Raw genomic sequence first — 144,179 nt, 5'->3', positions numbered from 1 at the left:
TGGTATCAATTCCAGCATGGAAAGAGCTGAGGTCCTGGAATCCTCTGGGACTAGGGCATTTGCAAGGCCAGCCCTTACAATTGGGGCCATCCTACGTCTGAGTAATTTCCTAGAGACTGAACGTCCCAGGTCTCAGCTGCCCTCCTTTTCCTACTGGCCCACCACTCCCTCAAAACTGAGGCCAAATGGTTAGAGCTCAAAATCATGCCAGCCAGCTGGTGGGAGCATAAAACCTGAACACTCCTGGCGGTTGTGGGGTGGTGTCAGATGTTTTGGTGGCTGAGAAATCTGTGGGAAGATGCTTGAAGATCAGTGAACTCATCACTGGGAGTCACCACAAAGGCTTCTGAAGGAAAGAAAAGGATGGGGGTAATGAGAGGCGAGTTATGAAGGTAACAGAACTGGAAAGGAGAGGGGTGCTCTGCTCAGAGAATTGTCTAAAGCAAACGTAGGGCAAGCAAGGTGCCCACATCCACAGCAGACGTGGCTCACTGATTGCAAGATTCTTCCCTGCGGCTCCCGGACTTGGACTTGAAATCTGCCTCGACACAGCATTGCAGGTATTCACCACAGATCAATCAGAGCTCTCATGCAGGCTGAAAACTATGAGCCACACTGGATCTGAGGGAAGAAGCACCTTTCTTCTTCCTAAGCCACCGACACAATCTAGGCACACGCGGGGGAGGGGTGGTCCGAACAGGAAACCAGAGAGAAAGGCTATGCCATGAAGCAAGCTCATTTTTTCAAGGTCCTGTAGTATTTAACACTTTCCATTTAATTACGGCCAATCCACACAATTCCTTCTTTCTTCTAATTCTCTTTTTATACGCAGTGCCACTTCCTCTCAGCACAGTCTCTCCCGTAATCCCCTCCCCCTCTTGTTCTTTTTCTCCTCCAAACTGACTGCTGTGCTGTGGAGCTGAGAAAGGAACAGGCTTCCTGGAAGTCCCTCCTGACCCACAGGCACCCCGCCAGGTCGAGGCTGTGGACAGAAAAGGTGGCTGGGGAGCCGTCACGGGATTCAGGAACACCTCCCAATGTTCAGTGACCACTCGTGCCTCTTAGAATCTGAGTTGTGATCCTGCCAACCCCTGCAAACGCTTTAGGTTCTGCGGGCACCAAATATTCCCTGAGCGTGTCCTTTTTCTCAAAGTCAAACACAAACAGAAAAAAAATACCCAGGAGATTGTTCGTTTCACCCAGCCCCACGGAAGAGAAAGGACATCCAAGTAGATACATTTTGCCACCATTTGGAGATGTGGGACCAGCCTCAATCAGGAATAACCGCCAGGCTGTACTAGGTAATTTCTCAAGGGATGGTCAGAGCGTTTAATTTAATCAAACCCCCCTATCCCGACCCTCAACTGCCCTGAAACCTATCTTTCAGCTTCTAGTGTTTTCTTTTCTTTCTCTTCCATGGGGTTGAGCCCCCGTTTTCTTCCCAATGTAATATATGTATTAGTTTTGAATAGCAGGCATTCTAGTATCTCGTGAATTGAATTATGTGCTTTAATTGTTTGGGTCCTACACTCCAACCCTGGAGAACTTTCTGCCACCATTCTCCCAGTCGTCAAAAACTGAACCCTCAGAGTCATCACTGATGCTCCTTTCTTCTGAATCTCTGGCATTTAACTGCCTCAGTGTCCAATAGATTCTCCTCTCGAAATGTCTCTGGATCCACTCATTTCTCTTTCTATCCATGACCGTTCCCTTGTCCTTATCTTCACCGCCTCATCCTTGGATTACTGCAGCCACTGATCTCACTCACCCTCCAGCTTCAACCCCGCCACTCCCAGACCAATATTCCTAACCTCAAAATTTATCCTTTCACTACCATATTCAGTAACCTCTAATGGAATCCCATGCTGACATTCAAAGCCTAAAACTCTCTGGGCTGCTACGCAAACCCTCAATAATCAGTCACACATTGCCTATGGACGTGATTTCTAACTATTTCTCAATGGTGCGCATGTGCTCCAAAAATCATGTTCACACACACACACACACACACACACACACACACACACACACACACACCCAGAGTAAGCCTTTGCTTGACGTACAAGTGGCTTTCTACTTGCATTTTAGCATCAAGCAGGGGTTAAAGTGAGAGCCTGGAAACGCTGCATGCGCCAGTAAGACTTCCCCACCCTCACCTCACCACTACCATCATGGCGATTTCCATTCTACTTTTGAATTGATGTTTTCTTTTTTTTTTTTTATTGGAGTATAGTTGCTTTACAATATTGTGCTAGTTTCTACTGTACGGCAAAGTGAATCAGCTGTACATATACATATATCCCCTCTTTTCTGGATTTCCTTCCCATTTAGGTCACCACAGAGCACTGAGTAGAGTTCCCTGAGCTATACAGTAGGTTCTCATTAGTTATCTATTTTATACATAGTATCATGAATTGATGTTTTCAGTGAATACATTGAAAACAGTGCATTGTTTCCTTTTAGCATCGTTTGTGTTTATACCCTCAGAATATGTATAAGGTACCAAAAGAAAAAAGCTGTCAGTGTAGAATTATACACTAGGATAAGGAAACATTAGGAAGAGCGGAGGGGGTGACAGAAGCATCATACCAGCATACCAGACATCCAGCATACCAGACCTCCCTCATTTTCATGCCACCCCTCGACAAAAAAAAAATTTAGTATCCATCACAGACAAAAGTGTCTTTGAGAGAGCTGAGAGATCCAGCACCACAAGTCAATGGGCCTGGGAGGAGTCCCAGCCTCCAATGGGCTGACAGACCTTGGTTCTAGCTGTGGACCCTGTGGTGGCCCATGAATTGGCTTCTCTTGGTCATGATCTGGGAGGCCCTGGTGAACATGCTTAAGACAATCACTCGTTCATGAGACAGCTTATGTGGAAGTTCAGGTTTCCAGAGGAGAAATTCCAGCACTCCACTGGAGCGGGGTGGGGTGGGGGAAGGGTTTGGATGCACTGGAAAGGGTAGGAAGAATAGATTGACCTTACCTACATCACTCCAAGGTGGCACAGTTTAGGGCCTAGGAAGATCTTCCTTGGGCCTTGATTTAATCCCACAGGTGAAAGGGAGAGTATGTGAATGACACCGTGCTTCCCCAGCTGTGCAGGACACCTGCAAAGGGCTCATGTATCTCTCGCCCCATCTGGAGTACTCAGTTAAGAGCTCTATGATTTGGAGGCTGAGAAGTGGTGGGGGGGCACAGCAGATAGAACTCTGAGAGGACATGAAAGTGACACAGATCCTAATTGCCTTGTGGATTCCATCAAGAAGACAGCCCACAGCTGCTGGGAGCCCCTCACCCACAGATCCACTCCAACTGGCCCTTGGGCACCCACAGCGCTCCACATGCCTGACCCCCACCCATACACCCACCCTGTGGCCAGCTCCTTGTGTGTGCTCCTGACAATGGCCTGAGTGGGCTTTGGCGGATTGCCAGTGAGCACACACAGAATGCTGGCTCATCTGTAGGCCAGGGAGAGAGCACAAACTTGAGCTTTAGGGTCACGTGTGAGAAAACAAAAGAGACGCCATGAGCCCAGGGCCTGGTGTGTTGCAGGATCCGGAGAAGGCCTACAACCTTAAGAATTCTGCCACAAGAGGGAGCAAGAAGCACGGAGCGGGTATACCCACAGAAGGTCTGAGACAGCCTCCACATACGTATATGCATAGCTGATTCACTTTGTTATAAAGCAGAAACTAACACACCATTGTAAAGCAGTTATACTCCAATAGAGATGTTAAAAAAAAAAAAGAGGGAAGAGATATGGGGATATATGTATAACTGATTCACTTTGTTATAAAGCAGAAACTAACACACCATTGTAAAGCATTTACACTCCAATAAAGATGTTAAAAAAAAAAAAATCCCTAGCAGGATTGATAAAAGGTCTCTCTCCCCCAAATGCACTTAGTAAAGACTGCAGGGGTTGACTGACTGCTACTTAAAATGCAATGCAAAACTTCAGGAAACATGAAAAATCAAGGTGACTTGACACCACCAAAGAATCACAACAACCTTTTAAACGGAATCCAAAGGCATGGAGATCTATGATTTGCTTGACAAAGAGTTCAAAATGGCTGTTTAAAAGAAACTCAGTGAGGTACAAGAAAATACAGAAAGACAATTCCCAAACCCGAAACAGAAAATACAAACAGACCAATTACCAGTAATGAAACTGAATCAGTAATTTAAAAACTCCCAACCAAAAAATGTCCAGGACCAGATGGCTTTACAGGTGAACTCTACTGAAAATTCAGATAAGAGTTAACACCTATCCTTTCAAACTATTAAAAAAAAAAATTAGAGGAAGGAATGCTTCTGAACTCATTATATAAGGCCAGCATCATCCTGATACCAAAAGCAAAGATATCACACAAAAATATAAAATTACAAGCGAATAGTGCCGATGAACATAGGTGCAAAAATCCTCAACAACAACAAAAAATCCTCAACAAAATACTAGCAAACCAAATTCACCAATACATCAAAAGGATCATACACCATGATCAAGTAGGACTTATCCCAGGGATGCAAGGATGTTACAATATCCACAAATCAATCAACACGATACACCACATTAACAAACTGAAGAAGAAAAATCATATGATCATCTTGACAGATGCCAAAAAAGCTTTCAATAAAATTCAACATCCAGTTACGATAAAAATTCTCCAAAAAGTGGCCGTAGAGGGAACATACCTCAACATAGGAAAGGCCATATATGGCAAATTCACAGCTAACATCATACTTACAGGTGAAAAGCTGAAAGCATTCCCTCTAAGATCAAGAAAAAAGACAAGGACGTCCACTCTCGCCACCTTTATTCAACATAGTTTTGGAAGTCCTAGCCACAGCAATCAGGAGAAGAAAAAAAAATAAAAGGAGTCCAAATTGGAAGGGAAGAAGTAAAACTGTCACTGTTTGCAGATGACATGATACTATACATAGAGAATCCTAAAGACGCTACCAGAAAACTGCTAGAGCTCATCAATGAATTCAGTAAAGTTGCAGGATACATGATTAATATACAGAAGTCTGTTCCATTTCCATACACTAACAATGAAATATTAGAGAAAGAAACTGGGGAAACAATCCCATTTACCTTCACATCAAAAAGAGTAAAATACCTAGGAATAAACTTACCCAAGGAGGCAAAAGACCTGTACTCTGAAAACTGTAAGATGCTGATAAAAGAAACTGAAGACGACACAAACAGATGGAAAGATAAACCATGTTCTTGGATTGGAAGAATCAATATTGTAAAAATGACCATACTAGCCAAAACAATCTACAGATTCAATGCAATCCCTGTCAAAGTACCAACGGCATTTTTCACAGAACTGGAACAAAAAATTTTTTAATTTGTATGGAAACACAAAAGACCCCAAATAGCCAAAACAATCTTGAGGGAGATTTTCTCTAATACTATTATAGTGCTTTCATTTCTAGTATCTCTATACACTCCTGGCTGGTTTGCCATTCACTCTACCCAGTGGAGCACACCTTAGCCTAGCAGAGCTGTGGATTTTTTCCTGTTTGTTTCCTACCAAGTTTGCTACTTATACTGACAAGGACTCTGGGCATGGATTTTTGCTCTTTGCTCCCAATCAAGTCAGTCCCCTCTGGCTGTGAAGCTGCTGCTTTTCTTAGCCAGTTCTACTCCAGAAAAGCTACTGGTACATTGCTCACCAACTGAGCTGGAGGGGATGGGAGCAGCCCCAGGCAAGAAGGCTGCAAACTCCCACTGTTCTTACTCAAAGTGCTAGCAGTTTTTCATGAATACATGCTTCTCAATTTGTTGTTTGCCGTTGGTTAACTTCCAGAGCCCTTAAGTGACCATTTTTTTTTCCAGTTTTATACTTTTTTGGGGGGAAAGAATTTTCTAATCTGTTCACCATAGTTGGAAGTCCTGTCTCCAAGTGTATTTTTACCATAATTTTTGCTTAAATCAATAGTCAGAATAATTTTTCTTTTTTGCGGTACGCGGGCCTCTCACTGTCGTGGCCTCTCCCGTTGCGGAGCACAGGCTCCGGACGCGCAGGCTCAGCGGCCATGGCTCACGGGCCCAGCCGCTCCGCGGCATGTGTGATCTTCCCAGACCGCGGCACGAACCCGCGTCCCCTGCATTGGCAGGCGGACTCTCAATCACTGCGCCACCAGGGAAGAATATACTGTAAATATGTAAATGATTTAATATCTGAAGTAGATAGTAAACTGTAATTATCTTTCTCTTCATTTTAGTTTTTCTTGGAGTTAAGAAATACCTCATATTTTCACTTGCATAGATTAAATCACCCCAGGCCATCACCTCAATAAAGTTTTACTATGAACAAACATGTCAGATAAACTACCACTTTTTTTCCCCCTCTGGAGTTATTCCTCTTAGACTCCTTCATTCTTCCATTCCAATCTTCACTATTTTTTCTTTAGGTCTGCTGTACAGCTATTATTCTAATAATTTCTTTCATCTCTTTTGTGTTGGGTACATTGTTTTCTGGGTTAAGTGTCTTTGTCTTGAAGGTCATGTAAAATAGTGACCTAAAACATGGCCTCTGGCATTAAACTGCCCAAGTTCAGATTCCAGCTCTATATTATTATTTGTGCCACCTTGGAGACATTGCCTATCTATGCCTCAATTTTCTCATCTGTAAAATCATTGTGAAAAGAACAGTACTTACCTCACTCAGCTGTTCTCAAGATCAAATGAGCAAATATATAAATACTAGCTACTATCATTGGGGTGGAGTAGCTTTTGGTGGCACATGTGGCGTTTTCTAAGAAATGTGTAAAAGTATATTTTTTTAGACACTGCGTGGACAATAATTCTACTAACACTTGGTTATCTGATTGGGTATAGGATTTTAGGTTAAAAATTATTTGTCCTCAGAATTTTAAGGGCATGGTGCTATTGTTTTTCGTTTCCTATTGCTGTTGATAAGTCTCAATATTCTGATTGCCATCCTTTGTGCGTGTGAGTGTGTGCGTTTTCTTTTAAAAAGTTCTTTTAAATTGAAGTACAGTTTATTTACAATATTGTGGCACTCTCTGCTGTGCAGCAAAGTGAATTAGTTTTACACACATATACATTCTTTTTAAAATATTCTTTTCCATTATGGTTTATCCCAGGAGGTTGGATACAGTTCCCTGTGCTATACAGTAGGACCTTGCTGTTTATCCTACTTTTTGAAAGTTTAGAATGTTTTATTCTTGGTGTTGTGAAATTTCATTCTGATGTGCCTTGGAGTATTTCTTTTATTCATTGTGCTGCCTACTTCACCAACCCATTACTCTAAGAATTTTTCTTGTGTTATTTCTTTGATAATTTCCTCCCCTTTTCTCTCTTTCTGTTCAGGCTTCCTGAAACACATATTAATTAAAGACTGGATCTCAGGGACTGACCTTTTTACTCCTATGGTCTCTAAATTTTCTCCTTCATTGGGGAGAGTTCTCTTCTAATCCTTCTATCGAATTTTTTTTTTTTAATTCTGCTATCACGTCTTTAACTTATAAGTGTTCCTTTAAATTTTCTTATTTTTTATATAACTTTGTTTTGTTTCATGGATGCAATCTTTCTTATATTTCTGAAGATATAAATGATATATGTATATAGTTTTTCTCCTGCTCCATGATTTATCTGAGTTTTTTCCTGAGTTTTTTTTCCTGTTGGCTTTGTATGTACAAAGCCTCTCAAATTGAAGGCATTCTCAACTGTTTGGTGATCTTTGGCTCTCCTTTGTCATATAACAGTGAGGCACAAAAATTTCAGAGAGGGCAAGACTTGCTGATTGCAGAGCCAAAAAAAGTTTTCTATTTTGTGATTCCAAAATATAAGAGATCTTTTCTTTGAGTCTGATCACTGTCACAATAGTTGGCTAGGATAGGATAGGCTAGGTTAGCTGCAGTAATAAGTAACAACTTAAAAGACTAAAACTCAATGGCTTAACAAATATTTATCATTCCCACGGCATGTCCAATGGTGACTGGTAGTGAGCTTGGGTCCAGGTACAGAGTAACCCCAAATCATCTAAGGATACCACTGTTTCATCATGAAATTTCAAGTGTTTGTCATGCAAGGGAAAAGAAGGCATGGAAAAGGAAGCATTGTCTCTCGAATGACTCCACCCAGAAGTAACACACGTGACTTTTTCTCACGTGTCATTCACTAAAGCAAATCATATGTTCACGAAGGTCAAAGAGCAGGAAAGTGCAGTCCTTCCAAGTGCCCAGAAGGAGACGAGAACCAGCAATACTGGAGAGCAGCACTAATGTTTACCACACCCACTGGGTCCCTCCCTTAAAAAATCGTATTCGTGGTTTCCCCATTCCTCCTTAGCAGATTATTCAGACACTAAACCGCCACTTGCCCAAGTCTTGGGAAGTTGCTTCCTTTTTTTCCCCTTGATGAATACAGTGTGTTGACTAAATTAAATAGAACTCAAGAAAAGCTAGATGTAAACCAAAGAAAGATTCCTCTGCTTACTAAACTTCCTGTGGAAGCGAGAGAGCCACAAAAATCCTTCAATTTTTTTTTTTTTTTCCATCATCCTGTGTCTTCCTAAAGTCACTCTTGATCTCATCACAGGACCAGTTAAGGGAGGAAACCAGGTGGAAATGAAGGTAGCAGCAAACAGAGTTGTAGTTTGAAGATGGCTGTGGCTGGCTTCCAAGGGACTAGTTTTGCAATTTATTATTAACATCATGCAGCTGCGCACGAAAGGGATCAAAGCTGGCCAAAGAGGCTCTCCTAATAGAAAGACCCAGAGCCGTGAACAACAACACACTACATCTGCAGGTTCCCAGGCAGTGATGGTAGAATTCCAGTTTCCTGAGCAGAAGCAATTTAGATTCTGCACCGATAGAGAAGAGTTCAAATTTGAAGGCAACTCCGGCTCAAAGCCTGCGTCACCCTGGACAGTGAACAGGTCCCAAGCATCACAGCTTTGAAATACTAGACCTAAAAGTGATTGCAAACCAGATAAAAATTGTCTCCAAAAATTCATGAGGAGCCTGTAAAACCTGTCTGTTTCTCCGCCTCTCGTTCCAAGCAACTAACTGCTGAGGATGCACATAAATGGCGTCTGACTCATTGTTTCCTTCCTTAATTCTACTGGTTGCTGAACTGACAAACAACCACAGATACTCAAGCTAAAATTAGCACCCTTGTCATACAACACTGACTTGTTCCAAGGTTCGGAGCGACACTGGCCAGCAAGCAAATGACTCCCCTTTGTCACCCTAAGTCTGCCCTCTGAACCCTCTGAGCACAGGGCACCCCAGACTCATTCCCCATTATGAGTGGAGAGTCACTGAGAAAGCTCCTTGGCCACTGCTGGGCCTCCAGATGTGGCCTTCTGGCACACAGCCTCCTCCTTAGCTCCAAGCAAACCAGACCCACTGCTCTATGAATCTGCCACTGTGCAGAAGTCTTTAACCACCTCTGGACCGCAGTGTAAAAGGTGCCATTTATATCTTTAAGGTTTCACGTGGTATGGCAGCTGATTTGCTAACCGAGATCCCCACACTGATCAGTCATTGGATGCGGGCCACCTTGGGGAGGGGCATAACCTTGGAGGCGGCAGCTCCTTACAGATGGGACAATCCCTCAAGAAGCTGACGACTGAGGGCTGCTGGCCCACAGCACTCCCAGGGGCTGGGCCAATGAGTCTTCACTGAAGGGGGATCTGGGTCACATATCCCAGTGCCTAACACAGCTATGCCAAGTCCTTTCTCCCTGCAGCCTCTCCAATTAGACTTCAAATCTCTGCCCCAGATTCACTTGGTCCACAGTATTCAGACCAATGTCCTTTGTCCCCAAACTCTCCATCCTTTCCAATGACCTACCTTTATCTCTGATTTGTCACACTGGCTCATGTCTATCTGCCCCAATGAGCAAGTTTAATTCTACATTTACGTTGATGTTTGCTTAGTAACTTTCCTCCAAGGTTTTAGCCAGCTCTTGTCTATGAAAACAAAGAATCAGACTCCAGATCATGAAATATTTGCTGAACACGTCCCACTTTTCAGCTTTTGGACATGCTTTCATTGTGTAACCAGGGGGCAGAGGGTTAAAGTGAACTGACTTTCAACTCTAGGTTGCAAACTACTGTGTGTTCCCATACAGTTAGCTTCTTTGGTGTTTTTCACGAACCAAACGCAATCGAATTTACTGCAAAATGTGTATTCCTGTAGGTTCCTTCCAGTCACATGAGAAATCTACTGGTTTTCCTAAGGGAGAAGAGGACTCATTTCCCCCCAAAATGACAGGAGAAAACTAGGTCACCTAGAGTTAGAAAGCTCCTTTAAACCTTCTCCTCTGGCCACTAAGCTGAGAAGATGAGTTGATAAACTCTCTCCCACCACCTACAGAGTAGCTTCAGCAATATTAAGCTTCTGAGTCTGTTTTCACCTAATGGCACCTAAGCACATTCTTAAAGTTCAATGATTAATCATTTCAGTACTCTCTGGCTTTATCCCTTGGTGCTCCATGTACAATAGGACAAATCAGGTTATACGTTTTCTGGCATTGATTCCATTCGATTGAATTCCTCCCCATATTTAGGTATAATCTCTAAGTATTGTCCAGTATAAGTGGTCTGTGGGAGGATTGTGCATTTTTTCCCAGCATGGTCTCTTTTCTAAGCGTAATTACATGCTAGGCTTAAAAGCTCACCCACCTCATAACAGGGGACTAGATGAGACCCCAGCCTTGATTTTCTCAGATTTGGACACACTCTTTTTTTCTTTTTTTGGACACACTCTTTTATCACCTCCAATTCCTGGTTAAATCTTCCTGCTACTTCTAAACAAGGCTTCCAACAGAACAGAAGATGCACGGAGAAACTCCAGAACAAAGTGAGATCCAAAGTGACTCTCAAGCAATACCCGGGGGCGGGAGCAGTGTGGGCAGAGGGGAGAAGCAGAGAGATCAAGTGAAAAGTCAAGTGAAAAAGATGATGTATGTAGGTTACCCAAATGATGTGTTTCCGTGTGCCCTATAAGGAGAGAAAATCGGATTGACACTTTGAACTCTCCATCCTTAAGAAGACAGTCCCACAGACCCATCATTAAAGAGGCATCCTTGTGAAATTCCCTTCTGGTTGTAGGGATTGGTTGACATAAGGACACTTCCTCTCCTGTCTCTGGCAATCAAAAGCACGCTTGATCGGCATGGCTAGCTAAGGCGAAAGGTGCCTTGCTGAATGAGAAAACAGTCTCTCTCTCGGATGCTGCTTCACACATGGAACCCAAGACTGAGCATGGTCACTTTGCTACCACCTTTGGCTTAGGAGAAGCTAATGGTGAAAAGAGAGAATTTTTTGTAGTTGTTTGTTTATTCAGTCACTATAAGCTATATATTATTATGTAAGGCCTTTAAAATGTATTGAGAATTTATGGATATTGGAAAAGACTGAAAATGTAAACTGGTTAAGACATGTTTCCTGTCCTTGGGAAAGACAGCATCTATTTGAAGAAACGGGAGGTTGAAAGATGATTTAATTCCTCTTTGGGGTTGGAAAAGACTTGGAGATCTCCTGGTTCAAGTCCCTCATCTCGGAAAAGAATGCAGCACCGAGAGCTATAGTGATTTGTGGTTTACTTAGAATCACTCAGCTAATTAGTGGCAAACCTGGACCAGAGCTTGGGTCTTCATATTCATAGTTGAATGACCTTTTCATTACCCAAATTGCTCTCAGGGTCTGCAATAACTCACGATCAATCTATGAGTCAGTTCATCCTAAAACAATATTTTCATCTAGTTTTAAGAAAAATATTTCAGATATATAAAAAAGTACCAAGAACAATATATTCAGTCTCATGTACCCACTACTCAGCTTACTAAATTATAATCACAATAGACTCTCTCTGCATCCCTTTTCTATCCCTTTCCTATATATTCCTCCCAACAAGTAACCAGTACCTTGAATATGCACTTTATCATTTCCACGAATATTTTAAACTTCACTACATATGTATACATCCATAAATAATACATAGTATTATTTTTACATTTTTTAAGCTTTATAAATGGTGTAATACCGTATATACTATTTGGCATCCTGTTTTTCACTTAACATACTTTTGAGATTTATGGACATTAATATATATAATTCTAGTTCATTTTTGCTGCTAAATAGACTACCACTTGTTTGCCATTCACATTTTTCTTGTTCACAGAGAAGTAGAATGGTCCCAATTTTTTTTTTTTTTTTTTTTTTTTTGTCATTTCATGCACATTTGCCTACTGTTACCTTGGGCAGATTGAGGCTGTGCACACTAGGAGTCACACTGCTACGTCACATACTATGTAAGTCGTTAAACTCACTGCATTCTCACTTCAGCTCTAGAATGCTCGTCTTCACTGGCTTTGGTTTCATAAATCTACCTGCTTACTTCCACACTGCTGACATTGCAGGTTAGGGCAAGTTTGAGAGTTTAATGAGGGATGAGCTTAACAAACTTCCTACTGAAGACTGCAGACGCAGGGTTAGTTGATGTCCGGGTGACACTCTTTGGAAATGCAAGTAGAAGTCTCTGAATTGAGCTGCTTAATTTACTGGGGCTTCTAGTGAGCTCCAGAGCGAGAATCACCACATGCGCTTTCAAACAGATTGCTCCTTTGTGTCATCCTGGGGACACAGTAGAGAAGTACACTCCTGGCCATACAAGCAGAGCCAGCCTTCCTGGAAGGGTAGTAAAGAGTGATGGTAAGATACAAGTGGCTGATGCTACAAGGCCTTTCTCCCAAAGCACTTTTCCTGTGGTTGTTCCTGAAATTCAACCATTTGTTCTTCTAATACAGTCCTCCATTAAAATGCAAAGAACAAGATAGGAAGGTTCAAGTAAATTACTAAGATGTACTATTTATTCAAATCTTAGTATGAAGGACATTTTGGTCAAGGTAAGAGGGCTGTGGTATAAAATCTGAGAAAAATAAATGCCTAGGAGTTCATAGTGATGAGAGGACATTTGGGCTGAGTCTTTTAAGCCCTTTTTTTTTTCTTTTAACATCTCTATGGGAGTATAATTGCTTTACCATGGTGTGTTAGTTTCAGCTGTATAACAAAATGAATCAGCTATATGTATACATATATCCCCATAACCCCTCCTTGTCGCATCTGCCTCCCACCCTCCCTATCCCACCCCTCTAGGTGGTCACAAAGCACCGAGCTGATCTCCCTGTGCTATGCGGCTGCTTCCCACTAGCTATCTATTTTGCATTTGGTAGTGTATATATGTCCATGCCACTCTCTCACTTCATCCCAGCTTACCCTTCCCCCTCCCCGTGTCCTCTATGTCTGCGTTTAAGCCCTTTTTTTAAAAAAAAAACAAAAAACCATCTCCTCCATGAAGCAATCCCCAGTATCTCTGGCTACAAATAATCACTCTACTCTCATCTCCTACAGTACCTTGTACCTCTTTTATAACAATTATCACATACTTGATTTTAATATAAATGTGCAAGATCAGGGGTCTATGCACAGTGGATCGGATATCTTGTTGCAGAAGAAACTACTCCCAAGCTTAGTGGCTGAAAGCAATTATTTATTTGCTCACAGTTCTGCAATTTGGTCAGGGCTCAGCTGGGTCAGTTCATCTCAGCTCCGTGTGGTATTAGCCAGGGTCCCTTGTGCGGCTGCACTCAGAAGACCACTCAGCTAGTGCTGGAATGTCCAGGGTGTCCTGTCATTTTCCTGGATTTCTCTGCATGTGGACAGCAGGACAGTTGAGACCTCCTTTTACACGGTGGCTGGCTTCCGAGAGAGCAAAAGCAGAAGTTGGAAGGCCTGACAGGGTTAGGCTTTGAAGTGTCACTTCTGCCTCAAAGTACTGGTTAAAGTAAACCACAAAACTAGCCCAACTTTAAAGAGAGGAGAAATGGACTCCATGTCTTGAAAGGAAGAACAGCATAAATATACAGACATGGGAGGACTTGCTGAAGGACATCTTTCATGACACTACACTGGACTTAGACTCTTAGATAGAATATTTGATAGATAAGTGAACACAAGTGCTTCTTCCAGAGCACTGGTCAAAGGGGTGCTGAGGAAAAACATCCCTTTGAGGTGACCAGTGAATGAGAAAGTCAGTCTATACCATCTCAGGTAGCATGCAACCCAGAGATGGAGCCATCAGTGGACTTTCCCACAAAGTACTGCTTCCCCAGTTGGCTTGGCTGGGGCACAGTGGTCACCCTAGCATAGTGTGGTCATCATTAACCATTCACAAAAATCCCCATTCTCTTCCTTGAACAACTGCAATTCCCTACTCACTGTGAAATTAGATGGGGCCGTGTGATTTGCTCTGGCTGGTAAATGTGACCAGACATGACATCTGTCACGTGTAGATGGAAACTTCGGCACCACTGTGAAACTTGCCCCCCTTTCCCTGTTTTCTGCCCTGGTGAGGTGGAACATCTATTAGTCTGGATCCCTGAGTAACTTCAGTGAGAAGAGCTCCTGTGGGTATGACCCACAGAATCTCCCCAAGGACTGGAGAATCAAGATCAGGCCCAGGCAGTCGGGACCAAAGCCAGTGCCTCATGGAGCATGAGTGAAAAATAAACTTATGCTTTGTTAAGTCACTACAATTTATAGGATGTCTGTTACTGTAACCTAATTGTACTATTTTCTACTGCTGCATAGCAGGTTACTACAGATCTAGCATCTAAAGCAATGCGCATGTATCATCTCAGTTTCCATGGACTGGGATTGGCCCTGACTGAGCTGGGTCCTCTGCTCAGGGTCTCACAAGGTAGACATCACAGTGTCAGCTGGCTGCATCCTCATTTGGAGACTTGACTGGAGACAGAGCCACTGCCAAGCTCCCTCAGGGTGGTGGTGGAATGTAGCTTCTTGCAGTTGTAGGTCCCTGTGTTCTTGCTGGTGGTCATCTGGGGGCTGCTCTCAACTCTTTGAGGCTGCCCACATGCCTGACCATGTGGCCTCCCTCTCTAAAGACAGCCGTGGAGAAAGTCCCTCATGCCAAACCCATCTTGCACTTCATATGTCGCTGACTTGTCCAGACTTGGCCTTTAGACTCAGATTTAAAGGGTTTATATGACTCAGGTCAAGAACCCCCAGGATAATTGCCCTTTTCCAAGGTAGCTCTTCCACTTAAATCCAATATATTTATAGTCCTGGAGTTTATACAGAGAGTGTACACTAGGATGTGGGGATCATAGGGGACATCTTTGAACTCTGCCTAAGGCACTAACCTAGTCAATCCTGATTGACACACATGGTTCAGATGCACAGAGGAGATCCGAAAAGGCAGCAGAATGAATCCTGTTCTCTGTTTTACCCGAGTCCGGTTCCTTTTCCAGTTCACAACATTTCCCCAGAATGTGTATCTTGGGACTTTTCCACCAGAAAGGGCAATAGCTCATGAAATCCATGTGGTTTGGAGGACCCATGAGAGTCAACCTAATGTATCCCAGGACTGCACTGTTCCCTTTAAGCTCTAAGGTCTAACTACCTCTGCCCCATAAAGGCCCTCACATTCTTTGTAACCACATTTATAAATCACATGTTAATTACTATAGTCCCTTTTGAAAATGACTTGGGAATCTGTATCAGTAAGGCTTTAATTGTTCATTATCCTAAAATAAGAAACACAATTCCTGAAATCATCAAAATAAATGCTCAGACTTATGGGCCAAAGGAAGGACCGCAGGTTACTATCATCAAAGGAAAATACGCTCAATATTAAAAATTAGAGGACTAGATAAAGAAATTAAACCAGATCTGTATTATGGGTTATTGTGTAGCCATTAAAAACCTATCTGTAGGGCAGGAATAGAGACGTAGACATAGAGAATGGACATGTCGATACAGGGTGGGGAAGGGGAGGGTGGGACAAACTGGGAGATTAGGTTTGCCATAAATGCACTATCACGTGTAAAATAGATAGCTAGTGGGAACCTGCTGTAGAGCACAGGGAGCTCAGCTCGGTGTTCGGTGATGACCTAGATGAGGTGGGGGGGAAGGGGGGAGGGAGGTCCAAGAGGGAGGGGATATATGTATACATATAGCTGACTCATTTCATTGTACAGCAGAAACTAGCACAACACTGTAAAGCAATTTTACTTCAATAAAAATAAAACTAACTTTGAAAAATATTTAGAGATAGGATATTATGATCATGAACTTCATTAACTTATTAATAGGATATAGACCGTATATAAAAATTATTTCATTTTAAAGTAAATATAAACATGGAAGTACCTCAAGAATAAAATGCCAAAATATTTCAAAGTAATAGAGTTATTCTTTTCTTTCTGCTAAGTTTCTTATTTTCCAAATTCCAGCAATGAAATTATATTGCTTACAAGACGAGAAAAACAAATAATAAATGTTATTAGCTTAGAGCTTAGGATAAATTGCTTTCAGGCACTTCTAGCACTTTCAAGGCAGCCATTTATAAATTATTAATTGTACACAATAAAAGTGTTCCCATTTATTTGTGAAACAAGGCAATAATTTGTTGACTTGGTTTGCATGTTTACAAGTGCCTGAAAAGTTGCAGAATTTATAAGTGATTTCATTATCCAGACTTTGGGCCATTTTAGACTAAATTCGAAATTAGTCTGCATTTTCTTTTTCATTGAGGTATAACTGACATACAGTATTATATTAGTCTCAGGTGTATGACATAGTGGTTTAACATTTTTATGCCGTGCAAAATGGTCACCACAATAAATTTAGTTACCATCTGTCATCTTACAGTTAATACATCATTGCTGACTATATTTCCCATGCTGTACATTACATCCTCATGACATATTTATGACTATAAGTTTATATTTCTTAATCCCCTTCACCCACTTTGCCCCCTTAATCCCCCCTCCTCTCCCCTTCCCCTGAAACAACTACCAGTCTTTGTATCTGTTAAGTCTGGGTTTTGTTTTGTTTGTATTGTTTTTTTAGATTCTGCATATAACTAAAATCATATGGTATTTCTCTTTTTCTGACTTACTTCACTTAGTATAATACCCTCAAAGTCCATTCATGTTGTCACAAATGGCAAAACTTTATTCATTTTTTATGGCTGAGTAGTATTCTATTTTGTATCTACCTACCTATCTATCTATTGCTTTTTAGCTTGATAAAGTGCTCATGGATTGGAAGAATTAATATTGTTAAAATGTTCATTCTACCCACAGCAACCTATAATTAATGTACGACAAAAGAGGCAATAACACACGATGGGGAAAGGACAGTGTCTTAAATGGTGTTGTTAAAACTGGATGGTCACATGCAAAAGAATGAAACTAGACTACTATCTAACAGCACATACAAAAATTAACTCAATGGATTAAAAACTTGAATGTAAGACCTGAAACCATATAATTCCTAGAAGAAAAGATAGGCTAAAAGGTCCTTAATAAAAACTTTTAAAAGATTACTAAACTTTACCAGGAAGAAATCTAAAAACAGGGCTTCACTGGGTCTGGATTTCAAATAATCTGGTGCATTGAAGGTGGGCAAAAAGAGAAGGGCCTGTATAGAGGGAGGAAGAGGAAAGGCGAATGGGGAAACCAGTGAGAACACAGTGCCCATTTGTCCAAGATACAGCCTCTCAACCCCAGGCCGATTTCTCCTAGAGCCCATAAGAACTTTACTGTTAAGAATCCCCAAAGAGGGTCTTCCCTGGTGGCGCAGCGGTTGGGAGTCCGCCTGCCGATGCAGGGGACACGGGTTCGTGCCCCAGTCCGGGAGGATCCCACATGCCGCGGAGCGGCTGGGCCCGTGAGCCATGGCCGCTGAGCCTGCGCGTCCGGAGCCTGTGCTCCGCAACGGGAGAGGCCACAACAGTGAGAAGCCCGCGTACCGCAAAAAAAAAAAAAAAAAAAAAAAAGAATCCCTAAAGAACTGCCTCAAATTTGGGGTTAGGAGGGACGACGTTGCTCCATTAGTGTAGAAAGCAGAATTTCTATTCTTGGCGTGTGGCTTTTTCCTCCATCATCAAAAGCACCCCTGGCTAAGCCCGTGGTCCCTGGAGTTGCTGCCTTATTGCCCTGTGAAGCAAGGAGATGAACAACTAAAGACTAATTAAACCTATCACCATTGAGAAGTCAGTAAAATGTGGAGGAGGCTTGAAAAATGGAACAGTCTATGGTTCAGCTACATGGACCTGTAGGCTTTTTTTTTTTTTTTTTTTTTTTTTTGTGATACGCGGGCCTTTCACTGTTGTGGCCTCTCCCATTGCGGAGCACAGGCTCCGGATGCGCAGGCTCAGCCGCCATGGCTCACGGGCCCAGCTGCTCCGCGTCACGTGGGATCCTCCCAGACCGGGGCAGGAACCCGTGTCCGCTGCATCGGCAGGCAGACTCTCAACCACTGCGCCACCAGGGAAACCCGATCTGCAGGCTTTTGAAGTCCAAGATATAGATGGAGAAAATCATAAAGGCTGAGCTTCGGGGGAAAACGAGTGATTTGTCTAATAGATGTAGTCCTCTTTCCCGTTACAATTAAGGGTACACTCTACAATTGCTGATTTGCAGGTGTTTGTTTCTTTGTTTTGAAAATGACTGACTTGAGAAATTAAGTTAAAATATCGAAAGAGGTAGAATTACTTTTTAAAAAGCCTGTTCCTTGTAAAAATCAACAAAATAGGCAGACTATTAGCTATACAAAAGAAATAAAAAGCACAATTATGCAAAATAAGGAATGATAAAAGGAAAAATATTATTGAAAGAAAGGAAATATTAAAAGCCATAAAAGGTTATTTAGAACAATTCTACAGAAATAACTCGAAAAACCTAGATGAAATGGATAATTTTCTAGGAAAACAGAGTTTATCAAAACTGAGTGCAGTAAAGGCTAAAAAGAAAAAATTCTAGAGAAGAAATAGTGAAAGTTATCAAGGTGCTACAAACCCTCAGAAACCATCAGGCCCATATGTATGTTCACAAAGATTCTACCAAACCTCCAGAGAATAGACACACCCAATGCTATCTGAACTCTTCCAGAGCAGATGCAAAGAAAGAAAACCTCCAACACATTTAATCAAATGAGTATAACACTGATAGATACATTTGATAAACACTGCATTAAAAGTACATGTAGAAATTTATTTGATAAAGGTGATATATCAAATCATTTGAGAAAATAGACATTTTCATAATAAGTACTGGAACAATTAACCATTCGGAAAAAGTTAAGATTGAATTCATACTTTACACCATATACCAGGATAAACTCCAAATGGAGTTTATGCAGAGATCTAACTGCCAAAATATGAAACCGTGCAAGTACTTGTAGAAAACATAGGTAAATTCATTTATTACCTGGGAGTGGGGAAGATCCAGAAACAATAAAGGAAACAATTTTAACTCAAATATATTAAAATTAAAATTATTTTGTATAGCAAAGAGCATCATAATCAAATTTAAAGAAAATGTCCAACTGGGAGTAAATACTTGCTACTTACATTACAAAAAAGGACCAATCTTCCAATATATGAAGAGCTCTTAAAAATCTAGAAGAAAAAGGCAAGAAATCTATGAAAATGTTAAGCAAAAGACCGTAACAAACGTTTCAGAGAAAATAAATCTAAATATGAATTAAATGCACGAAAAGACCCATGAATCCCATTCAGATGAGAAATAGCAATAAAACTTCACTGATATAACATGTCTTATACTGACAGAAACTCCAAAAGTTTGAAAATATACTGTCAGTGAGGGAATAGGGAGGCATAAATTACTGTTGGGAAGTGCAAAGTAGCATAACTTCACATGAACAGGGATTTGGCAATACCTAACAAAATTTTACATGAATTTACATTTTGACTCAGCAATCCCACTTTTAGTCTCTTTCAGGAAGATATACCCCCCCAAAAAACAAAACAACGTAGGTATAATTTTATTTATTATGGAAGTATTTGTAATATCAAAAGACTGTAAATATCTCAAACATCTATTAAAATAAAGGACTGGTTAAATAAACTATGGTTACTTCCATACATGTAGCTGTAAATATATATATATATATATATATATATATATATGACAAAGACCTCTATGTAGTAATATGAAGTGTTCTTGCTAAAAGCAGCAAGATGCAGAACAATGTATATAGTATGCTTATTTTGTGTGAGAACGGAAGGGAAAAGATAGATGATAGATAGATAGATAGATGATACATAGTAGAAAGAGAAATTTGCTTATGTGCTTATTATTTTCAAAATGAAACACTAGAAAAACAAATCAAAAACAAAGAAAATAGGCCATCTACGTGGAAAATAGAGTGGAAGGGGTAAGAATGGAAACAATACTTTTCTGAAGTTTCCATCTTTAGTTTTGACTTTTGAGCCACATAAATGTTGTACTGTTGTCTAAGACCTAAATTAAGGCTTCACATGATGTGCTGCCTTGACATCTGGCAAAAGCAGGAGGGCCTTGAACTCGAGTCCCCCTTCCTCCCAGACTCTGCTCCTGGGGATAAGGTCCTTCAGCTGAACAAGTCTCCACAGCAAAGAGACCAGGCACAGTTCCTGATTATCCGGGTAGAGGGTTCCAGCTCTCTGCCAGCTTACAGAATTATTCAAACAAGTCAATTATATCCTCCCACAGGAACCAGGGGCACCTCACCCTCTTGATACTACAAAGCTTGCCTCCCCCAGCTACTGGTTGTTCAGTCTGTTCCTGAGTGCAACCCCTATGTAGCCCTGAAGGACATGCAGTGTCCTCCCCTGGGCTGTGAATGTATGTGGCTGCTATCTTATCTGTCTGGTGTCAGGTACCGTGTGTCTGGCTATTCCCCTAATCCTACGTGACAATCTCTCCCTCATCAGTGGAATGCATAGGAGGCAATGGAAACATCTGCATATTCAAAAACAAAATAAAACTTAAAAACAATTAAACTATAAAACTGAAAACAAACTGAAACCAAATGAACCTAAGAATATATCAAATTTGTAATGTATTCATCCATTGAAAGGAATCATTTCAATTGACTTTTGACTGTTCACTTTTAGTGGAATATATTCCAAGATTTAATGGTAACAGTACTATAATTTTGAAATTACTTTATACATTTGTAGGACAGAAAAATTAGGAAGTATATTGCTAGCAACCAAGATTTTCCAGTGGGAACAAAAGGAGATACAAATATAACATATATATGTTAATACACACACACACATAGCAGACGCTCGAACAACATGGGTTAGAATTTGTAGGATCCACTTATATGTGGATTTTTTCACTAAATACGTACTACAGTACTAAACAATCCACGGTTGGTTGAATCTGTGGATGTGGAACCATGGATATGGAAGGCCAACTATAAAGTAATACCGCATGGATGGTTGGTACCCAAAGCCCTGCATTGTTCAAGGGTCAACCATACAATGTATCTCTGTCTATGGAAAGGGCCTTGATGCAATGTCATCCTTATAGTAATGAGCATTACTAGTCTGATTACCTTGGTTTCCCTAATCATACTATTCCCCAGTTAAAGGAGCCGAGACTTCTTGAAGAAATAACTTCAGTGTTGAAAGGTGAGAATAGAACATCTTCCTGTGCTAGAAAGCACAGAAGTACTCAAATATGACACACAAGCCAGGTGAGAGGAACTACCACGGGTAATATTTGGCATAATTTAAACATCAAGAAGAACAATGACTGTAATTCTTGAACATATCGAACAAATAAAGGTCCGCAAGTCCATGCTTATACTCAAAAAAGAAATAAACTTATTTATCAGCATTAAGGGTGACATATCATCTCCTTATTCAGAAAAATACTAGAATTTATCCTCCATAAGTGGAAGGAACTATAATTTATCCTCAATTGATGAGGGGAAGTTTATAAAACAAGTATGAAAGAGAAACGAATGCCAGGTAATGAATGAAGGGTGAAGGACAGAATTAAAAAATTTCCCATGGTGCAATCTTCAATAAAGTAATTTACTCAGGCAACAATCATCAATAAATATTAAATCCAGTAAGTGAAAGATTGGTGGGGAACAGGACACTTGCACAGTGCTGGATGACTTGGCAGTGACAAAAGGCAAATAGTTCTACAGTGGAAAGATCTGACTGTCACCACCTTAACCTAGTGATGAAATTAGCATCACTAACAGTGAAGCAATGGACAACACGTGTCTGCTGAGATGATGCAGGATGCCTACGCAGATCATCTATGCATTGTCCTTACCAAAAGCATTTAATCTGAATCTATTGCTCTGCCATCTTCACACTGTTAATGTCATGAAAAAAAGAGTCTAGATTAAAAGAAACATTATAGCTAATGCATAATTTTATCTAAGCTGGAAGAAACGGCTATAGATGGTATTTTGAGGACAACGGAAAATGTGACTATGGACTAGTTAGGAGATGATATTAGGAAATCATTGTTAATTTTTAAGGTATAATATGGTACCATGGTATAAGGAAATATTATTTTTAGAAGATATATACTGAATTATTTGTGATGGAAGTGCCATAAGATTGCAAACTGCTTTAAAATGGTTCAGCAGAAATCAGATGATAGAGCAAATATAGCGAAGTGGTAATAATTTTTTAATGTGTGCGACGCGTGTAATGATATTGATTCTCTCAACTTTTCTGAAAACTGAAATGTTTATAAGAAAAGATTGCCAGTTTACATCACCTGCTTTATTTTCTCAGGAAGACATGGCTAAGCTTGTGGCTGACCAAGGCTCCCACTGAGAAAAACTCAACTGGGTAAAAATTTTAAATCCTCTAATATTTAAAGGTATCAGAAAGGTGCTGATGCAACAGGGGCTGGAGGGCACAGGATTCTAGAGCAAGGAGAACTGTGGAGAGACGTGATTTCTGCAGCCTCTCTTGTTTTGGGGGTGTCTGCCAAATCGGGGCTCAAGGTAAGAGGCTGGGAACCTGGACTTTGCCCAAACACCAGGTCACTGCTGGGGAACAGAGAAACCAGAGACCTTTGGTGGTCTCATGAAGCCAGAAGGACAAAGTGAAAGACTTGCAGGGTTGATGTCCAGGTGGTAAGAGAGGTTCAGAGAACTGAGCCTACTGCACAGGCTAGTTTCTCCCCAAGACTTTTGTCAAATTCTGGAGCTGTATAGGGTATTAGGCGAAACAGCTAAGAAGAAAACGGGTGCAAAACTGAGTGGGGTTTCCTGTGGTCTCACTGTGATGTGGATAAGGCTTCAAGTTCAAGGCTACCAGGTGAAGGTGCCCCAGTGAACATACTAGGCTCTCGGTCAAAAGATTTTGAAAGCTATCCTTTAGGAAGAGAAGAGAATCAGATGTAGACAGAAACTTTCAAAAACTGCAACCAGCCTCAACTCTGCCTAGTCTCTGCTTGGTTTAGAGGAGTCAGCTATCACTCTATCTGCTCTCTGGAGGAAAGGATAAAGCCTCTGCTTGTCATTTGACAACGCTGATGCAATGACCATGACCGGCTTAAACTTTTAAGGCTCACCATCTCCCTTACTCCCAATGGGCCCAGAGAGGCACCCAGCCTCTCTAGAAAGACATGACCTCTTAGAATAGGATGAGCCCAATCATGGCTCAGTCAGCAAAGAAAGAGGGAGTGGCAACTGAGCAGATAATCAACAGTCTTGCCAAGTCATCTACCAGCTACGACCACAGGACCTTAGGCAAGCTATTCAATCTCTCTGAGCCATAATTTTCCCACCTGTAAAATTTAGACGATAACTATACCTCAAAAGGCTGCTGTGTGTACTGAATAAAATGATATATATTGAAAAAAAATCACTTACCAAATGTCTAGCTTATTTTTTCGTGCTCTAATATTGTTTGCTATCATTGTTCTGTCATGGTTTCAAGTTCCTTCTTTTAGACATGCTCTGATTGTAAGTGGTCCTAATCAGCATGACGACTTCACCCCAAGCCACATGTCAGGTGTGTGCTCAACAGCCCAGACAGAAGGCTCTTGCTTCTCGACGTATGACTCTGACACCCGGAAAGGCATCTCCAGGAAATGGGTCAGCAGTGTGAATTGCCCACAGGGAAGACATCCTTCTCCTCCATCATTCACTCCCCCTCTGGTGCCCAAATTCTGCCTTTAACAATTTATTAACTTATTACTTTTCAGTTAATAAGACTGCAGGATTCAGATGTGAGCCAGTGGATATAAGAACCACATAATAGATATGACACATGTTTTAAGAGCTCCATTTTGACTAAGTTGGGGTGGGTGGGGGTGGAGAGTTAAATAATTTAGTAAGAGTTCTACTTCAACCAATTCTGATGAAAGTAATTGTTATTTTAATACCAACATAAAAACATTATGGAGAACACAGAATTTTCATGGATTTTACAAATAATCTGCAAGACTTAAAGAAAACTTCCATTTGGAGTGGCTGACGGATCATCTTCGTCTGCCTTTCAGATCACTGCTGTAGGAAAGGTTTAGAAGGATCAGCCTTCAGATTAATATTCTGGACTATTTTTTAAAAAAATGCAGGGCTTCTCTGGTGGCGCAGTGGTTGAGAGTCCGCCTGCAGATGCAGGGGACACGGGTTCGTGCCCCGGTCCGGGAGGATCCCACATGCCGCGGAGCGGCTGGGCCCGTGAGCCATGGCCGCTGCGACTGCGCATCCGGCGCCTGTGCTCCGCGACGGGAGAGGCCACAACAGTGAGAGGCCCGCGTACCGCAAAAAAAAAATAATAACAATTAAAAAAAATTTTTAAATGTAAAAAAATTTAAAAAAATAAAAAATGCAAATACTAGGAATCCCTACTTTAGCAGAGAATGTTTTTTCTTTAATAACAGGCATGATGGGGGAGCATGCTGGGAATGGATACCTGCGGGAGTGGTAGCACTTCCCAAAGAGCTAGGACAAATGTCTCAAGTGATGGAGAGAAGGGAGCAGTAGACACTAATTTGCCCAGGGCCACTCTTGTAGGCTGAGTGAGACTGCACATTGATGAAGCAACAGAGGTAGAGGCTAAGAGTGTGGACAAACGCTCTTGGTTGTGTCTTCTGCTATATATACATTTTTTTAATCACCCTGGTCCGTGTAATCAAAGCCTTAGTTCTTTCTATTATTGTCCTATGGGCACAATGGCACCGTCTGTGTTGTGTTCATGGTGAGAATCAAATCAAGGAAGCTCATGTAGGTAAATTAGTACAGTTAATGACACAAAGTTAAGTGCTTAATACATGTGATATAACCTATAAGTCTACTTTGCCAACTCGAGAGCCCCCAAAGCCTCTTTTGGTAATTACTGAAACTAATATCTATGAGCAGGGATTCTGTGATCACCAGAATGCTATTCCTCCCTTATCAGAGGGACACGTCCAGCTGTGATAATTCTAACCCCAGGGGCATATTTTGTGCAAGGAATGATCCCAAGAACTGGACAGTTCAGTCTTATCCTTGGTCATGTAACTACTCTTGGTAACTTGCTTCAAACAGGAGAGAAGATGATCCCTTTGCTAGTTGGTTGGTATAACAAAGTGAGCTGGATATAAACAGGCTGTGAGGCAAGAAAGATAAACCAGGCATTCTAGGAGGGGAGATAAGACATCCCAATAACCACCAGCGCAGTATGGAAAGTGCTAAGTGCGTCAAGGATACAAATACAATACCATACCTTGGAGTTATAAAGAAATCCACTTCAAAGCCAGATTAGTTACAATTGAAGGGGATCAAGGAATATTTCAGCCAAACTATTATAGTTGCGAGGAACAGAGACTCACTTGGTTAACTAAAAGTAGGGCTGCTGTCTTGAAATTCTTAAACATTTTTGAACAAGGAACGTAGCATTTTCATTTTTCACTGCGCCCTGTAAATTATGAAGCTGGTCCTCAGTGGGACCTATGGGGTCAGGAAAGTAGGCTGGAAACAGGTTGGGGTTATGGATCTACCAGAGCACAGGTCTGTGTGGTAATTGTTCTTAGGGTCCTGGGTTCCTGAATGTCTCCCTATGATTCCTGCTACCATCAACTAATTTCCTCATGCCTTACTGCACTTATCTTTTGGATTTTGCTTAATTATGGCTTTTGTTGGCTGGCAGTATCTCCAGGACCTACTGCCTCAAGGTCTCTTGGCCTGCCTTCTACCACTGTGCATCTGTTTCTCTAGTTTACATTAAAATTGCCTAAGAAAGAATATGATTGGCCCAGTGTACTCAGATCCCTGTTGGGCAAAGCTCTCATCTGTTCATCTAGTTACCTGCTGGCCAGGGCTCCCTGCCACCTCACCAGTCAGCAGTGGCAGAGGGAGAAGGGTCACAAGTTACACAACCAGGAAGTTATGATTAAGGGACCACTTGGGCTACTTCCCTCCAAAGTAGTTATCAGTGGGAATCCCTGTAGAAGGGACTGTGGACGTGCTGGGCATCCTAAGACTGGCCCACCTGGTAAAGGGAATTCACATTTTCGATGACCTTGGAAGATCAGGAAGATATAGACACATGCAGATACGGGAAGGGATTTCAGGGGTGGGCTGTGATGTGGAGACAGGAAGGCACAGGCCTGGAGGACAGGGTGGCTGGAGCCAAAGGTATATTAATGAAGGAGGGCCTTGAATATACAGCTAAGGAACCTTCATTCTATATGGTATTTGAATGGTGGAACGAATAGGGACCTACAGTGAGAAGGTTATCTTGATTCATCTTTCACTGCCCCTGGGGAAAGTCTCTACAAAGCAGCCTGACAAATCCCCATAGTGGAAGCTCACCAGGCTGAGGGTTCATCTAGCCCTGCTTTTCCGACTACCCCATCAGCGCAAAGAATACAAGTTGTCCAACAGCTAGGGGCACAGAGACTCAGTGTGGCTACTTCCTCTTTCCAAACAATGAAGTAGGACGCGCCCATGACAGTGGGAGACTTCCAAGCACAGGCACTGACGGATTCCAGGGCTCTTCACTGATGTCCTGTCTGGCAGCAGACTACAAAGGTCCGAGCTAGCAGGTGAGGGTGTTATAGCATCCAGGGCTTTCTCCAAATCTCTTAGCTTTACTCCCACCCAAATATCTGTCAAAATGCTTTGCTCTAGCAGGAAAAAAAGTCTCCTGAATTTCAACCTGTTTCTGTTCCCTCCAACTTCTCTGTGCATGAGGTGGCATAGTGAGGGCACTAAATAATTCAGTTCAATTCCATACGCAGTTGCTGGGCTGGGTACTGGGCGTACATGGGTGAATAAGACCTGCCCCTATTCTCAGGGCTCTCACAGTCTGAGTGAGGACGACCACGATGCTAACAGCAATTACCAACATGCGCTATAACAACTATGGACTGGTCACTGCTCTTACAACTTTACGTATATCAACTGATTTAATGCTTACAACAGCCCTAGGAGATAAATACTATGATTATCTCCATCTTACAGACAAAAACCACTGAAAGATAAGTCAATGATGAGAAAAGCTACACCAGAGATATGGACAAAATGCTCTGAGAGCAAAGATAAGCACTTGACTAATTATAAATTGGGGGGGCCAAGTTTATGATTTCAAGGAGGAAGTAACAACCGAACTGAGGCTTGACAGACCAGAAGGGTCGTACAAGGTAAAAAGGACGAGGGACTATTCCAGACAGAGGGAGTAGCATGAGGCACAGAGGAACGGAGCATGTTCCTCCTGGACCAGGCACATCTATTCGGGCTGAACCTAGAGGACACACAGGAAGGGCTGGTGCAGGTGAAGAGACTGGGAATACAACCCGAGGTCCCACATAGGAGTTTGGGTTCTGCTGCAGAGTCCCAGAAAGTATGAGACAGTGGGGGATGAGTGGCCTGAGCAGTGGATTTTAAGAGAAAACTTCGGCCTAAGAATGGAGAATAGTGGGCAAGTGGGCTGGAGGCAAGGAAACAAAGGATAAAGGGAGAGGCAGTAACGGTTTCAATGGTTTGAACTGGCACAGGGAGGAAACAGACACAACGGAACCCCAAGGTAATGCCGACGGCAGTTACTGAGGCCTTGTGGAGCTGGGGGGTAAGGCCTAAGGACGACCACTGGAAAGAGAGGAATTGAAATTTGTGTCTTTCTGTGTTGAAGACCACAAAAGAATCCTAATCGAAAGGTCCTGCTTTGGCTGCTGGGACAGATGAGACCAAGGCAATGAGGAAATGAGAGAGTTGGGTGATGAAAGGGCGAGGGTGGAACGTCTGCTCGGAACAGGATACATGCAAGCGGCTGTGAGATGCTGACAGAGGCCTTGAAGGATACCCCCAGCAGCCCCTTCGACGGCCAGCTGCCACCAGGACCACGGTTGTGTCCTCAAGGGCAGCGGGAATAAGAAAGGAAAAGGAATGGGTGGATAAAATCTTACGCGTTTGATGCTTTGGGACGCAGAACGGTGGGTAAGTTCTCTCCACTCAGCAGAAAGAGTCAGATAGTGTCCCATTTCATTTCACCTCTCCAACCATAACCTACTGCTTGCTTCAGTATCATAAAACGAGTAGCAGGAGAAGAGAACACAAGGAAGAGAGCTTCATTTTTACTGTTATTCCAAGTGGCTGATGTGGCTCTCTTTTAAGTGGAAAAGTAAAAAAGAAAAAAACCCATTTTGAATGGAAATCATTTAAAAACATTACACGGTTGCTTGCCTTCTTAAACAGGACATATACACATTAACTGAAAAAAAAAATATATGTATGTATGTGTGTGGGTATACAGATTTATATATATATACACAGTTGACTTTTGCACAACACAGGTTTGAACTGCGTGGGTCTACTGATACATGCATTTTGTTTTCATTAGTAAATACTTCAGTACCACGTGATCTGAGGCTGGTTGAATCCACTGATACGGAGGGAAGACTGTTAATTATAAGTGGATTTTCAACTGGGCAGGGGGTTGGTGCCCCTAACACCTGTGTTGTTTAAGGGTCAACTATGTATGTATACATACATACACACACACACACATATAATTACACATATTATATACATACTACATGTATTATAAAGCCCTGATAATCATCCTGATGATGGAAGGTTTTCAATAAATCGGCTAATATTATTACCAACATTTTAACTTTTCTTGATCACTCAGCTTATGACTATGAAGACAAATGCTTCTATCCCACAGTGATGCCGCGGAGAATCCTGGCACACGCAGGTGCTCAGCAGCAGTGGTCAGGATAAGTGGCCTCAGGCTGCTGTGCTAACGAGAGGGCTTGGGTCTTTTTTAAAAAATACAGCTGCCTTCTCCTACTGTTAGCTCTCTCACTGTTGATGGTACTTAGCACAGCATGACAGGGAAGAAGTACAGCAGAGCTAGAAATAGATGCTACCAGACAATTCTCAGCTCCAGACAGTGCGAGAGCTAGAGAAAATGCCGAGAACTTGTCCACAACCAAACTAGTCCCTTGCTGGTTCTGCCTCTTCCCTAGCGCCAACAGAACTAGGGGTATTAAATTCCTTTTCAGCTTCGAGTTTCCTCATGTCCACAGCAGATTGCAGTGTGCAAAGCACAAAGTCGGCAGGTCTGAGTTAGGAGAGGCTGGGACACCCTGTTCTATAAACATCTCTCATGAGACCAAAATAACCCATGTATTTGGTGGCCAAATTTAACAGTTATAAACTGTTTCCTGCTTTTAGTATAAAAGCACTGGAACAAAATGTTTATTTTTCAGGTTCTACTGTTTAAGAACATTTTAAAAATACAAATATAAATGTATTATAGAAAATACAAATATGCATAAAGAAGAAATTAAGTCACCTGTCATCTCATCACCCCATGAAAACCACTAATAACATGTTAGGACCATCCTTCTATAGAAATATATTCTTCCTTCTATTTTGCAGTTGTACACTCTCTATACTCTTTTGCAACTTTTTTTCTTATCAATACTTTGTGTCTGCATTAACAAGACAATGAACATGATTTCACATTATTCTTATTAATCATGTAATATCCTCCCATATGGATGTTACAAGTGATTGTCTTAACCTGATTGCATTTGTTTACGCTTTTTCCACCTTACATTTGAGTTTCTGTATTCTCATCCTCTTATATCCTTCATGTCAATCTTGCGCTTTTATTTGCCAGGTCAATAGGACATGTATGTTTCATACATGGAGCAGTGTTTCTCCTTATTAGAAAAGTCGAGTCTCATGTTCACCTACCCTGTAGTGTTTAGACCTCCCACCACCTGGCCCACTTCCCTAGACCCTCCCAGCTTCTACCCACAGAATAGGTTTAAGTGCAGTCACCGAGCTCTTTAAGAAGGGTTGCTTGATAAGGGAAATCACCATGTCCTATCCACCCAAGACCTGACAAAGAGAAAAACACTTCTTTCCCAGGCCATACGTCCAAGTCTAATCTTTCCCAGCCATCTGACAGATACAGTTTCTGGGGAAAGAGAGCAAAGGAAAGGGACAAGGGAGACAGAAAGAATGGCTGGCTCCTTCACTCCAAGTCTATTGCCACTGTGAGACAGGACATAAAGACCATGGCCTACTGGTGTTCCAGCTGTAATACTGGCCTTATTTTATCAGCTCTATTTTATCAGCTCTATTTATCATTATTTTCAAGTCTTTAATTTTGGGGAAATGGAGAGCATAAAAGTAAGCACTGTGGTGTTAGGTATTGCTGACTAATTGGCAATTTACTGATATCTCAGGATTGACCCCAGTGGGTAAGGAGAGGCACTAAAGAGAAGGCAGCTGACATCATCAAGTGGTGGAAGAGACAGGTAAGGAAAGGCACGTAATCTTGGGTGAGTTATTGGTACCCAACTCTTCTACACATAAATTGCTGGATCTGTACAAGTGAGTGGTACACATTAAGTGCTCAATAAATGGTAGCATTTTTTCCAGCACCTCATGTAGTGTTGGGCTCATAACACTCACTTGATAAACTGTGTAGCATGGGTACTGAATGAATATAATCATTGCTGCTATAGCAGAGGTATGTATTGCAGGTGATACCGTAGTCCGAGGAAATAAACAACAACAAAAAAAGCAGACACAGTCACTGTTCTGATTCCACATTCTCAAAGCAACCTTCTGATAAATTTGGGGTGTCTCAGGGCAAGCATGCCCAAGCATTACGATTATTAGAAAAGACTGTCCCTCTTTAAACATAAAGGAGTATTCTCTTGCTTGGGTTGGTTTAAGTCACTTCTACAGAACCTGTCAAGTCTTGGCAGATCACAGCGTGCACTCAACTAATATTTGCTGAATAGATGGATGAATGAATAAATAAATAAATAAATAAATTTGAGTCTCAATATCTTGGAAGGTAAAATCATGATCTACTGTCGATCCCATATTATTGTGGTTTTCTCTATTTAAATCATAGATAAAGAGTGGTTGCTCCACTAACCAACTCTTTTGGATACAAGAAGCAGCATAAACGAATCAATTATCAACATCATCCAGTTACAGAGTTGAAAGGAATATTAGAGTAATTCAGCAGAATAAATTATCCCTCATGAAATTTAAAATCTAAAGACACTTTCCAGGTGTTTTTCAACATCATTCTTCTCCCCACACTCTACTTCCAAGCTCTTAAACCGCCTTCTACCCTACCCTTAGCAAAGAGCTCCCATAATAGAGACTTATGTATTTTGGAATAACTTTGGAGACAGTTACAACCTTCATGAGATTCAGAATCCATAGGAATAGTGAGTCACCTAAATTTTAAGACAACTGATCCCAGAAAAACGCTGCTGCCTTTAATCACTTTACCTTACCTGAAACAGTTTTATAATACAGAACCCCACATCCAGGTGAACCAACACTCTTACTACTGTTATTCCCCAAAAGATCAATGACTGGACTAACATTTCTAAATCCAGACAGCTATTGGCTTGATGGGAATGGCAGGGAGAGAATTACTGGCTGTTCAGGAAACTTTAAAACTGTGTGTAGGATAAATCATGATGTCACGATGAAATGATGCTGGTTGGAGTATTAAAATAATAAATCCTGGGCTTCCCTGGTGGCGCAGTGGTTGAGAGTCCGCCTGCCGATGCAGGGGACACAGGTTTGTGCCCCGGTCCGGGAAGATCCCACATGCCGCGGAGCGGCTGGGCCCGTGAGCCATGGCCGCTGAGCCTGCGCGTCCGGAGCCTATGCTCCGCAACGGGAGAGGCCACAACAGTGAGAGGCCCGCGTACCGCAAAAAATAAAAAAAATAAAAAAATAAATCCTCATCCACACCCCTCAACTCACACTCTCCCCCAAAAATGATTGGATGACATGACTTCCAGGCAACTCTAGGTGCTAAAATTTGCTGATCCTGTATTTACATTTTTACCTAAGGTGGCTTTGGGTAATACAATAGAATTCTATGTTTATATAATTATATATTTCTATACACGGAGTGTGGGAGAAGGGGGCAGTGAGGAGAGACTCATTGACAGGAGCCATTTTCAGGTATGGGTAGAATAAGCAGGTAAAAGAGGTAAGAGAAGAGTAAAATGCGTTTAACAAGTCTGGAAACTATGTATACCCTTAGTTACATTAAAAAACTAAGAACAAGAAAGAAGACTAAAAAAAATTCTTTAATTACTTTGGTTGGGGAGGCTATGTACTTTTACCTAATTCAGCTCCGATACCGAAAAATACGGCTGAAGGCTTTACAAGCATCACATCTGTAGAAGCGTTTGGAAGAAACCTGACAATAAGATATGCAGTTTGGTGGAAAGTCCTAGACTCCAGAGGACTGAGATATAAAAATAATGATAATAATAATCATAGCTACTGTTTACTCAGTATTTACTATGCTAAGACACATATGATCTCATTTAATCTTTACAACTATCCTACATTACCCCCTTTTACAGATGAGGGGATAGAGGCTCAGATTTAGTAGACTGCCCCAAATCTCATAGCTGGTAAGTGCTGATACAAGAATCACAACATAAATTCATCTACTTCAAAAAACCCAAGAATTTCTCTATCATAGATGCCTGTGTGTGAGTCTTTGCTGGGCTACTTCCTGGCTTTTACCTGAAACGAGTAACAGACTCTTCTGACCTGTACAGTGATCAAGACTTTCCTACTTCATAAGACTGTTGGGAGGATTAAGTTAGCTAACGTATTTCAAGTTTTTAAAATATGACTCTGCTGTAACGAGTGATAGCTGTTGCCCATGTGAATGCCACCAGCTTCTTGTGTGGGCAGGGATAACCATTCAAACTTCACGAGCATCATTTTTTTTTTTTTTCTCGTGGGTAAAATGAAGTTGGGCTATCAGATCTTACAAGTCCTTTCAGTTCCAACCTTCTTTGATCATTTTTCTCTGATAAAGCAACTGTATTGTAGGTAGCCAAGAATAACCCTACCAGCAGCTGGAATGAGGGATGAAGAGCTAGGAAAAGCATGCCTCCCGATGACACCTCAGTCTGGAGAGTGGGTCAGAAAGGAGACCTTTATTGTCATTTCTATTTAATTTCATCTTCACACTGGTTTGGGAGCTGTTCTTATTTCCTTTATAGAATTATAAACCACAAAGGCCTTCTTGCTTAACTCTTTATCTCCTTGATCTCGATCTTACAGAAAAAAAAAACCAGACTCATAGTTTTACATTCATTGTAGCCAACTCTACAAAAATACATATCCTTCAAGTTGACTGATTCATTTTATCTGAATGACAGCTCTGGGTGGGTGGAGTTAAATGGTTTCCATGGTTTGTTTTATAGCATTTGGTTTATTTTTTTTTCAGCCATGAAGAATACATTTGGCAATGCTGGTGCTCTATCACCATGAAAATTTAATGCCAAAGAAAACCCATGGGAAGAAAAAAGATCTATTAATGTGGCGAGAGTTGACCCACCAGCTTTACAGTTCAAAACATATTATTATAGCAGCTTGTGCTGACATATTTTGACAGTTCAGAACTACTATTTACTCCACAGCCTTCACACTTTTATCAACAAGGCTTTTGTAAAACTACTTTTAATCAGCAACATCACGATTTCTAAATTCCCATAGAGTCCTAGAACAGTTTGTGGAGAAGCCGCAGAGAAAAGCTGAAAGATACAGTTAGCTGAAGGTCACAGGTAGAAGTATGCATTTTGATTCCTTGTTTCTTCATTTAAAAAAAGAGGGAAAAAAAGTCCAAAGTAAATATCAGTGTTAATAAATTTGGTTTTGTTTACTAAGAATGTTGATTCTCTTGCCAGAATGTGTGTTCTGCTGTCCCTGGGTGACTGGCAGTTCACCTAAAGTTCCCTGCACCCTGTCCTTCGATGTTGATTTGCTTTAGAGATAAAGGTGTGTTTTCCTGATATTCATAAAGTAATTATGCTACCAAGAGCTCGGAGTGATTCAAGATAAAAATAGAAGCTGACAGCTTGGCTGGAAGCACTGCCCTCATTCTCATGCCTCATACCCGCCCACCCACCATGTCATCCCAGCCCACGCCCCATGTCCCCACTCTGACCTGTCCCCCATCTGGATCCCAAACCATCCATGCTCACTGAAACATGACTGATTTCCCAAAAGATGGAGAATTGTACGGAATCATAGACTCTTGGTTATACTCTCCAGCTCCATTAATTTATTCATCTAGTCAACAGATACATTTGAAGGCTTATTTTATCAGGCATCCTCCATATGCTTCATTACCCTCTACGACTCACTGGTCATTTATCTACAACTTATTCATCACTTACCAAGTGTGTGCTTGGCCATGTTGACCACCTGCAAGGCTGAGGAGGCCACTGCTCCTTAAGGCAGCCTGTTACAATTTTCCAAGGCTTTGTGAGAAATTACTTGCTTATAGTGAGGCAAAGTGTATCTTCCTGAAGTTTCTGCCCATTAGTGTTCCTTTTCTTCCTTTTTCATAGGGTTAACTCTTTAAATATTTGAAGATGGATATCGTGCTCCCTTCAAATCATCTCTGTACCAAGTGAATCATCCTTGGCTCCCCCCGACCATTTTTTGTATGACAACACTGTGAATCCCTTTACCTTCATCTGAACTCTAAGCCCCTCTGAAAGTACAGTGCCAGAGAAGCCAAAAGCAATCACTCCGACATGGCCAAGCTGCCCATCAAGAAGAGCAGAAACATCTTATCTGACTACTGAGTCCTTAGAACTATGTCCTCTTCTCAGTTGTGAGGTTACAGTCATAAATGTTATAATAGCTACTATTATTGAAGGATAGACATTGTGCCAGAAGAGAAAAATACTTTTGCGACATGTTATCATGTGGGATTTTTCCCCCTGTCATCCCACAGCTGGGGCTAAGACCTCAAAGCTGAGTCATACTATGTCAAGTAACCCACCCTGCTGTCTGTGTGCAAGAAGTAGTTTGGTGCAACTATACACAGAGGACTAAGTATGATGAGAGGTGATCAGCCTCTCAAGGAGGTGTGAATATTTCCATCCCTGCCCTCAACAACCTTATGGGGGGGCTCTAAGAGAATCACTAGTAAAGGCTGGGGACGTCTGCAGGAAGAGGGACTGGTAACCCATTCTTCAACTGGACATTTGCTTCCATCCTCCCGTTCATTTCACCGCAATGTGCTTCAGCTCTTGTTAGAAAAAGCCCTTGCTTTTTCTGTACCTTCCACCACTCTGAAATCCCTTGATTCTACTCACCAAACTCATACTCATTTAGTTATAAAGACTGAAGATGCCTGACTTTATACTCCAGCTTCATCACTATTTATCCAGATGACCTTGGGCAATTCACTCAACCTCTCCCTGCCCCAATTCCTTGAAATCTAGAAAATGAGGGTAATGATAACTAATTCCTAGGGCTGTGGTAGGGATGTATGAGTTATCATATTTAAAGTGATTTACTAGGTGCCTTGCACATAAGAGGAGTGTCCTAAGGGTTCTCTCCTATATTGCTCTATTATTATTAGAGACGTACCTTTGTGAACCCCTTTCAATCTTAGTCTTTTTCATATAACTCTTGTTCTCTTATGGAAATTTTTTAGACAGTTTTTCCAGCTTTTTTTTTCCTTTAATTATTCTTTTTGAAAGTTAATACACAAGGTTAAAGGTGGCTGATAATAGTAGAAGCACTGAGACATCAAAGGAAAGAGAAGCAACACAATTTAAAGAGAAATTAAACAAATAAAGAAAAAGGTGCTATGAACTTTAGGGACCCTAGAAATCGCCTATGGAACTACTGTATTCTCATCTTCACTCACTTCTCAAGACACTCTAACCTAACTTCAAGTCCCATCAGTGTCACCAAAACAGCTCCTGCAAGGTTCACCAACGACATCCACTTGCATTCATAAGTCACAGGACATTATATGTATATATCCATTTTTATTTATAAAAAGGTAGTAACTTTTCTACAAAGTATGTTTTTGAAAATAATTGACTATATACTATTAACATTGCTTTTTAAAACTAACTGGATTATTAAAACAAAATTGTAACAAATTATAAATGGATTATTCAAAATGTTAATTTTGGGGCAATTATCTATTGCTTATGTTGGAATATCACCTCTTGTTAAAATTTTTTTATTGACGTAGAGTTGATATAAGTATGTTATTTAGGTGTACTACATAGTGATCTGACAATCATACACAGTACAAAATAATTACCACAGTAAGTCAAGTAACCACGTTTCATACAAAATTATTAGTGTTATTAACTACACTCCTTATGCTATATATCACTTCCCATGACTTTTTAACTGTAGGTTTGTACCTCTTGATCCCCTTCACCTAATTCACCCAACCCCTCCCCTAAGGCAACCAAATGTTTGATCTTTGTATCTATAAACCTGTTTCTGTTTTGCACTGTTTGTTCCTTGGTTTGTTTTTGAGATTCCCATGTGAGACTATACAGTATCTGTCTTTCTATGACTTATTTCACTTAGGATAATACTCACTAGGTCCATTCTTGTTGTTGCCCAGCAAGATTTAATTATTTTTTATGGTTGAATTATGTGCCATTTTATATTAGGCATACCTCATCTTACTGTACACTTCACTTTACCGCACTTCGTAGATTTTTTTTTTTTATATACAAACTGAAGGTTTGTGGCAACTCTGTGTCAAGCACGTCTACTGCACCATCTTTCCAACAGCGTTGGCTTACTTGGTGTCCCTGTCAATTTTGGTAATCCGTGCAATATTTCAAGCTATTATTATTACATTTGTTATGGTGATCTATGATCAGTGATCTTTGATGTTATTGGTGCAAAAAGATCACAACTCTCTGAAGATTCAGGTGACGGTTAGCCTTTTTTTGGGGAAGCAATAATGCTCTTGCCCACTTAATAGACCACAGTATAGTGTAACTTATATATATAATGGGAAACCAAAAAATTCATGTGACTTCGTTTATTGCATATTCACTTTATTGTGGTGGTCTGCAACTGAACCCGCAGTATCTCTGAGGCCTGCCTGTATATAGCACATCTTCTTTATCCATCCACCTATCGAAGGACACTTAGATACTCCCACATCTTGACTACTGGAAATAATGCTGCAACGAACATAGGGGTGAATATATCTTTTTGAATCAGTGCTTTTATTTTCGTTGGGTACATACCCAGAACTGAAATTGTTGGATCGTATGGTAGCTCTATTTTTAATTTTGGGAGAAACCTCCATACTGTTCTCCACAGTGGCTGCACCAATGTACATTCTTACCCACAGTGCATGAGGGTTCCCTTCTCTCTACACCCTCGCCAACGCTCATTTTTTATCTTTTTGATGATGGCCATTCTGACAGGTGTCAGGTGATATTGCATTGTAGCTTTGATTTGCACTTCCCTGATAATTAGTGTTGTTGAGCATCTTATCATGTGCCTGTTGGGGTCACGGGTGGTAAGATTTAGGCTTTTGAGAAGGGAGAGACCCCCACCTACCTTCAATCTAAGCCTCATAATCCAGCCCAGTTTACCAGAAAGCTCTTCATTAGAAGACTGATCATGAGCAGTGATAACAGACACTTTGTGACACTTTTGTTTGTGACACTTTCCACTTGTTCTTTGAGATTCTTGCTTCTTCAGGAACTTCAAAGTAAAAATGAGTGGCAGGGCTAATCCAGGAGTTTAGCGTTCCTGGGTCCCATGGTTGTCATCTCAGTTACTATTGGAAAACCTCTCTGACATTGTTTTATTTATCTCATGTTACATGTGGACACCTTCCCACAGTAATGCATAGAGACCTACCCCAGCTAGGAAACTATGACTGCAGGGGACACTGTGAGGCACCCTCCAGATCCGCCCCCAGGAAAGGCTTTATTGCCCAGCCCTGGGAGAGATGTCTGCAGACAGCGTCCAGCTGTCAGTCACTTCAGGGCATGTTGAAGTTGCAGAGCACTGCCTCGCCCAAGGGCACATGCTTCCTAGGGTAGCCCGCACACAATGACTGCTCAAGTGCAGGTATAAAGATCAGGTCATTTTGGCCCTGTGCAGGATAATTCTGACAGGGCTCCCCTTGGAGTCAATCAAAGCCCTCACTGAAGAGTGTTTTGAGCAATAAAACATTGGCACAAGTCCCACAGCATTTTCTGGGAACTCTCCATTTTCTTGATAGAAACATTACCCTATTCAAGTTGGTTTCTATGGTAAGCAAAATAATCCTCCCCCCGCCCCAACCCAACCCGCATACACACTCAAAAATATCCATATCTTAATCCCTGGAATCCCTGAGTATGTGACGTGACATGGCAAAAGGGACACTACAGATGCGATTAAGTTACGGTTCTTGAGATGCAGAGATTACCCTGGATTATATAGGAAAGTCCAACACAATCACAAGGGTCCTTATAAGAGACAGACAGGAGGGTCAGAATCAGGGAAGATGTGATGACTGAAGCAAGGGTTGCAGTCAGAGAAAGAGATCTGAAGATGCAATGCTGCTCACTTGAAGATGTTGGAAGGGGCGATCAGCTAAGGCATGTGGACAGCCCCTAGTAACTGGAAAAGGCAAGGAATGGATTCTCCTGAGAGCCTCCGGAAGGAACACAGCCAGGCAAACATCTTGCTTTTAGCACAGTGAAACTGATTTCAGACTTCTAGAACTGTAAGATTATAAATTTGTGTTGTTTTAAGCCTCTAAGTTTGTGGTAATCCATTACAGCAGTCATAGGAAACTAACAAAGTTCCCTTTCCCCTTTCTCCAATCTGGACTGTGGATAAAATGGAGGGAGCTGCAGCAGCTACTCTGAGACTAGGAGGAAAAAGGCCAAGAGATCCAGAGAACTTGCCTTGACATCTTTGTGCTACCTGCCACTGAACTAATGCCACCAACTGCTTACCTCCAGATTTCCTGTTTCATCAGGAAACAAAACAAAAATAAAAGACCAAAAAACACTGCTTACCTCCTGAAGTCACTTTAATTACATGTGCTTTACCTTACGGTTGAATGCAATTCCTATCTGATGCAGCAGTCAGTAAAATGATGTGGTTGAAATCTGTTTATTGTTATGGAATGATAGCCATGACAAGCATTAAGTGAAAAAAGACATGCTATAGAGTCTGAAGTATGATCCCATGACAAATGCATATATACATATGTGTACACATACATATACATGTATGTGTACACATATTTAAAAAAACTATTTCTAAGGTAATATTCTGAAATGTTAATTGTTTTCGTCATTTCTGTGTGCTTTTTAGCTTCCCTGCTATATTTAGTTTGTGCAGTAAAATTAAAGTAGGGTTTTTAAGACTTTTTTTAAGGGAAGGAGGTAAGGGCAGAAAAGAGTCATCAAAAGCAGTTCCATGATGAGTAAGAAGTTGGCAAGCATCGATGTTTATCTGTAGGTAAATGAAAAAAATTGAAAACGGCTGATAGAGGTTTTGTAATAAGAAGAGGGTGTTGCACAGGCCAGTCTAGAGGGGTGACTGTGCACTCATAAATTTATTTTAGTGGAATCTCAGAAATAAAAAAGTGGAAAAGCAACCAGAGACTCCAAAAACAAACTGCTTATGTTGTATCCACAGATAATATAAAACATTTAGTCACAGCTACAGACGGCAACGTTTTCTAAATACTAGCCATGCTTTTTAGAAATTATCTCATTTCAGCCTTCCCTGTTCCCCAACTGTACTTTACTTCTCATCTGACAAGCTATATTTTTTACCTTTATAATCTATCTCCCTCTACTAGAATTTAAGCACATGAAAGAAGGAAGTTTTGCCTTTCTTGTTCACTGCTTTATTCTCACCTAGAACAATGGCTGGTACACAATACTTCTCAGTAAATACTCATCCAGTGAATGAATGAACTACAGCAAGGGTTGCTAAACACTTTCTGTAAAGAGTCAGATAAATCGTTCAGGCTCTGCAGGCCAAGAGGCAAAATCGAGGATGTTTTCTAACACCTATTAAAAATGTAAAAACAATTCTCAGCTCACAGTTGTATACAACCAGGCAGCGGGTCAGACTCGGCCTTCAGACCATGGTTTGTCAGCTCCTGAACTGGAGGATTAACAACTCAACAAAAATGAAAACTATCCTTCAACTATCCTTAATCTCACACATCATTTCTGGTTAACTTTCAGGGACTCAGCCAATCACACAAATGTGGAAGCAACACCATAGTTCCCAATGCTGTGTCTTTGCAGAACCATGGACATCACTTATGCAGGTCTAAATGTTATGAGATAATTTAAGGGGGGGGACATTAAGTCAAAGTCGTGTTTAACTATTGGGTTGGCCAAAAAGTTCTTTCGGGTTTTTGACCAACCTAATATTACTAACGGCCTGCCCCGTTCTGTGCATCGGGCCAAGAGCTAGTGGCACACAAAGTTTAAAATCCAGCAATAAAATATATTCTTAATCCTTTGAGAAAAGCAGGCGATCAGAGACCATTCAAATCCTGCACTTAAAACTTTTCCACACGGGGTGCATGTTAAAAAAATGTGTCAGCCCGATTCTAGAATGGTGTAGTGCTAAAATCTTATTCTGTTTCTCATCTTTTCCACTTACTCGGATGTTTTTTAAGTGTTACTCATGTTCCTGAATATACATTTATCTCATTGCTTTTACCTACAGCTTAATACCCCACAGGACACCTAGCACAGTTTATTTATTCTCTAGTTTGATGGTGGGCCCTTCGGTTGCTTCTCATCCCCAGAAAACACACACACTGTAACAAACAGTCTCACACAGTCTACTTTTGGACCTGGAAGCATCAGAATGTTTCCCCCAACTGGGTGCCTCACTGGTAGCCGAGCAGGACCCTATGGGGCCTTCCCAGGACCGACCCCTCCCCCATATCCTCTGGGGTAGCTCCTCTCTGAAGCACCCAGATAATAGTATCTCACGCGTACTTCCTGAGCTTTTCAGATGCTAAAACCACCACCAAATGGAAGAAATTAACCACCTGATGATCACGAGCACGTAGTCCTCAGACCTTCTGCCGCCTAGGGAGTGCTCATCAACCAACCAGAATTGTGCAGGATCTGACCACATACCCTGGGACACCCTTCCCTCACCTTGCCTTTAAAAATTCTTTGCAGAAACCTTTCCGGGGGTACAGAGTTTTTTGGAGCACAAGCCACCCAGTCTCGTTGCTCAGCCCTGCAATAAACCTTTCTCTGCTCCAAACTCCGATGTTTCGGTTTGTTTGGCCTCACTGTGCGTATGGCACACGAACTTGCATTCAGTAACACCAGAAGCGCATAAGGGTTCCCATCCCCCCACCCCCCGCCACAAACTCAGTGATGCGTGGCTGTACGTTTCTAGTATCTGCCCTTCTCATGAGGGCAAAGTCATGACTCCCTGCTCTAATTTGCTTTTCTCTGATGGCTGATGGAAATTGAGCAATTTTCTGTATTCTTGGCCATTTGGGTTTCCCCTTCTGAGACTGGCTTATTTATAACCTTTGCCCAATTTTCTGATGCTTTTCTTGCCTTGCTGTGGTTTTGTTCTGTGTTGTTTGGTTTTTTTTTTTTTGCTCTTTTAGGCATTCCGTGGCTGATAATCCTTTAGCAGTTTGGGATATTGACACGTAAAACACATTTCCCAGCTTGTCACTTGTCACTTTCCTGCTACCTCTGTCTGTGATGACCTTCAAACTTAACTCTTGAATTTTGATGTAGTAAAATTTTGTGTTTTTTTTTAAAAGAAAACCTTCCTTATTCAAAGCTCATAAAAATTCTCCTACCATCCCACCCCACCTCCCCTGCTTTATCATTTTACTTTGTCATATTTAGGTCTTTAATCCACTGAAGATTGCTTCTATATGTGATATGAGACCCCACCCTGTCCCCACTACTTTGGAAAGCTTCCATTATCCTACGCCAAGTTTATAGAGAGAGAGTGTTTTCGGAGGGAATGGAGGAGAAGGCAGGGAACCTGATAAACTGTCTAAAATATGTAAGAAAGCACAGAGGCCCACAATTGGCAAACGCAATGCTTCAAAGAAAAGCTTAAGAAGGAGAGTTCGTGCTAACACATTTTAAAACGTTTTACAAAGTCATAGTAAAAAAGAAAAAAGTGGTACCTGCAAGTAGACTAAAGTAACAAAATAGAGCTGAGAAACAGATATCTGTATATATATATATATATATAGAGAGAGAGAGAGAGAGAGAGCGCAGATATATATACACACACATATATGTATACATACATATAAGTATATACATATATATATATATATATGCTCTATTTTGTTACCAAAGAACACCCCAAAATGAAAACCAAACCCCTACTGGAATCTTGATTGGAATTTCAACGAAACTGTAGACTAATTAGGGAGGCAACTGATATCTTTAAAATATTCAGTGGTTTCTTCCATGAAAAATGGAGAACCTCTCCACTAACTCAGATCTCCCTTTATCCTCTCAGGCACATTTCCAGGACCAAACAGTCCATGGATCAGGGTTCAGTTAAGAAAACAGAAACCACTAGAGACATTTCAGGTAGGAAGGGATTTAATCTGGGCTATTAGAAGCCTACACGATATTTGGAAGGGTAGGAAGATTGCAGATCTTCAGCTGGCTTTCAGGAAATCCAGGAGGGCAGGGACGTTAGGATTTGCAAGAATCTCAGGAAGAGCAGGGAAGCCACCTGAAGCACCCCGAGCTGCCACCACCTCATGCCTGCCAACTGCCTCCACTTCTGTCTACAGCCATCACCAATGCACTATGGCTTCTCCTACTATTTCACCTTCCAAATGCCATAGAAATTCTTCTCCTTGGCAGCATCTAACCCAGTCCATCTCAGCACCACCACCCCCAACCAAACGTCCTGCCAAGAAATAGAAGTGATATCAAGCTGACCAACAAAAATCCAGCACAAAAGAAAAACAGCAAGTGTCTAATACATGTTAAGCGATTTGTGATAAGTTAAAGTTTAAAACGCACAATACTGGGCTTCCCTGGTGGCGCCGTGGTTGAGAGTCCGCCTGCCGATGCAGGGGACACGGGTTCGTGCCCCGGTCCGCAAGGATCCCACATGCCGCGGAGCAGCTAGGCCCGTGAGTCATGGCCGCTGAGCCTGCGCGTCTGGAGCCTGTGCTCCGCAACGGGAGAGGCCACAACAGTGAGAGGCCCGCGTACCACAAAACAAAACAAAAAAACACACAATACCAAAATTATTCTAGGTATGATTCAAAGGAAGTCCGTTTTAGTTGATTCCATAATATGGCATATCATTTCGCTTGGAATCATTAGAAAGATTTTAACATCTGCAGAAGCTCAGTTTTCTAAAAGGGTAATTTTTTCATAAGGAATGTATCTCTGGAAAGAGCACCTCGGCAATGTGATAGAGTAATCCCTCAGGCCTGGCTATACCTTTACTGAGCTGTGTCTAGTTAGAATTTCACAATTTGAGAGGCATGAAGGATGCAATGACTGCTCAGGCAGCAGCAATAAAAGTGATTCAATTGGGGGGGAAGAGTGAATGGGATTTATTTTACATAACACACGTGTGTGTGTGTGTGTGTGTGTGTGTGTGTGTATGACAGTCATTAATAGTCCTAAAGTACAAGTAGGATTGTTATCTAGAGTCGTGATCTCCAAACTGTTCTGTTCACACATCCTTGTCAATAAAGAAACTTGGATCATGCACAAATATAGAAATTAAAACAATGAAACAGAATTTTTAAGAGGTTCTTTCCCAGCATCCCAGTGGATCATCTGCCGTAGCCCCTTGGAGAGAGCATTGACTTGTTTGCTCTCCCAAGTTTCTTCCGTACTCTTCATCAAGCTGCCCAAAGCCAGAAACTGCATAAATGTTGCCCATTACATGCAGCACGATGCCTTCACGAAGACCTAGAGTCAACATGTAAATCAACGGTAGAACTGATCAAGACCTACAGCCAAGTCTGCTCAAATGACAACACAGCTGCCAGCAGAGGGCAGAAGTGAGCAGGGTATAAGGAAATCCCTACCCAGAGATCCCTAAAGTAGAAGGAGAAGGCGGCTGGAGCAAAGTGGGGGTGCACGTTCTAGAAGGAACGCTCTAGCCAACTGGAGATTAGCTGTAAGTAGAATGAGAAACAAAGCCCAAGAAACATCAAGCTAAAACCAGACACCAAAAGCAGCTGCCAAAGGCACACAAAAATTTGCTGGACTTGGGGTGTAGGGGTGGGTCCACAATAGGGATGAAATAAGAAAGAGAGCAAGCGAAGTGCTCTAACCCAGAAGCCCAACAGCCCAAAGCTAGAATTTGGGAGCGCTTCAGACAGTGTCAGATCAAATTTTAGGAGCCAGGCAGGGAGAGTCAGAGCTTTCAGGGCTCTGAAGTTTATAAAGCAATTATAATGAAAATATGCCTGGAAATAAGACTCTTAAGACAGACATTTATTCTCAATCTTATGATTTCTGATCTTGAAGATTTCTCATCCTTTCCAACCCAGGGAGGCATGAAGGCTCTGACAGACTTTTTGAAATGTCAGAGCTCAAAATACACGTCAAATGTATTGCCTGGCAGAGAACACAGAGTCATTAAAGGTGTATTTAATGCTGATTTATCCTAGATGAATGGCGCTCCACAGAGGGACACCATCCACGGAGACTACTTCAGGAATGGGATCCCCTGGAGTTGTACAACGTGGAGGCATGGTGCCGTCCAGGGACCAAGTCCTGCTCTGGGCCCCCTGGGGAACAACCACTGAACCAGGCGGAAAAAGGTCCTGCCCTCACAAGACTTATACTCTAGTGGGACTACACACAGATACGGTAGGGATCCCCAGAGAGAGAGAACCAGGCATGGCTTTCTTGATATAAGAGAAGCCATTTTTGGCCTAAGCCATTTTGTGATCTAAGCCTGGCCACAATACTTGTTCTTGAACAGGTCTCAGTAATTAACGATCTTAAGGGAACAAAAGAAGGCAGAAACAGATAACTGTTATCAGGCAGGAGAAGTAACAACAGCAAAAATAACTTATCAGGGCTTCCCTGGTGGCACAGCGGTTGAGAGTCTGCCTGCCGATGCAGGGGACACGGGTTCGTGCCCCGGTCCGGGAAGATCCCACATGCCGTGGAGCGGCTGGGCCCGTGAGCCATGGCCGCTGAGCCTGCGTGTCCAGAGCCTGTGCTCCTCAACGGGAGAGGCCACAACAGTGAGAGGCCCGCATACCGCAAAAAAAAAAAAAAGGTTCAGCAACAGAATAGATGGAGCAAATGAAAATATCAGTGAACTGGAAGATAGGGCAGTGGACTTTAAGCAGAGGAGTATGAATGTTTTAAAAATTGAAAAAGACTGAAGAAAGCTTCAAAGACTCATCCTAAGGCAGATCAATATTCACATCATAGGACACTCAGAAGGAGAAGAGAGAGAACGGGGAAGAAAGCTTGTTTAAAGAAGTAACAGCTGAAAGCTTCTCTAACCTGAGGGAAGGAACAGAAATCCAGATCCAGGAAGCCCAGGAGAGGCTGAGACACAATCTCCTCATAAACTCAACCCCCAGAACAGTGACATACAATATAGGAAGGAAACTCACAACTCCCAGTTTCAAATACGATGAACCCAAAGAGACCCACACCAAGATACATTATAATTAAAATGTGAAAAGTTAAAGACAAGGAGAGAATCTTAAAAGCATCAAGAGAAAAACAATTTTTTATATACAAGGGAACCCCCATAAGACTCTCAGCAGATTTTTCAGCAGAAACTTTGCAGACAATAAAGGAGTGGCATGATATACTCAAAGTGCTGAAAATAAAAACCTACCAACCAAGAATACTCTACCCAGAAAAGTTGTTCTTAAGAAATAAAGGAGAAATAAAGAGTTTCCAGACAAGGAAAAGCTGAAGAAGTTCATTACCACAAGACTGACCTTACAAGAAATGTTAAAGGGAATTCCTCAAGCTGAGACAGAAGGGTGACAAGCAGTAACAGGAAAACATATGAAAGCATAAATCTCACCAATAAAGGTAAATACATAATTCAGAATACTCTAATGCTGTAATGGTGGTGCATAAATCACTTATAAAGCTATTGTGAAGGTTAAAAGAAAAAAGTATTAGTTACTGTAACTACATAATTTGCTAAGAATACACAAGATAAAAATATGTGAATTGTGACATCAAAAAGACAAAACATAGGGAAGGGAGTAAAAATGTACAGCTTTTGTATGCATTTGAACTTACATTGTCATCAGCTTAAAAAAGACTCATAAGGGCTTCCCTGGTGGCGCAGTGGTTGAGAGTCCACCTGCCAATGCAGGGGACATGGGTTCGTGCCCTGGTCTGGGAAGATCCCACATGCCACAGAGCAGCTGGGCCCGTGAGCCATGGCCGCTGAGCCTGCGCATCTGGAGTCTGTGCTCCACAACGGGAGAGGCCACAACAGTGAGAGGCCCGCGTACCGCAAAAAAACAAACAAAAAAATGACTCATAAATATGTTTCATATAAGTCTCATGGTAACCACAAAGCAAAAAAACAAACAAAAAAACAAAACTGTAATAGACACAAAAAGAGAAAGAGAAAGGAATCTAAGCATACCACCACAGAAAGTCATCAAATCACAAGGGAAGAGAGCAAGAGAAGAACAAAGGAATTACAGAACAGAAAACATTTTTAAAAACGGCAGCAGTAAATCCATACCTATCAGTAATTACTCTAAATGTAAATGGAATATATACCCTGAGAAAACCATAATTCAAAAAGAGTCAGTACCACAATGTTCATTGCAGCTCTATCTACAATAGCCAGGACATGGAAGCAACCTAAGTGTCCATCGACAGATGAATGGATAAAGAAGGTGTGGTATTTATATACAATGGAATATTACTCAGCCATAAAAAGAAACGAAATTGAGTTATTTGTAGTGAGGTGGATGGACCTAGAGTCTGTCATACAGAGTGAAGTAAGTCAGAAGGAGAAAAACAAATACCATATGCTAACACATATATATGGAATCTAAAAAAAAAAAAGGTTCTGAAGAACCCATGGGCAGGACAGGAATAAATATGCAGACGTAGAGAATGGACTTGAGGACACGGGGAGGGGAAAGGGTAAGCTGGGACGAACTGAGAGAGTGGCATGGACATATGTACACTACCAGATGTAAAATAGATAGCTAGTGAGAAGCAGCAGCAGAGCACAGGAAGATCAGCTCAGTGCTTTGTGACCACCTAGAGGGGTGGGGTAGGGAGGGTGGGAGGGAGACGCAAGAGGGAGGAGATATGGGGATATATGTGTATGTATAGCTGATCCACTTTGTTATAAAGCAGAAACTAACACATCACTGTACTCCAATAAAGATGTTAAAAAAAATGTAAATGGAATAAATGCTCTAACTAAAAAACATCAAGTGGCTGAATGGAAAAAAGAACCCCCAAACCCAACTATATGCTGGCAACAAGAGAACTCACTTCAGCTTTAAGGATACACATAGGCTGAAAGTGAAGAGATGGAAAACATATTGCATGCAAATAGAAACCAAAAGAGAGCAGAGGGAGCTATTCTTATATTAGGCAAAATAGATTTTAAGACTGCATTAAGAGATAAGAAAGGTAATGACATAATGATAAAGGGATCAATCCAACAGAAAGATATAACATTTGTAAATATTTATGCTCCCAACATAAGAGCACCTAAATCTATAAAGCAAATATTAACAGACCTAAAGGGAGAAACAGAGAGCAAACAATAATAGTAATAGCAAGGGACTACAATACCCCATTTTCAACAACGGATAGATCATTCAGACAGCAAACCAATAAGGAAACACTGGATTTAAACAAGTTAGACCAGATAGACTTGAGACATTTATAGAACATTCCATCCAAAGGCATTTAGAATACTTATTCTTCTCAAACATACATGGAACATTCTCCAGGATAGATCATATGTTAGGACACAAAACAAGTCTCAATAAATTTAAGGTGACTGAAATTATATCAAGCATCTCTTCTGACCACAATGCTATGAAACTAGAAATAAATTACAAGAAAACTGGAAATTTCACAAATATGTGGTGATTAAACAACATGCTCCTGAACAACCAATGGGCGAAAGAAAAAAAATCAAAGAGAAATAAAAAAACATTAAGAAACAAATGAGAATGGAAATACAACATACAAAAGCATTTGGAATGCAGCAAAAGCAGTTCTAGAAGCATCTGGAATGCAATGAAAGCAGTATCTTTCCAAGAAAGATACCAGATAAACAACCAAGGAACCAGGGGGAAAAAGGAACAAATTAAACCCAAAGTTAGTGGTAACCAAAATGGCTAAAATTAAAAACACTAACACCACCAAATGTTGGCAAGGATTTAGAGCAACTATAACCCATATATAGTTGATGGGAGTGTAAAATAATACAATCATTTCTTTTAAGTTCTAGAAGTTTCTCCTACATCTAAACACACACTTACCCAATGGCTCATTAGTTCTACTTCTGGGTGTTTGCCCAAGAGAATAAACATGTACCCACAAAAAGAATTTTGTAAGAATTAATAGATTTAATTTTAAGAGCCAAGAACTGAAATCTCGTGTTCATCAACTGGGCAATAGTGATAGTCAGTAAAATGGAATATCCACAATAAAAGGTAATTAACTACTAATACTAAAAACAGTCAAAAACAAAACAAAATCTGAAAGAAACCTTATATAAAAAAGTACATGGTGAGTAATTCCATTTATATGAAGATTTAAAACAGGTAAAACTAATCTATGGTACAAAAAAAATGTTTGGGAAAGGGCATGATAGGTGATGTTAATATTCCATTTCTTTTTTTTCATAAGGTTTATAAAATTTTTTTTATTGAAGTATAGTTGATTTACTATGTTCTATTAGTTTCAGGTGTTCAAAGTGATTCAGCTATACATATATATTCTTTTTCATATTCTTTTCCATCATAGTTTATTACAAGATACTGAATATAGTTCCCTGTGCTATAGAGTAGGACCTTGCTGTTTATCTATTTTATATGTAGTAGTTTGTATCTGGTAATCCCAAACTCCTAATTTATCCCTCCCCTCCTTTGGAAATCATAAGTTTGCTTTTATGTCTGTGAGTCTGTTTCTGTTTTGTAAGTAAGTTCATTTGTATCACTTTTTTAAATTCCACATGTAAGTGGATATCAAATGATACTTGTCTTTCTCTGACTTTCTTCACTCAGTATGCTAATCTCTAGGTCCATCCATGTTGCTGCAAATGGTATTATTCTTTTTTATGGCTGACTAGTATTCCACTATATCTATCTATCTATCTATAGATAGATATATATTTTATACACACACACACATCTTCTTTATCCATTCATCTGTTGCTGGACATTTAGGTTGTTTCCATGTCTTTGCTATTGTAAATAGTGCTGCTATGAACATAGATGCAAAAATTCAACAAAATATTAGCAAACCAAATCCAACAACACATAAAAAAGATCATACACCATGATCAAGCTGGATCCATCCCAGGGTCACAAGGATGGTTCAACATATGCAAATATTCTATTTCTTGATAGGCTTTTGTGTTATACAGCTGTATGCATTTGTTAAAATTCAGCAAATGTACATTTTAAATTTGTGCATTTTCTTGTATGTATATTTTACCCCCCAAATTTTAAAAACACCATCAACCAACATTAAACTCCACTTTATGACGTTTATGCTGAAATATTTAGGGCATAGTGTACAAATGTCTGCAATTTACTTTGAAGTGCAACAAAAAATAAGATGGATTGATGGACAGATAGTGTTGTATAGAGAAGTAGGTATTTGGTTGAGAAAGTATAATGAGTATTGAAGAGGGCAAAATAATGGTCTACCAGATATATGCACATCCTAATTCCCAGACCTGTGAATATCAAGGTTGCAGATGGCACTAAGTTGGCTAATCATCTGATCTTGAGATGGAGAGATTATCCTAGAATCCAGGTGAGCCCACTGTAATCACGAGAGTCATTAAAAGTGGCAAGAGGGAAGCAGAAGGGGAGAGTCAGAGGCAGATGTAACTATGGAAGAAGGGTCAGAGAGATGCCAGTTCCTGTCTTTGAAGCTGGAGGAAGGAGGGCATAAGCCAAGGAATGCAGGCAGTCTTTAAACTTCTGAATATAAAATATATGACTAACAATTAAGGAGAAACTGACAAACCAGAAAAACAATTTGTAATTTTTTACAAAAATCTAATATTCTTTTTGTTGAACTAAAGTATAGCCGATGTACAATATTATATGTTACAGGTGTAAAATATAGTGATTCACAATTTGAAAGGCTGTACTCCAGTTAGAGTTATTATAAAATATTGGCTGTATTCCCTGTGTTGTACAATATATCCTTGTAGCTTATTTTATACATAATAGTTCGTACCTCTTAATTCCCTGTCCCTATATTTCCCCTCCCCTCTCCCCTCTTCCCATTGGTAATCACTAGTATTGTTCTCTGTATCTGTGAGTCTGATTTTTTGTGTGTTATATTCACTAAATTATTTTTTCTAGATTTCACATATGTGACACCATACACTATGTTTTTCTCTGTGTGATTTATTTCACTGAGCATAATACCCTCCAGGTTCACCTATGTTGTTGCAAATAGCAAAATTTCATTTTTTTTATGGCTGAGTTGTATTCCACTGTATGTATGTACCACATCTTCTTTATCCATTCATCTGTTGATGGACACTTAGGTTGCTTCTGCTAGAACTCAATGAATTCAGTAAAGTTGCAGGTTACAAAATTAATATGCAGAAATCTGTTCCGTTTCTATATACTTGCAACAAACTATCAGATAGAGAAATTAAGGAAACGATCCCATTTACCATCACAACAAAAAGAATAAAATACCTAGGAATAAACCCACCTAAGGACAAAAGACCTATACTTTGAAAACTATAAGACAATGACAAAAGAAATTGAAGATGACACAAACAGATGGAAAGATATACCGTGTTCTTGGATTGGAAGAATTAATATTGTTAAAATGACCATACTACCCAAGGCAATCTACAGATTCAATGCAATACTTATCAAAATACCAACGGCATTCACAGACCTAAAACAAATCATTTAAAAATTTGTATGGAAACACAAAAGGCCCTGAATAGGAAAACAATCTTAAGAAGAACAGAGCTAGAGGAATCACATTCCCTGGCTTCATACTACTACAAAGCTACAGTAATCAAAACAGTATGGTACTGGCACCAAAAGAGACACACAGATCAATGGAACAGGACAGAGCACACAGAAATAAACCCACACACTTACGGTCAATTCACCTACGACAAAGGAGGCAAGAATATACAATGGAGAAAAGACAGTCTCTTCAATAAGTGGTGCTGGGAAAATTGGACAACTACATGTAAAAGAATGAGATTAGAACATCTGTAGTACCATATACAAAAATAAGCTCAAAACGGACTAAAGACCTAAAAGTAAGACTGGAAACCATAAAACTCTTAAAGGAAAACATAGGCAGAACACTCTGACGTAAATCACAGCAATAAATCCAAAACAGAGGGGATATATGTATATGTATGGCTGATTCACTTTGCTGTAAAAACTAACACAACATTGTAAAGAAACTATACTCCAACAAAAATGAAAAAAATATACTGTACTGTATACTTGACAGTTGCTAAAAAGTAGATCTTAAATGTTCTCGCCACAAGAAAAAAAATTGTGTACCTATGTGTGGTGATGGATGTTAACTAAACTTATTGTGGTGATTGTTTTGCAATATATCAAATATTGAATCATTATGTTGTACACCTGACACTAACATATTATTATATGCCAATTATATATTTTTAAAAACTAGGGATATCTGAATAAACTATATGGATTTTAGTTAATAATAATAAAAAATTAAATCAAAGCAATATTTTTGGGGGTCTGTCTCCTAAAGCAAAGGAAACAAAGGCAAAAATAAACAAACGGGACCTAGTTAAACTTGAAAGCTTTTACACAGCAAAGGGAACCAGAGACAAAATGTAAAGACAACCTACTAAATGCAAGAAAATATTTGCAAGTGACATGAACGATAAGAGGTTAATATCCAAAATATATAAACAGCTCATACAACTCAACATCAGAAAACAAACAACCCAATTAAAAACTGGGCAGAAGGCCTTGAATAGACATTATTCCAAAGAGGAAATGCAGATGGCCAGCAGGCGCATGAAAAGATGCTCAACATTGCTAATCATCAGGGAAATAGAAACCAAAACCACAATGAGGTATCATCTCACACCTGTCAGAATGGCTACCATCACAAAGAACACAAACAACAAATGTTGGTGAGGATGTAGAGAAAAGGCAACCTTCATATGCTGTTGGTGGGAATGTAAATTGGTGCACACTGTGGAAAACAGCATGGAGTTTTCTCAAAAGTCTAATATTTTTAATACATTTTTTAAAATTTCCAATCAGTTTGAGATAAAAACCCTAATAGTAAAAGAGACTGAAAAAACAGAAACAAAATCAAAATCATTTACTAATAGGCAATCATCTTGTAAATAAAATATCTGCCCCTTACCAGCACTTGAGTCTATGCAAATTGAAACGGGAATTAAACAAGGTCTTGGCAAAGACTGACTTTTATCATAATACGCTGTGTTGGTAAAAACACAGTGAGGTATAGCCTCATGTACTCCTGGTGGGAGTGAAAAAATATTCAGCCTTCCTGAAGTATAACTTTAATAAAGGGTCTTAAATGTGTTCATTCTCTATGAACTGAATATTCAGCTCTCAGAGATTATTTTATAAGGTATGTGGGGAAAAAAGGTTTTGAGTATATTCATTAAAACATTGTAACTTAAAACACCAGAAACAATCTAAACAGTTAACAATAGAAAGATTAAATTATACTTTATACATAAAATCGAAAACTATGCCACCATTGACAGTAAAAGTTTTGACAAACATTTAAGGACAGAAAATGATATTGCTGGGTGAAAAGCAGAAAACAGGGCCATACATAAGGTATTCCCATTTTTGTTTAAAACTATCAATATTTGTATACATAATATATATTTGAAAGGTCAGACACCTAATTTTAAGTTGTGGTTATCTCTGGGTGGTAGGACTAAGAATTTCTTTTTACTTTCTTTTTAACAGTTTATGCGACATTACTACTGCACCAGAGTGTAAGCCCCTGGAGTGTAGCAGCTATGTCTTGTTCACTATTGAGTATCTTCAGCTTCTAACAGTGTCTGTCATAGGAAGGGAGCCCAACAAACCTTAATGGACTTAAAGATTTAATAGTTTTCTCTGTATTGCCAAATTTTCTGTCATCAAAGCTATTTAATTATAAAAATTCTATTTCAATACAAGTATCTTCCTTTTTTAAGAAAAAAAGAACAGTAAGACAAAACACAGCTAGATTTATCAGTAAAAATTTAGCACAATTCAAATGCCCAGTATTATGTCTTCTAACTTATGTTTTTAGGAAGTGTTTGGTGACCACTGGAAAATGCTTACTATGTCATGTTAAGGAAAATTAGGAAATGAAATTGTACATGTAATGTGATCTTTATGTGAAAAAAATCTGAGAGACGAGACTTAAAATGTAGAATATTAACAGTACTTGTTTCTGGGTGCTGGAATTATTGAAATGATTTTTTCCCCTTCTTTATCCTTTACCTCCTTTCCAAATTTCCTAGTGTAAGAATGTATTGTTCACATAATCATAAAATGTTTAGGTTAAACTCTTTTCCCTTTCAGGGAGGACATGTGTGTAGGGAAGAGAGGGCAACAAATTATCTAAGTTGAAAAAGTAAGACAGCATCAAACACAGAACTTAATGATCAGATTGAAATCAGAAATCCATGCCAGTGTTTCTGTGCATGGTTATATGAAGGATTTGGGGGGAGGGACGGAAGGGGATGAGCTAGAAGGTCAGAAGCTCAAGGCTTCACACCTCAACTGCATCCCGCTTCCAGGGTCATCACACGTCCATGGCCTGGGTCACTCCAACTGAAGGTATGAAGGAGCTTGTGAGGAAAGGAAACCTGCCTACTTTCTCTACCAGGAAGTTCCTCAACCAAGAGCAGGTAGTGTGCATGCTGGGGAGACGCTAACTAGTCCCTTCAGCCTACTGGGTTCTACCCTATTTGCCAAGTATCTTGAGACGGTTCTCCACCCTACTACAGCTTCCCAGGTCATACCTGGTCTAAGTCAGTGCAGAGAACCCGAGTGTGGCTCCCCATCGGAGCAGCAGCTCCATTATTTTCCCTCTAGGATGGGGCCAGCATTTGGGGGAAAAGAAAAGGAAAACATATGTCTTATGTTGGTTCTGCTTCATTTTTACAATGAATTTCATTTTTCTGCAATTAAGCGTAAGCCAGCTTTATTCCCTATAGTCGTACTTGCTGTGTCTATTTTAAACATTCTCTTTTATTTTATTTATTTATTTTTTTGCGGTACGCAGGCCTCTCACTGTCGTGGCCTCTCCCGTTGCGGAGCACAGGCTCTGGACGCGCAGGCTCAGCGGCCATGGCTCACGGGCCCAGCCGCTCCGCGGCACGTGGGATCCTCCCGGACCGGGGCACGAACCCATGTCCCCTGCGTCGGCAGGCGGACTCTCAACCACTGCGCCACCAGGGAAGCCCTAAACATTCTCTTTTAAAGCGTTAACCATAAGTTGATTGAATTAATGGGAAAAAAAGATGTGAGGTCAGCAATCATACAACTTCTCTAGACAGATCTCAGAAAGCTGGGAATAAGCAATCCAACTTGAAAATCAATTACATGAGAAGCATTAAGGCACTTTCTCTTTAATCTTTTCACAGTATATCAAAACCCTGGCTTCAGACCAGAACTGGAGAGTGCTTGTACGCTAGTGAGCAGGAAACCTATTCCAAGTAAATTACATCACTCTCTCTTAAATGTCAGAACAGTAAGTGCAGCATCTCCTGAGACCCACAAACACTCAGCCTATGGAGACATCCCCAATCCATCCAAAGGCTTTCCAGACGCTGCGTCCCACTAGTCCCCTCTTTTCACTGTTTATTAAGATTATAGGTTGGATCTAATCTGAATACTTGCCAGACCATTTTCACCAGAGCTCTTATACCCACCTTCCTCCAAGTCCTTTGAGGACTTTGGGGCTCATAATGGGATTCACCATATTTGGACCCAAAGAGTGGTAGTTATTGCCCTGCAATCCCTAAGGAGAAGCAGGACACCCATCTGAGATAAGTGAGCAGAGAGCCAACAGAAAGTACCCAGCTTTCTTCAGGCTCAGAGAAATTTCTAAGAAGAGGACAGTCTAGCTCAGTGACATACCCAATGCAGTTCCCAAAAGCAAGGCTCTGGGATAAAAAGGAGAAAGCTGTTATTGAAAGAGCAGGACCTCCCACTGAGTTGGCATAACCATAACTCAGAGTGGACTGGGGAGGCCCAGGCACACAGGGCCAGTGTCAGTGATGCCCGAGAGCAGGTGGACTTTGGTTGTTGAATGGCATTAAAAGCTCTGGGACTGAGAGGTGTTACATGTGTGTGCCAAGCATGTCACAACCAGCAAGGCATGTAGTAAGTGATCACTGCTTTGGGTACATGCATGAACCAATTAAGCTTAATTAACTAAACCTAATTAAGCTGTAATCCAGGCTTTTGATTTTCCAGCAGTGGGTATGGCTCAGGAGATTTGGGTTTTACCTATTGAGGGGAACTCTTATAAACCAATGTATAAATCTGATTCTTAGCCAGTAGGGAGGGTGTTGGTCTGGAGAAAAGATACATTTTATTTTGTTGACCTTCTTGACCCATCCCATTTTAGCTAAAGCCAATAATTAAATGAAGAGTTTTGTTTGGTGACCCACATCATGGTTTTGCATTGTCTACGTACTCAACAATTTTAGATCAAAAGTTGTAGTTGTCACTTGCTGTGTCACTATGTTTGTGTGAAAGCAATACTGAGATTGACAGCCAGAACTCAGGGAGAATTTTGGCCGTCCCCCCCAATATTCTTTCCACAGTTAGTTAACCCATCGTCAGAGCATGTGACCCTAAACATACACATACCCCACACACACACCACCACCACCTCCTCCTCCATATCAAGATAACCCTATACAGTTAACCTAGTCTTCCTGCTGGTACTTACAGCCCTAATCCCTCATCTGCTGGGTGACAGATTAAACGAGGGTGCACTAGAGCTATTATCTAGGGAAAAGAGCTGGCCAGAAACTCTACATTGCTGTTTTACCTACATATGAGTGGACTGAATCACCCAAGACTGACATCAAGTGAAATGTCACTTATTCCTATTCAGAAAAAATACAAGTGCCCAGTGGGCAGGATCCTTATGAGAGCTCAGAGTATTCTCTCTACAAAGAAATCTATTTGCAGAGAAGATTTATAATCAGAATATTGTTGGATGAGCAACCAGTCTAAGAAAGAGGGGTACCTTTATGGTATTACTGATGGGTGCCCTCAAGTTTTGTCAGATTGCCGTCTCCCTTTCCACTGTGGGCACATTCCAACAATCTCATGGGTGGCCTGGAAAGTCAGGGCTTCCCCCACCCCACCCCACCCCCCGCTCAGTGTTGAAGGTACACCAACACATTCTACTCTGTGACCCTCTTCTCCATAGCCTATGGACACCAACCTTCTACTGAGATGTTCTGGCTCATGTAATCTGGCCTCAGCTCCCTTAATTCCTACATCCTTTTAGTCACCAATTTCTTTAGAGAGCTTACTTCTACTGATCATTGATTTCACCTCATATATAGGTTCTTCCTAATTTCAGTCTAAAGAATACGTTTAAGTTCTTATTTAATGCTTTGCTCTTTTAATTATCTTTGCATCAAAAACAGATCAAAATTTGCTATTACATGATGTGGATGCTTCTCTCAGCTGTCAATGGTAGGGCTGTACTGGTTAATTGAAGACAAGAGGGACTCAATCCTTGACTGTACAACACCTTAACTCAAAGTTCACCAACCAACAATTTTTCCTTTGGCCACCATGAACTTACTATCATTCTTTCCTTAAGTTTGGTTATGATAAGCAGACATCCATTCAAGTGAGCTTAAGTGAAAAGGGGGGTTTCTCAGAAGGACACCTCTCATAGAAACTAGTATGACCAGGCCAAAACTGGAGGGGAACTAGGACTTGGAAGTGAGTTCTGAGATTGCTCTGAGTGGTTTGATAGTCTTTCATCTCTCTCTGATGATCAAGGGCTATGTGACAACCTCATCCTGCATCAGCATCTTCTCTCACCTTGGTCAGTTTCCTTTATGTTGTATGGCCCAACTAGGCTATCAGACCCAAGTCAACAGGATCTAGATAACCCAACAGCCCCATATTCCAAAAATGATTGAAGATGGATGTCAAGATGCTTGTATGCATGAGGGTCAAAATCGGATTCAAGTAAATATGATAAAGCTACTAAATGGGACTAAGGTATAAATATGGCTCTGAACTTATAGGAATTTTTCTTAGATGAGGATTTTTTAAATCTATTTGATTTTTTATACATGTACACATTGTATTCATTTCCTATGGCTGCCATAACAAAGTGCCACAAACTGGGTGGATTAAAATAACAAGTTGTTTTTTGTCTCACTGTTCTGGAGGCTAGAAGTCTGAAATCAAGGTGTCTACAGGGCCTTGCCCACTCTGAAACCCCTCCTTGCCTATTCCTACCTTTTGGTGGTTTGTCAGCAGTCTTCGGCATTCTTTGGTTTGTAAATGCATCACTCCAATCCTCTGTCTTTACATGGTGTTCTCCCTGTGTGTCTTCATAGCATCTTCCCTCTTTGTCTGAGTGTATTCAAACATCCCCTTTCTATAAGGACACTAGTCATATTGGATTAAGGCCCATCCTAATGACCTCACTTTGATTTGATTATCTCTGTTAAGACCAGATTTCCAAGTAAGGTTACATTCTGGGGTATTGGGGGTTAGAACTTCAACATATCTTCTTTGGGGGGAAATAATTCAATCCATAAAACATATATAATTGTATGACAATGAAAGATCAGATAGAAAAATTAAAGAAACTCCCATTTACCATCACATTAAAAAGAATAAAATACCTAGGAATAAACCCACCTAAGGAGACAAAAGTCCTGTACTCTGAAAACTTCAAGATGCTGATAAAAGCAACTGAAGACAAACAGGTATGTTCTTGGATTGGAAGAATCAATGCTGTAAAAATGACCATACTAGCCAAGGCAATCTACAGATGCAATGCAATCCCTGTCAAATTACCAATGGCATTTTTCACACAACTGGAACAAAAACTTTTAAGCTTTATATAGAAACACAAAAGACCCCAAATAGCTAAAGCAATCTTGAGAAAGAAAAATGGAGCTAGAGGAATCAGGCTCCCTGACTTCAGACTATACTACAAAGTTACAGCAATCAAAATAGTATGGTACTGGTGAAAAACAAATAGTTCAATGGAATAGAATATAAAGTCCAGAGATAAACCCACACACCTATGGTCAATTAATCTACAACAAAGGGGCAAGAATATACAATGCAGAAAAGACAGCCTCTTCAATAAATGGTGCTGGGAAAACTGGACAGCTACATGTGAGAGAATGAAATTAGAACATTCCCTAACACCATACATTTAGGTCTTTAATCCATTTGGAGTTTATTTTTATGTAAGACTGGACACTATAAAACTTTTAGAAGAAAACATAGGCAGAACACTCTGACATAAATTGTGGCAATATCTTTTTGGATCCACTTCAAGAGTAATAAGAATAAACAAATGGGACCTATTTAAACCTAAAAGCTTCTGCACAGCAAAGGAAACCATTAACAAAACAAAAAGACAACCCACAGAATGGGAGAAAATACTTGCAAACAAAGGGACTGACAAGGGATTAATCTCCAAGATATACAAACAGCTCATGTAGCTCTACATCAAAACAAACAAACAAACAAACAACAACAAGCACCCAATCAAAAAATGGGCAGTAGATCTAAAGAGACATTTCTCCAAAGAAGACATACAGATCACCAAAAAGCACATGAAAAGATGCTCAACATCACTAATTATCAGAGAAATGCAAATCAAAGCTACAATGAGGTATCGTCTCACACTGGTCAGAATGCCATCATCAAAAAGTCTACAAACAATAAATGCTGGAGAGAGTGTGGAGAAAACAACTACACTGCTGGGTGGGAATGTGAATTGGTACAATCACTATGGAGAAAAGTAGGGAGATTCCTTAAAAAACTAAAAGTATAACTACCATATGATCCAGCAATCCCACTCCTGGGCATATATCTGGAGAAAACTATAATTTGAAAAGATACATGCACCCCGGCATTCATGGCAGCACTATTTACAATAGCCAAGACATGGAAGCAAGCTAAATATGCGTGGGCAGAGAAATAGATAAAGAAGATGTGGTACATATATAAAAGGGAATATTACTCAGCCATTAAAAAAGAACAAAATAATGTCACTGGCAGTAACATGGATGGATCTAGAGATTACTCTCCTAAGTGAGGTCAGTCAGAGAAAGACAAATATCATATGGTCTCATATGTGGAATCTAATTTTTAAAAATGGTACAAATGAGCTTACTTACAAAACAACCAGACTTACAGATATTGAAAACAAACTTATGGTTACCAAAGGGGAAACATGAGGGGGAGGGATAAATCAGGAGCTTGTGATTAACATACACACATTACTGTATAGAAGATAGATAACCAGCAAGGACCTACTGTATAGCACAGAGAACTCTACTCAGTATGCTGTGATAAGCTAGATGAGAAAAGAATCTGAAAAAGAATGAATACAAGTATAACTGAATCACTTTGTTGTACACCTGAAACTAACACAACATTGTAAGACAACTATATTCCAATAAAATTAAAAAATAATGAAATCAACCCCCCCAAACATATATAATTGTATGTAAAGGCATACATATGATCATATGCATAGACTTTTATTTCTAGTGAAGTTTTTTTTGTTGTTGTTAACTTGGCTTTGTCTCTCCTTCTCCTCCCTCAACCCAGGTAACCAATTTTTGCAACCTAATACACATCCTTCCATACTGTTCTCTGTACTTACATAAACCCCCTCACACCCACACACATTTTTATTTTCCCCTCAAAAAATAGGATCATGTTATATGCACTTTTTCCATCTTTTCCTACTCAAAAGTACCTTTGGGAATTCTCTCCAAATAATCTGGTTTAACTGTAACTCATTTTTTTATTGAAGGAAAAAAAATATTCCTTTGTGTGAGATATATCGTAATTTATTAAGCTACTCCTCTGGTGATGGGCATTCTCTTTTTTCTTGTTTCTTCCCTCTGAATGATGCTGCAGTAAGCCTCCTTGGACACATATCCTCAAAGCTACTGCTTTTATTTCTAGGGGCTACCTTTGCGGGTGTGCGATTGCTGGGTAAAGGGGTACATGTACTTTTAATTTTAATAGATGCTGTCAACTTTCTTTCTCCAAAGATTTCAGCACATCACATTTCATCAGCAAAGTATCAAGAGTACGTCCTCCTCACCCCCGCCAGGCATATGGTATTATGGCTCTTTCTGCCAGTTTAAGCATAAAATGGCTTTATTATTAACTTTACTTTGCCTTTCTATGACAACTAGTGATTTTGAGCAACTTCTCATGTTTGTTGGCTTGTTGGCCATTTGAATTTATTCAGTAAACTGTTCATCTGTATCCTCTGGGCATCTTTCTCCCATCTTGTCTTTTTCTCAAATTTAAAAGTTTAAATTTTTATATTTAAGTTTTGTCACTTGCATTACAAATGTACTGTCACTTACCTATTGACGTAGATAAATCACATATATTTTCCTTTATAGCTTCTGGTTCTCGTTTTAAAAAGGTCTTTTCCACCCCTAGAATATATATGTAGCCTACCAGATTTTTAAACAATCCCTTCATTCTTTTTATTACATTTAAATATTTAAGCTATTTGAGATGGATTTTTCCATATAGCATAAGGGAGGAGTCTGTTTATTTTCTTCCAAATGAAGAGCCAGCATTATCTATTATATATTACATCTTTTCTTCTTTGTTATATGTTAAATTCTCATTCAAATTGAGATTTGTATCTGGATCTTTCTAGCAGCCAATTCGAACAGGAAACACAAAAGACTGGGAAGGTAGCCAACATTGTAGCTATGGTAGTTTTGGGGTGGTGGGAATTTAGATAACTTATTATTCTTCATTTGGCTTAGCTGTATATTCCAATTTTTCCTATAATGAGCATGCAATACTGGTTTAACAAAAGTAAGTAAAGGAAAAGAATACAGTAAACAGAACTGGTTTCATCATCCGTAGTGTCCTAGGACAGAAACTAACTAGGGAGCCGCACGACTATTCCTGGAACGGACGCCTGAGAAGGGTTTCTGCCTGGGGGGAGGGGAGAAGAGACACGTAATAGGGGTGTTCCTAGGAGACCCTGGAAAATCTCTTTAAAGGCCAGTTGGCCCCGGAGGTGAGGGGTGATTAAGTTTTGGGAAGTCATTTCCTTCAGCCAATGAGCTCATTTTGAAATAGGTTGTCAGGTGGGGATTTAAAGTGCGATTAGAATCAGGCACCAAATGTTCAAGCGCGATGAGTTTAATTGATTGGAAGAGCAGATTGCTCTGAGCTGATGCAATAACTAATGGGGCTGAGTGTTCTGTTTCACACTGGGGCTGAAAGTGTGAAATGATGCAATTATTGCCTGTGTTAAACGGCAGTTCAAGTACTGGCAGGAATTTACATGCTTCCAACAGTACCTTGAATTGGAGATTAAAGGGCACATATCAAATTATGTGAAAGTGACCAGATTCTCCTAACCCCAGGGTGCAGCCTCTCTCCCTAAGTGATAAGGTCAAAGCCCTCAAGTCTCCAAAGAACTCCTATGGCACAAGTGAAAGCCCTGCAGACACCCGCAGCGTCAGGGTTGTCGGTTCCCAGGGCAAAATGACCACCAGCAGCACAGCCCAAGGTAACCCAGACAGACTCCCCCGGCTTCTCCGCTTGGCGGTCGTCCCAGGGAAGGTCAAAGCACGAGGGCTGGCCCCAAACCTTCTACACCTCCCTGCAAGGCCTGAGACTGGGGGTGGAGGTGGGAGTGTCTGCAAATCAAAGTGCATACTGGACTTCCAGTTCCTGCAGGAGGAACCCTAGAAGAGTCAGGAATCGCTTCTCCGAAACCACTTATAACAAGCGCAGCATCACGTTTCTCGGCACTGCTTGCGGCGATGCCCCTCAGAGAAGCACATGGCAGAATGCCAAGGCTGGGCTCAGTAAAACCGGGTAGGAAGTTAGAACTTAGTGGTCCGGGGAGGCTACTCTCCAAAGGTCTACTAGGCCAAGGATAAAGCTTAGTGCTGGGAGGACACTGCCGTTAGGTAATCCTCATAATAGGAGTTCTACTCCTGGGACTTCCCTGGTGGTCCAGTGGTTAGGGCTCCACGCTTCCACTGCAAGGGGCTCAGGTTTAATCCCTGGTTGGGGAACTAAGATCCCGCAAGCTGCCCGGCAAGGCAAAAAAAAAATCACCTTCCTGGAACAGTATTCCTCACCACTGAGTCCTTGGTAATTATTGATCCAACTGATGATTCTTTGGAATAGAGCTACACTATGATGGTGAAATATAAAACTATACGCATTGGCAGTCAGCCAAGCTGGGGGTTGGGATGACACCCTCTTAATGGCAGCTGAAGGGCCTCATGAGACCTGAATGAAGGCTTCCCAACTTCCTGTGGGAAAGGGGCTTGGTGACAGAGCGACTTTGGTCTTCTCCATTACCCAACAGATCCTGAGGCCCTAGTGTTTTCTGTTTCGTCCTCATAATCATTTCTTGAATATTTTAAAGCAGGTGTTCTCACGTAGCCACCTTGGGCATTAAACGATAAAAGTCGCAATAAAGCTCCCATCTCTCTTTTAACTTAGAGAAATAAAATAGACTTTCCTGGTGTGCCTTCCAAGACACATTGGCCAGGAGATAAGTGCCTCATTAAATATTGGGAGGTATCTTCCAACAATTTTAACTTTGCTCTTGGAATCCTTTGTATTGAATCCACTATTTATCTCAGCAATGGATAAGACAAAAAGGGCTTCAGTTTCTCTTCTAGGTGGTTCCTATCATTTTTACTTCCCATCACTTACGGAGGCTGACCAGGTTTTTTCACTTGTTTATTGGTTTTTGCCCTTTTACTATTTTTTCCCTCTATCAGGGGTGTTTGTTACTCGTCTTTATCAGATGTGGCACTTAAAGCTTGAGTCCCAGATGTGCGAGACCATAATTCAGATGCAACTAGCTTTGAATTCTCAGCAGCACCCTTAATGATAGCAGGTGAGAAATTTCCTCAAGACACACGAAGTGGACTATATGAAGTCCTGTAACACGAGTGTTTCTACAGACTAAATTAAGCTGCGCTAAGCCTAGCGTTCTAACATCCAGGGGATGTAGAGGCCTATCCGTCTGCACAGAAAGACTTGGCCCAATATTAGATCTATCTGGGTGTTTGTTACAAGCTGTATGAAAGAAAATCTGGGCACAGTGTTCTTTTAGTGACCGGAACTTATATCCAACGTGTGACGCATGTAGTGAATTGTTTAACAGACCCAGATGTACCAGACCATAATTCATCATAAAAAAATTTAGCTTTAAATCATTAACACACCCTTGGTAGCAGGTGAGAAGAGAAACTGCCTCTTTGAGACACAAAGTAGACTTGTCTAAAGTTCAAATGTGGTCGCAGGGCACCGAGGGTGTTTATAAATCTCCAAGTCCTTCCTTCCTAAGATCACGGCCTAGCCTCCAGGGGTGGGAGCTCAGTGTCTTGCAAGGTCGACCTTCCCACTTGGGAAAACTTGGGTTTTCCTGACATGACGGGACAGAGTAATGCAGTGGCCCGTGTTCTCTGTTCCCCTACCCCTACCCCACCCAGACTCGCCCTGTCTCCTCCACAGCTCCACCCATCAGACCAGTTCTCCAGCTTTGTGTAAGAGTATCCGCTGGAGGGGCTGAGAAGGAGGGGGAGGAGCCTTGAAGCTGGGCAGTCTGGTGCTGAATGCAGCTGGGTGGAACCAGACAGGACAGTAGGGCATCTTAAGAAGTGCTGCTCTACGGCCCTCGTGTGGATCAAGAGAAACAAGCGAAGGGCTTCATTTATTCTGACCCGTCTTGGAGACAGACGGCACCTCCTCTTACCACCTGTGTATCCCCCATTTCCCCTTTGTCAGGCAGTTAAGCAGCCTGCTTTTCTTGGGGGTGAGGGGTCACCTCAACCTCAATTTTGAGGTTTCAGTGGGGAACTCCTACCCCCTCCTTCCTCACTCCTCTGTGAGGCTCAGTGGTCAGCACCACTGTCCAGGTCAGAGTTTGGTTCTGGGAAAGCCGATCCCTGGAGTGTGCTGGGGCCACTATGAGGGAGGCTGCTGTCAGCCAAGCCAGCAGCTAAGCTGCGCAGTGTGACCTGGGATGCGAACCATGTGGCCCTCAGGGGCTGCCCGGTGAGGCCGGGAACAAAGGCAGATTTCTAACCATGTGATGGGAATCCAGGGGTGACTGGTTTCAGTCATTATTAAGTTCCTTAGTATCTCTGACTAGCTCATTTGTGCTAGGGTTTTGCCCCTTGCCACCAAGAGTTTCCTAATTCAGTGCTATTTCAACCACGTCGCTTTGGGGACTGAATCATGTGACTGAAATATACCTCTCGCAGCTTCCTCTCATTGATGCTATGGTCTTGGAACCAACAGAAAAAATCTCTCCCCTCACACCCATGACTCCTGTCAGTTTCTCTCTCTCCCTCTTCTCCAGGCAACCCCCGCCAGTTCCTTTAGGCTCTTCTGGTGTCTACTCAAAGAACACACAAAGTCAAAGATCAGGTGTCAATTTATGTCCTCAGAAGTGTGTGGGGTTCCTTTCTTGAGTTGATTTCTTCCCTTTGGGAAGATAAAGACTAGTTGAAGCTCCTCAGTATTAACTTAAATTAAAAAAGGCCCCTGAACAAGCAGGGCCACATGAACCACTCAAATGGCTGTTCCTACCTGCAAGTCATAGCAGCGCGACCCAAGTCATTTACTATCCACTTACACGTAAGTTTGCAGATAACGTACTTTAATCTTTTCTTAAGTTACAGGAAACTGCTTTTCAAGTGTTCTCTTGAATAAGATTGCTCTTGTCCACTTCTCACTGGCCTTCTGTTCTGCTTTTAAGAGGGGAAGGAAGGCGAGGGTGTGCCAGGGCGCTGACAACGCATCATCAGTGCCATGGCAGAACAAACGTAGGGACGACTGGACAAGAAGCCCCTTGAGGACAGGATTGGGTCTTATACGCCCTCGTGTTTGAAGAGCCTGGTTCAGAGCCTGGCAAGGTAGGTGCTCAATATATGAGTCATGAATGAATGATGAACAAACGGATGAATGACGAGTGTACATTCTTGGGGCAACAAGGAGGGTAACCTGACAAGGGTATGGGCACCTTGGGTCATGTGAGAAGGTGGCAGTAGACGATACTGTGGAGTCACAGAATGAAGAGCCCTGTGTGTCAGGCAAGAGCATTGGTCAGGATGAGCCTGTACGGGGGCAGGAGAACGGAGCCACGGCATTAAAATCCCAGAACCCTAACCCCAGTTCTACCACTTACTCAGTCTGTCACTTCCCCCCTCAAAGGCTTCAGTTCCCTCTCGGATAAGATGAGTCAATCAGAACGTGTGTTTCTCTCCCATCTAGAATTGATATCTAACACTTCCAAGCATCTAGTAGGACACAGAGCACCATTGGCGGGATCTCATCAGCCTGTGTGCCAGGGTTCCCTGTACACTATCTGGAACGTGATGCCCTATTGCTTTGTGTGTTCATCTTCATCCTCCAGCCTGACCATTCTCCAAGTGAAAGACTATCATATTGTTTATGTGCCTCTATGACAGCTTAGTTGATCAATAAATTGAGGATTATAAACTGGCAGCCCATGGACTCCATCCAGCCTGTAGAAGTATTTAGTTTGGCTGTTTTCATAAAGGATGTTGCAGGCAGCATAATGACATCCCAAAGACGTTCACATCCTAATGCCTAGAATCTGTAATCTAACACCTTACATGGCAAAGGGGATTTTGCAGATGTGATCAATTTTTTTAAATAGCAAGATTATCCTGGATTATTTGGGTGGTCCCAATGTAATCACAAGGCATAGAAAATGGAAGGGGAAGACAGAGTCGGAACCAGAGAGATGGCCTCATGAGAGACTCGATCATCCATCACTGGCTTTGAAGATGGAGGAAGGGGCCATGGGCCAAGGAATACAGGTGGCCCCTAGAAACTGAAAACAAATTCTCTCCTAGAGCCTCCACAAGGGACACAGCCCTGCTAACACGCCGATTTTAGCTCAGCGAGACCCGTTTCAGACTTCTGACCTTTAGATAATAAATCTATATTGTTTTAAGCCACTAAGTCTGTAGCAATTTGTTACAGAAAACCAACACAGGAGAAAAATCTGAAAGCCTTAGGCAAGGCAGACACCCCCCTCCCCAGTCAGGCCTATTACTTCTGATTGTTAACCACTAGGCTTAATTTGCTTGTTTCTGCTACATGTGTGACCCCTGCTTGAGCCACTCTCATCATTCAAGTTACTAACTGAAGAGTAAGAACACATGTCTGGATATCAGACGATTGCGGGTCCTCAATTCTTCTAATAACCAGCGAAAGGACTGTGGACTTGTTGGTTGACCTCATTTGGTCCCCCTTTCCTTGTCAACAGAATCAAGGGGTGATACTAGACCACCTCCAAGGACTCGTACTCTAGTGGATCATGGTTCCATCACTGATTAGTGATGGTTCGCTACCCTATCACCAGCATGTCATTTGGGTTTCGATGCTGCAGTGACTACTGCTGTCCTGGTGACGGGGATACGAGTGGTTCCCAGCATCTTCTCTGGCCACTCTGGGTGGTGACAGTCACAGACATTCACTGAGTGTCTGCCCCAGCAGCACCTGCACAGCCTGGGAAAAACAAGGACTCAGACCCCGGTCCCTGAACTTGTTGTATGGATGTAGTGACCGAAGAGGCCAATGACCAGATCTAAATTCTCTGTAGCACCAGAGGCATTACATTGGTTAAAGGCAATTAAATAATTGAGCAATCTACCATTAACAAATTCCGTCTGTTGTTCTATACACAGCCAAGGAATGGAAGCCCCTTGGCTTTCCTATCTCCCCTATTCCCTGATATCCCAAGGTATGGATATTGATCCTATACCTTGGTCTTCACTGCTGTTTGATCCTATACTTATCATTATTGCTTCTCTTCCTTCCTAGTAGAAATAGCAGTATGTATTAAAGATGAGCAATGGGTTTTTTTCTCCACTGGACTTAGACCAGGGAAGGAAGGTTGAGAGAGAGACGCAGAACACAGAATACTCTAGGTGGTGGGAAATGTGGGTAAGAAAGTCCCCAACCCCAGTTCAAAGCACCGAGTTGACATTTTCCCACTTGGAGGGAATTTCTACCTTAGGCGGCTTGATCAGCTGTGCTGGGGGTGGGGCTTGATTGTCTTGCTAAGTAAGAGTCTTTCCCAGTAAAGGTTTTTTATTTTTTAACGGCCTTGTTTTTTTGATAGGTAATATCCTATCTTATAAAAAGGGAAAATGTCCCTTACTGTCATTTACAGGCAGTAAAATGAGTGAGATTCTAGTTCAGTGGCCATCACCCCTTCAGGATGCAGCTCCCCAGCCCATTCTGAAGGGCTACCAGATTTCCTGCCAAGAGTAGATTGTGAATAGGAAATTCCAGGTTTCTAGAGGTATAACTCACAGCATCCATGGAAAAGACAATCTCATCTTCTTACCCTGTGACCCTACATGCTTATATGCTGAGAAGGGACTCTACAGAGAGAAAATCTGCAAGAGAGAAAGGAGTTCATAGCCCCAAACTTTTTTCATCACCGCTGCAGTAGGGGGTGACTCTCCTGTCTGTGAACGGATTGTAAATTAGACATCACTGGCTTTACGGTTTCTGATTTGAATTCATTTCTGACTGAAGCCCACACTCCACTATACCAGGAGGAAATGTAACCTCAGGGCTCCTTCTCTAACCTGTGATGTGCCTTCATTCTGGATTCCAGCAAAATCTAGAGTGGGAGTGAGACACCTACTGTCCAGGTCCACCTGGGGCCACGGTCTGATGATCTCTGCTGCTTGTGTCCCGCGCTTGCGGCACAGAATTTTTTGACAAGGGTGCCCGTGGCCCTTTTGCCTAAATACACCCCTCTGGAGTCCTGCTGCCCCCAAGGTATTTCCCAGGGCTTTGTTCCTGCAGTGCCTGGACCCACCGTCCTCTCTCCTCTCCCTCCTACTCCGAGAGAGTACTGCCTTTCTCCAAGTGTGACAGTGAAACTCTAAGCTAGCCGACTCCAAGATATCCTCTTCGTATCAGCAAATCCTCTTCTCCCTCTTAACTCTTCTCAGACCCCCCCGGAATCAGACTTTTGGCAAACTAAAGCTAGAAAGACTTCTAAGTCACCTTCACTTTCCAGCCTGCCTTATACCTCCTGAGATAAGGACCATGGAATACACTCTCAGTTTGTGTGAAGGAGAAAAAGACATGGAGGAAAAAAAAAGCCAAATACCATAAAACAGTAACTAGCCACAGTAGGCACTCTTCACAACGGGTAACCCCAGAAAAGGTTGCCAACTCTCACCTCTTGAAAGGCGAGTGTGCTGTGAACACACCTTCCCAGAGCCTCATTCCTTTCCCAGCACCAAGAACACAAAAGAGGGACTCAGTATGTGTTTGTTCTTTCTTCTCTCCTACTGGCATTATAACTCAAAAGATTGAATTTAAAAGTTTTCTGTTCAAAGAACTAAATTTCTCCTCTCCTGTTTCTTATTGTTTTACTGTGTAACAAAACACCCCTCACCTTTGTCAAGTTTCATAATTCTATACACTACATCAAGAATTCATCTCCTTTGCTTTGAGCTAAAAATATCTGTTCATCATGTTCCATTTTTTTCCATTTTAATAATGCTCTTATTTAACCCAGTATATTAAAAGTTATCATTTCAACATGTAATCAATATAAAATTATTAAAGAGATTTTACCTTTTTCTTGGTATTATGTCTTTGTAATCCGGTGTGCATTCTAACTTATGACACATCTCCACCTGGACTAGCTACTTGTAGTTAGTGGCTATTTCAAATGTCAAAAAGACAAAAACAAAACCACTGACAGCCCGAGAAATTGACCTGGGTTATCTTGCTTAACCTAATGTACTAAGTACAGTGCTCAGAATGGAAGCACAATGGCTCAGAAATAGAATTAATAAGCTACTGGGCACGGACACATCAGTGAGATACCTGTTACAGAAACAGTAAGATGGAGGAGGGATACAGTAAGTAAAAAGGATTTCTAACTGAAAGACCTCCATTTGTGATTTACATAGAGATTTCAGAGTATCATGTAGAAGGTGTCAGGGAATTCAGAGTTCAGTCAGAGAGAAGGTTCAAACTCTGAAGTGCTTTGCACAGAAAGACAAATGGATTGTTTCAACACTACAGTCAGTCAGTTGTTTGGAATTTGAAATGGATTTTCGTAAAAACTTTATCAACTACAGTTTGCTTCCCAGGCGAGCCGAGAGATAATACGATTTTAATAGAGAAGAAAACCTAAGCAAGTGGTTAGCTTCATTCCTGTTTGTTTAGCTTTGAGATCTGAAAAAATATTGGACTTTCAGAGGCTTGAGACATTCAGGGAATTGGCTTTTTACTACGTCCATTTTTACTTCCTTCTTTGTTCTTAATGCTGTAGCATTATTGCCAATAATCTGAGGGGTTATCAGTTAGGGCTCAAAACAGAAGAAAAAGGACAATTTTTAAAGAAACTGAGGTAATCTGACAGGCAATCAAAGAGAAATGGGAAAGAACAAAGGAATAAAAGAGAGAGACTTGTTTGTGCTAAAGAGGTTACCCAAGGTATCGCTAATAGAGCTGAGAAATGAGGAGAATGCGCAGAATTACCCCCAAAAGGAGGCAGGACAGACGTACGCAGAAATCAAAATCAAAATGTCTCCCGGGACCAGGCAGGTGAGTCAAAGAAGCAGGCTGGGTACAAAAGAATAGGAAATACTAGAGGCTGAGGCAAACTACAGAGTTCAGGAAATGCTAATTTAATTTTTTTCGAAGTATCAGTGAGAGTCAAAGCAAAACCAAATGTAAGCTGAGTTTTGTCTGCTGGCCACCTTTCGGGATCTTTGGCACAGATAATAAACGCAGGACATCTGGAGTCAAGCTATATGGTTTCACCTCCCTGCTTCATCACTCAGTGGTTCTGTGACCTGTTTTCCTTGTCTATATAAGACTGTTCCTACTTCACGGGATTGTTGTGAAAATTATGTAAGCTACCATAGGTAAGGGGCTCTGTACAGGGCCCAGCAGGCCTCTCTGATAAGTGCTCAGTAAGCATCCTCTAGAATGTAATCCCCTTGTCAATCAGTCTGCTGCTGTATCCCCAGTGCCTACCGTAGTGTCTGGCACACAGCAGGGACTCAATACTTATGAGATGACTGAATAGTTAGATGACTGAATAGATGAAGGGAAGAGAAGTGATGATAGGGAAGGGATGCAGGGTTATAAAGTTCTCCCCACTGACGATGAGGCAATTCAGGTTAGAGTGATTCCTAGGCTCTAACCTGACTATACAGTGTAATGACTTCATGAATCCCAAAACATTTAGAACTAGAATGCAGTGCCTCTTACTTCTGGTCTGTGATGGTTAGTTTTAGGTGTCAACTTGACCAAGTCGTGAGATGACTAGACATGTGATTAAACATTATTTCTTAGTGCATCTGCAGAGGGTGTTTCTGGAGAGATTAGCGTTGGACTGAGTCAGCTGGGCCGAGTAATGTAAATTGCCCTCCCCAACGCTGGAGGTGGGAGGGGCCATCATCCAATCTGTCAAGGGTCTGAATAGAACAAAAAGGCTGAGGAAGGTTGAACTTGTTCTCTGCCTGGCTGCATGAGCCGGGACATCAGTCTTCTCCTGCCCTCAGCACTCCCGGTTCGCAGGCCTTTAGACTCAGACTGGAATCTACACCATTGGCTCTCTGGCTCTCAAGCCTCTGAACTACACCACCAGCTCTCCTCAGTCTCCAACTTGCACATGGCAGATCACGGGACCTCTCAGCATCCTTAATCACATGAACCAATATGTTATAATACATAACTTCCTGAATTTTTACAGATCGATAATCTACTGGTTGTTTCTCTGGAGAACCCTGACTAATACATAGTCCGACACTTTCATTTTAGAAATAAGGAAACCAAGACCCAAAGAGACTAAACCAGGTGTGCAAACCAGGTAGCCATGATGAGGAAGTAACTTTTTGTATTTCTGTGTGCTTCAAAATGCTCTTTGGCATCAGGGAGATGCAAATTAAAACCACAATGAGCAATCGTCTCACACCTGTCTGAATGGCTATCAACAAAGACAAGTGTTGGCAAGAATGCGGGAAAAAAGGGTACGCTTGTGCACTGTTGGTGGGAATGTAAATTGGTGCAGCCACTATGGAAAACAGCATGGAGGTTCCTCAAAAAATAAACAGAACTACCATATGATCCAGCAGTCCACATCTGGGCATTTATCCCAAGCAAGGGAAAACTCCAACTCAACAAGATATGCAGCCCCACATTCACTGAAACATTATTTACGATAGCCAAGGTATGAAAACCACCGACATGTTCATCAGTGGGTGAATAAAGAAATCTGGCAGCTATATATATATATATATATACACACATATACATACACACACACACAATGGAATATTATTCAGCCATAAAGAGAAGGAAATTGTAGCATTTGCAACAACATGGATGGATTTTGAGGGCATTACGCTAAGTGAAGTCAGACGAGACAAATACCCTATGATCTCTCTTATGTGCGATCTAAAAAAAACCCCCACAAAACAGAAACCCAACCTCAAGCTCATAGATATGGAGAAGACACTGGTGGTTGCCAGAGGTTGGGGGGAGGCGGTAATGCATGAAGGGAGTCAAAAGGTAAAAATAAAGAAAAAAACTTGGAGTATGATTAATCCAGAGACTATCAGGTCCTGGAAAATTTGATTTATGGAGATAAGACTCATGGTAGGTTGGGGTCTACTAGAAGTTAATAGTAAGTACTAGTACCGTGTAATAACCATTTTTTTCAGAGCCACTGACATACATTCTGTGATCTGATATGATCCTTCCATCAAAAAATACATATAGCATATTTTTATCTGGCCTAACAAATGTTATCAACAAATTTGTGTATTCTTTGAGCATTTCCCCCAAAATCACAGTTGCCAGGGCTTTTTTTTTTTTGCATGATTAGTGATTTCACTTGGCAATTGTTTTCCATTATATTGCACTGTGTTGTCAGTTACTTGGGGGAAAAAATGCTCTTACAGGAACTTGGCCTCTGAACAACATAAGCAACACGGACCAGATTTACCCTCCCACCTGATAAAACTAAAAAAGTAAAGTATGTGTCACAGTGGTTTCCAAGACTTGGACATCAGGCAAGTAAGCACAGTGACCTAAAGAGGTTGGGGAGGAGGGGTATGAGGGGAGCCCTACAACTGTCCGGGTTTACTGCCGTGAGTTTAAGGCCACGGCACTGGGAGAGGGAACCCAGACAGAGCCCAGTAGACTCCCTGGGTGGAGAAAACAGAGCGGAGTCTGGGGAGACCAAGGCAGTTCAACTTTGCTGGATAGAGTGCTGGAGAGGAGAATGTTCCAAGATAGAGGGCTGATGAGGGTCCTTCTCGCATATTCAGCTCACTACTCACATGCATGTGACGAAATTGTTGGAGGCTGAGAAAAGAACCACCTGAAAGAATTAGAGTAATATTCCTACAAGCCAGACTGGAAAAAAATCTCAAAATTCATGGGGCACTGAGTAGAGTACTGAAAAAGTCTGCCTCAATAATAATAAATAATTGACTCTAGACAAAACACTGCTTTGGTCTTGCCTAAAAAAGCTTAAGAGCCATGGATGGACCTTGAGGGCATGATGATAAATGAAATAAGACAGAGAAAGACAAATAACACATGATATCAGTTTAAAAATATATTCCACATATAAGTCAAACATATAAGAAACAGTAGACAAGTGGCTGGCAGGGAGTGGGGTGGGACAGAGGTAAAGGAAATAGAGGTTGGTAAAAGGATACAAATTTTCAGCTGTAAGCGGAATCAGTTTTACAGATCTAAAGTAAAGCATGGTGACTATTTGGCTGATTATGTGAGGTAATAAATGTGTTAACTAGATGGTAGGAATTCTTTCACAACGTATATGTTTATCAAATCTTTAAATATATTACAATTTCATTTGTCAATTATATCTCAAAGCTGAAAAGAACGAAGGAGAAAAAAAGAAAGAAGGACAAAGAAAGGAAAGAAAAGCTTAAAAGTAAAATGTGAAAGGCTAAAATTGTCTCCCAATAACTTTGATCCCAGCACAAAACATCAAGAATATTTATAGAGGGACTTCCCTGGTGGTCCAGTGGTAAAGAATCCACCTTCCAGGGATTCATCTGGTGGTGTAGTGGTTAAGAATCCGCCTGCCAATGCAGGGGACACGGGTTCGAGCCCTGGTCCAGGAAGATCCCACATGCTGTGGAGCAACGAAGCATGTGCGCCACAACTACTGAGCCTGCGCTCTAGAGCCACGAGCCACAACTACTGAGCCTGCGTGCCACAACTACTGAAGCTTGCGCACCTAGAGCCCGTGCTCTCCAAGAGAGGCGACCGCAATGAGAAGCCCACTCACCACAACGAAGAGTAGCCCCCGCTCGCCACAACTAGAGAAAGCCCACGCACAACAATGAAGACCCAACGCAGCCAAAAATAAATAAATTAAATTAAAAAAAAAAAAAAGAATCCACCTTCCAGTGCAGGGGGCGCGGGTTAGATCCCTGGTCAAGGAACTAAGATCCCGCATGACACACGAGAAGCCAAAACAAACAAAAACAACTGAAAAATGGATCACAGACCTAAACGTAAAATGCCAAACTGTAAAACTCCTAGAATATAGAATAAAACCTAGATGATCTTGGGTATGGCAATGAATTTTTAGATACAACACCAAAGACACAATCCATGAAAAACAGGTAATGAGATGTACACAAAGGATATAAAGAACACCAAAAATGGGTTGAATTCCTTCTCTGTAACTTGGGTTTAGCATTTGTGGATTTGAAGTTTTGTCATTCCTTATCTCCAGAATATGTATGTTTGTATAGGCTGTACATTACGCATTTATATGATTCCAGACTTCAAAGACTCTTATGGGGGTAATCCCAAGGAAAGTCCCTGGGAAGTGTGCACAGTGTAGAAGGCGGTCTTCTTTGATTTGTTGTTCTAGTAGGAGTAGTGTATTGACTGAACAAACATATAAACTTAGGTATCTAGACAGAGATAGGCTTGATTAGGTTTGGGAGGGTTTATTTCACCCAAAAAAATATAAGCCTGACCAGCCATTGGATCAAGTCAACATATTTAAGTGTTTGTTACATTCAGGGCACCATGCCCAGTATTTTAAGTGCTGTCATTCTTTATTCACTAAAACGTAGCATATGGGCAACCAAAAACCCCTGCACTTCAGTTTCTTCATCTCTCAAATACAGATAATGTTGCCTATTTTACAGGGTTGTAACCAGAGTAAGATAGTACACAGAAAACCCTGGGCACATTTCCTGACACAGTAGGTATCTCACAAGAAAGTGCTCTAATACCAACCCACTGGGCTACCATTCAGACTCTTCTCCAGGGAAATGGTGGTAGAAGGGGAGACAGATGAGTCTAGAATGTTGCTATCAAAGTGTGGTACCAAGACCCCCAGCATTACCACCTGGAAGCTTTATGGAAATGCAGAATTTCAAAACTCAACCCAGATCTATTGAATCAGATTATTTGTATACACACTCATGTTTGACTTCTGTTCTAGAAAATTGCCCTATGCAGCACCTACCTTTCCAGCCCAGCATCTCTAGAGCTCCAAAGTTAACTCTACCCAGATAATTTGCCATCCCCCTTTCACCCTACCTTCTCAGATCTTCATGTTCCTTCCCAGTCATTTTCTCCAGAAGATAAGAGTAGCAAACATGTGCTCAGACAAGCCTCAGCACTGATGTCTAACTCCGTATCTTTAAAACCTGTTGGGAAAGGATCAAGTGTGATGTACCTCATTTTCATGTGCTTGAGGGCTTCCTTGCTTATTTTTCAGTAAGTCACCAGGCCCAGTTCTCTGTATTTATGTAACAAAAGAAGCTACAATGATGGTTCCTTATCAAGGAAACAGTGTGGGGTGGGAAACTGTGGACCACATGATAAATGCTTCCAACCTATCAAGAAAAGTATCTAATTAACAAAAGCTTTGTACATAAGACTGCATTACTAGTTCTTAGAATCTCCACGATACTGGATTTAACCTCCATCTATAGAATCAGAGGACACCAGCTCCAAGCAGATCCTACTATGAACAGAAAGTATTCACCTGTGGCTATTTATTAGAAGGGGGAGAGCTTCTGGTTCAAACAGAGAGCCTGCATTTAAAAATTGCAATTACAGGGCTTCCCTGGTGGCGCAGCGGTTGAGAGTCCACCTGCCGATGCAGGGGACGTGGGTTCGTGCCCCGGTCCAGGAGGATCCCACATGCCGCGGAGCGGCTGGGCCCGTGAGCCATGGCCGCTGAACCTGCGTGACCATAGCCTGTGCTCCGCAACGGGAGAGGCCACAACGGTGAGAGGCCCGCGTACCACAAAAAAAAAAAAAAAAAAAAAAAAAAAAGAAATTGCAATTACATCAACAACTAGAAATCTAACTACACAGTAAGTGTGATGAGTGCCCCAAGGGGCGACCTATCCAGGAGCTATGGCCCGGTCATATTGTTACAATAGCACAAGAGTCTGAGGGCTCCCTGGAAGAGAGGAAGTTCAAGAATTTGGGAGAGGACTCTTGGGCCAATAAGGACTCTTGAAAATCAGAGTGACAAAGGACACTCCAGCCATGGAGAGATCTCAGCGTGAGGCTGATGTTTGTCTTCATCCTGCGTCACCAAATGCTTGTTAAGAAGAGTTACTTTGGGGAGTGGCATTGTTAAGACTCTCTCAAATGTCCTCCCATCTTCAGAGAAGCTTCCCCTAATCCTCCGCCCCACCCCCACCCCCACATCTGAGAGAGAAAGGGAGTATCAAAGTACTGATGGATTTAAAGACTGGAAACATCAGGGCTGCTGAAAAACACTTCCAAGACAAGCCTATCCTGGATTGGAACCTTGTAACTCTGATCAGAGTGGATCTTCCATCAGCCGAGGGTGAACAGCCACAGGACCTCCGAGAGCGGCCTAGACAGAGGTGCCTGATGGTTTGGTCTCAACTGCAATTCGGGGACAGAATGTGGTCTAGACTGAGAAAATTACCGGGGGCCACGAGGACTGTCAGGAAAGCAAGCATATGTGTAGGAGCACTGAGAATGTTTTCCCTTATCTGCTTCCAGGGAGAAACGTCCCGTGTCATTTTTGTTTCTAGACACAATTATTCTAGGTTGTTTCCATGTTTCTCTGACTAGACTATGGCTCCATCAGTGGTTGGACTGAGTCTGAATCTTACTCATTTTGCATCCCTACCCGCTAGCCAAGAACCTAGAACTTTATAAAGTTTAGTTAAATGAATAGTGTGGTTCAGGGGCAAAGGCTACTTTGATTACTATTTCCACTGGTACACAGATCCCCTGACTATCATCACCTGGCTGGTGTGGTCTAAAGTAAGAGATTAGAAACCGTTACTAAATGATTACAGTGCTTTTGTTGAAAGCCTGAGAACTAAAGCTATAATCCCCTGATTCTCAACTAAGAAATTCCAACTACCCTACTGACATGGTCTAAATGCTTACATTCCTCCCAAATTCATATGTTGAGATCTAACCCCCAAGGTGATGGTATTAGGAGGCGGGGCTTTTAGAAGTTAATTAGGATTAGGAGGGCTCTGCCTTCATGACGGAGGTTAGTGTCCTTACAAAAGACTCCAGAGAGCCCCCTTGCCCTCTTCCAGCAAGTGAGGTCACAGTGAAAAGTCTCATCTGTGAACCAGGAAGTGGACTCTCACCAGACACTGAATCTGCTGGTGCATTGATCTTCTAGTCTCCAGAACTGCGATCAATTTGTTTACTAGCCATCCAGTCTATGGTATTCTGTTACAGCAGCCCAAATTGACTAAGACAATCCATGAGGAAAGTGATCTGCCTTCTTGGGAGTGCCCTGTTTAGCTGTGCTAATCAAAGAGCCAAAAAAAAAAAACCCCAAAAAACTCAGAGTGTCTTAGATTGATTACAAAACCAGCTACAATTCTTAACCCCGCCCCGTAACTGTAACTGTGGCAATGTGACTCTGTGGCCCCTCCCATCAAGAAGTGGAGTCTATTTCCCCCCACCCCTTGACTCTGGACTGGCCCTGGCACTTAATTTGGCACAGAATGCAGTGGAAGCAATGGTGTGCTGGTTCTGAGCTCAGACCTCTAGAGACTCTGCACATTTCCACACTCTTTCAGAATCCTGCCACCACTATGTAAACAAACCCAGGCTAGCCTGTTAAATAATGAAAGACACGTGGCCTGGTCACACATTGACTCAGCTGACAGCCAGCCAACTGCCAGATGTGTGAGGCCATCCTAGACCAGCAGCTCCAGAAATAGCTAACTGATGCATGTAGAATGTTTTAAAACAGTTTCACTGTCACTAACGCTGCTAGTCACAATCTATCTTCAATCAGACCAGAATCTCGATTGTTTTAGAAGCGTCAAAGGGGAAAATAATCAAGTCCTCATCCTCAGGGATGAGTTCAAAAGTATCAATCCACTTGAAAATTTGATTTTTTTTCCAGGTTTACTGGCAATTGGAAGCAATTGATAATAGTTGCATGCTCAGAGACCTTACTAACCTGAGCTGCTTTATACGGAACAGAGTACGCATGCTTGCAAGGCTCATTTACAAAAGCAACTTAATCCAGGTGCCGGCTGATCACCAAAATGGCAGAGACAAGAGTGCCACTATTAAGAGTTACGCTAGGGAATTCCTTGGCGGTCCAGTGGTTAGGACTCTGCACTTCCACTTCAGGGGCCACAGGTTCGATCTCTGGTCAGGGAAGTAAGATCCTGCATGCGGCACAGCCAAAAATAAATAAATAATTTTGTTTACAAAAAGTTATGATAAATGTTTGTCAGAATTAGGTTCAGCTCTGAGCAACAGAAATCCCCAAATGATAATAGCTTAAACTGGATTGCAGTTTCCCTTACACAAACATCTAGGAAAGAAAATCAGGATTTCATAGGGCCGGGGGTCCAGGCTTCTATCTGGTTGCACGGCCATGGATGGCCTTGACTCCAAGATGGCAGCCTGTGCATTCCAAGCAAAACGATAAAGGGAGGGGAAAAAAAGGCAAAGGGAGAGCAGGAGGATGCAGAACCTGCCTACCCCCATGAACACATCAAAAATACATCTACGTGTGGAACAATCCTGAAAACTCACTAGAGACTGGCAGAAAGACTCCTGTACAACCAAGGCTGCAAGAAAGAACCACATGGAACCAGGTAAGAGGGAAGAGAAGAGAAGCCATCATGTTGGGACCTGTGTCCCTGGGAGGGGACTCAGAGGGAAAAGATCCTCCCCGGCGAGGGAACAGTTTGAGCCACACATTGGGTGGTCCAGCCGTGGGGGGTGACACAGGGAAGATGAGCCCCTTGGCTAGTTGGAGGGTCAGTGGAAGGAACAGGGGGGCTGTGGGAAGCCTGGACCCCACTCATGAGGGGCATGCAGATGCTTACTTGCTCCCAAAGAAGGGTGGACTGAAAACTGCACAGCCACCCTGGCACGTGCTCAGCCTGAGCAGAGCAAACACGCCAGCCTGGCTTGCTTCAGGACACAGCACACACTGGAGCATGAGTTGCCACGGCTGACGAGAAAGCTCAGCTGGGAGACACAGGGGCGGCTCAAACCAGAAGCAGCTTCTGAGTCAGGCAGAGGCATCTATTCCTGGCACTTACAAAGGCAACATACGGCAGGCCCCAACCTTGGTCTGAGGCCGGACCACCAGAGCCCACAGCCCTACCCATGCCGAGATCCCACACAGGCCCCACCTGCCCTGCAGCACAGCTCCACACCAGGGTGAGGGCAGCAGAGGCCGAGGGGAGCGCTCAGCTGTGAGGGACAAAGGGGGCTCAGACCTGAGGCAGTGTCTAAACAGGGTGGGAGCAGCCATTATGGGTGCCAATATGGGCAGCCCATCAGAAGTGGGCTAGGGCTCTGACCCCAGCTGGACCGCTACAGACCATACCCCAACCAGCCCCTCTTGCTGCAGCACTGACCCCTTCGGGGATGAGGGTGCCAGTGCTGGGAGAGGAGAGTGCATACACTTAAAGGGAACGGAGCCAGCTCAAACCCAACCCTTGGATCTCTGCTCCAGCAACTTGGGACCCAACGCTGCCCCCAGGAGTGTGGTAAAGGCCACTGAGCACAGTGGAGGCCCTGGCTCACACCTGGCTCCAGCCCTAGGCCCTCCAACCCCAACTCTGACCAAGGTGATAGCTGCCAGCAAATCCCGTGTAAAGACGTGACCTGTGCTCATGTGAAATCCAGCTCTCCTACCAAAGGAGATGGCGCATGCAGTCTGCATGGCGATGTTCCCACATAAGGGCACCCCTTCAAGGCCACAAGAGCTAACTCTTACATTCATCTCTGAGACAGAAAGTTAAGCAAAATAAGAGGATTTTGTTTCAAATGAAAGAACAGCAACAACAACAACAAAAAAACCTGAGAAAAACAATTAATGAAACAATTTACCAAAGAATTCAAAGCATTAGTAGTAAGAATGCTAACTGAGTTAAGGAATAGAATAGATTAACACGGTGAGAAAATTAACAAGGAACTAGAATATATAAAAAAGAACCAGTTAGAATGGAATCATATTGATACAATAACTGAAATGAAAAACACACTAGAAGGAATAGACTAGGTGATACAGAAGAAAGCATTAAGTGATCTGCAAGATAGAACAATGGGAATCACCCAATCAGGACAGTAAAAACAAAAAAATTGAGAACAGTTTAAAGGATCTCTGGGACATCAAGTGTACCAACATTTGCATTATAGGGGTCCCAGAAGGACAAGAGGGAAGGAGGTCAAAAATGTAATAGATGAAATTATGGCTGAAAACTTCCCAAACCTGAAGAAGAAAACAGATACACAGGTACAGAAAGCACAGAGGGTCCCAAACAAGATGAACCCAAAGAGACCCACACCAAGACATATCATAATTAAAACGGCAAACATTAAACAGAATTCAAAAGGCAGCAAGAGGAAAAGAGTCACACACAAGGGAATCCCCATAAGGCTATGAGCAGCTTCCTCTGCAGAAACTTTGCAAGATGGAAGGGACTGGCATAATAGCCTCAAAGTGCTTAGAAGGAAAAACCTGCACCTAGGATACTCTACCCGGCAAGGTTATCATTTAGAATTGATGGAGAGAGAAAAAACTTCAGACAAGCCAAAAAAACAAACAAACAAAAAGTCATCAGTAGTAAACCTACCCTAAAAAAAAAAAGGTTAAAGGGTTTTCTCTAAGTGGAAAAGAAAGGCTGTAAAAGAAGTAAGAATCTACAGGAAAGGAAAAAAAGTCCCACTAGTAAAGACAAATACATAGTAAATGCTGAGGATCAAACACTTATATACACTAGTACGAAATTAAAAAAACAAAAAAAAATGTACAATCAACTACAATAATCAGTAAATGGATCAACATGAAAATATAAGATACGACATCAAAAACAAAACATGGGGGAGGGCAGTAAAAAAGATGTAGATCTTTTAGAGTGTTTAAACTTAAAGGACTCCCTGTTGAAAACAAATACATCTAGTTATGGGTCAATATATATGAAACTCATGGTAACCACAAATCAAAAACCTAAATAAAAATGAGAGAAAGGAACACAAGCATACCACTAAAGAAAATAAAACCCACAAGGGAAAAACCACAAGAAGAACACAGGAGAACTGTTAAACTAGAAAACAAGTAATAAAATGGCAATATGTACATACCTACCAATAATTATTTTAAATGTCAATGGATTAAATGTTCCACTCAGAAGGACATAGGGTGGCTAACTGGATAAAAAGAAGACCCACCTATCCATGCTGCTTACAACAGGCACACCTCAGAGCTCAAGACACACAGACTGAAAGTGACGGGACAGAAAAAGGTGTTTCATGAAAATGGAAACAAGAAAGCCGGAGTAGCAATACTCATGTCAGAAAATCTGAACTTCAAAACAAAGTCTGTAACAATAGACAAAGAAGGGCATTATATAATGATAAAGGGATCCATACAAGAAGAAGACATTATACTCATTAACATATATGTACCCAATACAGCAGCACCAAATATATAAAGCAAATATTAACAAAGAAATTAACAGTAATACAGTAATAGCAGGGGACTTTCACACCCCACTTACATCAAAGCAGTAATCATCCAGACAGAAAATCAGTAAGGCAACCAGTGGTCTTAAGTGACAGAGCAGGTGGACTTAGATATCTACAGGACATTCCATTAAAAACAAACAAACAAACAAAACCAAGCAGAATACAGTCTTTTCAAGAGCACATGGAGTGTTCTCCACAAGAGATCACATGCTATGCCACAAAACAAGTCTCAACAAATTTAAGAGGATACAAGTATTATGCATTTTATTCTGACTATGATGGTATGAAACTAGAAATTGTAGACAGAAAAATGGGAAAAACACACATGGAGACTAAGCAATATACTACTAAAAAACCAATAGGTTAATGAGGAAATCAAAGAGGAAATCAGAAATATCTCAAGACAAATGAAAGTGGAAACAACTTACCAAAAAACTATGGGATGCAGCAAAAGAAGTTCTAAGAGGGTAGCTTATAGCAATACAAGCCTACCTCAAGAAACCAAAAAAATCTCAAACAACCTAACTTACCATCTAAAAGGAATTAGAAAAAGAACAAAGAAAGCCCAAAGTCAGCAGAAGGAAATGAAGATCAGAGAGGAAATAAAACAGACCACGCCCCCCAAAAAGTTAATGATCCATGAAACCAAGAGCTGTTTTTTTTTAGTATTAAAAACATAGACAAAACTTTAGCCAGTTTTGTCAAGAAGAGAGAGGACCTGGATAAAACAAAGAAATGGAGGAGAACAACTAATACTACAGAGACACAAAAAATCATATTACTATGGCCTAATAGTTATACACCAACAAAGTGGACAACCTAGAAGATATGGCCAAGTTTCTAGGAATTTACAACTTGCCAAGACTGAATCAGGAAGAAATAAACAGTCTGAACATACCAATAACTAGTAGTGAAATTGAATTTGTAATAACAAACCTGCAAAGAGAAGTCCAGGACCAGACAGCTTCACAGGAGAATTCTACCTAACATATAAAGAGTTAATACCTATCCTTCTCAAACTAGTCCAAAAAATTGAGGAGGGAACACTCCCAAATTCATTCCACAAGGCCACCATTACACTGACACCAAAACCAGACAAAGACACTACAAAAAGAAAGTTACAGGCCAGTACCTTTGATGAATATAGATGCAAAACTTCTCAACAAAATATTAGCAAATCAAATTCAATAATATATAAAAAGATCATAGATTACGAGCAAGTGGAATTTACTCTGTGGATGTAAGGAAGGTTCAATATTCACAAATCCATCTATTTGACATACCACATTAACAAAGCCAAGAATAAAAATCACACGCACATCTCAATAGACACAAAAAACATTTTACAAAATTCAACAACCGTTTGTGACAAAAACTCAAAGTTGGTATAAAGGGAACACGTCTCAATGTATAAATGACCATTTACAACAAATCCACAGCTAACAACACACTCAATGGTGAAAAGCTGAAATGCTTTTGTCTAAATTCAGGAATAAGACAAGGATGCCCACTCTCACCACTTCTATTTAACACAATATTGAAAGTCCTAGCCACAACAATCAAACAAGAAAAATAAAAGGCATCTAAATTGGAAAAAATGCAGTAAAGCTGTCACTATTTGCAGCTGACATGATACTATATAGAAACCCCTGAAGTCTCCACCACACCCCAAAATATTAGAATAAATGAATTCAGTAATGTTTTAGGGTACAAGACTTACATAAAAATCTATTGCTTTTCTATACACTAATAATGATCAAAAAGAAAACAAGGGGCTTCCCTGGTAGCGCAGTGGTTGAGAGTCCGCCTGCCAATGCAGGGGACACAGGCCCATGCCCCGGTCTGGGAAGATCCCACATGCCGCGGAGCGGCTGGGCCCGTGAGCCATGGCCGCTGAGCCTGTGTGTCCGGAGCCTGTGCTCCGCAACGGGAGAGGCCGCGACAGTGAGAGGCCCGAGTACCGCAAAAAAAAAAAATAAAGTAAAAAAAAAGAAAGAAAGAAAACAATCCCATTTAAAATTGCATCAAAAAAGAATAAACTACCTAGGCGTAAACTTAACCAACCAAGGAGATGAAAGATCTATACTCTCAAAACCATAAATCACTTATGAAGAAATGTGAAAATGTGACAAATTTGAAGATACCCTGTGTTCTTGGATTGCAAAAATAAGATGGTCATACTACCGAAAGTAATCTACAGATTTAATGCAACCCCTATCAAAATACCAATGATATTTTTCACAGAACTAAAACAATCCTAAAATTCATATGGAACCACAAAAACTGCCAAACTGCCAAAGCAAACTTGAGAAAAAAGAACAAAGCTGGTGGTAACATGCTCCCTGACCTCAGATTATACAAAGCTACAGTAATCAAAACAGCATAGTACTGGCACAAAAGCAGACCCATAGATTGGTGGAATAGAATTGCGAGCTCAGAAATAAATCCATGCACTTATGGTCAATCAATCTACAACAAAGGAGGCAAGAATATACACTGGAGTAAAGACAGTCTCTTCAACAAGTGGTACTGGGAAAACTGGACAGCTACATATCAAAGAATGAGATTACTACATTTCCTCACACTATAAGCAAAAATAAACTCAAAGGATTAAAAGACCTAAAACACCTGAAGCCATAAAACTCCTAGAACATAGGCAGAACACTGACATAAATCATAGCAATATTTCTTTGGATTTGTCTCCTCAAACAAAAGCAGAAATAAATAAATGGGACTTAAGTAAACTAAAAGCTTCTGCACAGCAAAGGAAAATATTGACAAAAGACAACTTATTGAATGGGAGAAAATATTTGCAATCTTGTATGACTAAGGGGTTAATATCCAAAATATAAAAACAGCTCTTACAACTTAATATCAAAAATCCCAATTTTAAAAACGAGAAGATCTGAATAGACATTTTTTCAAAGATGACATATAGATGGCCAACAAGTACATGAAGAGTTGCTCAACATTGCTAACCGGAGAAATGCAAATCAAAACCACAATGAGATTATCACCTCACACTAGTCAGAATGGCCAACATCAAAAAGAACACAAATAACAAATGTTGGAGAGGATTGGAGAAAAGGGCATCCTCCTACACTGTTAGTGGGAATGTAAACTGGTACAGCCACTATGGGAAAAAAAATGGAGGTTTCTCAATAAACTAAAAATAGAACTACCATATGATACATCACTTCTACTCTGGGTATATATCCAAAGAAAAAAGATACTTATTGGAAAAGATACAGGCACCCCAATGTTCACAGAAGCATTATTCACAATAGCCAAGATATGGAACCAACCTCAGTGTCTATCAACAGATGAATGGATAAAGAAGATGTGCTATATGTAAACCCACACACAAGGGAGTATTATTCATCCATAAAAAATAAAATTCTACCATTTACAACAATGTGGATGGACCTATAGAGTATTATGACTAGCAAAGTAAGTCAGACAGAAAAAGACAAATATTCTATGTTATCACTTACAGGTGGAATCTAAAAAATAAAACAAATGAATGAATAAAACAGAAAAGAAACAGACTCACAGATACAGAGAACCAACTAGTGGTTACCACTGGGGAGAGGGAAGATTGGAGGGGCAATATAAGGGTATGGAATTAAGTGACACAAACTAGTACATATAAAATTGACAAGCAACAAGGATATATTGTACAGTACAGAGAAATATAGCCATTATTTTGTAGTAACTTTAAATGGAGTATCATCTACAAAATTATCCAATCACTAGGTTGCATACCTGAAACTATATAACGCCATCATCTTATTACCCTCTTGCCAGCCACACCTAGCTGCAAGGAAGACTCAGAAAGGGAATCTTTACTTTGACAGGCCTAGTACTTAGCTACAAATTGGATTACTACTGAATTTGGAAGACAGACACAAAGAATGTTTAACACCTTGTTACATATTTCTACTCAGTGTCAGTAAGGGCATCCTTTAACTTTCAAATGAGTTGTGCTCTCAATTTTATTTACATGCTCAATTGTTTGTAACCTGGAAAGCAGTTCCTCACAGAAACAATATTGTTTCTGAGGATTATGTTCCCAGACCAATAAACAAAATCTGTTTTAGCCTACAGTGTCTTTGAAATATGGTTTTTCATCTATACTCCATAACCCCTTATTCCATCATTTCAAGGGATAAAGTATACACCAAAAGACTGCAGACTGTATCTTAGGAACAGAAAGGGACCTCCTGAAACAGCAAATATTGAAGGGAAAGGGGGCCCCTCTTGAGCCATGTGGGTGCCCTACATTTGCATCAGAAAAAAAGTCTTCCTGTCTAAGGTATTAGTCATACTACAAGGCTGTGACTTGGAGAACACGGCGCCCCAGAGGGGGACGACCCCATTCCATCCCATTTTAGCCTTTTCATCTTTTATTTGTTGCAGGAACTGTGCTCCTGGAGACTATGTGGTCCCGGTTATGTTCACAAGATACATGAAGATGGATGCAGTGCTATCCTGAGCTTGAGGCAGTCTGTTGCCTTCACTCTGCCACAGTTTCAGGCCTCACCAAGGGCAACTGCAGGTATAATCAGGCTCCCTTGATGGCTAGTCTTTGACCAAGTGCACTATTGGCTTCATCAGAGGAGACACTCACTGTGTGTATGTGTGGTAAACATATCCACGGCGACAGAAACACAGGCACCAAGCAATAGAGAACAGGGTAAAAGAAAGAGTAAAACGTGAGAATTCATGCCAGTTGATCCGTCATTTTCTAGACATGTAAATTGTGGGGGACATGGAACATGAGGCATTTCCAATGCACAGATGTCTGGAATGACTGAGTTTGGCAGTTTGTCATTTTCTGCTCCCATCAAGCAGTTCACCATGGCTGATAGACATCTTTCCTGATTATCCCTGGCAGCCTTGCTACTCTGAAACCTATTGATTAGTGCCTCCATCTTCCCAGCCTTGGGAACCTTTCCACGAGGCTGCTCAGGAGAGTTGATTAAGAAGTCTTCATATTTTCAAGCCCTCTGAAAATTCTTATGGACCACATGGGGAAGAGAAATCAAGGTTTCCAAGGACGAGTTTCAAATGGGCTTAACTTCTTTTGTGGGCTACTCTTCAGAAATTTGCTTTGCTAACTTGTCAAAGGGCTTGCCTAATGATAACATAGCCTCCTCTTAACTTACTTTCCAGCAGAGAGAGGCTGAGTGGCTTTTTCTTTTTTCCTTAAGTGGACTGAGTTTCTTTCAAGAGGTTGAGTTTTAACTCGACTTCAATCACAGTGAAGGTCCCATAACTCTCCTTTGAGTACATGCAAGATTACTTTTTCTATTGAGTTACACTAAATTGGTGGTCAGTGGGAGAATTAAAGCCCTTCTGCCACTTCCTGTGAGGAAGCCAGAACACTGCAGACACTACCACAAGGTTCCAAGAATAGGAACGATATGTAGATTAATGACTAACCCACACAGAGGGCTCGGAGCAACTGAGATTCACAGTGAGATCCATGCTGCTTGCAGCAGAGCTAGACCTCCCTTCTCTTCCAGTAACCAAATAAGCCCTATGACCCTACACAAGATACCTCTGCACTTTTTTTCCTGGGCATTTAATACCATCCAGCAAGCCCTGTCCTTAGATTCTAGTGCCTAACCTTCCTTTCCTCCCAAGGATTTAGGGATATTCGAAAAGATATTTTCCAATGAGTAACTAACGATTCAGGATGTAGCACACCAATAGAGTAGGTTGGCTGGTTTACCCACTCAGTGAAAAAGCAGGGGTGATGATCAGAGTATCTGACAACACAAACACGGCAGTCAGCAATCCAAATGAATGTTGGCCATTGTGTCAGCTAAGTACCTACTGCAGAACATCGGCCCCAACAGGAGTGGGGAGACGTCCCCTGGTGACCAGTGTCCAGATTGGAAGATTCCTCCCATGTTACCGTCCTTCTTGAAGACAGGGCATTGCTCTTTGTGGCGGGGTTCTTTTAGAGGATTCACCTTTCCCTCTTCTGCAAGTTTGTGTGAGACAGTCTCTTTAGACTCGGTGAAGGCTGAGAATCTATTTGTAGATTCCAAACACGATTATCATTTGTAGAATGCCCCTTGCTCCCAAATCCGTCACCATGGTCTGTCAATTCTATTTCCTAAGCAGTCCCAAATCATTCCTGCCTCTGTCCCCTCTGAGACATAGGTCAGGCACACATTATGTCCCATCTGGATTCCATGTACCTAGTCCCCCAGGCATGTCCTTGTAATCCAGCCTGCAAACACGTACAGGGCGGATGTTCTAAGCACAGACCTGATTGGGTCACTTCAGTGCTTAAAATAATTAAACACTGCTCTGTAGAAGTGTAAACCTCGGTAATATTTCCAGGCACTTTGTGAGGTACCCCTACAATATTCCCCCATTCCCCAGTCAAAGGCTGATGTTCTAACCAAACGCAACTATTTCAAGTTCCTGATGGCACGATTCTTCATGCCTGAGACAGCAGGAGCTGCTCCCTGCATCTGGAACGTGGGCTGCAAGCCGGCCCTGCCCTCTCTAGGACTTTGTTCTCTGTGATCTCAGAGCCTCAGCTAAAGACTTCTACTGACAGACTCTTACAAACCCTGTATCTTAGTCGTGACACCTGGGCCCACAAAGTGGGCCGACCTCAAAGGCTGACAACCTGCAGTCATTTGGAAGTAAACTAGTTAGTTACTCCCAGATTGAGTGCAGTAGTAGAAAGAATGTGGGTTTAGGGTCTTAGGAGGACACATTTCCTGGCTAATTCACTTAGTCTCTTTCAGGTTGCAGGATATGGCACTGTCTTTTTTTAAGTTAAAAATGAAAAATTCGGCAATTTCATACAGTTTAACCTCCTTTAAAGTCTCCTGCTCTGTGAAATGCAGCTACTACTCTCCACCTGCCAGGTCTGCTGTGAGGAAGTTTAGCATCACGGTTTAAAGCTTGCGGGGGTTATAACTGGGTTAGAGTTCCAGCTCTGACTACCAGCTGTGTGGACCTTGTACAAGTTACTTAACCTTAGCGGGCCTCAGTTTCCTCACCTATAAAGTTGGGGATAATTGCAAGGCATTCTTTGTAAAGAAGCTGTGAAAATTGAATGAGAATTTGCACTGAAGGCTGAGTTCACAGTCAACATTCTCTAAAGGGCAGTTATCTTGAGCAAATGGTAAGTGGAGCCCACTTTGTAAAATGCTCTAATTTTAATCGCTCTGCGAATAGCTTAACAGTATAACTAATTTGCAACCTGACTGCTTGGTGGATGAACACTATCTTTAGATCCAGAGTACCTTCCTCACCATTTAAAAGCCTCCATTCTCCCTCAGTATTAATCAGGATCCTGAGTGGATGTGCCTACATCCACTTTCTTCTCTTTCCTTCCCTCCTACGTGGTCCATGTGTCACCATTATGAGTTTAAAAGGTTGAAAGGGAATTACTGGGGACCCCAGCACCTGCCCCATCCCCTTTCTGAGACTCCCATTAACTCCTGAAAAAGTCAAAGTAGTGGTCTAGAAACGATGCTTGCTTCCCTGGTGGCGCAGTGGTTGAGAGTCCGCCTGCCGATGTAGGGGACGCGGGTTCGTGCCCCGGTCCGGGAAGATCCCACATGCCGCGAGGCGGCTGGGCCCGTGAACCATGGCCGCTGAGCCTGCGCGTCCGGAGCCTGTGCTCCGCAACGGGAGAGGCCACGGCAGTGACAGGCCCGTGAACCGCAAAAAAAAAAAAAAGAAACGATGCTTGTGCAGGTGTGTTATGAGGCTATTTAATACCAAGATTGCAATGAAACCATCCCTGTTTGCAAGAGTAACTCAAAAGATGATGATGCTTCTCTGTGGGGTGACTCCTGGCTTGGCCTTGTGTTCACAGGGAGCCCCAAGCCTGAGTTCATTACCTACCTCACCCACTGGCCCTGCTCAGTACTCCAGAGAAAGGTGCCCGCGCGACAACCTGGGCATCTCCACCGGGCCAGCACCCCAAGGCACTCACCTCACCCCCTTGTACTATTCCCTCTTTGCTGGCCCTTTGGCAAATGCCCACACGGCTCACCTCTTTTCTTCTTCAGAAATGGCCTGGTGAGATCAGGTCTTTGACTTTGGGGAGAAGCTGTTATCTTTCTGAAAGGCTTTATGTTGAAGTTCTTTGGAAAGAAAGACACACATTCCCCGAGGTGATCCAAAGCCCAAGTGAAGGGAACCACTGTGGCAGCCAAGCTGAGCTTCCCCACGCCCACCCCTTCTGGCCTTCCTCCGACTCTGCTTTAGAGGAGCTGCTTAAGAGGAGGAACAAGGCCTCTGCTCCTTGCTTAACCAAGGCCCCAGCCAGAGGCCCTTGGGAGTGGCCTCCCGGCCCCAGTTCTGCATCCCCCCTCCTGGTCATCACTGCTGTCCGCTAGGGGCCAGTCCTATACCTGGGCAAGGAAACCAAAGCAGCCTGTGCCCCAGCTGGAGTGACCAGTTCCTTGTTCTTACTCCTCTGACCTTGTTTCCTCATTCTGATAACTGACCTCCTCAGGGTTACAAGGCCCACCTGTTCCCACATCCACCGGCATGCCCTTTTGATCATTTTTCTGATACCTCGTGCCCCCAGCCCTACCCGGGACCACAGCCTCCATCTTAAAACCCAGCCAGAACCTGATGTATGATGTGTTGCGAGGTGAGAAGAGGCTGGGGTTCCCTGCTGGAGACCGGGGTGGTGGTGAGGGGAACGGTCAGCAGAGAAGGGACAAGAAAAGAAAGAGCAGCAAAGGACAGAGTGGCAAAGGCATCCATGGGGGAAAAAGAGAGCTGGAGAGACGCCAAATAGCACAGCTGTTGGGAATCCAGTCCTTAGCTCTTCTGCCTCAAGTAGTTTTGAGGGACTGAATACAACTTGATTTTACCCACCTGATTTATCAGGGGAATCCCAGAGCTTTGAGAGCCAGCAAGGTCAGGAGGAAACACACAGAAAGCTACCCCTTAGCAGCTATTAATTTAACACAGGTGTGTACCTGTGAGGCAGCAAGAACACTCCTAATTACCGCCTTAAAAAATGCCTAGCTTTTAAAAATTTCCTTGCTCCTGTTTTCGACTTTGCCAAAGTGTGATCCTCGGAGAAGTGTGTCTTCAGTCTGGCCACAGACACTGTGACATCTCAGTCTACAAATGGTGCCCCAAAAGTTCTGCCTGCTGAGCCCCAGCAGCTGTGGACAGGACCCTGAACTGGATTCCAGATCTCTCCCTCTGTATAAGGCTTGGAGCACATTATGCTAAGTGAAATTACATCACACAGAGGAAGAAAAATGCTGTATGGTATCACTTACATGTGGAATCTAAAAGATACAACAAACCAGCGAATATAACAAAAAAGAAGCAGACTCACAGATAAATAGAAAACAAGCTAGTGGGGACCAGTGGGGAGAAGGAAGGGGAGAGGGGCAAGATAGGGGTAGGGGAGTAAGAGAGACAAACGATTAGGTCTAAAGTAAGTTACAAGGATATATATATATATAACAAAAAGAATATAGCCAATGTTTTATAATAATTATAAATGGAATATAACCTTCAAAAGTGTGAATCACTATATTGTACACCTAAGATATTATACAGCCACTATACTTCAATAAACATTTTTTTTGAAAAATAAACTTCTTCTCTTGATTGGGTCAGTTTTCTGGGTCTATTCATAAGTCACATACATGTTCTATAAATACCAAAATATTTCCCAAAAAAGTCATATATATCCTTAATCAGTTATCATAATCTTGTCCCAATTTGATGTTACATGATCCCTCCTCCCTCCATCACCATTTCTACAGGATTTGCTTCCTGCAGCACTAAGTTTTTGTACCTCTGCCACTAGTTACCCACAGAGATCTACGTATACTACTAATAATAAAATCAGCTAATATTTACCAAGATCTTCTTATTTAGCAGGCACTAAGGGCTTTACAGGTACTATTATCTCATTTTATTCTCAGTCTGTAGCTGTTGTTATCTCTAGATGTCAGTAATGATGCACTATGACAGAATGGAGGTCCTGAAAAGCCTCTTACTGCAAGACACCTAGAAATGACTCAAACTATAACAAAACAACTTGTCAATGCAAATCTGAGCTGGTGAGAAATAGACAAAATTCCCTAGGACGGCAAACAACAGCGTAGAAAAAGCTAAAGGCCAGGGTGGTAAGCAAGCCCAAAGGGCTTTGGCTGCCCTAGGATGTTGGCTGGTTTTCCTAACCAAGGGGTTTGGATTTTAATAGTCACTTGGTAAAGGAAGGCCAAGCCTTAGAACTCACTCCAGGTAGAAAGTTGGAACTTAAATGCCTGTATTAGGGGAAAAAAAAAAAAAAAAGCTGGAAAGAAAAAAAAAAAATCAATGATCTAAGCATCCATGTTGAAAAATTAACCACGAATTAAATCCTAAGAAAGTAACAAAGACCGGAAATTAACATAAAACAAAACACACGCATGCCCGCTGAAGCTAGAGCCCTGGAAGACGTACAACTTTGGTGGAGAGAGGGGACTAGAAAAAAATTCCATCCACAAGCAAAGGGAGACCGCAAAGAAACTTGCCTATCTTGTCCTGGTTCTGAATTGAGGACCAAAAGGCTCTGGGAATTCATAAACATGGGCCTCCCCAGCTCAGGTTAGAGCAGACAAACAACAAGCAAATAAACAAGCATAAAAAGGAGTCCCTGGTCGACAAATCCCCCAGAACACCTGGCAGCCTCAAAGGCAAGGCCTCTGCCGCAAGACATACCCTCCACACAAGCTGCCCACACTCACCGTCTGGAGAAGGGGATCCCAAAAGCCGTGGACACCGCTCACACGCGCAGCTCTCAGCCTCTAAGTCACCTCCATCCTTTATAAGTGCTGACTCTCAAAGCGTAATGCTGGAGTCACCTGGAACTCCTTAGAAATGCAAATCACTGGGGCCCAGCTGGACCCACTGAAATCAGGCGCTCTGGGTGGATCCCAACAATGTGTTTCAGAAGCCCTGTAAGCGATTCTGATGCGCTCAGTTTGAGAATTTTATACCCACTCTTCCTCCTGTTGGGGAAGAAGAAAACTTTCTTCTACCCTTCTAGGTTTTTCTGACTGGTCTAAGAATTAATGTGACATGAGACAGATTAACAGGCGAAAATCAAATGTGAACGAGAGGTTCAAGAAAGATAAAATGAGGTCTATATGCCATCCTAAGCTAAGGAACAGAACAGGGTTCTGGGGCTTCCAAGGCCAGGGAGGGTCATTCACAGGATGATAAGAAGAGCACGTGTTTGGTAATTAGATGTTTGCCCTGCCATATACATGGGACCACTTCGATAAAATTTATCTCTGGTAATGACTCCTTTTCTGGGAAAAGAAAACCTAAAAACAGGTTAAATTCCTTTAGGTAGTTAAGGGAGAGGCAGTAGTTTTCTCTTGAGTCCAAAGGGTCTTCACTACCTTCAGATAATAGTAATCCACGTGCCCAAAGAGCAAAAATTGGGGAGGCCTGTTCTGAACCCCTACATTCGCAAGGACTGCCACCAAGACAAAAATATTCAATAAAGTCCAATAAGATTGGGAATTATCACTCCAGAACACAAGTATATATTATGCCTACCAAACCTTAAATATAATTTTTAGACCACCAAAGAGAAATTTTATTTTTAAAGCACTGGAACACATATGAGTCATTCTTTTCACATTTTATATAATAAAATAGTAGACCCTTTAAACAAGTAGGGTTTCAGCTTGAAAAATGAAGTCTTCTCACATGATTATTTATAACCTATTTTTGTAATAATTAAAATATGACTGAAAGATACCAATTACTTTCACATGAATAGAACGCCATTTACATAAATTACAATGCTAATAATCTTCTATTTTCAATCTAGAATTTGGGTGTATGTGCTGTGTTTTTCCTTGGGTAGAAAGAACGACTCTTAAACAGTATTTATTCTGTTGCTTTGAATACACGAATAGTTTTGAAATTAGGACATCTTGCTTCGGACACAACTAAATCATCTGGTCACCTCCGATTACACTTTCAGTTGTTAGTTCTTACACACTGGTGTTTAGACTGTTTATTTCAACTTCATGCAGGTCTGAAATGCTGATAGACTGCATTAACAATAAGAACTTTTATTTCATAGAGTCTATGACCTCATGTTTTCTATTTCATATTGTTGTTTCATCAGAAAATATGTTCTATAAGTTTCCTTGGGTCATACTGTAATAAAGACAGAGTGGACTTTTTGCTTTAAGCAGGATGTTAGGATCCTGGGGGTGGGGCGCTCTGCATTGGTAGAGCTACTACAACCTGAAGTTTATTTGCTCACTTCTACGCATCTAGAATTTAAGTGGATATTTTATTTAAAAATGATCAGTTCCTGGTACACCAGTGCTTATTGACAACAAAATATCCCATTCAAGTGATAAGAACCTTTATGTCTACCATGCAAAGCATGTCTTACCTAATTTCAAGATTTCAGACTGACACAATCAGTGATGAGAATGACCGTTTTTTAAATTGAAGTATAGTTGATTTACAATGTTGTGTTAGTTTCTGGTATACAGCAAAGTAATTCAGATATGCATGTCTGTGTGTGTGTGTATTTATATATATATATATTCTTTTTCAGATTCTGTTCCATTACAGGTTACTACAAGACATTGAATATATTGATAGTTCCCTGGGCCATACAGTGGGTCCTTGTTGTTTATCTTATATACAGTAGGGTGTATCTGCAAATCCCAAACTCCTAATTATCCTCCCTACCCTTTCCCCTTTGGTAATGATAAGTCTGTTTGCTATATCTGTGGTCTGTTTCTGTTTTGTAAATAAGTTCATTTGTATCATTTTTTTTAGGTCCCACATATAAGTGATATCATATATTTGTCTTTCTCTGTCTGATTTACTTCACTTAGTATGATAATCTTTAGGTGCATCCATGTTGCTGCAAATGACATTATTTCATTCCTTCTTTACAGCTGAGTAATATTCCATTATATATATATATACCACACCTTCTTTATCCATTCATCTGTCCATGGACATTCAGGTTGCTTCCCTGTCTTGGCTATTGTAAATAGTGCTGCTATGAACACAGGGGTGCATGTATCTTTTTGAATTAGAGTTCAAATATGGATATGTGCCCAGGAGTGGGATTGCTGGGTTCTATGGTAGCTCTATTTTTAGTTTTCTAAGGAACCTACATACTTCTTGATAGTGGCTGCACCAATTTACATTCCCACCAACAGTGCAGGAGGGTTCCCTTTTCTCCACACCCTCTCTAGCATTTATTGTTTGTAGGCTTTTTGATGATGGCCATTCTGACCAGTGTGAGGTAGTGCCTCACTGTAGTTCTGATTTGCATTTCTCTTAATGATTAGTGATGTTGAGTATCTTTTCATGTGCCTATTGGCCATCTGTATGTCTTCTTTGGAGAAATGCGGAATGACTTTTTATACCATGTGCTTCCCTTCCTTATACATAAGCACAGGGGCAGGGTCTATTGGCACAGGCGCAGGGTCTACTGGCACACGTGCAATAGATGTAAGAGCAAAGTAATTCTGAGAATTGGCGCAGGTGGAGAAAGTTTTTCTAGGCAAGCTACCTGCGCTGCCCAAGCAGTCTTTGCTGCTGATTAAGTTTTGACCTGAGTCCCTCACCCCACATCTCCTCTCCTTTACTCTCTCAGTTGCCTCAAATATATGTACTCAACTCTCCAGACCCAAGAGTCAGGACTTGTGTTCTTGACAGAAGGTGTTTGACCCAGTCCCCTGTCATTCCATCTCAAATGACACAAGGATGAGTCATCATAGAGAACAGCTCCAGCTCTACCACCAGAAGCTTACTCATCCCATACACATCACCCTCCCTAATAGCAACATCATCTTCATTGCCTTTTCCATACCCACCAACATGAACCTCCACATCAATATTCCAATGGGTCACAAACATCAACACAATCATTATCACTGGGACTTCTCTGGTGGTGCAGTGGTTAAGAATCTGCCTGCCAATGCAGGGGACACGGGTCCGGGAAGATCCCACATGCCAGCGGAGCAACTAAGCCTGTGCGCCAGAACTACAGAGCCTGCACTCTAGAGCCCACAAGCCACATCTACTGAGCCTGCATGCCACAATTACTGAAGCCCACGTGCTGAGAGCCTGTGCTCCACAACAAGAGAAGCCACCGCAATGAGAAGACCGTGCACCACAATGAAGAGTGCCCCCACTCGCCGCAACTAGAGAAAGCCTGCGCGCAGCAACAAAGACCCAATGCAGCCCAAAATAAATTAATTAATTAATTAAATTAAAAAATAAATCAGGGCTTCCCTGGTGGCGCAGTGGTTGAGAATATGCCTGCCAATGCAGGGGACATGGGTTCGAGCCCTGGTCCGGGAAGATCCCACATGCCGTGGAGCAACTAGGCCCGTGATCCACAATTACTGATCCTGCGCATCTGGAGCCTGTGCTCCGCAACAAGAGAGGCCGCGATAGTGAGAGGCCCGCGCACCGTGGTGAAGAGTGGCCCCCACTTGCCGCAAATAGAGAAAGCCCTCGCACAGAAACGAAGACCCAACACAGCCATAAATAAATAAATAAATAAATAAAATTTTAAAAATTCATTATCATTATCTCAAATGCCATCACTATTTTAGGAAGTTGTGTGGTATGTTGGAAAAAGAAAAGGAGCCCTGAAGCCAGGCTGAAATACTTTGAAATTACAGCTGTATCTCTTATCACTTATGGGAGCTTGGGCAAGTTCCTCATCTTGAATGTTTTTTCTCATCTGTAAATAATACGGATCCTACCTTTCTCACATGGTGTTTGCAAAGATTAAGTGAGGTCAAGTATGTACACCATCTTGTACAGTAGTGGCTCCTAGTAGGTGCCCAACAACTGTTGGTATTTTGGGTATATTGTGGTACTCAGTAAACACTGAACACGTGACAATGAATAAATGAATAAACAAACTTTCCTTGGAGAACAAAAGGAACCGGATATTCTCAAGGAATATGTTATTTAGGCTGGAGGTTTTCAAACCTTTAGTTGTTGTTGTTAGTGGCAAAAACCTTTCCTCAGGCAAAATCATACGCAAAAAAGTCAACACACTGAAAATAAGAAAAATGGAGCTGCTTCAATTAGAGCAGGGCTGAGGGTCTGTGGCCGCCTTACTCAGATGCATTTGCTCCCTTCATTACATGCCAGCTCACCTTTGCCCTGAGACTCCAAAAATTGCAGCTTGAAACCACAGATCTAGACTATATTCTCAAAACTAAATTTTATTATATCCTTTATCTAGGTTCCACATATTTTTGTTCTATTTTGTTTGTTAACAACATAAATGAAATCTTTGTCATTACATCTTCTGACTTGTTTTGTTGTTGATTACATAGGAAAGCTGCCTTTGTAGATAAGTAAATTCTCTTAAAAATTCTTCAAGTATATCAGTTTACTCTCCTACGGTTTTCCAAGTACATAATCATGTTGGTTACAAAAGATGACTTTATCTCATCCTAGCCAATATTTTAATCTCTTATTTGTTTCATGTTTTAGTGTATGCACTGGACCTGAAAATAATGTTATTTAAAAATGGTCCTGGTACACATCCTTGTTTAGGTCTTGATTTTAATTAGCTTTCTTCTAGACCAGTTATTCTCTACTTTTTTGCTGGAGTCCCAACCCCCTGAGATTCTGATTTAATTGGTCTGGGGCAGATCTCAGGCTTCAGTAGGTTTTAAAAGATCTCCAGGTGATTCTTATGTTCAGAGAATTGAGACCCCGGAGCTCCAGGTAATTTACCATGAAGTATGTTAGCTGCTTATTTAATATATATATTCCTTATCATGTTTAGGAAGGATTTGCTGTCCTACAAGCCTAAGATTTGGTTTTTTGTTTGTTTGGGGTTTTTTTGTTTGTTTGTTTAGAAAGTGTTGCAATTATCTATTGAGATACATATATATACACATACATATATATACACATATATATTCTTATTGGATATATTAAAGTGAATGAATAAAACATCCTTGTATCTATTCCTAGGTTAAAGTTGGCCATGGTGGGTAATCCCTTTATTGATTTACTGAGTTCAGTTTGCATTTACAGTTATCATTTAGAATGATGTATTTCTATGTACTCTCTCTCCTACTTTAGTAATGACAACAAAAATAATAGCATTATGTTTAAGAAGTGTTTATCTTCCAGATACTGTTCTAAGTCCCTTATATGATTACTTCATTTATTTCTCAGTCTTACACATAATGGGAATTGAAGCACAAAAGGCTTAAACATCCTGCCCGCAGTCACAGAGCTAGGGCACGGGAGAGACAGGATCTGAAGTCCAGTAACTGGCGCTGGAGGACACGTTGGGAGCACCATTTCATCCCACCCCGCCGCTCTCAGTTCCATCACGTGCCCCCTGTGTGACCCTGGGTAGCAGACAAATAAGTTCCTTAACCTCTGATTTCTTCAGTTTGCTCACTGGTAAAATGAGGATAATAGTTATCCCTCCCTTGTAGGGTTGTCAGAAGAATTGCCTTAATTAATATTTGTGAAGTGCTCAGAACCATGCCTGACACTAAGGACCACATAAGTGTGTCTTAAATAGATCCTAGCCAGGCTATCCGGTTGCGGGTCTTATCCATTACCTCTTTGGAGTCACGGTTAAGCCAGTTTAAAATAATGACCTGACTAGCTTTCATTCTCTTGCTAGTTTTTTTTAAATCAATTTTAGTCATTTCTATTTTCTCCCAATCGTTCATTTTCTATTTTATTAGCATAGGCGCACAGAATTTATTTTAATAATAGGAAGTTCTATACTGTTATCACCTTTTACTTTCCTCATTTTTTTGAATTTTCTCTGTTTACAAAAAAAACACACTAGCTTTGATTTTTTTGATTTTGTTTTGGTTATTTAAAAAGAAACCAATCCTTGAATTTATCTCTTAATGCTATTTATTTTCTGTTTTATAAATAATTGATTTCTGGGGTTTTATACCTATCTTCTTGAATAAAAGGCTTCATTTATCTCGTTTTAATCCAGCATCACAACCTTTCCTGCGTATGCCTTTGATCAGATAAACATTTTTTTTATTTGTGCTGTTCCTAATCAACCTGCTTTTTTTTTTTTTTTTTGCGGTACGCGGGCCTCTCACTCTTGCGGCCTCTCCCGTTGCGGAGCACAGGCTCCGGACGCGCAGGCTCAGCGGCCATGGCTCACGGGCCCAGCCGCTCCGCGCCATGTGGGATCTTCCCGGACCGGGGCAGGAACCCGCGTCCCCTGCATCGGCAGGCAGACTCTCAACCACTGCACCACCAGGGACTCAACCTGCTTTTGAGGTGTTACCCCAATCACTTTGTTCCCCCTTCGTCAGCCCCTTTTTCAGTCACATTTATTCCCTCTGCATTTGCTCCCTCAGGCTACTGTCTCCTCTGGGGCCTCTCTTATAAAACAGGTATTCTCTTGACTCAGTTTATCTCCTTCCAGCATCGGGTGATTAGATATAATTACAGTGATGGAGGGGAGATTAGATTTTTCATTCATTTTTCTGAACCGGTTACATGATCCAGGCTCCCAAAGGGACAACTGATAGTTCTCCCATACAAACAAGAAGTAACTAGAAAATATAACGAAAGAGCTGGTGTCATTTACCCTAACAGGAGAAAGAGGAGGAGGAAGGGAAGGAAAGAAGGAGGGAGGGAGGGAGGGAGGAAGGAAAGGAGGGAAGGAGGGAATAAACTTAAGAAACATGCAGGAACTATATAAAGAAGACTTTCACAAAACTAAAGATCTTCTGAGAGACATTTAAAAAGGAAAAACAGCTTGAATATAAATGGAGAGCTATTCCTTATATCGGAATAGGAAAAGCTAATATTGTAAGAATGTCAATTCTCTCTAAATTAATATGTAAATTTGTTGCAAGCCCAAGAAAATATTAATTGATTTTTAAAATCAGGGTAGCTGGTTCTAAGCTTTTTGTGTAAATATCAAAATTCAATCTCAGCCAGAAAAAAATTTCTGAAAAGGGCACATGATGAATTTAGGCCAAGTTCTACGAGATAATGAAATAGATTACAAAGCAAATGTGATTACGCCAGATGAATGAATCATGAGAGACAATCCAGAACTGGACTCAAATGCATATGCAAATCTAGTATATGACAAAGGCGACATTTCAAAGCAAATGCATTATTCAAATAATAGTAATAATAAAACTCTTCATACAGTTATAATACCTTTTTCTTATGAATGTTTTCATTTTTGTTATGTACTTATTATATGTTATAACATTTGTTATGAATGTTACACATGTTTGTATAAAAGAATCTGTAAATTCCTAGGAGAAAATGGAAATTACTTTTATATTATGGATTGGGTAAAGCCTTTTTAATATTTACTGAGCACTTGTTGCCAAGGACTTCAAGGACTTTTTAAACACTTTACATATATTTATTTATTTGATCCCCACACTATGTTATCATCCCCATTTGCTTTAGCATCCCCAAAGCAAAGCATGAGAAGCTGAAGGAAAGTTGGCTCTTGACCCCATGGCTCAAAAGTGGCAGAGTGAGGGCTTCCCTGGTGGCGCAGTGGTTGAGAGTCTGCCTGCCGATGCAGGGGACACGGGTTCGTGCCCCGGTCCGGGAAGATCACACATACCGCGGAGCAGCTGGGCCCGTGAGCCATGGCCGCTGAGCCTGCGCGTCCGGAGCCTGTGCTCCGCAACGGGAGAGGCCACAACAGTGAGAGGCCCGCGTACCGCAAAGTGGCAGAGCGGAAGTACACAACTAGTTAGTTTTACTCTGAAGCTTGTGTTCTCAACCATCATGATAAGCTAGCTGTGTAAGCAACCGACAAACGACCTGGAAAACAAACAAAGATGAAGCCCAGTGATGGTCCAGCTTGCTGGACTTAATCTGTCCTTGACCTTGAAACATGGGCAATATCTGACCGCATATGTTCACAGATGAGTCACTGTTAGCACAGGTATAAAATGTCTTGGCATTATTATCTTTTCAAAAAAAATTTTTTTGTTTTTTTATTTCTTTATTTTTGGCTGCATTGGGTCTTTGTTGCTGCATGTGGGTTTTCTCTAGTTGGGGTGAGCAGGGGCTACTCTTCGTTGCGGTGCGTGGGCTTCTCATTGCAGTGGCTTCTCTTTGTTGCAGAGCACAGGCTCTAGGTGCGCGGGCTTCAGTAGTTGTGGCACGCAGGCTCAGTAGTTGTGGTGCAAGGACATCTTCCCGGACCAGGGCTCGAACCCGTGTCCTCTGCGTTGGCAGGCGGATTCCTAACCAGTGCGCCACCAGGGAAGCCCCCTTGGCATTATTATCTAACCTGTGAAAACAGGGAGCAGGATGGCCCTGCTGGAGGGAAACTGCCCACACGCAGGAAGGAAGAATCAGGTGATACAATGTGAGAAAAGCAGTTTTACGATCTGGTAAAGTCATTATGCTGGACCTGGCAGGACCTTACCTTGGAAATACAAAATCCCATCATAAACAACCCATGTGTTTCCCACAAAGAAGAAGAGCAAGCATACCCAACATCTGCATGCCTGATGGCGCCTGGCATGCTTTGTTTAAAGCCTGTCTATTGTGTGGGTCATTGTGTTAAAGAGAAAAACTACATGGATTTGTTGTGTTCAAGTCTATGATACCAAAACCTAGACTTAATACCTAAACTAATTGCAACTTCAACCTTCCCCAGAAATGTACTCTAAATCAACCAGTTTGGAGTTTTCTGGTCAGCACCAATGAGGTAATCTGTCACATCAGCTGGCCCTCTCCATCCCATTCCAGAAAAAGAAGAGACAATCTTCATGAAAAAATCATGGTCCTTCCTCCCAAAGAGAAGAAGTCCTGGCCCAAAATTACCCTTTCTTTTCTTTTGCTACTGACTTCCTTGCCTCACCCCCCTTTCTATAAAAGTCTTCCATTTTGTATTCCTCCTAGGAGTCCTCCTGTTTACTAGGTGGGATGCTACCTGATTCATGAGTCCCCTAATAAAGCCAATTAGATCTTCAAATTAACTCAGCTGAATTGTTTTTTAACAATAGTTTACAACAATAGTAAACTAAACATAAAGTAGGGTTTATGTACCAGGGGGCTCATTTTTGTCAACCCTCCAACCCAGTCCTCTGCAGAATTACTTATCTTACTGCCTACCCCAAATTAAATTCCCGATGGAAAAAAGATTTTTTATATAAATCAATCTATAAAGGTCTGGGAGAAAACATGGTGAAATTATTCTTAATATCCAGAGTGAAATAGATCTTTCCTAAACTTGAACATTAAGCTCAGATGTTATGAGGGAAAAGAGGGATCATTTTTACTTTATTAAAATTTTTGTATAGAAAAAATAAAGTCAAAAGGCAAATGAAAATTAGAGAAAACATCTGTACCACCCAGAGCAGACAAAAGGCTAATTTGCGTAATACATTAAGAACTTTACAAAAACAAAATGTAATACAAAACAATAATAAAAAAACCCCCAAAATAATGGAATGAACAGAGGACCCAAAAAAGCAGCACACTAGAAAAGAAATATAAATGGCTTAACAAATATGAGAAGATGGTCAAACTCATAATTTTAGAAAGCAATTTAAAATAAAAATGAAACACCACTATTCATCTATTGGACAAAAATCTTTGCTAATGCACAATATTGGTGAAGGAAGAGGAAGGAGACACTTTCACACACTGAGTAGATTAACTAGTACCTCTTTTTTGGAGGGCAATAAAACATGATAATAGTAATAATAGCAATAGCTTTGTCGACTGAAAGAAAAATGTCCAACATGAGAGTTGTGAGTTTAAGTTCCATTCAGGGTCTTAGAGAGGACTATAGCCCAGGAGACAGCCACTCAGTAGCTCTCAGTAAATTGCTCCAGAGAAGTAGGGCAGGAACCAGTAGATACGAATTTTTTGGCTAGAAAATACATGCTGTCAAGCATACATCTTAGTAAAAGATTACTGCTAATCACAAACAACATATCTCAAGTTAATGATTTAGTGCTTTTCTATATATGGGAAGAAGCAAGAATCTGAGGTCACTGAAAGTCTTCCTGAGACACGCATCTTAACTATATAGGGGCCCCCTTATCTAAAGCACAGAGTGCCCTATCCTGTTTTTCATCCTGAATTCCTCTCAGGTGCAGGTGCACTGTCCTGGGTGACTGCAGTGGGTTGTGACGTAACCCTTAACTGGGTGATGAGTGACACTTCTTGTTCTTTTTTTTCCACAGCTTACATTTATTGAGTATTTGCTATGTTGGACAGACAATGGTCTATGTGTTTAGATATTTTAATTCACACACTCCTCATAACAACCAAATGAAGTGGTTTCTATTGTTATCCCTATGAGAAAACTGAGGCACGTAAAGATTAAGAAACTTGATGAACAAGGTCCTACTGTATAGCACTGGGAACTATATTCAATATCTTGTGACAAATCATAATGGAAAAGAATATGAAAAACAATATATATATATAAGTATAAATGAGTCACTTTGCTGTACAGAAGAAATTAACACAACATTGTAAATCAACTATACTTCAATAAAAATTTTTTTAATGTGAAAAAAAATAAATGAATCATACTGGAAGGGGAGAACAAAGATCAAGAAGCTTGTTCAAGATCACATGTCCAGTAAATGGAGAAGCTGGATTCAAACTCAAACAGTCTGAAAAGTTCAATTTAAAATGCCAAGATTAACCATGTCCATAAAAATTTAAAATGTTTACACTTATTATCTATACCCATTCATTAGAATTAGGTTTGGTTACACAACACAGAAAAGAAAATAGCTATTGAGGTAAAAGTGTATTTCTCTCCCATGTAAATAAAGTCCAGTCCAGAACTGGTAGAACAGCTTGATTATATGAAGTGCTTAGGAATCTGATTCTTTCCAGCTCACCACTCACCGTCCAAACGGTGTGGCCCTAGAGCTCATAGTCCAAGGCAGCAGGTGAATTACAGGAAGGCATAAATAATAAAGGACAAAGGCATGCATCAGTTGTCTGAAAGAAGTTTCTCAGAAGCTGCCACACTGCTTTGGCTGCAAGGGAGGCTGGGAAATGTCTTAATTCTGAGCAGTCATAGGCACAGCTAAGCATCAATAATAACCAAGGAAGAGGAGGGGAATGGATATTGAGGGGTCTCTGTCCTTCCTACTGACACCACAATTCCAGTTCTAGGAAAATTTCCAACAGACGAATGGCACAGACGAATGGCACATTTGTACAAAAATATATTATACTGATTATTCTCCATTTATCCAGATATATTTTTGACCCTGCTCTGCCAGCCTGTGCCCTGGGACTTGACCTCCACGGATCAGCAACATTCGGGCTTTCTTGTCTTCTGGATTCCACTTGTATTCAGCAGATGTACCAGCAGGAAACCAGAGAGCGAGAGGAGAACGCAGTCAGGAAATTTACTCTGATGGCTACAGTTTTGGCAGTGGCTACACTTTTCAATCCATGGCCACAGCTCCTGTTGGGTAACCCCTCTCATAGGGTAAAGGGCTCACTGGCATCTACCAACACTGCTCCCTCCCCATGTCCTTTTGAGCCTAGGGGAGGTGAGGGCTTCTCACTGTCGCTAGTTCCTGACCACTTAACCATGTAATGTTTGGTTCATTAATCCTGCCAGCACCTGTATCAACAGTCCCTCCATTAAACTCTCTTCAGTTAAGCTTTGGAGGTACCACCTGCTTCCCCCTGGACTCTGGCTGATACACATATGTACAAGGATTTTTACTGTAGCATTGCTTGAAATCGCAGTAGATTAGAAACAAATTAAATATTCATCAATAGGGGTTTGATTAAATATATATAATATAATCAGAGTAGAAATACTATGTAGCGGTTTGAAAAATAATGTCTCACTGTACTATATACTTAACGTTTTAGGAGGGTCAGTCTCATGTTATATGTTCTTACCACAATTAAAAAGTAGGTCTCCAGGAGCTAAAATGGAGAGCTCTTGATGGTAGGATGCTACCGACTAGTTTTAAAACATAGATATAAATGTATATTTAGATAGGTGTACATGTGTGTTTTATATATATACCTTTATATACTAAGATGTGTGTTTCATACATAATATGCATTTATATACTTAGAGGTTTCTGGGAAAAAACTAGAAAGTGATGTGGTTACCTCTGGGGAAGAATAATGGAGGCCCAGGCCAGGACAGAGATTTACTTTCATTAAATATCCTTTTATACTATATGAATTTTTACCATGTATTATTACCCTAAAAAACAAAAGTAGTTAGGGAAAAAAACATTGCTTTCCTCAGGACACATATAGGGAAATGTAGGAATAGGACGATAACATTCCTTTGATACTCCATTACTTAATCGGGATTCCAACTTCCTCTCCACTCTCTGTCCTCCCTTTGTCTTCTCTCCCTATACAGGGCCACACCGAGAATCCTCCTTTTAAGAAAGGGCAGCACCTCATCCCCTTGAGGCTAGTGTAGTCCTTAAGGTGGCCATTGCTCTCACCACATTCGAGCTTTTCCATGATCCAGAATCTTCTTACCTGCTTATAGTTCTTACCATTAACCTTTCAAGGACCAGCCTCTGAGGAAATTAAACTACCTTTCAGGTTTCTGGAAAGAGATCTTACTCTTGGTTTACAGCTCTTGGAACATGGTGAATTCTGCTAGGATTGACCAAAAGGACCCTCTGGTTGAATTCAAAAGCACCAGAGGCTTGGTGTGGCTTTTGTCTTTGGATCCCATTTCTTCCTTCATATATTGACTTAGCATCAATATATGGAGTACCTGTGTTACCTGAAAAACTGGGTTCACCTCTTGGTGAGCATCAAGCCAAAAGACACAACCAAGCCAAAGACCAGGAGAAGGAAGGATTTATTACTTGAGCAAGTAAGAACACCGGGGAGATTTCCCAAAGCAGTGTTGCCCCAAACAGCAAAAGTGGGGAAATTTTAAGCTAAGGCCACATGCATATTCATGAAGGGATGTGAGGAGTGTTGGCATATTCATGAAGGGGCTTGAGCAGAAGAGAATACCGCATAGAGTTGGGGCAAAGGTCGACAGAGTCCAAGCTTTAGATGACTAAAGCCAGGAGGGTCAGAAAAGGTCAACATCATCATCCCTTAGGTTCCAGTTGATCTGGTTGTTGACCTCTCAAGGGGGATTTAATTTCTGCAAAACAGCTCAAGAAAGTGCTTCAGGCTAAGCCTTACCGTTGAAACAGAAAGGGGAGTCTTTACAACTGATTCGTTATCTTTGCTATTGCTCCTTCTCTTGCCTGATAACAGTGGTTTATTCTTTTGTTCCTTTAGGATCATTATTACTGAGACCTGTCAAAGGGCGAGCATTGTAGCCAGGCTTAGATCACAAAATGGCTCAGGCCTAAAATGCCTTCTCTAAGGTGAAAAAGCTGTATCTGGTTCTTTTCCTCCAGGGACCCCCTACTCTATCTGCTTATACCTGCCCTGTTCCAAAACTCTAGGAGGTACCAGAAATTAAGAAAATGAGACAGGAGGGGAAGACGGCGGAAGAGTAAGATGCAGAGATCACCTTCCTCCCCACAGATACACCAGAAATACATCTACACGTGGAACAACTCCTACAGAACACCTACTGAACACAGGCAGAAGACCTCAGACCTCCCAAAAGGCAAGAAACTCTCCACGTACCTGGGTAGGGCAAAAGAAAAAAGAATAAACAAAGACAAAAGGATAGGGATGGGACCTGCACCAGTGGCAGGGAGCTGTGAAGGAGGAAAGGTTTCCACACACTAGGAAGCCCCTTCACGGGCGGAGACTGCGGGTGGCGGAGGGGGGAGCTTCGGAGCCGCGGAGGAGAGCACAGCCACAGGGGTGCGGAGGGCAAAGCGGAGAGATTCCCGCACAGAGGATCAGGGCCGACCGGCACTCACCAGCCCAAGAGGCTTGTCTGCTCACCCGCCAGGGCGGGCGGGGCTGGGAGCTGAGGCTCGGGTTTTGGTCGGATCGCAGGGAGAGGACTGGGGTTGGCTGCGTGAACACAGCCTGAAGGGGTTAGTGCACCACGGCTAGCCGGGAGGGAGTCCGGGAAAAGGTCTGGAGCGGCCGAAGAGGCAAGAGACTTTTCCTTCCCTCTTTGTTTCCTGGTGCGCGAAGAGAGGGGTTTAAGAGCGCTGCTTAAAGGAACTCCAGAGACGGGCGCGAGCCGGGGCTAAAAGCGCGGACCCCAGAGACGGGCAGGAGACGCTAAGGCTGCTGACGCCACCACCAAGAAGCCTGTGTGCGAGCACAGGTCACTATCCACACCTCCCTTCCCGGAAGCCTGTGCAGCCCGCCACTGCCAGGGTCCTGTGATCCAGGAACAGCTTCCCCAGGAGAACGCATGGCGCGCCTCAGGCTGGTGCAACGTCACGCCAGCCTCTGCTGCCGCAGGCCCGCCCCGCACTCCGTGCCCCTCCCTTCCCCCAACCTGAGTGAGCCAGAGCCCCCGAATCAGCGGCTCCTTTAACCCCGTCCTGTCTGAGCAAAAAACAGACGCCCTCCGGCGACCTACACGCAGAGGCGGGGCCAAATCCAAAGCTGAGCCCCTGTGAGCTGTGAGAACAAAGAAGAGAAAGGGAAATCTCTCCCAGCAGCCTCAGAAGCAGCGGATTGAAGCTCCACAATCAACTTGATGTACACTGCATCTGTGGAGCACATGAATAGACAACAAATCATCCCAAATTGAGGAGGTGGACTTTGAGAACAAGATTTATGATTTTTTCCTCTTTTCCTCTTTTTGTGAGTATGTATGTGTATGCTTCTGTGTGAGATTTTGTCTGTATAGCTTTGCTTCCACCATTTGTCCTAGGGTTCTATCGATCAGTTTTTTTTCTTAATAATTAATTTTAATAACTTTATTATTCCTTCCTTCCTCCCTCCCTCCCTCCCTCCCTCCCTCCCTCCCTCCCTCCTTCCTTCCTTCCTTTAGACAACGAATCATCCCAAATTGAGGAGGTGGACTTTGAGAGCAAGATTTATGATTTTTTTCCCCTCAACCTCTTTTGGTGAGGGTGTATGTGTATGCTTCTGAGTAACAGTTTGTCTGTATAGCTTTGGTTCCACCATTTGTCCTAAGGTTCTGTCCGTCCCTTTTTTTTTTCTAAATAATTATTTTTTAATTTAATAACTTTATTATACTTTATTTTATTTTACTGTATCTTCTTTTTCTTTCTTTTTCCTTCCTTCCCTCCTTCCTTCCTTCCTCCCTCCCTCCCTCCTTTCTTTCCTACTTTCCTTCTTTCCTTCTTTTATTCTTTCTTTCTTTCTTTCTCCCTTCCTTCCCTCCCTCCCTCCCTCCCTCCCTCCCTTCTTTCTTTCTTTCTTTCTTTCTTTCTTTCTTTCTTTCTTCCTTTCTTTCTTCCTACTTCTACTAATTCTTTCTCTCTACTTTTTCTCCCTTTTATTCTGAGCCGTGTGGATGAAAGGCTCTTGGTGCCGCAGCCAGGAGTCAGTGCTGAGCCTCTGAGGTGGGAGAGCCAATATCAGGACACTGGTCAACAAGAGTCCTTCCAGCTCCACATAATATCAAATGGCGAAAATCTCCCAGAGATCTCCATCTCAACACCAGCACCCAGCTTCACTCAACGACCAGCAAGCTACAGTGCTAGACAACCTATGCCAAACACCTAGCAAAACAGGAACACAACACCACCCATTAGCGAGGCTGCCTAAAATCATAATAAGGCCACAGACACCCCAAAACACACCACCAGATGTGGACCTGCCCATAGAGAGACAAGATCCAGCCTCATCCACCACAACACAGGCACTAGTCCGCTCCACCAGGAAGCCTACACAACCCACTGAACCAATCTTAGCCACTGGGGACAGACATCAAAAACAACGGGAACTACTAACCTGCAGCCGGCAAAAAGGAGACCCCAAACACAGTAAGATAAGCAAAGTGAGAAGACAGAAAAACACACAGCAGATGAAGGCGCAAGATAAAAATGCACCAGACCTAACAAGTGAAGAGGAAATAGGCAGTCTACCTGAAAAAGAATTCAGAATAATTATAGTAAACATGATCCAAAATCTTGGAAATAGAATGGACAAAATGCAAGAAACATTTAACAAGGACCTAGAAGAACGAAAGATGAAAAAAACAATGATTAACAACACAATAAATGAAATGAAAAAGACTCTAGATGGGATCAATAGCAGAATAACTGAGGCAGAAGAACGGATAAGTGACCTGGAAGATAAAATAGTGGAAATAACTACTGCAGAGCAGAATAAAGAAAAAAGAATGAACAGAACTGAGGACAGTCTCAGAGACCTCTGGGACACCATTAAATGCACCAACATTGGAATTATAGGGGTTCCAGAAGAAGAGAAAAAGAAAGGGACTGAGAAAATATTTGAAGAGATTATAGTTGAAAACTTCCCTGATATGGGAAAGGAAATAGTTAATCAAGTCCAGGAAGCACAGAAAGTCCCATACAGGATAAATCCAAGGAGAAATATGCCAAGACACATATTAATCAAACTGTCAAAAATTAAATACAAAGAAAGCATATTAAAAGCAGCAAGGGAAAAACAACAAATAACACACAAGGGAATCCCCATAAGGTTAACAGCTGATCTCTCAGCAGAAACTCTGCAAGCCAGAAGGGAGTGGCAGGACATACTGAAAGTGATCAAGTAGAAAAACCTGCAACCAAGATTACTCTACCTAGCAAGGATCTCATTCAGATTTGATGGAGAAATTAAAACCTTTACAGACAAGAAAAGCTGAGAGAGTTCAGCACCACCAAACCAGCTTTACAACAAATGCTAAAGGAACTTCTCTAGGCAAGAAACACAAGAGAAGGAAAAGACCTATGATAACGAACCCAAAACAATTTAGAAAATGGGAATAGGAACATACATATCGATAATTACCTTAAATATAAATGGTCTAAATGCTCCCACCAAAAGACACAGATTGGCTGAATGGATACAAAAACAAGACCCATATATATGCTGTCTACAAGAGACCCACTTCAGACCTAGAGACACATACAGACTGAAAGTAAGGGAATGGAAAAAGATAATCCATGCAAATGGAAACCAAAAGAAAGCTGGAGTAGCAATTCTCATATCAGACAAAATAGACTTTAAAATAAAGACTATTAGAAGACACAGAGAAGGACACTACATAATGATCAAGGGATCGATCCAAGAAGAAGGTATAACAATTGTAAATATTTATGCACCCAACATAGGAGCACCTCAATACATAAGGCAAATACTAACAGCCATAACAGGGGAAATTGACAGTAACACATTCATAGTAGGGGACATTAACACCCCACTTTCACCCATGGACAGATCATCCAAAATGAAAATAAATAAGGAAACACAAGCTTTAAATGATACATTAAACAAGATGGACTTAATTGATATTTATAGGACACTCCATCCAAAAACAACAGAATACACATTTTTCTCAAGTGCTCATGGAACATTCTCCAGGATAGATCAGATCGTGGGTCACAAATGAAGCCTTGGTAAATTTAAGAAAATTGAAATTGTATCAAGTATCTTTTCCGACCACAACGCCATGAGACTAGATATCAATTACAGAAAAAGATCTGTAAAAAATACAAACACATGGAGGCTAAACAATACACTACTTTATAATGAAATGATCACTGAAGAAATCAAAGAGGAAATAAAAGAATACCTAGAAACAAATGACAATGGAGACATAATGACCCAAAACCTAGGGGATGCAGCAAAAGCAGTTCTAAGAGGGAAGTTTATAGCAATACAAGCCCACCTTAAGAAGCAGGAAACATCTCGAATAAACAACCTAACCTTGCACCTAAAGCAATTAGAGAAAGAAGAACAAAAAAACCCCCAAAATTAGCAGAAGGAAAGAAATCATAAAAATCAGATCAGAAATAAATGAAAAAGAAATGAAGGAAACAATAGCAAAGATCAATAAAACTAAAAGCTGGTTCTTTGAGAAGATCAACAAAATGGATAAACCATTCGCCAGACTTATCAAGAAAAAAAGGGAGAAAACTCAAATCAATAGAATTAGAAATGAAAAAGGAGAAGTGACAACTGACACTGCAGAAATAAAAAAGATCATGAGAGATTACTACAAGCAACTCTATGCCAATAAAATGGACAACTTGGAAGAAATGGACAAATTCTTAGAAATGCACAAACTGCTAAGACTGAATCAGGAAGAAATAGAAAATATGAACAGACCAATCATAAGCACTGAAATTGAAACTGTGATTAAATATCTTCCAACAAACAAAAGCCCAGGACCAGATGCCTTCCCAGGCGAATTCTATCAAACGTTTAGAGAAGAGCTAACACCTATCCTTCTCAAACTCTTCCAAAATATAGCAGAGAGAGGAACACTCCCAAATTCCTTCTATGAGGCCACCATCACCTTGATACCAAAACCAGACAAGGAAGTCACAAAGAAAGAAAACTACAGGCCAATATCACTGATGAACATAGATGCAAAAATCCTCAACGAAATACTAGCAAACAGAATCCAACAGCACATTAAAAGGATCATACACCATGATCAAGTGGGGTTTATTCCAGGAATGCAAGAATTCTTCAATATACACAAATCTATAATGTGATAAACCATATTAACAAATTGAAGGAGAAAAACCATATGATCATCTCAATAGATGCAGAGAAAGCTTCTGACAAAATTCAACACCCATTTATGATAAAAACCCTGCAGAAAGTAGACATAGAGGGAACTTTCCTCAACATAATAAAGGCCATATATGACAAGCCCACAGCCAACATCATCCTCAATGGTGAAAAACTGAAAGCATTTCCATTAAGATCAGGAACAAGACAAGGTTGCCCACTCTCACCACTCTTATTCAACATGGTTTTGGAAGTTTTAGCCACAGCAATCAGAGAAGAAAAGGAAATAAAAGGAATCCAAATTGGAAAAGGAGAAGTAAAGCTGTCACTGTTTGCAGATGACATGATACTATACATAGAGAATCCTAAAGATACTACCAGAAAACTACTAGAGCTAATCAATGAATTTCGTAAAGTAGCAGGATACAAAACTAATGCACAGAAATCTCTGGCATTCCTATACACTAATGATGAAAAATCTGAAAGTGAAATCAAGAAAACACTCCCATTTACCATTGCAACAAAAAGAACAAAAAATCTAGGAATAAACCTACCTAAGGAGACAAAAGACCTGTATGCAGAAAATTATAAGACACTGATGAAAGAAATTAAAGATGATACAAATAGATGGAGAGATATACCATGTTCTTGGATTGGAAGAATCAACATTGTGAAAATGACTCTACTACCCAAAGCAATCTATAGATTCAATGCAATCCCTATCAAACTACCAGTGGCATTTTTCACAGAACTAGAACAAAAAATTTCACAATTTGTATGGAAACACAAAAGACCCCAAATAGCCAAAGCAGTCTTGAGAAAGAAAAACGGAGCTGGAGGAATCAGGCTCCCTGACTTCAGACTATACTACAAAGCTACAGTAATCAAGACAGTATGGTACTGGCACAAAAACAGAAAGATAGATCAATGGAAAAGGATAGAAAGCCCAGAGATAAACCCATGCACATATGGTCACCTTATCTTTGATAAAGGAGGCAGGAATGTACAGTGGAGAAAGGACAGCCTCTTCAATAAGTGGTGCTGGGAAAACTGGACAGCTACATGTAAAAGTATGAGATTAGCTCACTCCCTAACACCATACACAAAAATAAGCTCAAAATGGATTAAAGACCTAAATGTAAGGCCAGAAACTATAAAACTCTTAGAGGAGAACATAGGCAGAACACTCTATGACATAAATAACAGCAAGATCCTTTTTGACCCACCTCCTAGAGAAATGGAAATAAAACCAAAAATAAACAAATGGGACCTAATGAAACTTCAAAGCTTTTGCACAGCAAAGGAAACCATAAACAAGACCAAAAGACAACCCTCAGAATGGGAGAAAATATTTGCAAATGAAGCAACCGACAAAGGATTAATCTCCAAAATTTACAAGCAGCTCATGCAGCTCAATAACAAAAAAACAAACAACCCAATCCAAAAATGGGCAGAAGACCTAAATAGACATTTCTCCAAAGAAGATATACAGACTGCCAACAAACACATGAAAGAATGCTCAACATCATTAATCATTAGAGAAATGCAAATCAAAACTACAATGAGATATCATCTCACACCAGTCAGAATGGCCATCATCAAAAAATCTAGAAACAATAAATGCTGGAGAGGGTGTGGAGAAAAGGGAACACTCTTGCACTGCTGGTGGGAATGTGAATTGGTTCAGCCACTATGGAGAACAGTATGGAGGTTCCTTAAAAAACTACAAATAGAACTACCATATGACCCAGCAATCCCACTACCGGGCATATATCCTGAGAAAACCAAAATTCAAAAAGAGTCATGTACCAAAATGTTGATTGCAGCTCTATTTACAATAGCCCGGAGATGGAAACAACCTAAGAGCCCATCATCGGATGAATGGATAAAGAAGATGTGGCACACATATACAATGGGATATTACTCAGCCATAAAAAGAAACGAAATTGAGCTCTTTGTAATGAGGTGGATAGACCTAGAATCTGTCATACAGAGTGAAGTAAGTCAGAAAGAGAAAGACAAATACCGTATGCTAACACATATATATGGAATTTAAGAAAAAAAAATGTCATGAAGAACCTAGGGTTAAGACAGGAATAAAGACACAGACCTACTGGAGAACGGACTTGAGGATATGGGGATGGGGAAGGGTGACCTGTGACAAAGCGAGAGAGAGAGGCATGGACATATATACACTACCAAACGTAAGGTAGATAGCTAGTGGGAAGCAGCCACATAGCACAGGGATATTAGCTCGGTGCTTTGTGACCGCCTGGTGGTGTGGGATAGGGAGGGTGGGAGGGAGGGAGACGCAAGAGGGAAGAGATATGGGAACATATGTGTATGTATAACTGATTCACTTTGTTATAAAGCAGAAACTAACACAACATTGTAGAGCAATTATACCCCAATAAAGATGTTAAAAAAAAAAGAAAGAAAATGAGTGAACCCTGTCCTTGAAAGATTAATTCTTATGGAGGGGACACGAAAGTGTAAGAGGTGCCAATAGAAGTGAATACAGAGATTAGAGTCAGGACTCAGAGAGAGAGTGATTGATCGTACTCGGGAACCAGGATGGGTGACTAGAAGGACTACCTAAGAGTATGAGAGGTAGGGGTGGTGGTAATAAAAGGTGGTGAGGGTGTCCTAGGAGGACAAGTGAAAGGGAAGAGCATGTAAAACAGCAGAAGCAATAAAACTTGAAGCAGGACATTTAAGGTCACTTAAAACTGTTGATGGAAGATTAACACAGGAAGTCAATATGTTGAAGGTCATTGGTGTCATCCTCATCCTAGAGAGAATCAAAAGGGAAAGATGGAGGAATGGGTTAAGTGTGCCTATCACAGTCATTATTCAGGAAAGAAAAAAAAGAATAAATATTTGGCTGTTGTTTTAGACTGCATTAAAATGTGTTCATATTAAGATGCTGCCTTAACATTCTTGTTGCGGCGGGGGGAATGGCATCTAGGCATGAAATAATAGGGCATATTAAAGAAACTGCGGATCGTTGATGGGGCTAGAGCCTACAGGCATGGACAAATGGACAGGGAATGATAGGGATGAAGTCACTGAACTGGGGGCTCCACGGTAAGGAGAGTTCCAGCTCACTTGTACTCTGGGCTTCCAGATGTCTTTGAATATGTCACGTTACTGTTGGCTCTGGGAAATATTGGACTCACCTACTGGGGTACTGGAAGAATTTAGTTTAAAATGTGCGTGAATGCAATTTGAAGAAAAAGTGGGAGGGGTCAGCTGTATGGGAAAGGCCTTTGCTACCATGCTGAAAGTGTGGGGAACCACGGTTCAGCCGGGCAGTGATGTAAACACTGCATGTTAGAAAGATCACTCTAGTTGGGGTACGGAGGGTGAGGTCAAATATGAGACTGCTGCATTGACGCTAAGCAAAGCTGGAGAAGGGAGAGGCATGCAAGGAATGTCAATGCAGTAGAGTCAACTGGTTACTATTTAAATGATGGGAGAGAGGGAATGGGAAGAACTGAAGAAATCTCCTAGTTTTCTGGTGACCCAACAGGTGGAGGTGTCATATGCTATAATAAAGAATAAAGACAGAGAAGGAAATTTGGGGAAAATATGTTGAGTTTGAGGTTTTGTGGGATGGTCACATAACGAAATCTAGGACACAGTCAAGAATGAGAATAACTTAATTTCACGCTTTTACTTGTATCTTCTTCCTCTACTCAATCTCTCTTTTCCCTGCCCTCTAATCTTTGACCCACCTGTCTCCTTCCCACTCCTGTTTTGCATAGTTAACTCCTACTATTTAAGGATTAGCTCAAGTAACACGACATCCAAAAAGTCCCTCATGACACATCATCTCCTTCTCACAAAGCCGAGGTAGGTGTTTTTGCCCTCATGCTCTTAAAATGCTCTACGCTTGTTTGTATCATTACACCATAATGTACACAGAATTATAATTCATTTACAGGTCTGTCTCCCCTACGTGATTTTAATTTCCTTGTTGGTAGGGTCTACATCCTTATGTCTAATATCCCCAATATACAGCACAGTGGATGTATATTAAGATGGAGTAGGCTCTCAGTGGTTGTTGAATGAATGTCTTGAGTAGGAGAAGGAACATTTCTTTCTCTGAGACTGGAGTGAAGGTTGGAGGATGTTGAAGGTTGTAGGTGTAGGGAGCTCAGTGAGAGCCTGAAAGTGTCCATGATCTAACGTCTATCTATGAAGTAAGAATCATTTCCCCAAAGAAGGGTGAGAAAGACATGTAGAGGAAAATGATGGAGGTTTGGAACAGCTTCTGTAAGGAGTGGGAATGGAAGGTGACCAGACCTACTTACGACTGTCAAGGAGCCCGAAGGGTTCAGCTGACATTGGCAGCAATACAGTGATAGTGGCAGTGACCCCGAAGACTATGTGATTTCCTCCAGCAGCTCGGTGGGTTGAGTATGAGAGGAGGGGACTGAAAGTGAAACTCATCCAAGGTTCAAGTCCAGCAAGGCAGATTCGTCAGAGGACGAGAGGCTCTGAAGCAAAGTGGAGTGTAGACTGGATGAAGAAGGGAAGTGCAGCCATGATGGACAAGAGACAGACAAACCAGGGTGAGGGAGTGAGGACTACAAGTCTCCCTCAGGCTGAAGAAGAGAAATTGTGGGTAAGTTAGTGGGACACCCGGTCAGGGGAGGGGATTCCAGAGTTGGATGTCTGGGTGGTAACAGAGCCCAGACTGTGGCCATGGAAGTTAGCTGCTAAAGGGACCTGGTGAGTAAGGTTGTGGGTGTCTGAACAGTCAGAGAACTTTGAAGCTACGTTCTTGGACCAACTGTCCCAGAACTCTGAAATTGCCCATAATAGAAGCAGGAACAAGGTGAAAAGAAGAGTAAGAACAGGATTCCAGACAGTTCAAAGGAAAGCGGATGGTGCTCAGGGATTAAATAGGTGGAGTGAGAAGGATGGAGGCAAGAAATTCAAGGGAGAGTAGAAAGGATTTCTGCAGAGTTGAAAGGTCAGTGTCAGGAGGCGGTCATGGGGAGCCTGTAGAACACTGACCAGCCTCTCTCCTAACTCTAAAGGAGTTTTTTTCCCTCCTGGAGCCAACTCTTCAACTTAAAGAGATTAGACAGCCTTTATCTTTGCTCTTCACTCTGGCATCAGGATTCCGCTTTCAGAATCAACTTTTGGGTCCCCAATCTCATGCTCTTATTTTGTTTTTCTATGGGCATAACTCCATGTTCTAAGAAAGTTATGATGCATTTTCTCATCAAAACTCATCTGTCCTGTTTTTCACTCCTTACTGTGACTGGTAGCATCAAGTCTACGGGAAGTAAGTTGAGTTTTCTGTTAGTCAATCACGGACTGACGTGCTACTCTTCCCAATAAATATATTTGCATCTTGGAAGATCCTCCCAGAAATATAACAACATAACCCAACCCACCCTACGAAGTCAGCAAGAAGGCAGCCTTCCTGGTGTACCTCAAAACACAAAGCTCTCTGGGTTCTAGAGTTTCTTCTTTTATGAATTTAAATCCCACATGAGCAGGTAGCTCAAAGACAATGCTGTAATTTATTTTAAGTTAGGGAGTGAAAGAAAGATAAACTGCAAGAAAGATATTTTAAGTCGACAGGAAGAAGGGGTAGAATAACAATGTCCTAAACCCACAGTCATTCACGCAGGACATCATAAGTTCCCAGGATTTCAGGTTAAACAACATGTGCTTTACACAGTAGAAAAGCACCAGCCTTGCCTTCCTCTTCATGCTCTGTCTGTACCTGGTCACCGTGAAAACTGCTGGACACCTACTAAAACAACCCAATCTATAACAGATGGAAGTTGAATACCCATAAAATACTGTGGCAGGCATGTGTAAGCAGAGGATATGAAGTATAAAATATGCTCCCTGCTTTAAGAAACATGAAACTTAAGGGAAACCTAAGACAAACAGACACGAACAATTAACGAACCATAAAAGTCAGAACCTGTGTTAAAGTAATACTACTTCCTGTCAGCATCAAGGATTAAACACTTTACTGCTTTGGAATTGTTAATATTGCTAATGTGTTAGAAAGTTCCCTCGAGTGCTGGAATGCTGTAGAAGGTTGGCCTTTGCTGAGCACAGACACGTCCCAAACCTGTGCATTGTGACGCCAGCCAGTCAGATCAGCAGGCTCTTCAACTCCCGCTTCTTGCATGATGAGCTGGCACATCTGTCTGTCTATGACACCACTTGGCTTAACAAAGTAGGTCACACCAGGGTTTCTGGCTCAGAGACAGGGAGCGGCCCAGGGAACATGCTGTAACTGAAAGAGACCGTTTGCAGTATCTTCTGTAGAGACTTTTATGAGTAAGAAGGCCAAAAGAAGATTCGAACTATCATCACAGTTTTCACCTTTAACCCATTCTGCTCTTCCTTTGTTACACAGCCTATATGCTAGTAAAATGTACAAATTCAACATATTTCTACTACCTTGACATAGAGTGTTGTAAGAAATAAAATCTTACATTGTGTAGTTCATTTACAAGATTCTTCCACACGTACGAAGTCATTTGATCCTCAAAGCAAACTCCATAGAAGTATTATTGAACCAATTGACATGGGTTTCAGTTTCACTCCACCACTAAAGCTGAGGAAGCAGTTATCTTACTCATCCTCAGGGGCAGGAGTTCCCCTCCTTGTAGAGCAGCTGAGCCTGGTTCTAAATGTCACCACTCTTTCTATCTCTAGACCCTACCTCTCTTACCTGCCCACCCTTTCTGCTGATTCTCTCCCTGGAATTCAATGCAGTTTAATAGGCGATTACTGAAGGCCAACCATGGGCCAAATACAATACTAGGATTTCAGATTACTAAATCGACACCCTCGAGGAACAGCCAAACTAACTAGGAAGACAGGGAAATATATCAGTGCAATATGGCAGCTATTACAAGAGAGGGATGCAGAGATACCACGATAGCTCAAAGAAGGCAGTAATGAACCCTGCCTGGTAGGCTTAAGTAAGTGGTAGTTGAGCCAGAAGTTGGAAGATGACTAAACAGGGTAGAGAGGACATTCCAGGCAGATGGAACAGTCCGTGAAAAGGTAAAGGGGTAGGGAACTGCAAGAAATTCAATTTAATTCACCTCTTACGTATATCAACACCCAATGTCATTGGAGAAAGACACACAAGTTATCTCAGGCCCACTGACCTCAAGTAAGGTCACGGGGCTACTCACTTACACCTCTAGACTACTACTGGGATGTTAGGGAAAAACCCGAACGAACTTTCTGCCCAACCCCCTACTTCCCAACTCCTTTCTCTGCAGACCTCCAACTGTTCACTCTCTTCTTGTACCTTCGCTTCCTACTGCACTGAGAAAATGGAACCAGCGAGAAGAAAACTTGCAAAATCACCTGCTACCACATTTACCATCTTAACCTGTAACTATTCCCATGTCCTCTTCTCTCACCAGCATTAGTACGGATGACCTGTTCATCCCTGTCTGAGCCAACTCTTCTTTGGACACTGATCTTGAGGCACTCTTGCCTTCTCAAGGACACTGCTGCCAGCAATTCTCCCCCCTCTCCCACATCATCATTTCCATCAGCAAAATGGACAGTATGAAAAGGCTGTTACTTCTCCAGTCTTAAAAAGAAAAAAGCCCTCTTTTGACCCCACTTCCTTCCCTTCCCACCCACCACTGCCTCATTTTTCTCCTTCACTTTGTAACAAAACTCCTTGAAAGAACTGCCTATCCACTGTCTCCTCCAATTCTCTGTAGGACCCACTCCAATCAGGCTTTTCCCCAATGCCGCGGGAACTGCTCTTGCCCTGTGGCGATGGTCTCCACTTTGCAAAATCCAATGATCATTTCTTTGACCTCGCATCCTACTTGACCTGCCATCAGCACTTGACCCATTTGCTCTCTCCCTCCTTAAAACACATTCTTCACTTGGCTTCCAGGACTCGACGTCCTCCTGAGATCGCTCCTCCTCCTTCGGTGGCCACTCCCTCCGGGTTCCTTGGCTTGCTCCTCCGCATCAGCCAGAACTTTAAGAGCTAGAACCTCCAGGATTCGGTCCTTGTACTTGTCTTCCTCATTTACTCGGACTGCCTAGGTGACCTCATCCAATCTCACAGCTTTATTTATTCATTTTTACTTTTTTCCCCTCATAGCTTTAAATACCAAGTAAACCACCCATGAGTCCCATCCAAACATCTCCTTTAACTCCAGACACCAACGGCATACTCAAAACGTAATCTTGGATGCCTGACAGGCATCTCAAAATCACCATGTTAAAAAAACAACTGCTATTTTCTCTAAAACCCACCCTTGCCACGATCTCTATCTAATGCAAATTGAAACGGTCTCCAACCTGTAGCTCAGGTCAAAAACCTTGGGGTCATCCTTGACGCCTCTTGTTTTCTCATACCCCACATTCAATCTACTGGCAAATCCTATCATCTCCGCCTTTAAAATATACACAGAATCATAACCCTTCTCACTGGCTCTACCAGTCTCATCCTGGTCTAAGCCACAGTCATTTCTGGATTATTACAATACTTCCGTTTTTGTTTCTTTGCTTACCCTCTGCCTCTCAACCCATTCAACTCTCCAGAGAGTAGCCAGTGCGATTCTTTTAAAATGTAAAATAGATCAGGGCCCTCAATGGCCTTCCCATGTCGCCTAGGATAAAAGCCAAAGTCCTTTCAATGACCTGTGCCTCCCAGCCATCTGCCTCTCCCATCCACCCCCCAGCCACCCAAGCTCTCTGACTAAAGAAATGGATGAGCAAGGAATTCCCCAGTGGTTAAGACTCGGTGCTCTCTCTGCCAGGGCCCAGATTCCACCCCTGGTCAGGGAACTAAGATCCTGCAAGTCATGTGGCATGGCCAAAAAAATAAAAAATAAAATAAATGAATGAGTAAAGGAGTAAATGGGTGTATGTTAGGCGAGAAGAAGCTGGTTTGAGCGTGACACTAGAGAGTGAGTCAGGGGATGAACAACTTTTTAAACAAAGCCAAGGAGTTCAGACTTTATTTGAATACAATGGGTAGTCCTCAAAGTTGAAGAAGTTTCCTATGATAACTATCTCCAATAAACTCTCTGTTTTAGGATCCAATTCACATGTCACATTTTATACAAATCCTGACTTTTTTTCTCTACTAATCTCCCATCTGCACCCAGAAATCCAGCCACAGCAAACTCCTTGCTGCTCCTGTGATATGTCACATTTTCAAAGTTCCATGCCTTTGTCCTCTCTGTTCTTTCTGCCTGGAATGCCCTTCCTTACTTCGTCTGTCTGAAACAGGTCTACTCAACCTTCTGGACTCAGCTCAAGTGCCATCATCTTTATGAATTACTCCCTGACCACTCCAGGGAGTGATATGTTTTCTTCTTTGGGCTTCCAGAGTATATTTTACCCACCTCTACTATAGATTTTATCACCTTCTATAGTTACCTTTTACATATTGTCAAGTCCCTGGAGGACAGGGTCCATGACCAATTCTTTTTTTTTTTTTTTTAATTTTATTTATTTTTTATACAGCACGTTCTTATTAGTTATCTACTTTATACATATTAGTGTATACATGTCAATCCCAATCTCCCAATTCATCCCACCACCACCAATCCCCCCGCCACTTTCCCCCGTTGGTGTCCATATGTTTGTTCCCTACATCTGTGCATGACCAATTCTTGATGGGGCCCCTGCACCTTGCACACACCGTGTCTTCAATCTCGTAGATGTTCAATGCCTGTTTGTTGAATGAAAAGGAGCCAGCAAAATGGAATGAAAATTAGTAGAAAAAATATATAAGAGAAACCAGGAGAGTGAGTTGTCTTTAAAACCAAAAGGATTTTCAAGAAGTAAGGAGTACTTGAGAGATTTAAATAAGCTGACAGCTGTCATTATATTTAAGGAGATTTAGAGACATAATAGTCAAGGTTCAGTAGCGTATAACAGAAATTATCTTATATGTAAGCAGTGATTTAATAGGAGGAACATTAGAAGGGCTGGATAAGTGGGGTCTAGACTCCAGGACAACACGGCAGGATTGCTGTTCTGCCAGAGTAGCTCCAACTTCTGCCACAATGGGAAAGCTGAAAACAAGAAGGCTACCACCGGAACTGCTGGCTCCAGAGCCAGTGCACCTGCTAGGTCTGCACCAACCAAAACAGACATCCTACACCCTGCCTCTGGATACCAATGACTGCCCCTAAATCCCTGCTAAGGCTGCCGAGGAAAATACATCTCCGTGACTATGTATATTTCTACTGCTGTATAACAACCTACCATAAACTTTTTACCCCAAACTCAACTATTATCCCAATTTGATAGGTCCAAAGTCCAGGCAGGGTTCTCTGCTTGGATCTCACCAGGCAGAAGTCAAGGTGTCAGCAGACTGGACTCCTATCTGGAGCCTCTGAGAAGAATCTCCTCCCAAGCTCATCTGGGTTTGGCAGAATTCAGTTCCTATGATTGTAGGACTGAGGTCTTTGTTTCCTGACTGTTGGCCAGAAATGACTCTTAACTTCTAGAAGCCATACACAGCTCCTTCCATGGGCCTCCTTACAGGCTCTCTCACAACACTATAGCTGGCAGCAAGATCCCTCAAATGGAATCCCCCTCACACTAATCCCTCTGACTTCCATTACTGCCGGCCACAGAAAACTCTCTGCTTTTAGATGGGCTTATGTGATGAGATTAGGCCCATCCAGATAATCTCTCTATTTTAAGATCAACTGTGCCATATAACATAACATAATCATGGAGTGGTATCTCACCATTTTCACAGGTTCCCAGGATTCGGGTATAGAAACTTGGGGGCTATTTTTAGAATTCTGCTCACCACATTGTGTTTGCCAGAAAAAGCAGTAGAACAAACAGATGCGTCTTTCACCTTCTGAATTAGTTGGGATTCTCCAGAGAAACAAAACCAATAAGATGTATATCTATATAGACAGGGATTTATTTACTTATTTTTCAACATCTTTACTGGAGTATAATTGCCTTACAATGGTGTGTTAGTTTCTGCTGTATAACAAAGTGAATCAGCTATACATAAACAGGGGATTTCCTCCCTCTTGCATCTCCCTCTCATCCTCCCTATCCCACCCTGCTACGTGGACACAAAGCACCAAGCTGATCTCCCTGTGCTATGTGGCTGCTTCCCACTAGCTATCCATTTTACATTTGGTAGTGTATATACGTCAATGCCACTCTCTCACTTCATCCCAGCTTACCCTTCCCCCTCCCCGTATCCTCAAGTCCATTCTTTACATCTGCATCTTTATTCCTGTCCTGCCCCTAGGTTCTTCAGAACCTTTTTTTTTTTTTAGATTCCATATATATGTGTTAGCATACAGTATTTGTTTTTCTCTTTCTGACTTACTTCACTCTGTATGACAGACTCTAGGTCCTTCCATCTCACTACAAATAACTCAATTTCGTTTCTTTTTATGGCTGAGTAATATTCCATTGTATATATGTGCCACATCTTCTTTATCCATTCATCTGTCAATGGACACTTAGGTTGCTTCCATGTCCTGGCTATTGTAAATAGAGCTGCAATGAACATTGTGGTACATGACTCTTTTTGAATTATGTTTTACTCAGGGTATATGCCCAGTAGTGGGGTTGCTGGGTCATATGGTAGTTCTATTTTTAGTTTCTTAAGGAACCTCCATACTGTTCTCCATAGTGGCCGTATCAATTTACATTCCCACCAACAATGCAAGAGGGTTCCCTTTTCTCCACACCCTCTCCAGCATTTATTGTTTGTAGATTTTTTGATGATGGCCATTCTGACCGGTGTGAGATGATATCTCATTATAGTTTTGATTTGCATTTCTCTAATGATTAATGATGTTGAGCATCATTTCATGTGTTTGCTGGCAATCAGTATATCTTCTCTGGAGAAATGTCTATTTAGATCTTCTGCCCATTTTTGGATTGGGTTGTTTGTTTCTTTGATGTTGAGCTGCATGAGCTGTCTGTATATTTTGGAGATTAATCCTTTGTCAGTTGCTTCATTTGCAAATATTTTCTCCCATTCTGAGGGTCGTCTTTTGGTGTTGTTTATGGTTTCCTTTGCTGTGCAAAAGCTTTGAAGTTTCATTAGGTCCCATTTGTTTATTTTTGTTTTTGTTTCCATTTCTCTAGGAGGTGGGTCAAAAAGGATCTTGCTGTGATGTATATCATAGAGTGCTCTGCCTATGTTTTCTTCTAAGGGTTTTATAGTGTCTGGCTTTACATTTAGGTCTTTAATCCATTTTGAGTTTATTTTTGTATATGGTGTTAGGGAGTGTTCTAACTTCATTCTTTTACATGTAACTGTCCAGTTTTCCCAGCAAGAGGCTGTCTTTTCTCCATTGTATATTCTTGCCTCCTTTATCAAAGATAAGGTGACCAGGGCTTCCCTGGTGGCGCAGTGGTTAAGAGTCTGCCTGCTGATGCAGGGGACACGGGTTTGTGTCCTGGTCCGGAAAGATCCCACATGCCATGGAGCAGCTGGGCCCGTGAGCCATGGCCGCTGAGCCTGCGTGTCCGGAGCCTGTGCTCCGCAACGGGAGAGGCCACAGCAGTGAGAGGCCCGTGAACCACACACACACACAAAAAAAGATAAGGTGACTATAGGTGTGTGGGGCTTATCTCTGGGCTTTCTATCCTGTTTCATTGATCTATATTTCTGTTTTTTGTGCTAGTACCATACTGTCTTGATTACTGTTGCTTTACAGTATAGTCTTAAGTCAGGAAGCCTGATTCCTCCAGCTCCATTTTTCCTTCTCAAGATTGCTTTGGCTATTTGGGTAGACAGGGATTTATTATAAAGAACTGGCTCACACGATTGTAGGGGCTGAAAAGTCCCAAGGTCTGCAGGGTGAGCTAGTAAGCTGGACACCCAGGAGAGCTGATGGTGTAGTTCTAGTCTGAAGAACTCACAGCCTTGAGACCCAGGAAGAGCTGATGTTTCAGTTTGAGTCTGAAAGCAGAAAGAAACCAATATTCCAGTTTGAAGGCAGTCAGCTCTTACTTGTGGGAGGGTCAGCATTTTTATTCTATTCAGGTCTTTAACTGATTGGATGAGGCCCACCTACTTTATGGAGGGCAATCTGCTTTATTCAGTCTACCAATTCAAATGTTAATCTCATCCAAAACACCCTCACAGACACTTAGAATAATGTTTAAGCAAATAGCTGGGCACCCTGTGACCCAGTCAAGTTGACACATAAAATTAACTGTCACACTTTCCAAATCTTGGGCAAGTACATCCAAATGGATGAACCTAAGTCCCAACCAGAACCGTAGCTTCAGAGAGGCAGACAGTTCAGGAAGGTGCATTAGAATAGTGTCTTTCAACATCTTGACCCCAACCTACCTTAAGAAACACATAATTCATTACAACCCTATGTAAGCATGCATCTATACAAATAAATAAATGAGACAAAATTCCATGAAACATTATTTATCCTTACTAAGTGTAATGTACTCTGATATCTTCTCTATGGTTCTATTTCATTTTAACCACAGATCTTGATCCACTGAGTGGTTTCATGACCTTCCAAAAACAAGGCATCATTAGGAAGGTGGACTGATTTTGAGGGTCAATCTACTGTATCCATTACAAGTAAACTTTGGGAAGCAATTTTCCTTCAGTTATATGTTTCATAATGTCCAGTATGTAACACCATGTTTGTTCAGTGGAATTGAATATAGACAATAGCTGTTAATTCAATTTGGAGAAGATTGAGAAAAGTCTGAATCCTTATATAGGGATAGGTCCATAACTATCCAATAAAATCAAACAATGGGTATCAAGTGATGCCCTTTTGCTGTTCCCTATCCCAATTCAGGAAAGCTAAATTTGCAAATCCACTGGAATATATGAGGCCTATTTTTCAGGGAGAAGAATAACTATCAATGGATGTTCACATGCAAAGTGCAGACATGACTAAATATAATATTATCAATAGGTGTTGAAGCATGTAGAAATTGTCAACTTCTGTCCTACTTATAATAAGTGCTTAATGACTGATGTGGATTGTCATTTCACAAGGTAAGACAAAATTTAGAGAATGTTGTTATTCAGACAACACTGACCTTTCAACAACTGTGTCGGGTTTCATATTTCTGTTACACGCCCTTCATGGTGAACTGTCCTTCTGCAATAGGAAAGGCCCCAAAGAAGAATTCATCCATTTTCCATCACTCAAGCTCTCTTAGAAAAGTGTTCTCCAGTGAAATGAATTACTTGTTTAAATGCTTGATTTTTGTTATTTGGATAAGCAGTAGACATACTTATGAATGCACCGTTTCTATTTAACTGTACTCATGCCCCAGGCAGCTCATGAGGATCAGTCCAGAGAGTTCAACTTGAACTGATCCTCTTTATCTCTGCTGCCACAGCATTGGCAGAGTTTTACACAGTCAGATTTAATTCTGTCTGACTTAAAAAAAAATAGTAATCTGGCCTCTTTAAACAAGTATCATATTATAGAGTCTTCATCATTCAGTTGCAGCAGGTGTAAACAAAGAGGGGAAAGAGGGGCATTGTGTGATCCAGGGAGTGAAGCTTTAGGGCTACCTTGTGGTGGTTGTTACAAAACCTAAAAATGGCTTAAAGACTAGAAAACCTTGAAACCAGTGAAACTCTGATGATTTGAGGATCTTTATCATTAGGATTGTCAAATATCTGGACATACATTCTATACAGAAACAATAAAATGCAATCATTCTTTTAATATAGATTTAATAGAAAAAAACTTATGGTTACCGGGGGTAAGGCAGGGGGAGGGATAAATTGGAAGATTAGGACTGACATATACACACTACTATATATAAAATAGATAACTAATAAGGACCTACTGTATAGCACAGGGAACTCTACTCAACACTCTGTAATGGTCTATATGGGAAAAGAATCTAAAAAAGAGCGACTATATGTATAACAGATTCACTTTGCTGTACATCTGAAACTAACACAACATTGTAAATCAACTATACTCCAATAAAAATTTAAGAAAAAGAAGATTCAATGGGTACCTATTATGTGGTGTTTATAGTTCTACTGTAACTGCAGAAGTGATCAAAACAGACCAAGTAGGAAAAGGCAGAGGATAACTAACTGGTAAACAAGTAACTAATGAATGGCAAGGTAAAGGGTATACTGAGACTTAGCATCTGGGACCTGTCATCAGTTCTGAGTTGCTTAAAGCAAACATATAATATGTTGCCCATCCCATCTATGGACCACACTTCCAAAAGCTATGAGACATCTCTAATTGCTACACATTATAACTGCCAGGGTGTTTCCCCTTTCTTCTAATTACATTTATTTTTAAGACATGGTGTGATTCATTGAAAGGATACTGGGGATTCAGAGAATCAGTAGATGCTGGAGGACCAGGTTTGAAATAGTAGCTCTGGAGGTTGAGAGGCAGGACGTGTAATCATGTGTTCTTTATATACAGCTTTATTGGGGTATAACTGACATACAAAAAACTGCACATGTTTAAAGTATACAGGTTGATAGGTTTTGACGTAAGTATACACCCATGTACATATCACTACATCAAGGCAAGGAACATATCCGTCACCTCCAAAAATGTCCTGGTGCTCAGTTATCCCTCCATCCCACATCTTTCCAACCTCCATCCCTAGGAAATCACTGGTCTATTTTCTGTCACCATAGATTATCTTGCATTTTCTAGAATATTATATAAATGAAATCATAAAGACATACTCTCTCTCTTTTGGTGGGGGAAGGGGTCTCTGGCTTCTTTCACGCAGAATAATTATTTTTAATTTTATCCCTGTTATTGTACCCATAGTTCTTTACTTTTTTGTTTATCCATTAACATGTCAAAGACCATTTGGGTTCTTTCCACATTTGGCTTTATTATAAATAAACATTTATGTAAAATTCTTTGTATTGATACAGACTTTGATCTCTTTTGGGAAAATATATGAAAGTAGATGGGCTGGGTCATATACCAGGTGTATGTTTAACTTTTTGAGAAATTGCTGAACTGCTGTCCAAAGTAGTTGTGCCATTTTACATTCCCATCAGCAGTGTATGAGAGTTCCAATTGTTTCATATCCTAGCTAACACTTGGTAGGGCAATCTTGTAATTTTAGACATTCTAATCAATGTGTAGTGTAATAGTTTTTATTTGCATTTCGCCTTACGATGTTGAATAGCTTTTTATGTGCTTATTTGCCATTCATATATCATCGTTGATAATGTATCTTTTTAAATCTTTGCCCATCTTCTACTGGATTGTTTATAATTTTTATGATATTGAGTCTTGAGAGTTCTTTATATGTTCTAGATACAAGTCCTGTGTTACATATATGATTTGTAAATATTTTCTTCCAGTCTCTGCCTTATCCCATACTCTTAACAGTGTTTTGAAAAACATAAGTGCTTAGTTAGATAAAGTCTAATTATTTTTTTCTTTTAATGAATTATGCTTTAGGTCTTGTAGCCAACAAATCTTTGCCTAATCCAAAATCAGAATGATTTTTTCTTCAGGTACTTTAAAAATGTTGTTCCACTGTATTCTAGATTGCATTGGCTTTGATGGGAGATCTACTTTCATTTTTATCTTTTTCCTCTGGCTTCTTTTCAAGATTTGCTCTTCATCTGTTGATTGAAACAATTTGATTATGGTGTTCCTTGGTGTAGTTTTCCTCATCTTTACAGTGTTTGGGGTCCATTGAGCTTATTGGATATCTGTTTTTACAGTTCTCATCAACTTTGAAAATTCTTATCCATTGTTTATTCAATTTGTTTTCCTGCCTGCCCTCCCCCTTGAGGACCCAATTACATGTATATATGGCCACGTGAAGTCTTCTCTGTGTGTTTCATTTTAGATGGTTTTCATTGCTATGTCTTCAAGTTCACTAATCTTTTCTTGTGCAATGTCTATATGCCACTAATCCCATCTAGCAATCTTAGACTGGGTTTTTCATTTTAGTCATTATCATTTTCATCTCTAGAAGTTTGACTTGGGCCTTATTTATTACTTGCATGTCTCTATTTAACATGCTCAATCTGCCCTCTAATTTCTTGAATATATGGAATACAGTTATAATAACCATTTTAACGCTCTTATCTATTAATTCTATCATCTGTGTAATTTCTGGGTCAGTTTTGATCGATTGATTTTCTCCCTCATTATGGGCTGTATTTTCCTGCTTCTTTTCATGTCTAGCAATTTTTGATTGGATGCCAAAGTTGTGAATTCTACCTTATTGGATATTTTTGTATTCCTCTAAATATGTTTGAGCTTTGTTCTGGGGTACAATTAAGTTACTTAGAAATAGTCTGATTATTTCAGGTCTTGCTGCTAAGCTTTTCTAGGCACAACAAGAGCAGCATTCAGTTAAAGGATAATTTTTCCCCACTACTGATGCAAGAATCTCTTTAGAACTCCACCAATGGCGCGTAAATTATGAGGTCTTCCACACTGACTGTAGGGCATAGGTATTATTCCTGGCCTTATGTGACCCTGGGTGTTGTTCCCTCTAATCCTTTTGATTATTTCTTCCCCTGGCCTTTAATGGTTTCCTTGTATACACGAGCTGATCAATACTCAGTTGAATACTCAAGGCAGACACTCTGTTGATCTCTGGATTTCTCTCTCTGTGCAACTTTTTCTTCTCTGATACTCTGCCCTGTGAAATCTAGCAGCATCCCTGAACTACTGACTCCATCTCCACAATTCTGGAAAACTGCGGGGCTCTGCCTGGTTTCTTCCTCTCTACACCACAGCTTTGAAACCCCATCCAGTCAGGAAGCTAAGACACAGTAGAGATCACTTCATTTATTTCCCAGTTTCAGGGATCACTGTCCTTCATTGACTGACACCTGATGTCTTGAGGAGAGTTGTTTTGTATACTTTGTCCGCTTCTTAGCTGTTTCCAGCAGAAGTATAAACATGGTCCATGTTATTACATTTTGGCTAGAAGTAGAGGTGTTAACTCCAAATTACATTTTAACATTGAGTTTTACTTTCTTGGTTTTGTTTTCTAATTTTTTTCTTCTTAGATGGTAGATTTCCTGTAGACATATGGGGAATGACAATCACTAGACATGGGGAGAAATTAGAGGGAATGAGCTGACAGATGGGAAGTATAGTTTAAAAAGAAAAAAGGGAAAAAATTAGAAATGGAATGAGAACAAGCAGTCAAATCCTGGAGAAAGGAATTGATGGAGATTATCAAAGCTGTTTGAAAGCCCAACTCTCACCTTTAACAGACCTAATATATGGCTGTAGAATGATTCAAACTACTCTCTTCAACTTGGAAACATTAATCTGTCAGTGAGATTTAATAATTTTTAGTGGTCTTCACAGCAGACTAACAAAGGCAAAGCCTAGGAATTTGTCATCTCTGTTCCCTAGAGAGAAAAACTCCAAACCTACTGAGTAAGTAACAAACTCAAAGTCACCCAGAGAACAGTGCCTGGGTGAGAACTAGTAGTCTTAAGTATGTCTTTTTACTACTTTGTTCAAATGGTTATCTAGCATCATTCACCTTGGGAGGAAGTAGCTGTGGCACAGAGGAAAACACACGGGACTTAGGGTAGGAGTCTAGGGTTGCAGTTTAGCACTGTCACTAATGAGCTATGTGACCTTGAGTTCACTTCTCCAGGTCTGTTTCCTCAACTGCAAACCTGAATAAAAACTCCAGCATGAGGGGTCCCTGCCAGGGTTAAATGAGACGATGCATGTCCAGTTAAACACAATGCCTGACACTTAATACTATATGTAAGTTTCCCTGTATTATCTCCTCTAGAGAGATCTGCATTGTTTTTTAATGGAGGGATGTCTTAAATACAAAGAGATGAATCTGCCACTAGGGACTGTCAAATAAAAGCTGGGGAGAGGACTGGCTTACTGGCCCACTTACTTCTACTCATCAGGCCATCCCTGCCCTGGGCTCCCTCCATATCAAAGAATTGAAATCAGAAGACCTGAAGTTCACCTCTTAGTTATCTGACCTCAGACAGATTATTTAGCCCCCCTTAGCTGTTAAAATGAGGATAAATACAAACCACATATCTGATAAGGGTTAATATTTTAAATATATATGGAACTCATACAACTCAGTAGCAAAAAAACAAAACTCATAAAAACACTCCCTAAAACCCTAAAACACAACAAATAATCCAATTATGAAATGGGCAAAAGATCTGAATAGACAGTTTTCCAAAGAAGATATTCAAATGGCCAAGAGGGTACATGAAAAGGTGCTCAATATCACCAATCATCAAGGAAATGCAAGTCAAACCTCAGTGAGATATCACCTCAGACCTGTAAGGATGGCTGTTATCAAGATGACAGGTAAGAAATACTGGCAAGGATATGGAGAAAAGAGAACACTTGTACACTGTTGATAAGAATGTCATTTGGTACAGTCACTATGGAAAACAGTATGGAGTTACCTCAAAAAATTAAAAATAGAGCCACCATATGATCCAGCAATTCCACTTCTGGGTGTATATATTTGAAAGAAATATCACTGTCTTAAAAGAGAGATCTGCACCCCCATGTTCACTGCATCATGATTTACGACAGCCAAGACATGGAAACAACCAGAGTGTCCACTGTCAGATGAATGGGTAAAGGACATATGGTATATATATAGAATAAAATATTATGCAGCCATAAAAAAGAAGGAAATCCTGCTGTTTGTGCCAACATGGATGAAACTTGAGGTCATTATGCTAAGTGAAATAAGTCAGATAGAGAAAGACAAATGATTCCACTTATATGTAAAATCTGAAAAAGACAAAACTCAGAGAAACAGAGGACAGACTGGTGGTTGCCAGAGGTAGGGGGTAGGGAGTGGGGGAAATGGGTTTAAAAAAATGAGCATAATAATAGCTATCATTTACTGAGCACTTGCTCTGTGTTGTCAGGTACTGCATTAACACTTTGCCCATACTGTCATTGAATCTTCATGATCCTTTGTTATTATCTCCATTTTATAGATGAGGCAACTGAGACTCGGAGATTTTAAGTAACTTGTCCAAGATCACACACAACACAAGGGGTACAGCTGGGAAGGGCACCAACTCGGCTTCTATGTGCATGCTCTCAATCACAATCTTATCCTGCCTTCTCACCTGCATGCTAAGAATCCACTGAGCCCAGGGCTATAAGTGTAAAGGTTGTATGCGGCATATTTATGCCCTCACTGAGTTCTCCTTCCCTTCCCTCACCCAGAACATTTTCATACTACCTGAAACCTCACTCGTGATGCACCATAACTTCCCTCAAATCCTTCTCAAAGCAAAGGCTGTTCATTCTCACATAACGTACCTATCTCCCAATCCATAGAAGGTGAGGTGGACCTCACACAGGATTCTGCCGCCACATCCACACTATGACTCTACCACTTTTTTTTTTTTTTTTGCGGTACGCGGGCCTTTCACTGTTGTGGCCTCTCCCGTTGCGGAGCACAGGCTCCGGACACACAGGCTCAGCGGCCATGGCTCACGGGCCCAGCCGCTCCGCGGCACGTGGGATCTTCCCGGACCGGGGCACGAACCCGTGTCCCCTGCATCAGCAGGCGGACTCTCAACCACTACGCCACCAGGGAAGCCTGACTCTACCACTTTGAATCACTTTGAAAAACTCCTCATGTGAGCCTCATTCACCAGCTGACAGTATTCATGCTTCCCTCTACCCATCCTCATCCCTGTCATCTCCTCCTACCCAAGCCACTCAGCTCTACTCATTAAAACTCTGGCACCTGACTCCCAGGCATTCTCCACCCAGATTCCTGTCATCATCTAGGTAATTTCAACATCTTCACTGATGAGCCATCTAACACTCAAGTCTCATGGTTCCTAGACAGCCCATGTCAGAAACCTGCTCAGACTCCTGGTGCGCCAAGGATGAAGCCCACTGCTGCCTACCTCTCCCACTGACTGCAGCTATACACTGGTCAAAATATGAAGAATAACTACTTCAGAAACTTAAAAATTAACAAGAGCAGGCAGGTGGGGGAAGGGAACCGCCAAACTTGAAGAATGACCCTGTGATGGTTGTTATTATGTGTCAACTTGGATGGGCCATGGGGTGCCCAGATTAAACCTTATTTCTGGGCCTGTCCATGAGAGTGTTTCTGGATGAGATTAGCATTTGATTCAGTGGACTCAGTAAAGCAGATTGCCCTCCCCAGTGTGGGTGGGCATTGTCCAATCTGTTGAGAGCCTGAATAGAACAAAAGGCAGAAGAAGGGGAATTTGACCCTTTTTTCCTGCCTCACCGTTGAGCTGGGACATCAGTCTTTTCCTGACCTCTTGGATTTACACCATTGGCTCCTCTGGTTCTCATGCCTTCAGACTCAGACTGAATCTCACACTGGCTTTCCTGGATCTCTCACTGACAGACCACAGATCAAGGGACTTCTCAGCTTCCATAACTGCATGAGCTAACTCCTCATAATCAATCAATCAGTCAATCTCCTACTATTTCTGTTTATCTGGAGAACAGACTCTTATATGAAAAGTTTGTATTTTTTCCTCTTTTGTCTCCTATGGTTGACCTGAGGGTGGCCCTAGTGTGAAACTCTGAAGTGGGAATGTGCTACAAAATAAAGAGAAAGCCTGTCTTCCTGGCCAGAGGACTGGGAAAAGGAGTTCCTATTATCTAAAAAATGTAGAGGAAATCTGCTGGGTTTTTTTTTTCTCACTCTTTTGTCCTCTCTTTGCCCTGCCCCAAGAATAGTCTCAGTTGCAGAGCTACTCTGTAGTGAAATGACACCTAAAATCCCAAGAGAAAACCCACCTTTCTGGCCAGAAGAACCAAGAAAAGTAGTCTTGCAGTGCCAAGAGTATGAAGGGGGAACCCCATTAATTTTTTGTTCTCTATTTTCTTGCCAATTGCGCCAAGACAGCCGAATGCAGCAGAAATGTGCAACTGCAGTTCGGCTAAAACTCCAAAAGAAATCCTAGCTTTCTGGGCAAAGGACCAACCATAAGGGTCCTTTGAGTGTGGACAGTGTGGGGAAACCCAAGAAAGGAGAGAATCAAAGAAGGGAATCCCCAAATTCTATGCATGAACCAACACAACTCCCAGCACTTCCCCTGAGCACTTATATGGGATGGACTCAAAGCAACATAGAAACGGCTTAAAAATTGGAAAGAAAAAATAATATTATCTCAACTACCAAATGGCATGATGATCTACATGAAAAAATCCTAAGGAAGAAAGACAAAAGGTTTCGAGAACTAATGAACAGTTTCATAAGGCCTTAGAATATAAGGTCAGTATATGAAAATCAGTTTCATATACAAGGAATGAATAATTAGAAAATGAAAAAAAATTTAAAGTACCATTTAAAATCACGCCAAAATAATATAACACTTAGATTTAAATCTAACAAAACATGTACAGGATCTGTAGCTGAAAGCTACTGATGAAAGAAATCAGGGAAGATGTAAATAAATGGAGATATCTGTCATTTTCATAGATGGAAGCCTCAATATTCTTAAGATATCAATTCTCCTCCAACTGAATTACAGATTCAACATAATTCCAATCAAAATTCCAGAATTTTTATAGATTCTAAAGCTGATTCTAAAAGGTGTATGGAAAGACAAAGGAACAAGAATAGCCAAAACAGTTGTGAAAGAGAACAAAGCTCGAAAGCTCATACTACCCAATTTTAAGACTTACTATAAAGCTACAGTAATCAAGACAGTATGGTGGAGAGAGCTTCAAGATGGCAGAAGAGTAAGACGCAGAGATCACCTTCCTCCCAACAAATACATCAGAAATACATCTACACGTGAAACAACTCCTATAGAACACCTACTGAACGCTGGCAGAAGACCTCAGACTTCCCAAAAGGCAAGAAACTCCCAACGTACCTGGGTAGGGCAAAAGAAAACAGAAAAAACAGAGACAAAAGAATAGGGACGGGACCTACACCAGTGGGAGGGAGCCGTGAAGGAGGAAAGGTTTCCACACACTAGGAAAACCCTTCGCGGGCGGAGACTGTGGGTGGCGGAGGGGGAAGCTTCGGAGCCGCAGAAGAAAGCGCAGCAACAGGGGTGCGGAGGGTAAAGCGGAGAGATTCCCGCACAGAGGATCGGTGCCGACTGGCACTCACCAGCCCAAGAAGCTTGTCTGCTCACCTGCCGGGGCGGGCGGGGCTGGGAGCTGAGGCTCGGGCTTCGGTCGGAGCGCAGGGAGAGGACTGGGGTTGGCGGCGTGAACACAGACTGCAGGGCGTTAGTGCACCACAGCTAGCCGGGAAGGAGTCCTGGAAAAGTGTGGACCTGCCAAAGAGGCAAGAGACTTTTTCTTCCCTCTTTGTTTCCAGGTGCACGAGGAGAGGGGTTTAAGAGCGCTGCTTAAAGGAGCTCCAGAGACAGGTGTGAGCCAGGGCTGAAAGCACGGACCCCAGAGACGCGCATGAGACGCTAAGGCTGCTGCTGTCGCCACCAAGAAGCCTGTGAGCGAGCACAGGTCACTATCCACACCTCCCTTCCAGGGAGCCTGTGCAGCTCGCCACTGCCAGGGTCCCGTGATCCAGGGACAACTCCCCCGGGAGAACGCACGGCGCGCCTCAGACTGGTGCAACGTCATGCCGGCCTCTGCCACCGCAGGCCCGCCCCGCATCCGTACCCCTCCCTCCCCCCAGCCTGAGTGAGCCAGAGCCCCCGAATCAGCTGCTCCTTTAACCCCGCCCTGTCTGAGCAAAGAACAGACGCCCTCCGGCGACCTACATGCAGAGGCGGGGCCAAATCCAAAGCTGAGCCCCTGTGAGCTGTGAGAACAAAGAAGAGAAAGGGAAATCTCTCCCAGCAGCCTCAGAAGCAGCGGACTGAAGCTCCACAATCAACTTGATGTACCCTGCATCTGTGGAACACATGAATAGACAACGAATCATCCCAAATTGAGGAGGTGGACTTTGAGAGCAAGATATACATCTTTTTTTCCGTTTTTCTCTTTTTGTGAGTGTGTATGCGTATGCTTCTGTGTGTGATTTTGTCTGTAGAGCACTGCTTTTGCCATTTGTCCTAGGGTTCTGTCTGTCCGTTTTTTTTTTTCCTACTTAAAAACATTTCTTTTTTAAACATTATTTTTTATTTTAATAACTTTATTTTATTTTATCTTCTTCTTTCTTTCCTTCTTTTTTTTCCCTCCCTTTTATTCTGAGCCGTGTGGATGACAGGCTCTTGGTGCTCCAGCCAGGTGTAAGGGCTGTGCCTCTGAGGTGGGAGAGCCAAGTTCAGGACACTGGTCCACAAGAGACCTCCCAACTCCACATAATATCAAATGGTGAAAATCTCCCAGAGATCTCCATCTCAACGCCAAGACCCAGCTCCACTGAACAACCAGCAAGCTACAGTGCAGGACACCCTATGCCAAACAACTAGCAAGACAGGAACACAACACCACCCATTAGCAGAGAGGCTGCCTAAAATCATAATAAGGCCACAGACACCACAAAACACACCACCAGACGTGGACCTGCCCACCAGAAAGACAGGATCCAGCCTCATCCACCAGAACACAGGCACTAGTCCCCTCCACCAGGAAGCCTACACAACCCACTGAACCAACCTTAGCCACTGGGGACAGACACCAAAAACAACGGGAACTATGCACCTGAAGCCTGCAAAAGGAGACCCCAAACACAGTAAGTTAAGCAAAATGAGAAGACAGAGAAACACACCGCAGATGAAGAAGCAAGGCAAAAACCCACCAGCCCTAACAAATTAAGAAGAAATAGGCAGTCTACCTGAAAAAGAATTCAGAATAATGATAGTAAACATGATCCAAAATCTTGGAAATAAAATGGAGAAAATACAAGAAACATTTAACAAGGACCTAGAAGAACTAAAGACCAAACAAACAGCGATTAACAACACAATAAATGAAATTAAAAATTCTCTGGAAGGGATCAACAGCAGAATAACTGAGGCAGAAGAACGGATAAGTGACCTGGAAGACAAAATATTGGAAATAACTACTGCAGAGCAGAATAAAGAAAAAAGAATGAAAAGAATTGAGGACAGTCTCAGAGACCTCTGAGACAACATTAAACACATCAACATTTGAATTATAGGGGTTCCAGAAGAAGAAGAGAAAAAGAAAGGGACTGAGAAAATATTAGAAGAGATTATAGTCAAAAACTTCCCTAATATAGGAAAGGAAATAGTTAATCAAGTCCAGGAAGCACAGAGAGTCCCATACAGGATAAATCCAAGGAGAAACATGCCAAGACACATATTAATCAAACTATCAAAAATTAAATACAAAGAAAAAATATTAAAAGCAGCAAGGGAAAAACAACAAATAACACACAAGGGAATCCCCATAAGGTTAACAGCTGATCTCTCAGCAGAAACTCTGCAAGCCAGAAGACAGTGGCAGGACATATTTAAAGTGATGAAGGAGAAAAACCTCCAACCAAGATTACTGTACCCAGCAAGGATCTCATTCAGATTTGAGGGAGAAATTAAAACGTTTACAGACAAGCAAAGGCTAAGAGAATTCAGCACCACCAAACCAGCTTTACAACAAATGCTAAAGGAACTTCTCTAGGCAGCAAACACAAGAGAAGGAAAAGACCGACAATAATAAACCCAAAACAATTAAGAAAATGGTAATAGGAACATACATATCTATAATTACCTTAAATGTAAATAGATTAAATGCTCCAACCAAAAGATATAGATTGCCTGAATGGATACAAAAACAAGACCCATATATACGCTGTCTACAAGAGACCCACTTCAGACCTAGGGACACATACAGACTGAAAGTGAGGGGATGGAAAAAGATATGCCATGCAAATGGAAATCAAAAGAAAGCTGGAGTAGCAATTCTCATATCAGACAAAATAGACTTTAAAACAAAGACTATTACAAGAGACAAAGAAGGACATTACATAATGATCAAGGGATCAATCCAAGAAGAAGATATAACAATTATAAACATTTACACACCCAACATAGGACTACCTCAATACATAAGGCAAATACTAACAGCCATAAAAGGGCAAATCAACAGTAACACAATCATAGTAGGGGAATTTAACACCCCACTTTCACCAATGGACAGATCATCTAAAATGAAAATAAATAAGGAAACACAAGCTTTAAATGATACATTAAACATGATGGACTTAATACTTATAGGACACTCCATCCAAAAACAACAGAATACACATTCTTCTCAAGTGCTCATGGAACACTCTCCAGGACAGTTCATGTCTTGGGTCACAAATCAAGCCTTGGTAAATTCAAGAAAACTGAAATCGTATCAAGTATATTTTCCGACAGCTATGCTATGAGACTAGATATCAATTACAGGAAAAAATCTGCAAGAAATACAAACACATGGAGGCTAAATAACACACTACTTAATAACCAAGAGATCACTGAAGAAATCAAAGAGGAAATTTAAAAATTCCTAGAAACAAATAACAATGAAAACACGATAACCCAAAACCTATGGGATGCAGCAAAACAGTTCTAAGAGGGAAGTTTATAGCAATACAATCGTACCTAAAGAAACAAGAAACATCTCAAATAAACAACCTAACCTTACACCTAAAGCAATTAGAGAAAGTAGAACAAAAAACCCCAAAGTTAGCACAAGGAAAGAAATCATAAAGGTCAGACCAGAAATAAATGAAAAAGAAATGAAGGAAATGATAGCAAAGATCAATAAAACTAAAAGCTGGTTCTTTGAGAAGACAAACAAAATTGATAAACCATTAGCCAGACTCATCATGAAAAAAAGGGAGAAGACTCAAATCTATAGAATTAGAAATGAAAAAGGAGAAGTGACAACTGACACTGCAGAAATAAAAAAGATCATGAAAGATTACTACAAGCAACTCTATGCCAATAAAATGGACAACTTGGAAGAAATGGACAAATTCTTAGAAATGCACAACCTTCCAAGACTGAACCAGGAATAAATAGAAAATATGAACAGACCAAACACAAGCACTGAAATTGAAACTGTGATTAAATATCTTCCAACAAACAAAAGCCCAGGACCAGATGGCTTCAAACATTTAGAGAAGAGCTAACACCTATCCTTCTCAAACTCTTCCAAAATATAGCAGAGGGAGGAACACTCCCAAACTCATTCTATGAGGCCACCATCACTCTGATACCAAAACCAGACAAAGATGTCACAAAGAAAGAAAACTACAGGCCAATATCACTGATGAACATAGATGCAAAAACCCTCAACAAAATACTAGCAAACAGAATCCAACAGCACATTAAAAGGGTCATACACTATGATCAAGTGGGGTTTACCCCAGGGATGCAAGGATTCTTCAATATATGCAAATCAATCAACATGATACATCATATTATCAAACTGAAGGAGAAAAACCATATGATTATCTCAATAGATGCAAAGAAAGCTTTCGACAAAATTCAACACCCATTTATGATAAAAACCCTGCAGAAAGTAGGCATAGAGGGAACTTTCCTCAACATAATAAAGGCATATATGTCATATATGACAAACCCACAGCCAACATCATCCTCAATGGTGAAAAACTGAAACCATTTCCACTAAGATCAGGAAGAAGACAAGATTGCCCACTCTCACCACTATTATTCAACATAGTTTTGGAAGTTTTAGCCACCACAATCAGAGAAGAAAAGGAAATAAAAGGAATCCAAATAGTAAAAGAAGAAGTAAAGCTGTCACTGTTTGCAGATGACATGATACTATACATAGAGAATCCTAAAGATGCTACCAGAAAACTACTAGGACTAATCAATGAATTTGGTAAAGTAGCAGGATACAAAATTAATACACAGATATCTCTTGCATTCCTATATACTAATGATGAAAAAACTAGAAGTGAAATTAAGAAAACACTCCCATTTACCATTGCAACAAAAAGAATAAAATATCTAGGAGTAAACCTACCTAAGGAGACAAAAGACCTGTATGCAGAAAATTATAAGACACTGATGAAAGAAATTAAAGATGATACAAATAGATGGAGAGATATACCATGTTCTTGGATTGGAAGAATCAACATTGTGAAAATGACTCTACTACCCAAAGCAATCTACAGATTCAATGCAATCCTTATCAAACTACCAGTGGCATTTTTCACAGAACTAGAACAAAAAATTTCACAATTTGTATGGAAACACAAAAGACCCCAAATAGCCAAAGCAGTCTTGAGAAAGAAAAACAGAGCTGGAGGAATCAGGCTCCCTGACTTCAGACTATACTACAAAGCTACAGTAATCAGGACAGTATGGTACTGGCACGAAAACAGAAAGATAGATCAATGGAACAGGATAGAAAGCCCAGAGATAAACCCACACACATATGGTCACCTTATCTTAGTTAAAGGAGGCAAGAATATACAGTGGAGAAAAGACAGCCTCTTCAATAAGTGGTGCTGGGAAAACTGGACAGCTACATGTAAAAGAATGAAATTAGAACACTCCCTAACACCATACACAAAAATAAACTCAAAATGGATTAAATACCTAAATGTAAGGCCAGACACCATCAAACTCGTAGAGGAAAACATAGGCAGAACACTCTATGACATAAATAACAGCAAGATCCTTTTTGACCCACCTCCTAGAGAAATGGAAACAAAACCAAAAATAAACAAATGGGACCTAATGAAACTCAAAAGCTTTTGCACAGCAAAGGAAACCATAAACAAGAGCAAAAGACAACCCTCAGAATGGGAGAAAATATTTGCAAATGAAGCAACTGACAAAGGATTAATCTCCAAAATTTACAAGCAGCTCATACAGCTGAACATTAAAAAAAACAAACAACCCAATCCAAAAATGGGCAGAAGACCTAAATAGACATTTATCCAAAGAAGGTATACAGATTACCAACAGACACATGAAAGAATGCTCAACATCATTAATCATTAGAGAAATGCAAATCAAAACTACAATGAGATATCATCTCACACCAGTCAGAATGGCCATCATCAAAAAATCTAGAAACAATAAATGCTGGAGAGGGTGTGGAGAAAAGGGAACCCCCTTGAACTGTTGGTGGGGATGTAAATTGATAGAGCCACTATGGAGAACAGTATGGAGGTTCCTTAAAATACTAAAAATAGAACTACTATCCGACCCAGCAATCCCACTACTGGGCATATACCCTGAGTAAACCATAATTCAAAAAGAGTCATGTACCACAATGTTCATTGCAGCTCTATCTACAATAGCCAGGACATGGAAGCAACCTAAGTGTCCATTGACAGATGAATGGATAAAGAAGATGTGGCACATATATACAATGGAATATTACTCAGCCGTAAAAAGAAATGGAATTGAATTATTTGTAGTGAGATGGATGGACCTAGAGTCTGTCATATAGAGTGAAGTAAGTCAGAAAGAGAAAAACAATACCATATGCTAACATATATATATGGAATCTTAAAAAAAAAAGAAATGGTCATGAAGAACCTAGGGGCAAGATGGGAATAAAGATGCAGACCTACTAGAGAATGGACTTGAGGATATGGGGAGGGGAAATGGTAAGCTTGGACAAAGTGAGAGAGTGGCATGGTCATATACACACTACCAAACGTAAAATAGATAGCCAGTGGGAAGCAGCCGCATAGCACAGGGAGATCAGCTCAGTGCTTTGTGACCACCTAGAGGGGTGAGATATTGGAGGGTGAAAGGGAGGGAGATTCAAGAGGGAAGAGATATGGGGACATATGTATATGTATAACTGATTCACTTCGTTATGAGGCAGAAACTAACACACTGTTGTAAAGCAATTATACTCCAATAAAGATGTTAAAAAAAAAAAAGACAGTATGGTATTGAGCAAAAGATAAACACACAGATCAAGACATAAAAAAGGGTCCAGAAATCGACCCTACACACAAGTATAGCCATTTTTTGACAAAGGTACAGAGCCAATTTAATGGAAGAAGGACAGTCTTTTAACAAATATTAGTGGAACAATTAAATACTTATAAACAATAAAATAAATCGACTTAAATTCACACATTATACAAAGTTAACTCAAAAGGATCATAGATGTAAATGTAAAATGTAAAACTATACAGCTTTTAGAAGAAATCATAGGAGAAAGTCTTCAGAATCTAAAGTTAGGTGAAGAGTTCTAAGACGTGAAATGAAAAAGCGTGATCCATATACTTTTAAAAAATAGTAAATTGGGCCTCGACAAAACAAAAAGCTTCTGCTCTTCAGAAGACACCATTAAGAGAATGAAGACAAACCACAAACTGGGAGAAAATATTTTCAGATCATATATCTGACAAAAGGTTTGCATTCAGCGTATATTAAGAACTCTCTAAACTCAACAGTAAAATAATAAACAATCCAAGAGAAAATGGGCAAGAGTTGAAAAGACACTTCAAAGAAAATGTACACATGGTAAATAAGCACATGAAAAGTTGCTTAACAGCTTTAGTTATTAGGGAAATACAAATCAATCGCAACCTCACACTCACAGGTATGGATGTAATAATAATAAAAAAAGACACACAATAACAAGTGTTGGCAAAGTTGTGGAGAATTTCAAACCCTCATACACTGCTGGTGGAAATGTAAAATGGTAGAATCATTTTGGAAAACAGTTTGGCAGTTCTTCAAAAAGTTAAACATAGAGTTACCCTATGACCCAGCAATTCCACACCTATATGTACACCCCAAAGAAATGGAAACATATGTCCATACAAAAACTTGTATACAAATGTTTATAGCAGCATGATTCATAATAGCCAAAAACTGAAACAACCCAAATATCCATCACTGATGAATAAACAAAATATTGTATATCCATAAAATGGAATATTATTTGGCAGCAAAAAGGAATAGAGTACTGATATATGCTACAACATGAAAGAACTTTTAAATCCTTATGCTAAATGAGAAAAAACAGCTACATATGACAGGGTTTTATTTATATGAATTATCCAAAATAGGAAAACCCATAGAGACAGATAGTACATGAATGGCTGCCTAAGGCTGGGAGGAGGGGCACATAGGGGATGACTGCTTAATGGGTACAGGATTTCCTTTTAGGTGGTAAAGTATGTTGGAACAAGGTCGACGTGATGGTTGCACAACAACACTGTGAATGTACTAAATGCCCCTGAATCACACACTTTAAAATGGTTAATTTTATTTTATGTGAATTTTACCTCAACAATTTCTTTTTAAAAAGTCTGGAACCTGGGGCCAATCATTTCAACTATGCTCTCATGAGCACCCCATAGTTCACCTACCCTTTTGGGCTTCTGCTTCACTGGCTCTGACAATTGCTAACCACGGATCAGTCATGGTTCCATGATTGCCAGTCTTCGTGGGGCCCTCAACAATCTCCAAGTCCAGAAGTTGTTCCAAACCTTTACTGCTCACTGAAGCTAAAACCACACCCCTCTTCCCTTCATTCTTAACTAATGGCATTCATTTTATAATATGGAGTAAGTAGAAACTATCAAGTATCTGGTCCTTTGTCGGAGCTCAATAATTATGTATTGAACTGAGGAAGGGGCATTCTCCACTCTCCTATACTTCACTACCACCGATATCAACATCTGCATCCTTTGCTCCCTTTCCTCTTGTCCTAAACAAGAGTTGCTCAATATTCCTCCTTCCCAAGCTAGCCTCCCCGTCACCTCCCATGGTTTCTTAATGCCCCCAGGTAGAGTGCAGATGCCTTATCAGGACATTTCCAGCCTCACTCTCCCTCACCCCCTTCACAGGGACTGCTTGCCCTGCATTCTCACCCCTCTCTGCCCTTTCTTTCACCTTGACTTGGCGAACTCAGAGTCAGTCTTCAATATCTACCTTAGTGCTCAGGAAACTTACCTTTAATCCCTCTGGCCAATGAAACTTACCATTGGATTTGATGATAATCAGGAAGTTTAGGGAAGACAGATTCAGTGCACATGCCAAACTGAAGCAGAGTGAAGGGTAAACTATATAATAACAGTAAGACATTATTTACTTTTTTACTCTCCCTCTCTCATGAGTGGATAGTAGAGTTTTCCAGCAACATGGTAAGCTATGTATCAACAGATTGAATGCAGAAGCAGATATAAGAATTCAGCTGTCTTTTACTAAACCAACCATTAATGAGCTTCACAATAATATAGGGCCATGCTCCTCTTCTCACTGATTTCTTTGGGAAAATAATATTATTTTTCATAAAAATGTTATTTGTGTTAATATGTATTGGTTTTATTATTGATATTTTTAAACGATTTAAATATTTTTGAAATTTCTTGGTTTTTCAATTTTGATACAATATACATCAATAGGTATGATATGCAAACAAAAGCTCTTTGGGACCCTCAATAATTTAGTAAAAAAGTGGTCCTGAGACCAAAACCTTTGAGAACCACTCCATTCCAGGGTTGCTTAGCAGAGTAGTGAGCCTGCCTGAGGCTGGGTATTGCATATTTGCAATGCAGTTGGTTACTTGGTTTTCCTCAGCAGCATCTATTGGTCCTGCAGCGGCAGGAGAAATAAAGAAAATGCATTGTTGATCTGATCCAATACTGGGGATCGGCAGAGTTGCTGTAGCAGGACTAGGTCAGGCTTTGTTCTTCTGAACAAAGAGGATAAATTGTCAGCTTAATAAATTACCCTTTACATTTTGCAAGAATTGGAACAGTTAAGAGGTTTCTTGATCCTGAACTTCCTTCTCCTTCATAGATCCCTTCGGATGATTTAAATCTGGTTAATTATGTCCTTAAAGTAGTTTTTCCAGCTTCTTATCACCTAGCTCTTCTGTTTAGTGACATAAACAAATACCATCTCTTCAACTTCACATTTTGCTCTGCCTCTGATGATAAACCCATTCCTGGGTCACTTCAAATAATGGAGTCTGTTAAATTATGTACTCCTTGCTCTGACCAGATTATAAATTTCCACACAGCTTGGATATTTAAAAAAGGAATAGAGATGGACTATTGATGAT

This window comes from Monodon monoceros, unplaced genomic scaffold (genome assembly GCF_005190385.1).
Source record: "Monodon monoceros isolate NGI ecotype Baffin Bay Population unplaced genomic scaffold, NGI_Narwhal_1 Super_Scaffold_2, whole genome shotgun sequence".
Taxonomy (NCBI): domain Eukaryota; kingdom Metazoa; phylum Chordata; class Mammalia; order Artiodactyla; family Monodontidae; genus Monodon; species Monodon monoceros.
This window is presented reverse-complemented; position numbering follows the sequence as displayed.